This window comes from Ochlerotatus camptorhynchus, unplaced genomic scaffold (assembly GCF_037179485.1).
Source record: "Ochlerotatus camptorhynchus isolate MF236.1 unplaced genomic scaffold, CSIRO-AGI_Acam_v1.1 ptg000148l, whole genome shotgun sequence".
In the NCBI taxonomy this organism is placed as follows: Eukaryota; Metazoa; Arthropoda; class Insecta; order Diptera; family Culicidae; genus Ochlerotatus; species Ochlerotatus camptorhynchus.
Window position 1 is genome coordinate 81,914 of NW_027040638.1, and position 110,226 is coordinate 192,139.

Sequence of the window (110,226 nt, forward strand, 5' to 3'; positions counted from 1 at the left end):
CATCTCCTCCATCTATCGTATAAAATTTACCACTTTAGTCTGTTACTTGAAATTAGCATCTTCAACTATGTAAATCGTTGACTTCACGCAGAAGTAATACTAAACATACATATAGTCAATGTATTGATAGTTTTTTTAAACATATTCTAGATACTTTATACAGCAATGGGTTTTCAAATATTTTTTTTAAATAAGTACTGAAGTTACTGGAGTTAATTCGTTGGTAATATGTTTAACGGAAATTATTGCATTTGTACTATATGTTATGTCTTGTTACCAAACATCAGTTTTTTGACAATGTTCTATCAATGTAGGAGAAAATGCGTGAAGCTCAATCAATTTATTTCAAGAAATATGAATCTTTGAATGAGTATATAATCAAAAAACATCATAAGCAATAAGAAGATAAGATTGAATTTGTAATGTCTGTATCGGAAGTAAATTTTATGAGTGATGGTTTGAGTGCTTTTTCAATCAGGTGAAAAACTTAAAAATTGTTTTTAATATGTTGGAAAATATGTAAAACATATTATATAAAAACTATATACAATATCAACGGAAATACCCTTACAATATGGAACCAATGTTTCAAATTCGGAATAAGTGCAGAGAATAAATTTAACAATTATATTCTACTATCAAACTTACCCGCATTATCAAAGATACCCCGTATTACGGTAAATGTTAACCGATTTGGATAAAATTTTGAACAAAGCCTCAAGATTGCAAAGATATCACGTGGTATTATAGCGAGGGGAGGGTCATATTTTGGTCACCCTTTTGGAGTCTAAAGTTAGAAAAATGTGACTTGTTTTTTTTTTGGTATCAAACTGGAGCTGCGTGACAGCTTAGTTTTCAAGACTTGACCCATTTGAATAAATTTTGCTTTTATTTTTGACAATACAGCAGAAGGACTAGCCTATGTTGGCAGCTTGAACACTGGATTCCGTGTGTATTGTTTCAAGATAGTTATGGAAAAAATGCTGTGACGTGTGCGCGTAGATACATCCACGTTGTAATCCGATTGAAAAAGTAAATCCGTTTCGAATGAAATATCTAAATTATGTTAGTTACGAAAACCGCGCGAATTCCGAAAGCCGCGCGAGACAACCGAAGCGAGAAAAAAGGCTTATTATTATTTAAAGAGTGCCTCCAAAATAAATGTGATAGCCTATGTTGGCAAGTTGATTAATTTTGGTTTCCTTCTTATATATTCTACTTATTTACTACTGAGCTTTGTATCAAATTAGTTAATTTAAAGAGCGTATCAATCATTTCAATATTTCGCGACCGTACTGAACAAATTCTATACTACATAAGCTCAAAAGCGTTTGACAACCTCTACCGAATTGCGTATCACTACTGCGTAAGCTCCGTAGACGTAGGCGCGTTGAATCCGACAACCGCGAAAAGTTAAAAATGCATCAATACCACACAAGGAAAGATCGCTTTTACAGTCACGTAAGGTTTAGTTCATAGATAAACATTGACTGCTGTTTACAAATGTAAGTACTTGAACACTAAGAAATAAGTTAACTTAAATGATTTAACCGCATATATCAGGGATTTTGCGTATTGAGAGAATAATATAGCTATTGAGTACAACAAACTCAGGGGAATACAATACCTACAAAAGATTAAAAGTTATCAATTGTCACATACCTTTACTTTTACTTATTTCCAAAACTATTCCTCTCCTTGTTAATTTGCTAAATGCTTTTGGTTTGCTTGCGTTTTCTTATTGAAGTTCAAGACTAAATAGGAAGATTTATTCTACAACTTTAAAGGTTAGTTCCCAACAAACAATTGCCTATTGAAGAAACGACTTCTTGACGATTTTAATCCACTTCGTGCTTAATAATACTTGTACTATTTTTAATAATAACTTCTGTTCAGGCTTTGTTCACACAAATCTGGAGAATTTATTCAACCACAACATCGAAATATTTGGTGTTGAATAAGGTATGTCGAGAAGCTTTTATTCGACTTACAAAAGTTGTTACAGAGCTTATTCGATCAAATTTTTGATTATTCAGCGTTTATTGGGCATCATTACTTCCTTAACCAGCGATGGTATAAAGGCAATCATAATCCATGCTTTATTGAGTACCTGCACTTGTTCTTGTAATCTAAAATTAAACGTATTTCTAGTACTTTTGACTTTGACCTATACCTATTTATTATATCTTAGTTCGACCCAGGTGTTTGGGCCTAGGCTTGGCCCTTGTTGATGGAAGAATGCAGCTTGCTGTCTTGTGGCTGGATTTGGATTTGTTTGTCCGCAGACAAATGGCTCATGGCATTTTAAAACCACTTGCTTCTGGATGTGATCGGATGGATGAGAAAAACACTGATTTACACTAAACTAAAACTATATTTGCGCATTTAGAACTTATGTATAAACATCAATGGTTGAAATGAAACTGATCCCTCTTGTTGAGTTTGCGTTGGTTTTTGTAGGTATCCTCCTTCTATGTATTTTACATAGACGATGCCTCATATTTACTATTGTGCCGTGTGCAATGATGAGCAGCGCGTAGTGTACAAAAGCAGGTACATAACAGATTCTCTCTGATTCATCCCGTTCGTTCATCGCACTGTTGCCACGATGTGTGATTTCTACCTGCTAAGAAGACTTCGTTTGTGTTTGGTGATAGGGTTACGTATTTATTTTGCATAGCGTTATTGGTGCTGGACTGAAGCGCTAACATACTCCCCCGGGCTGGGATGAATTCCCAGAGTCTTTCGGATGTTCTGAAGTATTGGTAGATCCGTTGTCCTCAATCGGAAGAACTGATAGCTTGCATGTGGGACGTCTTATAATTGAATCTCCTACCTTAATATCTGCTGTTCTCACTAATCCATCAGGTCCAGGATAGGTGTGCATAACACGTCCCATTTTCCAGGATTGTGGCGGAGAATCCTTATCTTCTAAGATTATCATCATTCCGGGTTGGATGTTCGGAGATACCATACGATTCTTTCCTCTCGGTTGAAGACCTAGAAGGTAGTCTCGCTTCCATACCTTCCAGAATTGATCTCGTAGATGTTGCAGGTATTGCCATCGTGAAAGTCTATTGATCACTACTTCCTCGGAAGAAGGCTGTGGGACTGCAGTCAGTGGACGACCAATCAAAAAATAAGGACCTCTGGATCAGCTGGATTAGTTGACTGTGTGAACAATGGTCTAGAGTTTAGTACAGCTTCTACTTGACTTAAGACCGTTGCATACTCCTCAAAAGTAAGTAAAGAGTGTTTCAGGATGCGCTTAAGATGGAACTTGGTGCTCTTTACTGCAGCTCTTCATAAACCACCGAAGTTAGGAGCCTCAGGAGGAATGAAACTTCAGGAAATTTCTCTCGGTTGACAGTATTCAGCTATTTGGCTGGTGGTGTTCCGGTCTTTGAATAGCAGGAACAAATCGTGAAGTTCGGACTTCGCTCCCTTAAAGTTGGATCCATTGTCGGAGTGGATCACTCGTGGTAGTCCTCGTCGGGTGACGAAACGATGAAGAGCTGCCAAAAATGCCTCGGTTGTCATTTTTGACACAAGCCCCAGATGAATGGCCTTAGTTGTCATGCATACAAATACTGCAAAATATGCTTTAATGGATTGAGGCTTACGGATACCTTGCTTCACCAGAAGTGGTCCTGCATAACCCACACCAGTAACCTCGAATGGGTGTGATGGTGAAACTCGACAGGATGGAAGTTGACCCATCAGTTGGCTTGATCCTTTCGGTCTTGTACGAAAACAGGTGACACAAGTCCTAGTTATCTTGCGTACAGAAGATCGCCCATCAAGCAACCAAAACTTCGCCCGTAAGCTTGCAAGTAGCAAAGATGGTCCAGCATGAAGATTCTCATAGTGGTAGGCTCGAATTATCATGTCAGTGATTGGATGCTTTGGGAGACCCATTTGATGCTGACTATCAATTGGAAGATTGGATTGTTGCAGTCTGCCTCCTACTCGTAGAAGACCGTCCTCGTAAAAAGGTACCAACATGCTCATCCGTTTGCTTGGTTCATCGTTTTGGATATGCACAATTTCATCACCGAGAACCTCGTGTTGCAGGTAGCTTGACGATAAGGTTTAATGCCAATCGAAGCTCGTCGATAGTGGGATGAGGCTGATACTTCCGCTGAATGGTGTCCTTTTTTCTGCAGTTGTTGAGGAAGCGAAGAAAGTATGCAACAACTCGTTGCAATTTGCGGAACGAGCTGAACTTGGAAAACAATTGAAGCTCATCTTGGTTGTAAGCGACGGCTGCTACTATCTTCATCTGCTTCAATTCAGGAATGTTGCTTTCTGGTAACTCATCGGGTGTGTCAACTTGATAGTTCACGACTCGTTGAAATTCTGGAGCATTCCACCATAAATCATTGTTTTTCAATGCTGCTGGAAGCTGGCCACGTGATACAGTGTCAGCCGGGTTGTCCTTGGATGGCACGTAATTCCATGGAAAATTGCCCGTCTCTTGGAGAATACCAGCTACTCGGTTTCGAACAAACACTTGAAGCGTGCCCAAAGGCTTTTTGAGCCACGCCAAAACAATTTGGTTGTCTGACCAAAGTACAACCTCTCGGAATTGGAGCTTGGATGAACAGAGAACTTTGATGATGAGTTTGGACAGTAGCCTGGCAGCGAGTAGCTCCTTGAGTGGAATACTCAATTCTTGAATTGGAGCAACTTTGGATTTGCTAAACCAAAGCCTCAGGATGGCAGTGTTATCCGAATAGATATTTCGGACGTAAACAGCAGTGCCGTACGCAACGGTAGAAGCGTCACAAAATCCGTGAAGTTCAATAGCAACAGAATCTGAGAGAAAAACGTTACGTGGTATTCTAATCTCACTCACCTGAGGCAGAAATTGATGGAATCGTTGCCAGGAAATAAGTAGATCTCCGTCGAGGTTTTCATCCCAAGAAATACCAGCAACCCAGAGCTGTTGCATCAACAACTTCGCAATTACTACCACCGGTGAAAGGTGTCCGAGTGGGTCAAAAAGTTACCCTATTTCGGATAGCACTCGACGCTTTGTGATAATTTCCTCAGCAGATTGGATAGTATGGAAGCGGAACTCATCTTCTCCGGGACTCCAAATCATTCCCAGGGCTTTAACTGTTAGATATAAAAGGTGGGGCGATGTTTCTATCAACGCCGTCACTGCACCCCAATGCTGCCAACGTCAAGGTAACGATCACTTTATAATTCTCTGTCAATAACCGAACAATGAAGATGTTTGAAACTAATAGTCCGTGTTGCGTGTTATTTTCACTGTCGCGAAACACCATTGGAACTTCGGTCGGTTGTGTTCTCCGTGCTGCGCTACCTGTTGGGTTGTCCGGTTCTGTAACCGGTCCGCTGGTGTCCCACAGGTTATGGGCCCAGGGCTTGTGGCAGGAGAAAAGTGATTCCGGGACTGTGAATGTTTCCTGAAAGGCATTAGTGCTTGAGACGGTTCGGTGTGGGTACAGTTTTTTTTCGGTGCGGTGGTGGCTCGGATTGTGTGGCAGCACGCGTTGAATTGTAAAAGTGTGCGTGTCATTTCGGTGGTGACTCGAACGGTTTGCCTTCGGTGTTGGTGTGTGTGAGGCCGGGAGAAATTTGGTTGGACTCGACTCGGTAGTTTTTTTTTGTCTCGTCGTGTGCTTTGTGCGTCGATCGATCGAAGCAGAAATGAGTGAGAAATTTCTATTTGCCCCCCTCAACAACCAAAACTTTTCTGTGTGGAAGACGCGCATGGAAATGTGTTTGAAGCGCGTCGATTTGTGGAGTGCGATAGTGGGAACAGCACCCCTGCCGGTAACTGCGACCTGGATGAAGGCAGACGAGAAAGCGCTGGCTACCATTGTGCTGTATGTGGAAGACAACCAGCTTAATCTCGTGCGTAATGCTACGACAGCATTAGAAGCACAAACGAAGTGACAGACGACTAACTGGCGAAGAAATCCATTTAAATAATGTGGTTCACTGTAATAGAATTTTCTTGGAAGCTTGTGCCATCATCCACCAGATGGGTTAGTTTTTTTGTTTTGATTTGAACAAAGTTGATTTTGTGTACAATGATTCTTTGACAGTGTGCAAAGAGTGCGTATCATTTTGTCATTTCTTTTATGCATTTCAGTTTTGAGTAGAGTGAAAGAGATAGAACCAAAACATTCTAGTACATTTGGTGAAAATGCTAGTTCAATCTAGTAGTAGTGTTGCCATGTGGTACAATCCAGTAGTAGTGGTGTTGCCATGTGGTACACTGAAAAATTGAAATAGCAGGTTAGTCACCAAAGTTTTCGAGTCTGTCACTTCGTTTGTGTTAGAAGCGTGGAATCAGCTGAAGGCTTTCCACAAGAAGACATCGATGACTTCGAGGGTGGCATTGCTTCGCCGCATATGTAGCCTGAATATGTCGGAGGGTGATGAAATCGAAAAGCACCTGTTCGATTTGGAGGAACTTTTTGACAAGTTGGCTTGCGCTGGTCAGGAGATGGAAACGTCGCTCAAGATCGCGATGATTTATCGGAGCTTGCCGGAGTCGTATGGCAGTCTGGTTACAGCCCTTGAAAGTAGACCAGATGCTGATCAGACTTTGGAGCTTGTTAAGCAGAAACTGGACGAGCACCAGCGTCGCCGTGAGCGTTCGGCGGATGTTGGCGAAAAGGCCATGAAGATGCAGAACAAGAAGAAAAGTGAAAAAGTTTGCTACCATTGCCGCAAACCGGGGCATTTTCGCCGAGATTGTGTGCAGTTGCAGAAGCAAGAGAAGAGCAGTGGTGGTGTTTCGAAGAAGAAATCGGGCAGTGCAAATGCGAAGCAGGATGCAGAGAGTGACAGTGCGATTTGTTTTGTGGCTGGAGCAAAATGTAGTGGACCCTGGATTGTCGATAGTGGTTGTTCCAGCCACATGACAAACGACAAAACGTTCTTCGATAAACTGGACACCAATGTGCGAATGAAAGTGGTCCTGGCCGATGGATCAGAGACAATGTCGGGTGGACTCGGTAGTGGCACGGTGAAGTGTGTGAGTGGAGATGGAACTCTCATGGACATTCCGTTCAAAGACGTGCTCTACGTGCCGTCGCTGGAAAGTGGACTTCTTTTGGTACGGAAGTTAGTGAAGAAAGGACTAAAAGTGGAATTTAGTGGTGATCGATGTGAAATAATATCGGCACAAGGCAAAGTAGTGGCAGTAGCGGAACCCCGTGGAAATTTGTTCGCCTTGAAAGTTGCAGGGGAAGCTCGGCTGGGCAAGGAGGCTCGACACCTGCAGAACTGCCAGCATACCTGGCACCGTCGGTTCGGCCACCGAGATCCAGCGGCGCTGGATGAGATCCGGCGAAACGAGCTGAGTGAGGACTTCAAGGTTCAGGATTGTGGGATCAGGCTGGTTTGTCAGAGCTGCCTTGCAGGTAAATCTTCCCGAATTCCATTTCCTAAATCAGCGAGCAATCGGACCCAACGTGTTCTTGACGTCATTCACACTGACGTGTGTGGTCCAATGAAGAACGTAACGCCGGGGGGTGCCCGCTATTTGATGACCATAATAGATGATTACAGCAGGTACACTGTGGTGTGCCTACTGCGGCAGAAAGGTGATGTGGCAGATTGTATTAAACGTTTTGTTGCGCACGTCAAGAACAAGTTTGGTCGGGCTCCATGCGTTATAAGATCCGATGGCTGGGGTGAATACACCAGCCATGAGTTGAAGACATTTTACGAGCGGGAAGGCATTCAGGCGCAGTATACTGCGGCCTACTCCCCTCAACAGAATGGAGTGGCCGAGCGGAAAAACCGCTCACTCCAGGAGATGGCCACCTGCATGCTGCTGGACGCAGGATTAGATAAAAAGTACTGGGGGGAGGCGGTAGCCACCGCTGCGTATTTGCAAAATAGATTGCCATCTCGTGCTGTTGATAGAACTCCTTTCGAAAGGTGGTTCGGCAAGAAACCTACACTAGTTCATTTGAAAGTGTTTGGTTGTCCTGCGTTCGTCCACATCCCAGACGTTAAACGTTCCAAGCTAGACAGTAAAGCCCAGAAACTGATTTTCGTGGGTTACTGCAGTGATAGGAAGGCTCACAGGTTCTTGAACACCGAGACAGATGCAATCACCATTAGTCGTGATGCTCGGTTTGTGGAGATTCAGTAGGAGCCACCGACGCCTGGTGGGCTGCCTCCAACGGAAGAACTTGTTGAAGTCGAGATCACTAGCAACGGAAGTCAGCAGCAAGAAGATGTGTCAAGTCCTGGACAGTCTCAAAGCGAGGACGAATTGGAAGATTACACGGATGCCGAGCAGGAACAGCCCGATCAAACGGATGCGCCAGTGCAAGAAGGTCAAAAGCGGAGCACCCGAGGCGTGCTGCCAAGGCGGTTCGCCGACTATGAAGTCAACGCAGCCATGTTGGTGCAGGAGGAGCCAGTGTCGTACGAAGAAGCCATACCATAGCTGTGGAAGGCCGCGATGACGGAAGAATACCAGTCGCTGATGGAGAATCGAACGTGGACACTCGTTGAGCTACCTGCTGGTCGTGCTCCTATAAGCTGCAAGTGGGTATATAAGAAGAAGCACGACAGCGTGGGCAACGTGTTTCGGTTCAAAGCGCGACTTGTAGCAAGAGGGTTTTCGCAGAAGTTCGGAGTCGATTATGATGCCGTTTTTGCTCCGCTGGCAACTCAGACGACTTTGCGGATTCTCCTAACGATCGCTGGACAGAAGAAGATGTCAGTTCATCACCTGGACGTCAAGTCTGCTTATCTACACGGCAAGCTGAAAGAGGAAGTGTACATGCAGCAGCCTAAGGGATTTGTAGTTCCAAAGAAAGAGAAACTGGTCTGCAGAATCGAGCGCAGCCTGTACGGCCTAAAGCAGGCGGTGCGTGTGTGGAACTTTACTATCAGTTCGATGCTGAAAGAGCTTGGTTTCTCGCAATCGGGATCAGATCCGTGCCTGTACGTGAAGGCGTTGCCGGACGATGCTTCGCACTCTTCCTGTTCACTTCCAGGAGACGATTCCGACTGATCGTTTCGTGGACTTGGTCAATCGTTGCAGAATGTGCATACTGTTGACCGGTAATGGAATATCCTACATCTCCCGCGACTACCCATCCAAAGTGGGTCTCTCGAAGATCTGGCAGGTCATCGGCCATTTGGAAGAATCCTGACTTTAGTAAACGGAAGAACTTTGATACACCGATAGGCATGTCAATATGGTTTTGCGTATGAAACTGCGGATCGGCCATTTGGAAACCAGCTGGTATTGGCCAAGATGATGTATCGATCTTTTTTGACGGAATCACTCCTGTTACCTTGGGAACGACCAAGCATTCGATCTCCATGGTGGAATTGTTTATCCTGGATTGAACTTCGGCAAGGATGATGTCTCTAGTGTACGTTTTTGATGCTCCTATGCCAGTGATAGGGATACACTGGCTTTCGTTCCAGACCTAAACGGTTGAACATTAATTCCGAAATTAAATTTACCTGGGACCGTTGTCCAGAAGGGTGTGACATGGAATAACTCCTCCGTTGCGATCTCGCACATTGACAACGGCTGTAAGAAGCATGACAGTCTTTACTGCCTGGGAATGGTTGCACGCTGGCAGCTTACTGCCGGATTGTTCACAACTGGACGAGGAAGATACTTCACTAGATCCGGATGCCATCGGCGGCGTGATGGCTGGTTGACTTGCAGAATTTCCTTGTGCTGCTACATCCTGCATCGGAGACTCTTCGTGCAACATGGTATGATGTTTCTTCTGGGACTTGAAACACGTCTTATTAGAGTTGCATTCTGTCGATCGGTGTCCAACTCGGAGGCAGTTAAAGCAGATGTTTGTCTCTCTCACCAACGCAAACCGCTGGCTGATCGATAAATTCTTGAATGATGGACACTTGTAGGTGAAGTGATTGCTGCTGCAGAAGTCACACCGAAGTTCTTGTTGCGTCGGTGTTGTAGCTGCGTTGGCTTTTTGGAACGATGGCTTGTACGTTATTGGCTTAAGATTGACACAATAAGGTTGAGCCTCGCTGTGTGGTGCTTAGATTTGGCACCGCTCTAGGATGGAGACACGGTGCTTCAGGAATGTAATGGTTTCATCGAAGGTAGGCATCACTCCTCGCTTGACTGTAGACTCCCAGTGCATCTTGATTTCGTCATCCAGCGCTCCAGCCAGAATGTACACCAAGATCTGCTCTGAAACTCCAGTAAATTCTTGACCCAGGAACTTGAGATTCTTCACATGGCTGATAGAAGACTCGACGAGCATTCGTAAATCATCGTAGTTCTCCTTGAACAGTTTCTTCACTTTGATGAGGCCTCCAATGTGTAGATGAACAATACGCCTCTTGTCTTCGAAGCGTTCATCGAGCAGTTGCCATGCCCTTTCGTAATTACCGTCACTGATAGTCTTCGCATCTATTATGTCAGTGGCGTCTCCGATCAATGCTTTTTCGAGGTGGTACAGCTTTATGCGACTGGATTCGTTCGTTCGGTTCACCACATCCTGGAACATAATCTTGAATCTCTCCCAGTGTTCATATTTTCCATCGAACGTAGGTATGACACGTGGAAGTGTTCTTTCGTGTTCACTTTTCACTCTTTCACAACCAATAATCTCACCAGAAGCGACGGTGGCAGCAGGAACGATCCGGTTCGAAGGACCAATGTTTGGGCCTAGGCTTGGCCCTTGATGATGGAAGAATGCAGCTTGCTGTCTTGTGGCTGGATTTGGATTTGTTTGTCCGCAGACAAATGGCTCATGGGTGGACCACTCAAACAAACTGCAGACAACTGATGTGGACTGTATTTGTAAAACCACTTGCTTCTGGATGTGACCGGATGGATGAGAAAAACACTGATTTAAACTAAACTAAAACTATATTTGCGCATTTAGAACTTGTGTATTAACATCAATGGTTGAAATGAAACTGATCCCTCTTGTTGAGTTTGCGTCGGTTTTTATAGGTATCCTCCTTCTATGTATTCTACACAGACGATGCCTCATATTTACTATTGTGCCGTGTGCAATGATGAGCAGCGCGTAGTGTACAAAAGCAGGTACATAACAGATTCTTTCTAATTCATCCCGTTCGTTCATGGCACTGTTGCCACGATGTGTGATTTCTACCTGCTACAGAAGACTTCCTTTGTGTTTGGTGATAGGGTTACGTATTTATTTTGCATAGCGTTATTGGTGCTGGACTGAAGCGCTTACACCAGGTGACACCTTCAAGTGAGTAAAATGCTTCACTTTGAAGTTAGTTTCCTAGCTGATTTTTAAGTTATATAGGGTATATGCTCCAACTAACGTTTCCACTATGTCGCACCACAAAAATACGTATGGGTAAGTCACAATAGAAGCACGCCACAGTGGAAATCCCGAGCCATAGTTCAAACATTTATCCCAAATCAAAATGAAGCACATATAAGATTAGTTACAATACCATGTACAAAAATGATGTTTACCTGAGTGATACCTCAATGAAAACAACAATGAAAGCTTGTCACGCAAATAATAGGAGCACCGTTGGGCACTTTCTTAAACGTCAGTGCCTATACGTAAGCGTACTACGACGCGGATCTCAATTAAAGGAGTAACAAGTGTGATACTATCACTGCTGGACTAGATCTTTGGTTTTCTCATGTAGTGGTTCATCAGAGAGGGGAAGCTTAGCAATCCCCATTGCCTGCCCATTGCGCCATTCTATCGTGGCGAATTTAACTAAACTAACCATAAATGTGTATATTTTTTTATCTTTGCCGTTTGAAAATTAAAAATGATAGTGTGCGGTATGCGGGAACTTACCAAAAATCGTTTTTACAATAACTTTCAATTTTTGGGTTGTTTTTAATTTCACAATAACAATTTCAAATGTGATTTCACGGTGTACTCGACTAGACATACAATCTACAATAGGTCACTTGAACAGTTTTTTGTCGTGTAACACCGTATAGCAAGTAGCCATAGCGAGAATAACGCTTGGGCCTAGCTTTGATTCCTTTGTTTTCACTTTTATGCTGTCTTCAAAAAGATGGCGGCGTGTTAGTCCCTTGACCATAGTAAGTCTTTTAAGCCCCACAGTTCAAGATTCAAAGATTCCGCTATACTGGATTCGAACCGTCAATATATCTTTCTCTTATGAAATTAAACATGTTTAGCTGTCCTGTATTTATTAATCTAGTCATTAAACATAATGCTTTTTTTTTTAATATTGTGTTTCAATGACTTATGTTACAATAATCATCGACAAGAAAAATGTCATCAAGTTAGTCTTTTAACATATTATAACACCTTAATTTGAACATGGCATTAGTCGTCCGTTTTGTTTTCACATACACTTCATACACTTATAAGCCGAATACTAACTCGTCTATTCAAACAACTAGATGAGATACATCAGTAGCGTAGGTTGGCATATATCTTGGCGGTGGCTTGTATGAATTATCATTGTTTCTACGATTGCGAGCTATTTCATGGTCTCCGGGCCATGCTCTTTCTGGTGCACGTGACAATGGATTGAGTTTTGGATAGCGATTTTTGTCAACAGCTTGACTAATTGATTTGGAAACGGAATTCAGACCTACATTGTACTGTCGCTGCATCGCAAGGGAAGCACGTAAGGTCTTACGTTTCTAAAAATAAATCAGAAATAAATTGCGTTAATAAGTACACAGTAGAATGAAGCTTTTTCTCCACCGAACTAAAAGGCTTCCATATTTTCCGAATTCCATCACAAAATTTTAACTCTTTTATAAAGAAGCTGATTTTACATGGAAATTAATAGGGGAAATAGAATCTTAATTTAGATTGACCTAACTTAAATGAGTAATATTTACCTCTATAGTTCCTCTCCATTTATCGGCAGCATGACGGGCTATTTCCATTTTCTTTTGCTTTTTTATTTGGTGCTTTTTGTAAATAACTTCGATTATGATAAGCCCTATTCCTCCAACGATTCCAGCACCAACAAGAATGAAGACTCCAGCCATATTTTTAAGACCCAATGTATTTGGAGTTTTTTCGAATTGTTCACATTGCTGGATATTCCCATGGAAGATCCATTCTTTGTCAAGTAATTCCATGAAGCCACTCTCATGAAAATCCAGTATCGCTAACGTAACCGCATCTGTCCAAGGAGACCCTTTTTGAAGGCCAATTCCATATCCACTTCTTCCAAATAATTCTCCAGCCGTAACCAACTCACAATCCTTAGCTGCTTCGTATTCCAAACGTGAAGAATCCCATATAAATGCCATTAATTTTCTGAAATTGAGGATGTTAGCTAAAGTATCAATAAATATCACAGATTCAAACTACCCATCTTTAACGTCCTGAATTGCTTGTTCAGCAGTATCATAATTATTTGCTTCCATTGTACGATACATGTTAGAGAGTTCAACTTGTCTGCGAAAATACATATCAACAGCAGATCCTTTAACTGTTGCGCAAGTTAAGTTCTCCATTGTATTACGAAGGCGTGCATCGTTAATTCCAGATAACTTCGTTTTCGGTCGCTCCAACACAAGGAAAGCAGCCAAATTGGCAGTGTAAGATGCAACAATGATCATTGCGAAACCTGCCCAAACCATTCCTGTTAAACAAAGAAATACAAATAAATTCCCCAAGCTTAAAATTCTGTTGACCATTATTAGATAATTCCATGACATATGTTATTTTTTGCTGATGACTATTGTTCATGCTAAAAATGTGGTTGTACGGGAAAGTAGACAACAATAAAACAGTTTTTGTCCAACATTTTTTTCATTGTATTTTTATAAAAGCTACAAATGACTCCATTCGAATGGTATAGGTTTCTAGTTGATTAAAAAAAAAAAGTTTCAGGTGGATTGCTTGTAATCTAATTTGACTAAAATATATACGTACCCTAATTAACAAAGCACAAGCAATAAAAAATCTCCAATTGGCCACTTAATATTACAGGGGTGCATCAATGAACAAAAAAAAGCTGCAATAAAATTGAAGAAAAAGGCAATGCACAAATAAAAAGCTTCTTTTAATAATGGCAAAAAGGGCAACAGTAAATAGAATACGCTCAATTAAATAAGGATGAATCTCCACTAAATTAGGAAATTTGAGTAGGGGAGAACAGTACATAACGCACCCCCGGGGTAAGACGCACTTTTTCATTTTCTTTTGAGTTTTTCTTGGAATTTTTAATCCAATTCAAGGATTTATCATGCAGGATTTTGAGTTCAGATGCTATGCTAGAAGTGCTGCTTGATAAGACAACAAAAAAGTTACGTAAGAGCCATGAAAAACACAAATGAAAGTCAGCTGGTGCGTTCTGCCCAGGGGATGCGTTTTATACCATTCTCCCCTACTAAATAACTCACCTACGTCACCTGCAGTTGAACATATTTTTAGCATTATTGACCGCCCACGGTTGCTACTCTGTTATTACCAGATCAGCTGCAATTACACAGAGAACCAACAGATGATGTTTGGGACTAACATTCATCCTCAATGTGTAAAAACTGAAGATCTAATATTTAGCAATACCAGCGCCGGCCGTGTCCGAATGCAGGTTCAATAGGGAATGGGAAGGAATGTGTTGACGTGATACTCGCTGTGAAGGAAACCGAGAAATCCTCTGCGCTTCCACGAGAAATCACTGGGATGTTGGATGTGGGGAAAGGTTTGCAGCAGCCGGGATCGTTTTTGGTAAACTAATGCTGATTGTAGTGATTTATAATAGGTACACAAACACATACATACGGGCGCATACACACGCACACACACTCGCACTCGTGAGTATAAACAGAATATAAAATGATATTAAATTTATTTTATCTTAACTTTAACATAACTTCAACTTAACTTTAACTTAACTTTAACATAACTTCAACTTAACTTTAACTTAACTTTAACATAACTTCAACTTAACTTTAACTTAACTTTAACTTAACTTTAACTTAACTTTGACTTAACTTTAACTTAACTTTAACTTAACTTCAACTTAACTTCAACTTAACTTTAACTTAACTTTAACTTAACTTTAACTTAACTTTAACTTAACTTTAACCTAACTTTAACTTAACTTTAACTTAACTTTAACTTAGCTTTAACTTAACTTTAACTTAACTTTAACTTAACTTTAACTTAACTTTAACTTAACTTTAACTTAGCTTTAACTTAACTTTAACTTAACTTAAACTTAACTTTAACTTAACTTTAACTTAACTTTAACTTAACTTTAACTTAACTTTAACTTAACTTTAGCCTAACTTTAACTTAACTTTAACTTAACTTTAACTTAACTTTAACTTAACTTTAGCCTAACTTTAACTTAACTTTAACTTAACTTTAACTTAGCTTTAACTTAACTTTAACTTAACTTAACTTTAACTTAACTTTAACTTAACTTTAACTTAACTTTAACTTAACTTTAACTTAACTCTAACTTTACTTTAACTTTACATTAACTTTACATTAACTTTACTTTAACTTCTGTAGGCTAGTTCATCTCTAAGCTGAAAAAGTGAATATTTATAATATAAATGCAAAATTCAATAATATAAATGAAAAATTATAATAAAATCCTAGAGGTGTTTCATCATCGAAGAGCTGAAAGCAAGCTTAAATAATTAAAATCCATACATCCCGCATGAATGAAAACTGAAAAAAGTGTATTATTATTTTGTAAACCTAATGATGTCATATATTCAAATATTCAACGATCTGAAAATAAAATTATCTTATTTAAAACAATGGATCTAACTTGAGTGAAGACTGAGAAAAACTAATCATTACGTTATAAATCCAAAGATGTTCCGTCATCAACGAACTCAAAAGATGTTTCATCATTGAAGAGCTGAAAATAAATTTTTAAATAATAATATTTCTTCAAGTGTTCGTCCGTCACCTGCAGTTGAACATATTTTCCCATAAAAGTGGCAAAATGAGCAATGTCATATTGAATAACCGCGATAAATAAATCTTAAATGTCCCACACAAAGCGCACAGTTATCACTGTTTAAATCCAAATATGCTGTAAAATCGTGATTATTTCCCCAAAAAGAAAATGAAAATAGTTATTAAAAACTGAAAAAGTCCCAGAAACCAGGAGATACATGTATGCTTGAACATGAGGATGAACCATCGTAAAATGTGAATCGTTCTTAAATAAATGAAAATAATTAATGCAGGAAAGTCAAAATGAGCAATTAAAAACGAACACTGCGCAATATAAAATAAGAAAAATCCAATGATATTCAGGAAATATTCTTTTAAATTGAAAGTTTATGAGCCAATAACCCAGATCAATTTCCATATGGTATTTTCAAGACAGTAATAAGTAATGATACTGTGTTTCGGCTAACAAAGGCGATGTCGATAAAGAAGATTAACGAATGTGGGTCTCATTGAAGAAGGTACCATTAAACAAAATCAAAAGAGCACTTAAAACAGCTGTTTGAGCAATATATACGTCACAAAAGAGCACTAGAAAATGCCGTTTGAGCAATATAAAGGTAAAAAAAGACACAAAAAGCACAATGAATGTCCCAGGGAAAATTTCAAAAACGCTCAACAAAAAATAAGAAATGAGCAAGAAACGTATAAAATTAGCACATTGAAAAATAAATTAAGCATTTTATAGACCATGAAGGTTACTAAGAACGAAAACAATATCTTTTGAAAACCTGTGGCGGCTTTGCTTTGTTTACGACAAGACGCGCAACAGCTGTCACTTGCATTCTACACGCTAAGATCAGATTGCCCAAATCTAGGTTTACTTTACCCAAACGGGGCGTCCTTGTGTTAAGGAAGTTGGAGGCAAGGGGTGCAAGTAACTTTGACTGCTTCTCTTCATCGACTTTCTCTTTTGTTAGTGAGTCAGCAATAACTTTCTTTGATGCGTATGCCATTCTGGATGCCAGATGAGAACCTCCTTTATCAAGAATCGATCAAAATCACTTGCATCCCTTTGCCTTCAACCCCTTCATTTGATTGTTGAAAAAGAAAATGAGGCGATAGTTCGATCACAGACAAACAGACATAACACATTGAATAGTTTCCACTGTAAACAATCGTCACTAAAACACTACCGCCATCTGTTGAGATGTCACGCTCAACAGATGGTAAACGTCAAACGCAAGGAAATTAACTATGGGTGCCACCGGCGGAGGTGCTATCAACTAACACATATTTAAGTTGACCGTTAAATGCGTGTTCGATGTACAAGATGCGAGTGTTATGTCTATTTGTCTGTGGTTCGATGAAAATTTGCATTTGATTTCGTTCTCAGTGACCTTCATGGCCTTTAAAATGCTCAATTTATTTTTCAATGTGCTAATTTTATACGTTTCTTGCTCATTTCTTATTTTTTGTTGAGCGTTTTTGAAATTTTCCCTGGGACATTAATTGTGCTTTTTGTGTCTTTTTTTACCTTTATATTGCTCAAACGGCATTTTCTAGTGCTCTTTTGTGACGTATATATTGCTCAAACAGCTGTTTTAAGTGCTCTTTTGATTTTGTTTAATGGTATATTTTTCAATGAGACCCACATTCGTTAATCTTCTTTATCGACATTGCCTTTGTTAGCTGAGACACGTATCATTACTTATCGCTGTCTTGAAAATACCGTATGGAAATTGATCTGAGTTATTGGCTCATAAACTTTCAATTTAAAAGAATATTTCCTGGATAGCATTGGATTTTTTTTTTATTTGAAATTGCGCAGTGTTCGTTTTTAATTGCTCATTTTTACTTTCCTGTATGCATTATTTTCTTTTCTTTAAGAACGAATTATATTTTACGATGGCTCATCCTCATGTTCAAGCATACATGTATCTCCTGGTTTCTGGAACTTTTTCAGTAATCACGATTTTACAGCATGTTTGGATTTAAACAGTGATAACTGTGCGCTTTGTGTGGGACATTTTAGATTTATTTATTGCGGTTATTCAATATGACATTGCTCATTTTGCCACTTTTATGGGAAAATATGTTCAACTGCAGGTGACGTAGGTGAGTTATTTAGTGCTCAAATTTCCTAATTTAGTGGAGATTCATCCTTATTTAATTGAGCGTATTCTATTTATTGTTGCCCTTTTTGCCATTTTCACCGCTCACATTCAAATTATTAAAAGAAGCTTTTTATTTGTTTATTGCCTTTTTATTCATTTCTATTGCAACTTTTTTTTGTTTATTGGTGCACCCCTGTAGTTTTTAGTAGCCAATTTGAGATTTTTTTATTGCTCATATCGCTTTTTTTTAATGATGATTAATTGTGCTGCTAATCTAATTTAGTTACAACCATTAGGTAGGAACAGTGAGACAAAGAGTCTTCAACATTGAGACACAGGTTTCAATATGGTTTAAATCATAAAATTATTGCTCGACCACACCTTAAATGATATTTGAGGTATCGAGAATAGGAACGATCATAAATTACGTCACGACTTTTTGGGGAGGGGGGAAACCGTGACGATCCATACATTTTTGACGTAGAACTACGTCTTTGTCGACTATACTGGGGTGCAAGTCAAAAAATATGTGTGGTGAAGGAGTGTTAGGTTTTGAACGCTTGTAACTTTGTCATTTATAGATGAAATTAAAATCCAAATACGCCAATCGATAGGATATTACATTACGAACCTGTTGAAATAAATATTTTTCCAATTTTTCTGTAATTAAACTTTTGAAAATGTACAAATGATAATTTTATCACTGATTTCATGAAATAAGCCTTTTTCCCAAACCCAGTCATCATAAACGAATACCACTTGGTTGCACATCATTCTGCTTGAACCTGAAAAGATATAAATCAGCGCTGCTCTCATGCCACTGCTCATTAACGCTTCGGACGGCGTGGCGCTTGGTCCTGCAGCAAGCAGGACCAAATCAGCGGCTTAAGGTGGGTCACGGCGTGACCACAATGAGGAAAAGCAATAATGTAAACCCCCTCCGCCCTTCACAACAATCTCTCACCCCCCCCCCCTCAATAACCTCTCCTACCCCCCCCCCACCACTATCAAACCTCTCCTACCCCTCTCCCCACCATCAAACCCCTCCTACCCCCCCCCCCCACAAATACCTCTTCTAACCCCCCCTCAACAATAACCCGAAAGCGAGACAGACTTTGACGATCCCTTTTTTCCGGGAAATAAATTTTAAACAAACCACAATCATTAGTAAAACCAAGTTTTACCAAATTTGAACAAAAAATTGCATTGAATTACACACAACTGACGGTAAAACATATCTGGTGCCTCTATATATGCAATTATATTAACATCCAAAGTCCATCCTATTTTACATATTCTGCACAAAAGAAACTTTCTGCTCCGCCCCATTCATAAAAAACTGCGGGAAATCCTATCAGGTTCTGAACCTAATGAAAAATGAAAATCATGTGGAATTTCACATGGATATTTGTCAAGAAAAATGTGTAAATTGTTTTGAGTCAACCATAACCGAAACATTGAAATACTTGAAAATTTTAAGATAAAGTATAATAGTCAAAAATGCATGAAAAACATCAATTTTGTGTGGTTCTACGTCATACTGCAGTCGTGTCTAGGACACAACCTTTTACTTTTTTAAGGTGCATTTATAAAACGTGTCAAAGGGGGAGGGAAGCGGCTTGAAAATTGGCCTTTTACGTGACATAATTAATTGACGTTCCCTATTTAAAGACTACATTTTTACCCTTCTTAAAAAAGGTATACACATCACATCCCCACACACAAACTTTACAATCTTTTTTTGTTACTTACACATACAAAATATCATCATAATATCTTATTATTCCATAAAGGGTGTACCGTTTAAAATCCGCACACACAAAATTCGAGCAACACAATAGTTAGGTAAAGAAGAATTGCATTATAACAAACCATCGACTGGAAATGCTCTCGCAACGTGGGGCTTAGGTAGTGATGAAACGTCGCTAGAACTATTCCACAGCCGCAGTCAGTTTATGAGCAAAAAGAGGACGCACATCTTTTGCCTGTAGACTTGAAGACATACTGCAAGTCTCCGCGTACATTGTACGGGTTAGGCAAAAGATGTGCGTTTGACTTTAAGGGGAAGCTCACCGCTCCGAAAAAAATAATTACGTTTTGATTTTTCTAAAAATATTGGAAAAGATAATAAAAACCTTTTTAATTTTTCAAAGAAAATTCACGTGCAAAAACATTTTTTATAAGTTATTAATCAATTGCATAAAGTTCGACTCAAAAAAACCATAAAACATCGACTTTTCGGTTTTGCTGAGAGTTCATTTTTTTTCATGATGAGAATGCAAAAAAATTTTTACATGTGATTTTTGACAAAAATCTAAGGAAGAAACTGATTTTCTTGGATTTCTGATATTTTTTTGCAATACTTTTAGAAAAATAAAAATGTACCGAAAATATTTTTTTTATTTTCGGGCCGGTAAGCTTCCCCTTAAAAACTGTCGCATTAATGGCCCTTCACTAATTTTCAACTTCTATTCAATTTTCATACTGTCGTACTCTAACGGAACTATCCACCTACCCTCTTCTATAGATCATTCTCTAGCTAATACATTATCACTCTAAAGCTTCATGTTAGCATTTCCAACCAACTCATAAAACATTTTTTTTTAGCCAAAATGAATGGAAGGCACCCTGCTCACAGGTATGATAGTAAAATAGTGCTATTAAACAATTAATTTAATGTTTATCACTTACATATGATTATAAAACCATATCGGATGCTTGACCTTAGAACTTGAGCATACTTTTGAAATTGAACATTACACATTCTAAAAAATTACCTAACACTCGTGCCGAAAAGCTCCGAGGGGTTCCTTCACCAATTCCACTATTCAGTAAGACTCCCCATGCAAACCAGATTGCAGAGCTCAAGTTGAGTGCGTCTTCCTCAGTTCCATCGTTGGTAGTTAATTTAAATCGTCCAAAAGGAGAAAATCTATCCAAAAGGTACAACACCAGTGCAACTACATGTACGGAGACCATCACTAATATCCATAGAGTATTACTAAATGGCTGCAAAAACGATACCTGGAATAGAAAAAGGGAAATTAATTTACCAGTTTTGGGAAAATGTATATATGGAATGTCATAATAGGAATACACTGTCATTGAAAAGAAACGTTTGTTAAAGTCGGAATGTATACTATTTCTCAATAATCAAGTCCTGCATAAATATATATAAATATATATATATATATATATATATGTGTGTGTGTATGTTTTAAGTTTACTGGCTTTTTCAGCTGCCTCTAAACCCAGTAAAAATTACTGTCCCCAGTAAATGAAAACAAAAATAGAGTTAAAAATATATTGTTTTAATGACATTCCAAATTAATACTTGTTTGATTTATTTAGTTTAATTTACTTTCAAAAAAGATTAGCAGGTAATATTATATTCATTTAAAATGACCTAATATTAGACAAATACAGAAGCATAAGGAAATGCTTAAAATATTGATTGTTTCTTTTGATGTCGATAATTTATAAATGTATTAATAACTGATTTTTTTTTGAAAATTTTCTGTGAGCCACATAAAAAACTGTGAGTAAATTTCTGTAAAACTTTGATGTAGTGTTCATTAGAGTTCCGATTATGCATGGTCAATTAATTGTTCTATTGCTGGGTCTATTGTACTACCTAGCAAAGATGTGTTTTTCAAATCCATAGACTTTTATATAGATTTTTTAATCAAGATTTCAAGCATAATCCTAACTTCACTAACAAACTGACCGCTCGCTCCCACACAAAGTCCCACAGAGGGGCGCTAAGATGGTGATTTTTGCTAATGTAATTTCATTTATTATACTAGTTCCAGGGTATCTAAATTGATGAAATTTTGGATTTCGGTGCCACTTTTTATTTTATTACGAATATGCATTTACTTCAATACCCTTAAAGAACCCAATTGTGGAAGTGCTACAAGAACACTTGTAGCTGTTTAGGACAGGTGGTAACCCAAGTAACACTTGCAACATATTTCATGAAAAAAAAAAAATAGAAACCCTATTTGTAAATATGTTATACAGGCTGAAAGTCCCCTTAATAAAGAAATAATCACAATGCTATTCAGTACCGGACATAAGTATATAACATCGTGATGTTAATCCTCTTCAAAAAAGTTTGAAGAGCCATTTCTCCACTCCATAAAATATTCTGAAATTTTGGATGCTGATTGATCATGTATTCGAAATGTATCGGTTCAGTTGTGAGTATAATCGGTTGAAGCTGTAAGAAGTTTGAGCATTTTTAGCAAATAGCTTCTTTTTGGAGTAGCCTATTTAAAAATGGAATTTCCTACATTGAATCAAATATGCTAAAATTTTGCTGATTGATGGTCAAGACATATTCTTTCATATGCATTAAATTTTCCGTTTTCCGTTAACATAAATCGGTTTGGTATGTACAAAGTTTTTTTTTACATCTTTAAAACTAGGCAAGCTTATATACTTTGGTCCGATCTGGGTTTTCTCTCTGTGGACACAACTATATAACCTCATTTCAAACGGCAGGTTATATACTTTTGTCAGCAGAGTGAAAGCCCAGATTAGACAAAAGTGTATAGCCTTGCTTAATTTGTCAGATGAACAATCCAACTGATAAAACGTTTTTCGTACTCATTGAATATTAGTAAAACTTGAAGCATATAAAAAAACTTTGTAGGAAAGGAAGGACGGTTCATTATACTCCAGGAAATTCCAATTATAAATAGGCTATTCCTAAAAGAAGCATTTTGCTAAAAATGCTCAAACTTATTTCAGATTCATCATATTACGCTCAAAACACTTGATCAACTAGCAGCCATTTTTTCAAAAAAATTCACCGTCATCCGATAAAGTTACAGTTTTTTTTTTACTTTTCAGTGGCAAAGAAAATCTTATGTCTGGTACTGTATTATTTTCACGAAAGATGGTCAAGACTGCTTTACCATGATTAACTAGAATCTTGTTTAGCGCCTGGAGATGGGTTTGCAGGGTATTTATATTTTCGAAGCATTTCAAGATAGATTTTCTGCAAAAAGAATATGTGACGAACGCATATCAAACCACAATAAATGCGTTTTAGCATCAATGAAAACCAATATTGTAACATCTAATTTATGCCTTGTTCAGACTACAGAGGTATAACATGCTATAATATTAATGGACCAGAAAAATTGCATCAAGATAGGCTTATAACATGTAAACAAGTCAAATGTCACAATATTAGGTTTTATTGATTAGCATTAGCCTGTTATAAAAAAGCATCAATCAAGCTTAAAAAAGAATATACATATCATCCGATCTTGACAAATTAATTCCTAAAAAAAACTTACCGAAATGAATCTGTAAAAAACTCCATCATTAAAGTAAAATATTTACCAAAATAATTATATCAGTTCTCATGCCCAATGCCAAATTTGCGTGCGTGACCACTTTTCCAAATTTACCATTACAGGACTGAACTTGATGTGACTGAAGTGTGTTACTTGGGATAGGGGCTGTTCATAAACTACGTAGGCAGCGTGATGAGATACCGACCCAAACAATTAAATCTACTACAAATTATTAATCAAATGATTTAGGGCTTAGCGACTTTGTAGTTAATTTAATTGTTTATGAGAAAGTTTGTAAATATGTACTGTGTTTCTTCACATCGACTTATACTGAACGGTTGCGGTACAAGCACATCTCGTCGATAATAGACGATTGTTGTGTACTAGAGAACGCTTGCGCAGAAAGACTAGCTTTGGAAACGGATTCGAAACTCAAATGTCATTAGCCAAATACATCCGTAGACCATACCCGAGCAGGAGAAAATAACTAATATGAATACCTGATTCTGATCTGATACCAAAATTTGGTATTGACCAGCATGACATAAGAGGTAAAATACCAAAGAATAATACCAAAAAATTACATGGAAAATACTTTGTAAATACCAAACATTGATATTTGAATACCAAAAACATACCTGGATGGTATTGTTTTGGTATTGCATTAACATAATTTGGTATTGGACTTGTATTGTGGGAACATTTTTTTTTGGTATTATTTTTTGGTATTTTACCTCTTATGTCAGGCTCATCCATACCAATTTAAGGTATAGAGATATTCGTTCCTGCTCGGGTATAGGTCCGCCGGTGTATAATTGGCAATGCACCCGTGTGCTGAATGGAACTTCTGGGTTTGAATCCCACCGGTGCCCTTAGATTTTTTTCGCAAATTTTCTGACACACACGTCTCTTACCGATGACTCTCAGTACGTTCAAACTTCCTCATAAACAATTTATTCAAATGTTTAAGAATATAGTGGGGTAAGTACATAAAATGAGTACATTTGAAACAAAATTTATTCTAAAATTTTAAACATATAAAAAATTGTTTTCGTTTTGAAGCTATATCTGAAAAGTTTATCGGGAATGGACGACATGATAGTAATTATTTTTTTTAGGGCGAAAAACGTCAGACGTGTGTCAGCTTAAGCAGTTCGAAACTTACCAGCGTACTTGACCTAGATGGCTTCTTTTCCAAAATTGTAATGCCTTGGTATTTGAAAGGCTTCGAAAATTCAATAAATTCAGCTCTTTCGGGATTGATAGTCAAGGGTGCTACAATTAGATCCGCTCTTTCGGCTACTAGTTCACCGATTAGTCCGTTCCATTCTTTTTTTACGCTAGTTCCTATTCCCGTAGTATGATTTTTTAGTTGATAGTGTCCGAATTGGCCATCTGGAGATAAGGCTAAATCAAAGGTAAAGTTAATTCGTTGAGCCAGTGCCTTCAACAAATCTATACAATATCCTTTGCAACAGTAGTCTTTTTCTGAAATTTCAAAAGAATGATGATTGCATTTTTCTGTTTCTTCGAGATTATGTATTACCATTTCCATCAGTTGAATTGAAATGTGGGCAAACGATTTCCTCATCTTCACAATCAATTTCATCGTCTAGCAGTTTACGCACGTACACAAAGGGTTTTTCTTCGATGGTAAGTACTTTCAAATGAGTTGGTATCATTATTCCTTCAGGCTTTTTTTCAGTGTTTCCTGGCCAAATCAAGACGGTGTCGTTTATTTTGAGTTTCATCCTTCTTTTCTCTTCATCGTAGAAAAAGCTTCCAACTTTCACATTTTGCTTGAGCGATGATGGTGGAAGCTGCACATTTATGACGTGGTATCCAGCATATATTCTGTCTCCATTACTGTCGAATGCAACCTGTTTTAAATAAAACACCTTCTATAAATACTAAAAAAGTACCACAATCAAGAACAATTTTTATAGCACTAGGATTAGTTTGATAGTTGGCCAAAAGTACGAATTATTTATTTTAAGATGCATGCTGTATCGAACTATATATGGGAAAGGTTTCGGCAATACCTTTACCTATTATCATCAGGAGGTAAATGAAGTGAGCCCTGAGAGTTTTTTTTTAAATGAGTATGCATTATGTTTCAGAGCAATGATTAATCAAATTTGAGCACTTAAGGATGTTCGTTACACCCCTGACGATAGGTAAAGGTTTTGGCGAAGCCGGCATTTCCGCTATACATGATACATTTCAGTACTAAAAACCGGCGGTAATGACATCAGCAGAGAAATTCAAAGACGCGTTGTGACAGGGAATGGCGCTTATTTTGGACTTAGGAGGACATTCTGGTCCAATATTTTCAAAAGAAAGGTTTTTTGCGTACCATCTACGGTGGAGTGCGGATGGAAGATGGAACGTGGAGGAGGTGAATGAATCGTGAATTGCATCAGCTGCTTGTAGAACCACCCACGTCGTTAGAATGCCGGTCGACGACCATGTTAAAAGGGTTCTCGAAATCGACCTGATTGCAACTAAACGAAGAGGGACGCAGCAGATAAGGTGGACCCACCATACCAGCTTGAAGGCGATCTGTGGATCAGTGGCTGGTAACTTGCATTAAATGGAATAAAGACGAATATTTTAACCAGTACATGACAATCTGTGTTGAGATAAACTCAACAATTCAAATCTCATGCATGAGTTTGTTCATATACGAGTTTTGTCATGTTAAATTCAACAACACAATAATCACCGATGAGATTTCCGGTTCAAAAATTAATTTCTTTATATTTTGGAATTTTGATGGAAAATTAACAAAACATGTTAGTATGCTAACAACTCTTGATGAACATTTCAAAAGGCCCTATCTGCTTAGATCGATACTCTTCATCGACTTACTGATTTGAAAACCATTGCTATAAAAACATATTACGCCCTATTTTGACTACATAGTGTGATAAAAGAGGTTCTATCTAGCGTTCAAAACATCAAATACAACAGGGAAAGGTTTAGCATCTGAGTTATTAATGGAACAGAATCGATCAATGCAGATAGGACATTTTTAAATGTATATCTAGAGTTGGCGTTGGCGCTGTGAGTGTGGGCTCGTGAATATGCCTGAGAATCTCAAGCGTGAATTAGGTTTGAGAATGCTTTTTCGAACATTTAGGACAACCGGAATAAGATTTTATTATACACAAAATTCACTTACCTGTCCTGTTGCACCATTTATATTTCGTGTTTTCAGGTAGTTGAACATCTTTTTCCCTGTAAAAGGAAATGCTTGAAAATACGTGTTGCTCATTTAAAAAAAAAACTACCTGATTCCCAAATTGCGCCCGTATCATCACAATCTTTCGGTGCTTCAGTGATTGTTTCGTTATGGACTATCATTTCCTTGATAGCAGAAGCCAAAACATATATTGCATCCTGTAAAATTGAGAGTAGTTTGTAGAATTCATCACTTACAGCATGGCGTCATTTTTCAGGGACTTGAAAAACAATCAAGGGAATGCTCTAGGTTTTCGTACAAACAACGCGAATTATGAAATAGTCCAAATGGGTTGGATTTTTTTTTATAGTTATTGCATACAATGTACGAACGTTTTTTTTTAATATCCCCTATGTGTTTTGTTTTAATCATCTCCAACGTTGAATGTTCATAGCTATTTTCATAATCCGTACTGAACGTATTTTTTCAATTACTGTTTTTATTCACCTAGTAAGTTAATTAATATTCAACTTTACTTACCCTTATGTGCTCATTTTCATTATTAGAGCAGTTTAATTTCAAACCCAAAACTCCAATAGGGGTATTGTTGGCCTGAAGTGCTTGTTCCGTAACAATCCAGATATGCCCAGTCTCCGTCATATTACTTTGTGCAGCATCGCGAAAGATAACGTAGGAATCTTCAGTGCTAAAAACAAATGATTTTGGTTAAATCTTTTATTGATAACATAAAATTGCAATTAAAATACTTTGCGTAGAGTAAATATACTCTGGACTGTGCTGTTTTCATTTCAAACAAATGTTCTGTGAATGTTTCAAGCTTTGGTTCAAATTCAATTATGCTTTCAACGGTTGCTCGAACGTCTACGTCATCATAATTTGTTTGTGAAGTAGTTTGAAAACGTCCCAGAATTGCTCTGCCGTCCGTATCAGAACTGTGAATGACAATAACCTGTAACATTTTTTTAAAATTACTATTTTTTTAATTATTCCGTAAATTAAGTGGGATAATATCTAATCGTTTGAATTTGAACCGCAAAAAGAAGTCGTGATGATGCAATAATTATCGAAAGAGTAATTATGGTTCATATTCACTCAACGTTCGATAACTGAACCATGTCCAACCAGTTGTCAAATGCATTTAAAGGGGATCAATGTATATTAGACGTTGCAACATTTAGCGGTGCCGGTGGTGTATTGGTAAGCGTGGTTGCCTCTCACCCCAGCAGGCCTGGGTTCAATCCCAGTCGGCGCCGCCGGGATGTTCTTGAGGCATAACATCTCTGATCACGCCTTCCTTCGGAAGGGAAGTAAAGCCGTTGGTCCCCGGTTCATGAGTTGATGGGTCGATAGGTAGGGTCCAGGTGTGGGAGCTGCCTTCATGGCGTCGGTAGCATTGGTACTCAGCACGGAAAACAAGATCGACGGAAAACAAATCAAAGAAAAAAAAACGTTGCAACATTTTTACCGATAAGTATTTTTTAACTGAAACTTACATTAGTTTGCGGCATTTCAGTTAAAATATAATTCAGCAAAAATTTTTTTTGTTACATAGTTGACCGGGGATGAAATTTGAACTCGTTACTATTAGCGTTCAGCCTATGATATTTTTATTAGCAAACGGTCCGTTATTGAAGAAAATGTCAACTCAATGGCAAGTCTAACCATTAAAATGAAAAATCACAATATTCAAATAAAGTATGAGATAAGAGTTGCAATATCACAAATACTATCAAAAATTCTACGGGATAGTAGGTATCTGCATGAGAGCAAGGTCAGTTGTTACCATATCAAATCAACAAAAATATCGGCGCCGGTGGTGTAGTGGTAAGCGTGATTGCCTCTTACCCCAAGAGGCCAGGCTTTAATCACGCCTTCCTTCCGAAGGGAAGTAAAGACGTTGGTCCCCGGTCCATGAGTTGATGGATCGATAGGTAGGGTTCAGGTGTGGGAGCATTGGCTATAACAGTACGGAAAACAAGATCGACGGAAAACAAATCAAGGGAAAAAATCATCAATGTTCTTGGATCTATTGAAGATTAAATCAATAATAAAATGAGCTATTACAGAAATATAAAAATTTATAACTGACATTATGGTTACAACGAGTTTCTAACGCTGGATGACTGCATGACTGTCTCCAGTGCTGACTACTAGAGATGGTCGGGTATGCAAGTTTGAATTCCCGATCCCAACACGTATCCGATTCATAAAGTGTTTAAGAACCCGTACCCGACCCGACCCAGATTTTTTTTTAAATTACCTATACCCAAGCTAAACCCGTCAGGTACGAGTTGGGTTTCGAGTTAGCATATCCGCACTCGAACATCTCTATTTCATGGAACACATATCTTTATGAAATTTCTATTTTGATAATGCGCTTAAAATGTTAAAATCAAAGTCGAAGTTAACGACGTTAACGTTAACTGTTAACCAGACAATGGCTCTGATGTTGACTTATGGCACTAAAGATTGGGCCCATCGATAAAAATCTCAGTAGGATAGTTTTCTAGATGCAGCTAAATATTAAATTTCACTAAATGTTTGTTTACCAAAATACAAATATCTGAGTAAGCTATATCAATTATTTTAACGCCAAATTAAAGGAAAGAAATGTTTCTTTCGATAAAATGGACACATAGGCGTAGACAGGGGGGAAACTGGCCCCCATCGCTAACTCAGCCCCAAAATATATTATTTTAGATTTTATGTATTTAGAAAAATGTTTAAATTTATCGCTTTTCCACCCTGGATAATAATTCTGGGTTTCTTCCTAATTTATTGAGCATGATTCCCGTCATCTTTATCAATCATTTGAATGAGATAACTGAAACTTGTTACTAAGAAAATCCTTGGGAAAAAAAATTAAAATGTTGTTATGGGTTTCTAGGGAAATTAAAAACATCCAGGAGTGGAAAATCAGAGGATTGTAAGACTTAAAACTAACTTAATTTTAATTCGACTAGAAAAAACATGAAATTTTTTCCATAGGGCTTTGAAAGGTTCTGGCACCCAGGATACATTATGGCACATACAAATTCATAAAATACCGATGACATATGCCGAAGTATGACTGACAATTCAGTTTCGGTTAAACGATGATTGACCTAGTAATCCATACGGTATAATAGCGTTCGGTATAATGGCATCAAACCTAATCCTCCATAAAAATTTTTTTGAGTTCACCATAGGTAGATTTTTTTAGTCGTATATAACATACCTTTGTGTATCCGAAGTGACTCAACATTTCAAGCCATACATCAGCTTGGTGGTAAAATGGTGGTACTGTTCGCAGAAATGATACATGAATATTCTTGTCGGAAAAGGCAGCATCACGAGACGATATACCTAGAAATAAATTAAATCCATTATTATGGTAGTTAAGCAGTACCATCTGTGGGTGAGCTATTATAAATGATTCAATTATAGATTCTAATTGAAACAGCAAGGTATGACATTAATGGTCAGAGGTTATTGCTGTAACTGTTCAAATGTTGTTTGTTCTGTTTATGCTTTCATTACCTAAATTTTTTATTTTCATTTCACAGTTGAAACCTACCAATAATTGGAATTTGGTAAAACCCATTTGTATAACTAACTGCTGCTGGCGACAAATCTCCAGTAGGTTCGTGCGACACCACAACGGCGTATACCTTTAAAAAAAGAAAATATAATGATTACAATTCAACAATCCAAAGTATCAAAATTCAGGTAGAAGCTGCTCCATGCAAAAATGCATGTAAGTTAAGTACAGGACTTTCCTGAAATCATACCAGAACCCAAAACTATAAGCAATTCAACAAATCCGAGAAACAGCAATGACACTATCGACAGGAACTTCAGTCGATATCAGCAAGAATAAGACACTCCAGCACCAACAACAACAGCAACAACAACAACAACAGCAGAACTGCATCCGAACAGCATAATCATATTTCTGTATATCAGCATTCCCATTCCTTTCCACGAGGCGACCATCCATCAGCGACAACGAGACGTTTAGCAGCAGAAGACAAAACATAGATAGCATATAAGTAATAATTCGCGCACTTAGCGTTTTTCATTAAACCCTTTAGTATATACCACGTTGTAACTCTTTGCTTTGGAATAATAAATCATTCTAGTTCAGACCTTCAGTCGAGTAAGTTCGTAAATCTAATTTTATTTTTTAAAAACGCCCCCCGAAGGCCTGAACTAATAACTGGCGCAGTCGGTAGGATTGTGATAAGTATCCGCGAGTTGTTTTACAAGTGTTCCGTGAAGATTAATCGACGGTTTATCGAAATCAACGCCTTGACGAGAGGACATCGCCAAGTTGAGGACATCTGTACCAGCACCGGAAGACGCGCAATCCGGAGAACCAGATCGAAGGAACATCGGTCGAAGTAAATCGTTAGTACTTATTTCCTATCCTTCAAAACCAATTCAGAAATAGAAACCCGGCATAGGTTCACTACTTCTGACCTTCTCTAAACACTACTAATAGCACAGTCTGGCGGCCCCACCCGTGGTAACCAATAGACTAAAATATCACAGTTAGGCCGCGAATTAGCCTTAACTACACAAAAAATAAATAATAAATCCAGCAAGAAATAAATTAGTGAACTAAATAAATTAGTAGCAAAGTGAATTATTTATAAGCAGTGAAGTGAATATTTTTTTTAGTGCATGTTAACAAGAAAAATGTCCGAGACACTTATGGACAAAATCGAAGAATTGGAGCAGATGCTGCTTCAGCAAAGAAGGCAAATCGAATCGTTGCAAAACACCCCGCGAAGCGTTGAGCAGCGCCCACAACAAAATTTTGATGTAACGCGTATTCCTGACGTGATTAAAATGATCCCAGGATACAATGGTGAAATCAAGGCTTTGCCATCTTGGCTTGCCTCGGTCGACCAAAAATTAGAGTGTGCAATAAAATTTGTACTAGATGGTGATACGCGCACTGTGATACCTATCTGGACATCAATTATTCGAGATAAAATCACTGGTAAGGCCAATGAAGCCTTAATCAGCAACAATACTGAGTGCAAATGGGATGCCATAAAGCACACATTAAAAGAAAGATTTGGTGACAAACGAAATCTATCCACAATGAAGCATGGTTATCTTAGCGTAGAAGATTTTTACTACAACTGCGATGGATTATTAGCAGATATTCGAGCTAAGGTTATGTTGGACGATAACCTCAAGTCCTGTTCCACAACTGTCATGACAACATACGAAAGTATGATGACCAATGCTTTCATTGACGCGTTACATGATCCGATATCTGCACTTACCAGAACCAGTAGACCTGATAGTTTATTTTCAGCATACCAACGTGCCCTAGATCAGGATAATACTGCGAAAAGGACGTTAGTCAAAAATCAAATTCAGAACCTTCTAGATTATCTCGATTCCAACCACCTCCTAATCAAAATGGAGCATGGTATCACAATAACCTACAACCAGCTGGACCACAAAATCCACCTGTATTATCTAGACCTCAGCCAATGAAAAATGCGTTCTATACGCATCGACCCCAATTCTCGACAAATTCTTTTTCTACATCAAAACCACCGTTTAATTCAAACAGAGAAATCCCACCATACATGCAGAATACCATACAACCTGCAACACGGTTCCCCTCCATAAAACAGGAAAAACCATCATCTTCAAATTTTAAACAAGTTAGAGGCAATCAAATTAATATGCATGACGAATATCTTGATTCTGTTGATGTCGGCACTGAGGAATTCACCGAAAATGAAAACCAATATCAGGAGGAAGAATTAAATTTTCCTTCAGATGTGAGGCAACAAGAAATGGATTGAGTTTCCTTCCTTATTTAGAAATCCTTTCCAAATCAAAACCTCCCCTTAAACTACTTATCGATACAGGAGCTAATCAAAATTATATTTCTCCTGAAATCGTCCCCTTGCAATCTATACGTTTAGGCTCACAACACAAAGTGAAGAACATAAATGGATCACACAAGATAGAACAATATACCTACCTTCTTCAACCCGTTTTCGAAATATTTTAAAAATATTCCTTGCCAGAAATTTCACCTATTCAAGTTCCATGATTTCTCCGATGGATTGATGCATCAGCAAATACGCTTGTTCTAGACAATACAACTATACAACTCAAAGAATCCTGGTACAATTGAATTAAATTTTCATGAACCAATGCATATGATTCAAGAAATCCCAATCTCTGTTAACTCGGGAGACTTCTTTCTTAAAAACGATTTAGAAATTACTTCCAAAGTTTATGTCCCGTCTGGATTATACAGCGTTCACCAAAACAAAACCAATCTACTCTTTGTCAATATACATCAAGAACCCTCTGAAGAAACAATAGACTATGAAAAAATTACCACTGAAATAAATAACTTTGAAGTAATAGATTACCCATCAAAAGTTCCCCCTACAATTACTAAAATAGCACAAGATATCGGAAAAGAGGTGCGAACTGATCACCTTAACTCAGAAGAACGCTTAAAATTACTTAGACTGCTTCGAAAATATCCCAATGTTTTCTACACGGACGGTGATAACTTGTCATTTACAAACGTAGTTAAACATTCTATAAACAACAACGAATTACCTGCTTTAACTAAAAATTACAGGTATCTGTTTGTCCATAAAGATAAAGTACAAAACCAGATTTCAAAAATGCTCGACCAAGGTATCATTAGACCTAGCACATCCCCTTGGATATCACCCATATGGATCGTACCAAAACAGGCAGATGCATCTGGCGAACGGAAATGGCGTTTAGTTGTTGACTATAGGAAGCTCAATGCTAAAACTATAGACGACAAATACCCTTTACCCAATATCACAGAGATACTGGATAAACTGGGCAAGTGCCAATATTTTAGCACGCTCGATTTGGCCTCATGGTCTATACGAGTATTTGCGTATGCCATTTGGTTTAAAAAACGCACCAGCTACTTTCCAGCGCGTTATGGATCATGCACTCAGAGAATATATTGGAAAATGTTGTCTCATTTATATGGATGATATTATCGTTTTCTCTACCTCTCTGCAGGAGCATTTAGAAAATTTGGAAACAATATTAAAAGCCCTTGAAAAAGTAAATTTAAAATTACAGTTAGACAAATGTGAATTCATTAGAAAAGAAGTAGCTTTCCTAGGTAATATCGTCATCGATCAGGGAGTCAAACCGAACCCCAATAAAATCGATGGTATCAAAAAATGGTTTTCCAAGAAACCAGAAACAACTTAAGAGATTTCTTGGAATTCTCGGGTACTATGGGCGGTTTATTCGCGACTTTGCGAAAATTACCAAGCCACTTACAGCTCAATTACGTAAAGGTGAAGTAATTGAACACACACCTTTATTTGTGAAAACCTTCGAAAAATGCAAGGAATTGCTTACACAAAGTGATGTATTGCAATACCCTGACTTCAATCAACCATTCGTCCTCACTACTGATGCAAGCAATTTTGCTCTCGGAGCAGTTTTATCGCAAGGCTGTATAGGAAAGGACAGACCAATCGCGTTTGCATCTCGAACGTTAACAAAGACTGAAGAAGGTTACTCCGCCATAGAGAAGGAACTTTCGGCCATAGTGTGGGCTACACAACACTTTCGACCATATTTGTTCGGAAGGAAATAGATCATCAACCACTTATCTATGCACTAAACCTGAAGACACCAAATACCAGATTAGTGAAGTGGAGATTTTCTCGAGTTTGATTTCGAAATCAAACATCGACCAGGGAAGCAAAACGTGGTGGTAGATGCTCTTTCTAGAATCACTCATGAAATGAACATTAACGAAGATGACCCTACGGATGAAGACTCTGTACGTTCCGCTGATTCAGACTCTTCAGATCTTATAGAATTTACCGAAAAACCAATTTATTTCTTCCATAATCAAATTATCTTGAAAATTGGAGAAAATGATGCAGAAACTTTTGAAACAATCTTTCCAAAAATGCATCGTAGAACAATTACCAAATTCCACTTCGGGGTCCCCGCATTAATTAGAATTTTCAGAGAATGCATGGATCTCAAGAAGCAAAATTGTATAATGTGCCCTGAGAGCATGGTGCAATCCGTACAAATGGTCTATAAGAATTATTTTTGTAGGTGTAGAACTTTTCGAATAAAAATATCCCAGAAAATTCTTATTGATGTCCCTGATGAGAATGAACAAGATTTGTTAATCGTGCAAATTCATGAAACCTCTCATCGAAGAATTCGGGAAAACCATACCGAAATTCTGAGAAGGCATTTCTTTCCCAGAATGAAATCAAAAATTAGAAAATACGTTATTTTGTGCGAAATATGCAACAAAATGAAATATGAGAGGAAGCCATACCGAATCCAGTTAGGCGAAACTCTCATTCCCAAGAAACCATTGGAAATTGTCCACATGGATATTTTTATATCACAGCTAAGTATATTTCTCTCGGCTGTTGACACATTCTCAAGGTTTGCATCCTTGATTCCAATAAAGTCCAGATCTACACCAGACATAAGGAAAGCGTTAATTAAATACTTTTCTCTCTACGGACAACCGGGTCTCATCGTTTCTGATAATGATCCAGCCCTAAAGTCTTCTGAGGTTCGAGGAATGCTCGCCGACTTAAGGATTCAACAATATTTCACACCAGTGAACAATAGCGAAACCAATGGCATAGTGGAACGCTTTCATTCAACCTTGATTGAAATATTTAGGTATAATAGGCACAAATATGCCAACCTTTCACTTAAAGAGATGTTTTTGCTTGCCTGCATATTATATAACAACGCAATCCACACTTCCACCAACCTAAAACCACATGAAGCGTTTTTTGGAATAAAGGATGGGGAGGAGAGACCTCTCAACAGAGAACAACTGTTTCTAGCCCGAGATAAGCTCTACGATGAAATTTTATTGACAAATACTAAAACGCAGACCAAGCAGCACACTTATCATAATGCTAACAGGGAAACACCACCCGCACTTGAAATAGGACAACCAGCTTTCGTAAAAAGACAAGGCATAAAAGCTAAACGCAGACAACGGTTTGAACCGACAAACGTACATAATGACAAAGTTCAAACATTTTACGACGAAAATGAAAGAAAATTTCATAAAAATAAAAAGCATCGCATAAGGAAATAGACACAGGAGTTCCGTAGAAGCCCTAGTGAATCTCAGAGATGAGATTCAGGACGAGTTTGAGTGGAACACCCGCTCTTAGAATGTCAACAACAGCAGTTGTAAGACCTTGACAAACTTTCTCGTAAATAGTTGTCTTAAATCATTAATCTATATTATTCAAACCATACTAATAAGGCATTCCTTTTAGGAAAACCAACGAAGAGAGAGGAAAAAAAATCCAACTTGACGTCGCGATGGAACTACGCATCACAGTATGTATCGGCATTCTATCCTTCGTTTCAAAATCCCATACGTCCATACCCAATCCATAAAAATTACAAATTTAAATCCAAACCCTGGTCTAATCACACTCCAAGAGGGATTTAGCTTTTTGAAGATAGTAGAACACAAACTCTTCCATACGATCAACTTAGATAATTACAACCCTATCTTCAGGAAGCTACGGATAAATATTAACAGAATTAACTCTTTTGGCAACTTTACCGAAATGACGGACCTCCTAAGCACAAAACTGAGTAATACCTTGCAACTATTCACTGAGCTACAGCCTAGATTTAGAGCCAAGCGGGGATTGTTCAATTTTGCAGGGAGCGGAATTAAAGCTATCACTGGCAACCTTGATGAAAATGATTTAATTGAAATTTCAAAAAGTATTCAAGATTTATCTATAAACAATAAAATTCTTATAAACAAAAATAATGAGCAGAGGAAAATAAATTTTCAATTTCAAGACAGAATAAACAAAATAATCAATAAATTAACAAGAGAACAAACACAAATTAGTCAAAACTTAATACTAGCTAGAAATAGTAACGCAGGAAAAAACTTTACTGTTTTTAAGGAAATTTTTAAAATACACTTCAACCTAGATTATTTAAAAGATCATTTAGAAGATATTTTCGAGTCAATTAGCAAAAATAGGAATTCTGTCAAAAAACATTTTGTCACCCCAAGAATTAGATTTTGCAGCTAAGAAATTAGAAGAGAAGGGAGTTGTACTCACCAGTCTCGATGAAACATATGATTATTTGGATTTATCAGCTTTTCATAATAATTCGAAAATCATTTTTGTTATTTTGATCTTTCTGATAGAGGATTCTGCTTATGAAAAATACTATCTAGAACCATTACCATTAGGGAATAAGATTCTAAAACTTCCGGAGACCCACGCCATGAGGAACGACAAGACTACTTTCATCATCATCAACAAATGCAAACGTATACAGAAATTATCTTTGTGCACCCGGGATAACGTACAAAATATTACCCAAGATAAATGTCTACCTACTTCAAGGACATTCAGCAAATTGCTCTTTTACAAATTGCAAGAACCCTACAGAAATTAAACTGATCACAGGAAATTTGCTAGTACTGAAGGAAGTCCAAACATTGGAAAATAAATCCACCTGTGGAATCACGAGCAGGAACTTAACGGGATCATATCTCATTGAATTCTGCAATTGTTCACTGAGCACAAAGGGATCAAAATTTGAGAATGCCGAATTTTTCCAAGCCGAGCCTCCAATAATGTTACCTTTGGATGGTCTCATAATTGCAGAAAGTAATTTCGAACCACTATTGAGGGTGAAAGAAGTCGACATAATAAACAGACATGCGTTGGAAAATTTCACTAATCATCATGAAATTCGAACCATCACATCCCTAACCATGTCAACCATAAGCATCATGATTATCGTCATTATCATGACATACGTATCTAGGAAAAAACTCAGCCGGAAGCTCAACAGTGTTGCTAGACAACAACCGTTAGATGCATCCACTATCGTCTACAAAAAAGCAAACGGTCATTGAACCTCAGAAATTGAATCGGGACGATTCGAACTTGAAGGAGGGGCGATTAAGTACAGCACTTTCCTGAAATCATACCAGAACCCAAAACTATAATGAATTGCTACAAATCCGAGAAACAGCAACGACACTATCGACAGGAACTTTAGTCGATATCAGCAAGAATAAGACACTCCAGCACCAACAACAACAGCAACAACAACAACAACAGCAGAACTGCATCCGAAAAGCATAATCATATTTCTGTATATCAGCATTCCCATTCCTTTCCACGAGGCGACCATCCATCAGCGACAACGAGACGGTTAGCAGCAGAAGACAAAACATATAGGTAGGTAGGGGAAATGTCTCTAATGTTGGCCTATGGATCTAAGATTGGGCCCATCGCTAAAAATCAGCTATTTATCAATTTTATCTAGATGAAAATGCGTTATTGGGACGTTACTAATGGATATTTTTGGTTGCTATTGAAAATATAAACGATTGCTGAATTTATGTATGGGCCCAAATTAGGGACACTTAGGCCGACATTACCTGCATTTCCCCTAGCATATAAGTAATAATTCGCGCATTTAGCGTTTTTCATTAAACCCTTTAGTATATACCACGTTGTAACTCTTTTCTTTGGAATAATAAATCATTCTAGTTCAGACGAGTAAGTTCGTAATTCTAATTTTATTTCTTAAAACGCCCCCCGAAGGCCCGAACTATTAACTTGTTTATTTCTACGTTCGCTTATAGTCACTTCCCTATAAAATATGCTTTTCGGAATTATTGTGATGATGATGGTCCCACCTCTTAGTTCTACAAAGGTTTGAGCTGGACGATTTATCTTTAAGATAATTAAATATGACATTTTAACCAAGTTTGCAAACAAAATCGCACTAGTTACAGTTACAGATATAAATGCCCTCTTGAGTTTACAGTTGCTTCATAGCGATATTAATGGGAAAAAGCTGAGGCGTCCACCTCTAAGTTCGCGTTTTTGTCCACCTAAAATATTCATAAGGATTACAAGCGATCAAGAGTTAATGAACAATCAACAAATCATCATATTACACTAGTAACCCCGCAATCTGATGCTATCATAATTTTCAGCAATTTCGGAAATGCTCACGATCCCCATGCCAAAAACTTGCTTGTAACTCAAAGTATCTTCCAAATAAGCTTCAAAGTTGCATTTTTTTATCAAATGTTAAAATCAGTCCTCTATATCCGTAATACGCGCGCGAGGCTCAAACCTTTGTAGACTACTTTTTTAAGCCACTACCATTAAATCAAATATCAAAAATCCGTGGTGAACAAAATAGTTTTTGCAGTGCTACAATCATTATTAAAAAGCCTTTATGACAGCTATCCATACAAAACAATCCGTTAGAGATAACTTTTTCAAAATGCATAATTTGTCAATTTATAAAAAAAATCACTGAATAACTGTTCAAAACACAGTCTTAACGTGTGAAATGAAATGTCTCTTAAATTCTGAAGATATTGTTGCACGTTTAATAAGTCTAGATATCGAATTGAAAACATTTATTCATTTAAAATACAATGAATTTTGTGATTTTTTTTAAACTTTATTTAAGAGATTTTTAGCCTCAGGCTAGTTCATCTCTTATGAATTCTGTGAGGCACAAGCCAAAAAATGTGGTATTTTTATTTCATCCACGTTTCTAGTACTATATCTATGAAAATGACTTCCTCTTTCAATTCGATCACACAAATATCGAGGCAGCAAACCATTAATTACTTTAAAAATGAACACCATAGTCAAATATACAATTGTTTGCTTCACCGACAACCATTGTAAGGAAGTGAATCTATTACATCTCAAAATCAAACGCATTATTTTATTTTGCAATGTCTCGATTTTTGTGTTTCATTGGCCAGAAATAAAATGCAAGGTGAAAAGTCTAGATGAGGAGCGATTATTGATTTGTAAAGCTGTATTTTACTGGCATTAGTTAAATCGTTTTTTAATCGACACAGAATTCCATTCCTTCTTGGCAATTTTCTTGATGACATTGTCAATGAGAGAGTTGAACTTAATGTTGTCACCAATTTAATCCAATATATTTAATCTCCCGAACGCGATCAATAGTCTCATCAAAAACTACAACAGAGACGTTCTCCTTTACTCGATTCCGTGAAATTACCGTAAATTTAATTTTGCTTGTATTCACTTTCAACTGTTTCTACTTCAACCATCTACTTAGAGAATGCAAATAGCTGCAATGAATAACATAGTATCATCTGCAAAAAAAGATTAATGTCGCAAATCGTAAAACACGTCGCAAGTCATTAATATTCATAATAAATTAAATGGGACCTAATACACTTCCCTGGGGCACTCCAAGGTTATTCCCCACAGGACTTGAAACATAATCATTAAAAACAGTCCGTTGAGTTGTCTTTCCACTTTTCTAACACCAAATTCAACGCAGTTTCGTAAGAATTACCTTCTTGATTATTCTGGTATCGACAAAGAGTTGCTATTTAAACACTCCAACAACTGGTCTTTAACAACAAGTTCTAAAACTTTATAGAATGTGTGCAACATGTTGATGGGACAAAACTCTTCGGTTTTAATCCTTCCAGCAACTTTTTGAATAGGAACCACTAAGGATTCCTTCCATATGTGTGGGACATGTCCAGTCTGCAATGATTCTTTAATAAGGTCCAGTAAGATTTTTTTTTTTTTTTTTATATCTTTATTAAGGAGACTTTCAGCCGGTCCAGTAAGATGTGGCCAATTACATGAAAGCAATCTTGAATAACTCTAGCATTGACATTGTCTACTCCAACCGATTTTCCTAATGAAAAGCAAATATAAGTTCATCGAATAAAACCTTAAAGTCTACATTTACTATTAACTGGCTGCTTTATTTCGTCAGGTTAATCGACCAATTTAATGGATTGGTTAATCAATCAAACACTGTCGACAACATAATTATTAAATTTAGATGCAGTTACTTGTTCTGCCTGTTCTGATGTGCCATTAAAAGCTATGGACCGTGGTTTGCAATTACTAGGTTTTAATAAAGATTTCAAAATTTTCCATAACTCTTTGCTGTTGTTTTGATGCTGATCAATTTTTTTCTGGACATATTCACAACCAGTTTTTTATATCGATTGTGAATATTTATTACGCGCGATTGTGTACCTATTCCACTATCACTATTTGATCTACAAAACTTTTTGTGCCATTTGTCCCTTTTCCATTTAAGACGTAAAAGATCCAAATTGCACCAGCCGTTCGAGTTTTTCAAAAAAACAAACTTTTACTCAACTAATTGATTAGTACACGATTTCAAAGCGTTAGTTAGAACAGCTATATCAACATCTAAATTACGGGCCGCGAATGGAAAATTCACGCTTCTTTCAACAAGATTCGAAACAGTCTGTTTCGAATATTTACTCCAGCACTCAAATTTTACTAAATCATCGGTATTATTTATTCTATCTGATACATTAATCACTAAGGTCTCATAATCAGTTATTTTCAAATCAGTATCCGTAACTGAACAAAATGGAATTAAAATTGAAATAAACGTGGTCAATTAAAGTTATACTGTGCCTAGAAATACGCGTATATTCATCTACTGTTTGTATTAAATTGAAAAAAAAAATCAGCTAAACGCTTCAAATGATTCGAATTATAGTTGTCACCAACTAATGCTACTCTTTGGACTTAATGCCGAGCCGATTATGTTGCATTGAACAATGCGCTTGCGGAAATTGATGATTGGAAATTTGTCGAAACAGCCGCTAGCGTGAATGATGCTGTCAATTTTTTTTTAGTGCTGCACTGGAAGATGTCAAAGCCTCCATGGTCTAACCCACACCTACGCGTGCTAAAACGTCAACTCTCTGCTACCCTCCGAAAGTATTGTAGCTCTCGCTCGCCGTACTACAAACGACTGTTCAATTTTGCGAGTCGAAGTTATCGAAATTACAATCGTTTTCTCTATAATCGACACGTGAGACGCACGGAAGCGAACCTTCGCACGAATCCAAAAAGTTTTTGATCGTTTGTCAACTCCTAACGGAAGGAATCCAGGTTACCTTGTTCCATGTTTCTCGGGAATGACTCGGCTAATAGCGAAAGAGAAAAATATGACTTGTTTGCTCGTCATTTCAAGCAAGTGTTCCCTTCACCGATACAAGCGCTGGATGCTACTGTTGGGATGCCATGTGACGTGTTTAGTTTCGATATTCCGCGCATTTCAGAAGACAGATAGCCGCAACACGAAAACTGAACATTCAAAGTGTTTTTATGTTACTTCATACGCGAAGTTAGCGATTTTCAGTTTTCGTAGTTGGTTGGAAATGCTAACATGAAGCTTTAGTGTGATAATTTATTAGCTAGAGAATGATCTTTAGAAGGGAGTAGGTGGATAGTTCCGTTAGAGTACGGCAGTATGAAAATTGAATAGAAGTTGAAAATGAGCGAAGGGCCATTAATGCGACAGTTTTTAAAGTTAGACGCATATCTTTTGCCTAATCCGTACGATGTACGCGGAGACTTGAAGTATGTCTCCAAGTCTACAGGCAAAAAATGTGCGTCCTTCTTTTGCTCATAAACTGACTGTGGCTGTGGAATAGTTCTAGCGACGTTTCATCACTACCTAAAGCCCCACGTTGCGAGAGCATTTCCAGTCGATGGTGTGTTATAATGCAATTCTTCTTTACCCAACTATTGTGTTGCTCCTCTCGTCATGACCAACGTGATCATCTCAGAGAGAAAGCAGTAGGGTGGTTGTTGCGTGCTGTACCAACTCCCGCCTTGAGTTGTTACATTCAAAGTGTTTTTATGTTACTTCATACGCGAAGTTAGCGATTGTGCGTCTAACTTTAAAAACATACTTCAAGTCTCCGCGTACATCGTACGGATTAGGTAAAAGATGTGCGTCTAACTTTAAAAACTGTCGCATTAATGGCCCTTCGCTCATTTTCAACTTCTATTCAATTCTCATACTGCCGTACTCTAACGGAACTATCCACCTACTCTCTTCTAAAGATTATTCTCTAGCTAATAAATTATCACACTAATGCTTCATGTTAGCATTTCCAACCAACTACGAAAACTGAAGTTCTCATTCTCCGCCGGACCTGACGGCTTTCCTTCATCAGTTCTTAAACGTTGTGTAGCCAATCTCTGCCTTCCAGGCTATTCAATCTCTCGGCACAGCAATGTGAGTTTCCCTGCCGCTGGAAACTTTCTTATCTGTTCCCAGTCTACAAAAAAGGAGATAATCAGAATGTCGCAAATTATCGTGGAATCACCTCCCTGTGTGCCTGCTCAAAACAGTTCGAAATTATCATAAATGATGCTCTGTTCGTGTGCTCCAAAAATATATAAATACAGAACAACACGGCTTTAACCCGAAGCGCTCCGTGTCCACGAAACTAACTGTTTGCTTGGATTCAGGATGGCAAGTCGATGCTGCTTATTTAGATCTACCTAAAAGCTGCAGTTGGCACGGTGGACCATAATATCTTGCTGGCCATGCTGGAGATACTTTGCGCTCCATCATCGGCTGTGGATTGGTTCCGGTCTTACTTTGTGAATCGCTATGTACGGGTTAAAATTAGCGCGTCGGAATTGGATGTTTTCAACTCGGGAGTTCCGCAAGGCAGTAACCTAGGACCGCTACTGTTTTCGATATTTTTAAACGACGTCGCCTTTCTGATACCTTCCGGATGCCGTGTTTTGTATGCAGACGATGCAAAAATCAACCAAATTATTAAAAGTCTCTCGGACTGTTGGGATCTCCAGAATATGTTAGGTATTTTTGCTGACTGGTGCTCAAGAAATTTGATGCGTCTAAGCAACGAAAAATGTAACCAATCATGTTTGACTATGTTCTCTATGGACGCTGTCTTGCTCGTGTAGAGCACATAAAGGATCTCGGCGTTACCTTGGACTGCAGACTCACTTTCAGAATCCACTACAATGACATCATCTCCAGAGCTAATCGACAATTGGGCTCTATTTTCAAAATTGCCGACGAGTTCCGTGACCCGCTATGCGTCAGGTCACTTTACTGCCCACTTGTGCGATCCTAATTGGAGTCAAGTTTAGTTGTTTGGTTTGCTAGCTGGAGCACTAGAATTGAATCCGTTCAACGCAAGATTGTGAGATATGCTCTTAGTTTCCTCAATTGGCGTGACCCAACGAACTTGCCACTTACGAGGAGCGTTGCCGTCTCCTGGGAATCGAACCATTAAGGGTGAGCAATCAGCCGGCAATTCAACAACTTCTCTTATATGTTCGACTTCAATGTATCATATTCGTCATCGGCTACTTGGCCTTTTCCGTACCGTTGAGCGTAACTATTTAGTTTAAGTTTTATTCATTTAGACAATAATTTGCAGGTAAATTTTTCAATAAACAAATAAACAAATAATATATTTGCTTTACTAGTGTCAAGAAATGTCTCGAGCCAGATTTCTAAAACTTCAACAAAACGCTGGTCAGTACAACTGGGAGAATGATATAAAACACCATAATTACCCGTATACATGCCACGTACAACTGTAATGCCAAAGACCAGTTACCATCGATATAGTACATTTCACGTTATTTATTCATTTTCAAACAATTAATACATTTCAATACAGTTAACGTACACTCCGAAGTTTTGTGTTGTTGGCTGCACCTAGAGCATCTATCACAATTTTTGCAATCCATGCTCTTGTGCCCAAATTCTCCACATTTGAAGCATCTCAACACATTGATCGCGGGAACTATCGAGTGCCGATAAAACCCTACATTTACCTTTTTCGCACATAACAAATATTTATACGTATCTACATCAACTTCAATCACAACACTAAACTTGTTGTAAGTGAAGCGTGAAAATAGTGGGCATGAGCGATCAGTATTCCTCCGATCTCTACATTGACTACTTAAAAAGTCAAAATTAAGATATCGCAATAAATATGTAAAAGTTGTCAATATGTTTGAAAACCGAAACGTTCTGCTCGTCACAAATTTGATCTGACAGACAATAAATACACTTGAAACAAACATTTGCACTCTCTGCTATTTGCGTTCCATTACACGGACCTACACATGTAACTGGATGCCCACTAATAGTAATAGACTCCTTGCAGACCTTACACACATCCATTTTACCAAGCCAAATCAAACGCGAACACTATAAGCAGCAGACATATACAGTAGACTGGCCAACAAAAATAAAAGTTCTAATTTTCCACGGGACAACCTCTAGACTTGTGCCTTTAGGTGAGCAAACCGCCAGCTCGTGTTACATCCGAATGAGCTGAAATTTTTAGAGAGTGGTTTTTTGACCGAATGACACAAATCTAGGGGTTGGGGCGTTGAAAAAAAATATAAAAAATTTCCCCCATATAAATGTGGGCCAGTCTAATATACAGAGGAAGCTAACATAAAATGAAATTTTACCGCCACAGCTCACTGTGGCACACACAAAATCAATAGCGCGGGGTGCGCAACTTTATCAGTCCAAATTGGATCCTTAGCAACAAAACTAAGCAATGACAACGATAATGACCATACTACAGAACCTTAGACTTAACCTTTGCAAACTAGGGAACCACGAATAGAAGATTAGGAATCACATAGTTAAAACTAACTTTTTTTTTTCCTTTTCAAAATCAAATAAGAACCCGAGTACTTATCACTATTAAAAGGGCATAAAAAGTAACAAGGACTAAGATGTTTTCGTTGTACCTTTTGACTATAGTTTTAAGATGTACTGTATAGTGACCAAGAATCCTCGGCTCTGTAAAGTTAATTCGTTTGAGTCTTATCAAATAAATCAATAAACAACAATTTTCCACAGGCCAAAATACAGACTCGTGTCAGTAGGTGAGATAACCACTCACTGAATGTTTCAGCAGTTTTTGGCGTAACACGGACTGGTGCTTTTGGTTTAATGTTTATATAAGGGATTTGGTTGAAATTTTCATATACAAAATGCTCATATACATTCAAAAGCGAATATTCCAATAAAACTAACTGGATTCATGATCCAATTTTCAGCAAAGTTGTTAACGATTAACTAAACTACAAGTTTTATAAACTCTGAATCAAATCGAGAATAAAGAAACTTTTTTACGATCGATAGAGTGTAGGAGTGTCATTTTTTCATGTATTTTAACCAAAATCCCCATACAAAATTCAAACTAAAAGCGTTATCTCATCCTTCAACCAAATGAGCTAAAACTTTCAGATAATGGTTTTCTCAGCTAAAGGCACAAATCTAGAGGTTGGCCCGTGGAAAATAAGAATTTTTATTTTTGTGGGCCAGTCTAACCACCGTTTGGTGAGACCGGATAGAATTCAACTTTGAAATCTTAATTATCATAGTCATCAGTTGCATATTCGTGCAATTTTCAATAGTGACGTTTTGAAAAATGATAAAGTCTTAAATTTAGCAGATGCGTAGAAATATTTCTGATCGATTGGTGATAAAATTATTGATATTGGTTTAGGTGCAGCTGAGTTATTAACGTTCAAAAATTTTCATAATTTTGTTGCATGTTCCATTTTCGGTTTTCACAAAGTGTTACCCCATATAGAAATCACAGACAAAGTCCTACTCAAAATTGCTAGTAGTAGTGCTACGCATTGATCCAGTTGCGCGAATGGTAGCAAGCCTTTGTAGCTTGTTCAGTTTGACTTGAGCCATTTTCTGTTTGGTTTTTGGCCACCAGATAAGTGACCCATAGATGCTTCTGGGTTTAACTATAGCCGAGTATATCTTGTATACCATAGTTGGCTTCAGACCCCATTTTTATCGAAATGTTATTTTACAGAACCAAAAAGCATTTGTTGCTTTTTCTTTGTCAATATGTTTATTCCAGCAGAGATTTCTACCTAATGTTAGTTAATTGATATTCAATACCTCATGTTTGCACCACGACAGTGTGAATTTTGCATTTTATCGAAAACAAGTTTTCTACTTTACACAAATCAAAACCTTACACACATAAAAAGGAACCTACAAACGGAAAAAATGCTCACAAAGATTTCTAAATAAACGTTAATCTTGCCTTAAAAAACAAAGTTGCCCTAATGTTTCATGAGAAAACAACCCTAATAACCCTAAAAATTATATTGGAATTCAAAATTAAGTTGGAAGCGCCAAAATATTTGAGGATTTTCAATGAAACTTAAAAAATAGCACACCTCACTCAAAATGCTCTTCATGAAGATTTACGTGCATAAATTTAATTTTTTATGAGAAAAAAAAATCATAATTTTGTTTTTGAAAATTTGTTGTTATTTAAGCAAAGCAAGGAAAATATAAAATTTGTTAGCGTAAATGACGGCTTCGACAGGCAGTGACTTTTATCGACAACAAAAATTGTAACATTAATCTTACTGGATTTTCTCAAATGATTTCTTAGTATTTTAGCCTTAATCTTACGACTAAGCAAACGCATTCTAACACCTGGATTTTTCTTATAATGAAACTTACGCACTTCAATATGCTAATGGTTTCGAGTTGCCGATAATAGCTCAGTTGTACAACACACAAATGGAAAGGTTGCCGAATAAAAATAGATAGCCGACGAAAGTCACACTCACCAGAGAACTTTTGAGCGATGCAAAAGCGTTTAAAAACATTTTCGGGCATTTTTAACACTGGTACAAAGTATGTAGTAGTTTCTTTGCTTAACAAAAAATACTTACCCTTCGTGAAATTAAATGCTTGCAAACATCCAAAGCTGTTTTGATCGGATTTTTATCAATGCGGATTGTTTTATCGTAATAGGTGACACCTCTGGGTACAAATGTTTGATCAAAGTTGAGATGCTGAAAATTGATAATTTTTTAAATTAAAATTCTGATTATGAACAACTTTTTTTTTATCATTACCGCAATAACCATTGAAAAATGAGTCTCACTGTCGTTGTTGCTTAAGACACCTCCTATATTGAAGAACGAAGGATAGTCTCCACCTGCTTTTTGTGAGGATACTTCCAAACTCAACAAGGAAAGCAGTAAAACTAGCTTGTAATCCATTTTTCGACACAAAATTTACATGTGGTGCGCCTGAAATTAAAGAAAAACTAAGCAGATTAATGTTGCCTTTACGCTTATTATGAAACGTATTGCCTTATTTTTTTTCATCAGTTGAGATGTTTATTTTTTTGGGGTTGTAAGTTATAAAGTAGAATACACTCAGTTTTATTTACATTTTTGCTAACATGCAATTCGTATTTTAATAGCTCAGTGTGGTCAATTAGATGAGTGTTAAATTACTTTATTTAATTTTTTGATATTTGTCAGTGGCACAGCAATTTTAGTATAATCTTGATTATATTTTTTAATCAGTAAACGTCTGATTGTAGCAAAATTTAGGAAGCAAATAATCTGGCAGCCATGGTGATAGCACGTGTTATCATCAAAACAACAACATTCATTGGTAAGATGCCGATTTGTTTTTGCACCTCTCCCACCACCCTCGAGAACAACTGATATTGACAGATCGCATTTTATCTACTCATTTTTTTAGCGGTCAAACTTTCAAACTATGAAGGTTAGAACGACTTTTTTCTACTTATTTCCCTAAATATTGGATAATCTGCTATATCGAGATTCATTCTAGCAGTGATTTGCAAATAATTATTTTTATTATGAAGCATTGATATCCTTTGCTAAGTAGCCAAATTTTCTGAAGGTAGACACAACAAGACACGAGATTTAGTAGCACAAATATTTTTTTACTCCGGTAAGACAATTCAAACTTAATTGATGAGTATTTTGAACCCCTTTTAGTATTAGTATTCTGCCCCACCCTTTGAAAAAGTACTAAACAAATGAACAATAATGCTTTTGAACAGTCTGCATTTACATGCGTTATTATTTGTACCACTGCACCACCACAATCACTTCCTTAATAAATTAGAATGAAAGTTTTCTATTAAAACGTAAATTTAAACTTACCTTGGACTGTAAATAAGCAGCACACGCTGTAATGGTTGACAAAACATGAAGATCTAAGAACACTGACACACGACATAATGTTTAAGCATGCGCAGCTCCACCTTCTGGCAAGTCATAAAATCAATAGATATTGTCGCTCTTGCACAACAAATAAATATACCTACATTTCTGTTTGATGTGTAGAAGTAGAGATACACCAATTTTTATATTATGTTTTAGGGTGTATGCACCGCTAGTACTAAGATTTGAAGCAAATTCCATTAATTATTCTACGTACATTTATCTACGTACAAAGAAAGGGTATAATCGTTGGCATAAAGTATGTAATTACTGAAAATTGGTCGTGGAAAAAATCGTTTCAAAATATAAGGCAGCAGGTCTATCTGAAACAAGCATGCTTATCTCGCACACGCAGAAAAAAAAAATATTTTAAACGTAATAATATTTGACGTAAAATCAATAAGAATTCCATTTTGTTTGGCTGCAAAAAGAAATCATTATTGTTTCAACAATCCAGTATTTTTGCTTCTCCAATCCATGGATTGTTAAATCAAAAAGAAAACCTTCTAGAATTTACAAGAGCTTTCATGGTTTTGTCGTAAGCTGTCAAATTTGGCAGCTCGGTAAAAAAAAAAATTCTGTTTTTAAAAGAGATTTTTTGTTGATTCAATCATACTTATTTGCGATTATTTTTATGTTTTGTTTTCGTTTTGTAACAAACAGAATTTCAATTGAATTTATAAAACATTCCTGAGGCATAAAATCTCTGATCACGCATTCCTTCGGAAGGGAAGTAAAGCCGTTGGTCCTCGATTCATGAGTTGATGGGCGGATAGGTAGGTTTCAGGTGTGAAAGCTACCTCCCTGGCGTCGGTAGCATTGGTGCTCAGCACGGAAAACAAGATCGACGGAAAAACAAATCAAAGAAAAAAAAGTAAGATGTTGTATCCAGAACATGCCCGTAGATTTGATGTACACGGGAAGAAATCCGATTCCATTTTCATGAAATGAAAAAACGTTCCACGCCATGAAATCATAGCAATGATCTACAATTTTATGATGGAAATTCATGATTTCATAATACAGCGGAATCATGACCGCTACAAGCGTTACACGTACCTGGCAAACCGTATTCATAAAATGCACTATATAGGTAGCTCTTATACGCCTTTTGCCTTCATCCTTATACAAGTTCTGAAAGTCTAGTGGTTAAAGTATGGGTTTAATGATCCCAATGTTCTTGGTTCGAATCCAGTCTGACGTTTTACTTTATTTTGTTTTACATGTTTTGGCTTTAAAAACTGATAGAATTTAGTTCATGGTTTCAACTAGGATGATTCATGATTTTTGGAATCTTGACTGCGTTACGCAAAAATAGCGCATGATATCATGAATATTATTCATGGTGTATTTTCATAACATGAAAACACGCTATGTTCATGAAATCAAGAGTAATTTTTCTCGTTTTGGTGATTGGATTTGTTCCCGTGTAGGATTACGAAAGGCAGTTTTGATGTCACAGCAAAAGTATAGTATACATTAAATTGATTCCTTAACTCGTTATCAGAGAAAATGTTCGATAGGTTGAAATTAGGAAGCTATTTGAGAGTTCTGTTTGTGAGGTGCTCTGTCGATGTCCATGTAGTACAAGCCTATCCTGGACGTATATCTTGGATACAAACTCTTAGTCTTTAGTTAACTCCTTTATCAGTCATTTGTAGTCCTGAAAGGATCGATGGGTTGGAAGCTTGGAAACCGGTTTAAAACAATGCTGTGGAAATTTATCCGATGTCCGGAAATGAAATATGTATTAAGGAAAACACATCAATCACAGAATCTGAACCTACCGGACGGTACCTACGTTTATGCTATTTTATACATATTTTAAGCCTCTTCTATTAAGAGAATTCTGCAAGATTTTTTTTTACATTATTCCCGTAATAGGGTGCTTTAATTTTGCTACAAAATGCATAAAGATAGGTACGGTCTGGCATGCTCAGTGCTTGGAATCAATGCGAGAATTGTTATGTACCATGTACCACTTCAATACTTTGGTTTGGTTATCAAAGAGCTTTGGGGGTGATGTGGCTGGCAGCAAGGCGAGCGAACGGTCAATGAAAATTTACTCTTAAACAACAATAATTTATGGTGGTCCTGAAAAGAACCGTTTTGTCGTGATGGTTGAATAATGCTGAGCTATTAGGATGTACAACACCTGCTGACGAGCTGTATGTTATTTGGAACGAGGGTGGCGCACTCGGCATAGATGGCCCACAGCGGCTCAGGGCGAGCAACTGAATCCGATCAGCGGTTGAGGGCAGCCTTGATAGCTAGCTGCTTGCGGGTAGCCTTTCGTTGTGTATTGGAGTGATTGAATGAACAGCGTTCGTTGAGACCGGATGGAATGCAAATTTGAAATCTGTGTTAAGGGAAGCGCTTTTCGCTGGCAATCGGTGACCATTTTATGATCATAGCAACACTTGCACATTTGTACAATTTTCAATAGTGACATTTTGAAAAATCATAAATCCTTAATTTTAACAGATTCGTAGAAAAATTTCCTATCGATTTGCGTATTCTGAATTAAAATCCATCATCTCTGGATCAAAATCAGACCACTTTCATGCCGCGACCGACTTTTGGTTCTGAAATTGCAACATTGGGTGCCTTAAAAATATATGGTATGTTAGTTTAAACATTTTTCCATCCAAAATATTGTAAATCTCCACTAACCTCGAGACAACCGCGTGTATTCGGTCCAGCTCCTTTAACTTTAAATATAAGACATTAATAATATATTACGAAAATAATAACTCGGCTCTGTAAAATTTATTCGATTGAGCCTGATAGATGGTCGGTGAATGGACGCTCATGTTGCAGCTCGCTGCTTGCGGGCAGCCTTTCGTTGTGTAAATATTCAACGGTAAGCGCCGAAAGTACTGCTGCTGCTGACACCGACTGGACACCACCACACACGGTGATTGAATAAGCAACGTTCAGGGAGACATTATTGAATTCGATTTTGAAATCTGTGCTGCACTGTTTGCAGGCAATCGGTGATAATTTTAATACTATTGTAATAGTTGGACATTTGTGTAATTTTCAGTAATGAACTATTGAAAATTAATGTAGTGTTAAATTTAGAAGATTCGAAATTTAGCTATCTAATCGATTGGCTTGTTTAGAATTTAAATCCATCTGCTATTGACAGAGTTATATGTGGTCAAAACCTGACCTCTTTTCGCAATGCGGTCGATTTTGGTATTTTGAAATTGCACCCCCAATATGTTGCCAGAAGACGTAATCCTACGTCAAAAAGACAAACTGTTTATATTTAGCAACTGCAGCATACTTACTTACCTCAAGTCTCAATATTTTCGGAAATCTTGCCCTTATTACCCGAAATTCACAGCTTAAAACAATATTTACGTGAAACGCGGGAAAGAGCTGAATTTAAACGAGAACAGTTTTGTGTTATTGTTTACATTTTTTCCGGGTGAAAACGAGGGAATGGTTGGTAGTTATTTTTGCATTCAAGCGTTACGCCCGGGGAAAGGACACAACAAATGCTTAATTAAAACTAACTATTGTTGGCTTAATAAAAGAATATTGTTATTTTTACAATAGTTGCAATTGAAAAGTGGCTTATTAAAACAAAACGAATCTTTGTTTGAATTTATATGAATAAATATTATCGAAAAAAAAAATGCAGTATAATTTCATCCGGAATTGTTTGTTTAAATACAACTAAAGTTTTTTTTTATTAATGCAAAAAAAAAATAATCTGGCATAACATGTTGGCAAAATATAGTCAGCTTTGAGCCAGCGTAACTAGGCTTCATATTCAACTGAGTGAACTTTTTCCTTCTCTCTGTTCTCTGGCTTTATTTGAAGTAATTTGATTTTTTTATAACAATGATTGATATTCTTTACTGCGTTGCAAAATTAAAATTGGTTTAGTTTAAGATTTAATTTTTTCTTGAAAATTACAACTTTTTTCCTATCATGCAATCTTTTTGAATATTTTTGGATTGAAAAGAACTGGTACATACTAAAACTGCCTTTTAAAACTCTATTGGCTTTGTACTGCTCAATGAAAGTGAATACAAATGAACTTTATGTCGTGATTTTTGGTTGTGTAGCCGTGTGCTCTGACGAACACCATGTTCCATAGCGATCCGTTCTTCGTATTGTCACAGAATGTGTGTGACCCCAATGATGCTGATGCTGCTTTGCCAGGATGCCGTCCGAATGTGGAATCCGAAAACCGTTCGCTTTGGGCGGGGATATCTGCTGCTGCTATGCCAAAAAGTCGAAGGTCACCGCCTTCTATACGATCGCTGGATGGGGAAACCTCGACCCCTGAGCTGCTGTGCTGCTTTGCCAAGCGACTACCGTTCGCTTCGCCGTCCAATAGTGAAATGAATTCGGAGTAGGGTGGGTGACCCAGTAGTGGAGGAACTTAGACAATTTATTTGTTAAAAATGTAATAAACGATGTACGTACCGTAAAACGGGGTAACATTGATAGTTTTTTAAAATATGTTTGTAAAATATGTTACACATACTATATAAAAACTATATAAGATATCAACGGAAATACCCTAAGCTACAATATGGAACCAATTTTTCTAATTTGGAAAAAGTGCAGCGAGTAAATTTCATCTTTATATTATACTATCAAAGTTACCCGCATTATCAAAGATACCCCGTTTTACGGTACTTGTTTTATACGTCAAACTATAGCTTTCAATCTGTATTTTGCTAGAAAAATATTACATCGTAATTAAATTGTATACATTTTTCGAAAACTTGTCCTCCATTAAGGGGAGAAAATCAAGTAACTTTTTTTTAAGTTCTACGAGCACGAGGAAGGAGTGATCTATGGCCCCGGTATCACCGATTAACCGTAAGTTCCAGAAATCATGTTTTTACACAACCCAAAACTTTAAACGCGTTTTTCTCAAAACGGTGTTTTCCAAATTGGCGGGAAAGATAACTCAAAAAGTTCTCATCCAAATGACTTGAAATCTGGTGCATCTTAATGGAAATAGAATTTTTACTCTATGTGATATCATGAAAAAAGTAACAATGAATAATTTTCAGGTATGCCTAAAGTGGAAAAAAACAGTGAAAAATCAACTTTTTTTTCAGATATTTTTTTCTTAATTTTTAAATCGTTTCTTTTTTGGGTTTTAGAAGTTCACATAGAACAAAAATCTTTTCTGAATAAGTTCCAATTGATAAAAGTAAGTTTTCTTCATTTTTCAGGTCTCAAGAACGCCCGCCAATTACTAATCCCCACCGGAGGCGACATCCTTCCGATGTGACCCCAAGGAGCCAAAGAGGTCACAAATCAATGAAAAAAATCTCCAATGTAGAGGAAGATTTAAGCAATTTAATGCAAAAAACCCCAAACGTTTGCGTTGTTTCATTTGCTCACAAAAAATCCGAAAATCGTCGAGTTTTTGACGTGTTACTTGTATTTCCCCCCTTAATAGGAACACTGTTCCAGTAGTAGTGGTAGTTGCTAACTCTGGTTCCTATAACAGTGGAACGCATTGTTTTCTTAGGGGTCGTCCATTAATTATGTCACACATTTAGGGGGGAGGGGGGGTTTTGAAAACTGTGACGAGCCATACAAAAAAAATTAAGGTCCATACAAAAAATGTGACAAAGGGGGGAGGGGGGGTTGAAAATGGGCCAAATTTGCGTGACATAATTAATGGACCATCCCTTATAGGTTCCACTATTATAGGAACACTACCGCAACTATAGGTGCAAATAGGTGAAAATCTTAAGGAAAATAAATTGTTATCCGTAATTTTTGGGCTAATATTAAGTTTGAAAAATGCAAATCTGCTTTATTTTAGGAGAGCTATCGACGAAAAATAACCTTATCCAGTTTTCTTACACTATTCCGACACAACCCTCATACCGCAACTATAGGTACAGCACTATTACTAGAACACCTACCCTAGTAGTAAAATTACGTTTATTTTCCATTGTTCTTACATTACAATTGATTAGCCTGAAGGGCTCTTCATCTTTGTTTAATTAGTTGTTCTAATTAACGTGTTTACGTCTTTCAACTAATTTGGGTGCGGTTTGCTGAGTTGAAGGCAACCGCTTTATATACGATCGCTGGTTGGGGAAACTTCAACCACGGAGCTGCTGCTGCTGCTTTGCCAAACGACTATCGTTCGCTTCACCGTCTGATAGTGGAATGAATGCCGAAATTTTTTACTTTCAATGATGTTTATTTCTTGTATTTGTGTGGTTCGAATTCACAAGTGACACAGACGTGTTTTTCCATCTTTAGTTTATTTGAATTTTTTTATAATTATTGTTTAAGTCCCTAATCCTATCGGGCCTGTTTAGAGTATTCCCACCTTGGTGGGATTGGTTTGTTTGGAATTGAAAATGACTACTTATAACTACTATTTACAACTACAAGTAACTTACGATTACTATATACACCTAACCTACTATTTACAAATTGCTAATCAAAGCATGTTAAGAAGTGCTGCATTTCTGCACAAACCTAGTCTTTATGTCATCAATTTTAAAATGTAATTTTGGAATGTTCGCCTCTAGATGAAAATCGGAAATTCTTGTGTCCAAGGGACGATCAAGAATCAAGAACGATCGAAGGCCACCGCCTTATATACGATCGCTGGATGGGGAAACACTCGACTATTTACTCTTCCAGGTGACCTTTTTTGTCGTGCCTCCGAACTTAGAATCTGGGAAACAAGGGATTTTTATTCAGATCGATGAGTGATGGTTACAACTCTGAAGAAATAAGGTCATATAAGTCAACGATAATATTTATTCCGAATCAGTAAATTACAAATTAGTATTTCACATCACACCTCTAAACTTTAGTGCACTTCCCAAGGTAGCATGGGCATGCTGTTCCGCTTTTTGGCTATATACAGCTGAGCAACGGCTATACTAGGTTTTGTAAGTTTTGATGAGGCCTGTATAAGGCAGAAAGGGTCACTTACTTGACTTATTGGTTACTTGGGTTTTCATTACAAATTTCAGAGGTCATTATGGTTGAGATTATGGTTCCCAATAATTCCCAAAACAGGTGACGTAACACGCACATTTTTGACACGTGATTACTCTTTTCGTTTATAACTTATAATTTACTTGATAATATGGCAATGTTATATGCATCAATAGAAAGTAGATATCATTTGCATTGTTTTACATTTAATAGTTATGCATATAGTCACTAATAAACTAAATTTGAACTAATAATAAATCGCATTGTGATTCTCTGAAAGCGAAATTTACAGGCTATATGTGCCAAACTTACACTTTCCAACCTCGAGATTGTAATTTACCAATACAAAATATCATCACTACATGTGATCACAAATCAATAAAACATTTTTCATAGCGAATTGAGTGGAAGCAACTCTAATTTCATCAATAAAATTTATATTCATTTTATGGTGTTCATTGGAAATTATTGTTATAACATTTAAAAAAATTATTTTCACTACAAATGCATTGTTTATTTATTTTATAGCAAATAGTTGTTGAAGCCAATAAGAAATTTAACTTAAACGATTAAAATACAATAAGTTGTATGGCTATGCTTCAATACAATTCAATTCAAACTACCAAAACATAAAAAAAAACAATAAACTAACATTAAAAAGCTACATAAAAACAATAAACACCTGAAAACTAAGGTCCGCGTTTATAATATTTTTATCCGGGCTGTAATGCCAGCACCAATGCATGATTTTGTATATTGTCGTTACAAGGCATGGGAAAAATCGTTTAATTTTGCATTTACTACTGACTCACACGCATACAACATCAGAAACGAGCAGTAGCTTGTGCAAGTCGCACTGATTTCGTTCGCAATATCATTGCTTCTAGTAAAACAGACAGCTAAGCGAGGCGCAAAGGATGCGTAACCGGTCTTCAAACAACGAGAGCGAGGAGTGCTCAGCATAGCCCAGCACAACCAAAGCTTCAACTTTTGGGTAAACCGATCACTCATTATATGTCCTTCAAATATCTTGGGGTCTGGTTCAATTCAAAATGCACCTGGAGATCCCACATTGAGTATCTGAAGCGGAAATGCTAACAAAGGAAATTTCTCCGTACAATTACCGGAACGTGGTGGGGAGCCCATCCGCAAGATCTTCTAACGTTGTACTGGGCAACGATTTCATCGGTTTTAGAGTACGGTAGTTTTTGCTTCCAGTCGGGGGCTAAAACGCACATCATCAAACTGGAACGGATCCAGTATCGCTGTATTCGTATCGCGTTAGGATGCATGCACTCGACTCATACGATGAGTCTTGAAGTGTTGGCGGGCATGTTGCCACTCTCTGATCGGTTTTCGGAATTGTCCTTCAGACTCCTCACCCATTGTGAAGTTATGAACCCACTGGTGATTGCAAACTTTGAGAAACTTCTTTAGCTCAACCCTCAAACTCGTTTTATGTGATTGTACTACGTGTACATAACACAGGATGTCAGCCCTTCACAGCATAATCCTCATCATGTATGCTTCTCCGACTTCGGCAATTCAGTTAATTTTGATTTATCTATGACGCAAGAGATTCGCGGAATCCCAGAATATCCTCGTTCCATGATTATTCCGTCATTATACACTGCAAAGTTCGGCCAAGTTGATTCCGCAAGATCGTTCTTCACAGATGGATCATTAATAGAGGCGTCCGCTGGATTTGGTATTTTTAACGAATTTCATAGCGCCTTGTTCCGTATATGTTGCTGAGCTGGCGGCAATACATTATACGCTAGAAACTATCACCTCACTTGCACCAAATCACTACTTCATTTTTACGGATAGTCTCAGTTCTGTCGAGGCTATTCGCTCCATGAGGCCAGTAAAGCACTCCTCGTATTTTCTCATTAAAATACGAGAGCTTCTAAGTGCTATATCTTTAAGATCTTTTGTAATCACCTTTGCTCGATTCCGGGCAATGAGAAGGCGGACTCGCTTGCAAAGGTGGGTGCTATGGAAGGCGATATTTACGATTCACAAATCGCCTACGATGAATTTTTCTTCATTTATCGTCAACAGTCACTCGCCATCTGGCAACATAAATGGAGTGAAGAGTGTTTGGGATGACCCTAGAAGCACGCTTGTAACAAATCAATTGTAGAAACTTATATACGACTTATTTCAGTCATAAACAAGTTGCTGTAACTTATTGTGATGAAAGGTGCTACTCGGGGATGGCTATATTCGATCATCCCTAAGGTGTCGAAGATTCCTTGGTTCAAAGGATTGGAGGTGGGTCGAGACTTAATTCTTGTGATGTCTCGCCTCATGTCCAATCAATAGTCGCTAAGCGTTCACTTGTTCCTTGTTGGGCTGGGGGACAGCAATCTCTGTGAATGTGGACAAGGATACCAAGACGCCGATCACATTATTTGGTCTTGTGCTGAGCATCGTGGAGTCAGATCTGAGCTATATGATTCCCTTCGGGCTCGAGGTAGACAATCTATTGTTCCAGTTCGGGATATTTTGGGTAGACGCGATCTGGAGTTTATGAAACTCATATATGTTTTCTTGAAGAAAATTAACCTTAGATTGTAAGTTTGATTAACCTTGTGTTTAGTTTGTATTTTGTGTGTGTGTGGTTTTTTTAATGTTTGTTTTGTAATAATAGTAGAAACACATTGCGGATATCAAGTTGAATAGGAATAAGTTCATGTGTTTAATCAAATATTTGTATCGTAAATCATATTTCAAACCTCCTTCTCTCTCTCCCCATCCATGAAACTGTAAATCTCCACTTACCTCGAGACGACCGCGAGTACTCGGTTCGATTCCTTTAACTTTAGATTTAAGACATTAATAATGTATAACGCAAAAGATAATTTGGCTCTGTAAAGTGTATTCGCCTTTAGAGCCTGTACAAATAAATAAATTTACAAAAAAAGACAGCCAAGCGTAACATGCATGATCTTGTGTGTAGTAGTGTGAATGATTACTCACTTATTATTTTTTGCATGCGGAGCTTTTAACTATTGCATTCTGCTGAGTGATGAGAGATGAGATGAGATGAGTGAGAATTTTACAGAAATAATCACTTTTTATGTTCTAGCTTTAAACACACATTGGTATTAACATGGAGAAAAGTTTTATACACATCAACGTAAGCGTCACGCAAATACTGTTAAACTGCTGTAGCCAATTCAAGCCAAATCATAGAAAAAAAAACCTCATTCAGCTATTTAAATCGTTAGTGTTCGGTTTTTACGCAATCGGGTAGAGAAAATTGTTCGGCTGCTTCTCACCCAAGTAACAATTCAGTAACCATTTAGCATCGACTCTGATTTATGATGGTTTTATAACGGCAATGAACAATCCATTTAGTTTAAATATAGAATTTCAAAGTGTAAAACATTCCTGCTTAGTAATTCAGCTTTTTGCTGTTTTAAAAACCTCTTATAGTCTGGGAAGAAAGTCAAAAACTGTCTTGTTTTAAAAATAAATTTAAAACAGTTATCAATCCCTCCTTAAAACTGTTCTGTAATGCAAGCATAAACGTTATTAATGTCTTGATAAAATACGTTATAAACGTGTTCTATCATTGTTAATGCAACCACAAAACCATTAAGTTTTGCATTAGAGCAAAAAGCATTTATTTTTACTTTTTAGGCTTTTTAAAGTCCATCATTAACTCCCCAATTACTCTGTTTACAAATACAAATTGAGCTTAAAAGATGGTTCCTCATAGTTAATAAATGCCAAATTTATGACATACCAAATCTATAAAATAATTTGAAATTTTGTTGAAAAAATTGGCATGGATCGCAAGATTTGTTATCAAGATGTTTTCAATGATAACTAAATCAGTTATTTTTGTGATATCCCAGAAGTATTCTTTTGTTATAATTTGTGTTATGTTGGCTGTTTATTCAACAACAAAGATAACATGTTCAGTTATCAAATCTTGATAACCGGGTATCAGAACTTGTTATCAATTTGGTATAATACTTTGCTCGGGCTTGCATCATTTCATATTCTTTCATGATATCAACTGATAACATAATTAGTCGAGGTTGACAACTAAATTAGTTATGCGATAACAACTGAAAGCAAAATGATGTCTGAAATAACAAGACTTGTTTTCAAGGTGATATCAGGTTGTTATTTTACTTTGCTCGGGATTACCGTACATTTTTGGTAATTGGATTTTCTGCATTTTTATTATTCTGTTGGTTTATTATGTACACTTGCAAAATGTTTGTTGTTTTGATTTTAAGTTTTGACAAGATGGCATCTCAGGCTGTTAACAGAAGTTTGATGAAAAATCATCTATTTATATCTTTGGAGGCGAACCAGCCTAAGGCTGAAAGCCTCCTAAATAAAGCTAAATTAATTAATTAATCTATTTATATTAACTTGACATCGATTACATATTTTTCAGTTGAAGTACAACAAATTGGTAAGTATCTTATTACAATTACACTTCTTCTTCTTCTTCTTCTTCTTCTTCTTCTTCTTCTTCTTGTAGGCTTTTCACACTTCTGTAGCTTTATTTGAGAGATTTCTATGCCAACTAATACACGAAGTTGTATATTGTGTAGCAAGCACAATGATACTATTTGTCCAGGAAAGTCAAGAAGGTTTTCAACACGAAAGATTACTTGCTGTTTCTGGCTTGGTAATACCGTGCCTTTACTGACTGGTCTGAGATCTCAGTAAAACGTATTGCCGAGCTGCTCGGTGGTGTTGCAATTAACCGAGATTTGGAAAACAATACTAAGTGTATACAGCTATTTTGGTTATGTCACAATGAAGTGGCTAAAAATCATCGTTAAGTGCCTGCTCACAAACCTTTTCGTGATTATCGTGAACAACGCTCTCTAGCAAGAACAACATCCCAAGTGCTCAGCTATAATTTTACTTAAAACGGTCTATCATTACTAATTTCACTCAATTTACCTCCCGTTGCATACGCTTGATGCACACTAATCCAGGTCTCCAGTGTTTGTTAATTTTTGAACTACGGAACTGTTCGGTAAAAGTTTAAAAACCAGTGAAAAATTCAAAAATTGGAAATTAGACATTAAGGAAAATCTTGATAATCAATGGACTCTAACGATTAGTTTCATGATTTTTTATCCACAAAAAGTATATTTGACTACATAAATTTAAATTTTATTTTACTGGCGTTCGCTTACATCACCGCTGCCCACCAAAGTAACATATTAAGTTTTATGAAATATTATAAAGCTACTATAAAACAATATTCATAAAACCCTGGTCAAGACTACTTTGCCATTGATGCATCTGAAGGGTATATTATCGAAGCTCTTCAAGATTGATTTACTGCAAAATGGTTGTACGATAAACGCATTGAGATCCATTTTAAACCCGTATTTAAGCTACAATAAAAGCTATTTGGCAACAATTAAAACCATTATTCAAGCCATTTACCCTAGATGCTTGCTAAGTTCCCTAGAAAACAACAATCAAGATAAAAAAGGATTCATAAATACCATCCGATCTTATCAAAATAATTAAAATAAAAACTGATCGTATAAAAATCCTGCAGAATTTCCAAAATTTAAAAATAGTTCTCATGAAGTGGCCTAGTTTTATTTGCCAAATAAAATTTGATGTAAAATGTACGTGAAAACATCGAAAAACTTGAGTCCGCCCACGGAAAACATCGATTTTACTAATTATTTTACATTAAGAAAAAACAAATATTCTTCAGATCGATCATTAAGCTTTGTCTAGATTTTTGTTTCTCATGATGTTTGCATTCTGAATATTTTATCATTGCTAAATTAACTAAAATAAAGTTATATCCAAGGAAATAAAGATTGAAAATCGAAGATTTTAAAAAATAAACAAAATAATTGTAATATGGCGGAGGCATAAACGTTGATTTTCATGGGCCATTTGTGAAAAAGTTATTTTGCTTTCAAGAAATCCTTAACAAATTCATAAGGTTTTGAAATGGCTGTTACGAAGAAAACTTGTAGACTGAATTTTATTTATCTTAAGCCATTTTGCTTGATCCTAACTCGTTCATATTTATGCAGCAGTTATGGCGGCAATGTTGCCTACAAAATGTTAAACGTCAAAGTTTGTTTATCTTACCGATAGTTGCGCTGTGCGATTCAGCGTTCTTCCAGGCGATTCTCTCCCGATGGCTTGGAAGCAGTTACTCAGAAAGTGTTCACAACGTTTCGCATTTATCACAGCTGTAACCTCGATCATTCCCGAAAAGATCCCCTTCTTCCGGATGGTTCTGGAAGTGCACCATCAAACGATGCAGGAATGTACGGTTGTGTAGTAGATAGAGTTAGTGTTGAATAAATAATGAGTAGAATCGAGTGAGCGTGAAGCGTGATAGTCCGTATGTAAACGGAATGTCATTTGTTAGAGAATTTTGATAGGTCAGCAGGTATAAATATGAAGTACCTACACACTTAAAAATTTTCTTCGAGATTCCAACAGCCGAGTAATTCTGCAATTTATTTTGCTGAGATTCAGTAAAACAATTGCCGAGACTCAGCTAACAAATAATATTTTGCTGAGATATCAGCTAACAAACAGATATTTTGCAGAGATATCAGCAAAAGTAAATGCCGAGGTAATCGGCTGTTGGAGATTTTACCGAGCTAGATTAAGTGTGTAAGCTCGTTGAAGTCATTCTTGTAACGAATTTTGGAGGTGACGGACCACCACCAGTAGCAGAAACAGCAGCAACAGAAACAGCAGCAACAGTAAATTCAGCAGCAGAAGCAGCAACAGCCGCGGGAGCTGCATCGCTAATTCGTGTAGCCGTGACCGAGGCTGGAAACCTCGGTCCGGTCACGACAGGTTGAATGAATTTTTTTTCCAAGTGATGACCCTTTCGCCGAATAAAATCGCAGCTATGGATCGGAAACCAACTAGTGTCCGCTAACTGACAGTTTCAGTGGTTTGCTGTCGGTACTGACACAAGTTATTCCGATTTTCATCTATTCGCAAGGTCTGGAGAAAGCTGGTCTGTTTTCAGACTGTTTTGACAATGTTTTATGAACTTGAGAAACACGATCACTTCACTTTTCTCCACCAGATGCTCAGTCGTTGATGGTACCCGTTCCGCCGGACGTGCTGGTTCTGCTAAAGAACAAAATTTTACTGAAATCGACTTCCCGTCGGTCGTTAGCATCGCTTGAATTTTTCCTCCAACTTCGTTTATCCTTCGAGATATCCTTGTCATAAATTTGGTTTTTATTCACTGTAAGGATCCATCCTTAAAATTCAATTTGTAAATAGAGGAGATTTTATGATACACTTCTAAAAGCCTAATAGGCAACAATATATGCCTTTCGCTCTCATTTAAAACCTAATGGTTTTATGATTGCGTTTATAATAGAGTATTTTATCAAGACAATAATAAAAAATTGCTAATGAAGTTTATGATTGATTCATAGAACAGTTTTATGGTGGGACTGAAAACTACTTTATATCTAATTTTAAAACAAGACATTTTTTGACTTCTCGGCAGACTGTAAAAGGTTTTTAAAACAGCGAAAAGGTGAACTACTAAGCAAGAATGTTTTACACTGTGAAATTCTGTATTTAAACTAAATGGATGATTCATTGCCGTTATAAAACCATCATAAATCAGAGTGGATGCCAAATGATTGCAGAATTGTTACTTGGGCAACGTGGACTCGGTCTTTAGATCTCAGCAATTTAAAATTCTAGTCCAATGTTTTGTTTTTCCTCAGTTCAGGACATAAAGTCACTGCGACCAGTTATTTGATCTATTGTGGTATAGGGGCCCTTCTATCTCAGCAGCTAGTTGATATGATGGCAAAAAATTACCATCATACGTCGAACTTTTAAAAAACTAAACGAGAGCAAAACATTTTTAGAAAAAAATCATTTGAAATTTGAAAAAAAAAAAAATGTTAAAAATCCATACAAATATAGTATTTTCTTGAAACACTGGTATTGCACGGTTGCTACTGTGTTATTGCCAGACCAGCTGTAATTACACAGAGAACCAATAGACAATGCTTGGGACTAGCAATCATCCTCAATGTGTAAAAACTGGTGATCTCAAACTAGGCAATACCAGCGCTGGCCGCGCCCGAACACAGGTCAAGAAAGGAAGGGGTAGGAATGTGTTGACGTGACACTCGCTTTGATGGAAGCCGAGAACACCTCTGCACTTCCACGAGGAATCACTGGGATATTGGGTAATAGGGTTGGGTTTGCAGCAGGGTTCGTTTTGGTAAACGATAAGCTGAATTGATGTCCTAACAATCATATAACGCGAAGGAGCTTGGGATTGAACACGCGGTCTTCTGATCAGTAAGCAAAAATGTTTGCCACTAGGCAGACGAGCTCCTTTTTGATCATCGAGTTGCTGTTGTAGTCATGTTAACAAATAAAACGATTAACGAATCTTGAATGTGGATGGGCTTGAGATTAGACTCATGATGTTCTACTCGGTAAGCAAAGCCGGTTGCTCTAAGGCCACCGAGCCCCTCATATCACATTATTGCGTTGCTTAAGTTTTTATAACTATCCAATTTTACAAAATACACGATAAACAAGCGACCTTACCATATATTTGAAATATGAAAGGACCTGGGACCGCGTTTTTCTGCTCAGTAAGCAAGCCACTGCAACCGACGATCTTTGAAATCCTAAAACTAAAAGCTACGAATGCGTACTTAGGCCTTCATTAAGATCCACTTTCACGCGACGTTCAATGTTTCGATTTTCTCTTTACGCATGGTTCAGGCAATCATAACAAGCTATGACCGACGTGACGATTGTTTAAGACCTGGTTAAACATGCTATTCAAATGGAATTACGTTCTCGAATTTCACTAGGCATGTAATGAACAACAGAAATACGTGATAATTCATATTTTCATCGGTTGATGGTTAATTTTAAATATACTAACGGTACTGCCTACGGCGACTACGACGGCGATTACGACAGCGGCTACGACGGCGCCTACGAAAACGACAACAGCGAATTAGTAACTTACCATTTGTCTAGGATATAACACCTTTGCCACTGTTTTTTTCCTTGATTTGTTTTCCGTCGATCTTGTTTTCCGTACTGAGCACCAATGCTACCGACGCCAGGAAGGCAGCTCCCACACCTGGACCCTACCTATCGACTCATCAACTCATGAACCGGGGACCAACGGCTTTACTTCCCTTATTTCTTGAAACACTGGTATTGATGAATATTTCAAAAATTAAACAAGGAGGTATGATGCGCCCTGCGAATTGAAGTGTGGTAAGCTTATGCTTATGCTTATCAGGTGTGAACCTATGAGATTCAATAGAGAAAGAACATAGATAAAGCCTACATGTATGCTTCCTTGGCATAAATTAGTATACGCATTTTGCCCCGCAGCATTTCGAAAGCAGGTTTTTGTTAGCCTTTTCATTTTCAATAATTGAATCAAGATTTCAACATTTTTCGTTAAGCATATCAATTGTTATATATAGCTAATAGTCTAATCCAGTGATGTATAAGATGTCATTGTACTTAAATAGCGATGAACATGATGGATTCAACGGAGATCTTCTTTAGCATGGGCATTTTTCAACGAAGTGTAACTAAATTCAAATTTCGTTATATTTTCAACGATTTGTAAAGAAATTTCCTACATTTAGGTGCAACTGTGATTTTCATAAATCTCGATTACTTTTTCAAAGGAACGTATCTACTTTTGTAAACAAAGGTTCAAACGTAAATTTATCGAAATTATTATCCATCAGAAAACTTCATAAACAACAATAATATTGAATTTGTGATGGTTGAATCGGAAATACATTTCATAAGTGATGCTTTGAGTGCTTTTTCAAAAAGGCGAAAAACACGAAAATTGTTTTTTAATATGTTTGTAAAATATGTAACACATACATATCAAAGTTATATACGATATCAACGGAAATACCCTAACCTACAATATGGAACCAATGCTTCTAATTTGGAAAAAGCACAGCGAGTAAATTTAATCTTTATATTATACTATCAAAGTTACCCGCATTATCTAGCATACCCCGTTTTACGGTACTGGTTTTAATACCATTAGTTGGTCAAATGTCCTTTTTTTAGGAATTCAATATTTACGTTAAAAAGTGATAAATTTTTCCTTGGCTTACGGTACCATTTTCATCATTGTCCTTATTTTGTTGCCCAAAATAGGGCTATGGAATGTAAACTAGGACTAGCCCCTCAACTCTAGCAAATACATTAAGTTACATCTATTGTCGGGACAGTAGACCGATATTAAATCCACGTTCCTCAAATGTTTTCATGCGATAATGATAAGTTTAGTAACAGTTTATCTTGCCTGCCTAATTGTTACGAAAATTATAAGCTTCGACAATGAAATTTCGTCTGCAGGTCTTTTGTTTTAGAACGATTCAAATCAAAATCAATGGCTGCTTTTTAGACCCAGCCCTAGCAGCACCGTTGTCATTGAACATTTGTGGTTACTTGTGTGCAACTTATTACATTCACAATCAAGATGCAGCAGCTTATTTTGGTGGAAGTGTGCTGCTTGGGAGGCTAGAGACAAATACCCAGTACTTTTTTCATCATTTCTACATTCTCGCAATGTTGGTGTGGTTGCTCCGTTATGTTAAACTGACGTGATACAGTACCTAATGCTTATTCAGTTACTCGCTTCTAGTGTTAAAAATCCGCATTCAAATGACACTAGCTTAAGTCCCGGAGAGACTTAGTCGACTTGTGTGCTTTATTCGAAGCTTGGTGAGAAGGACGGTTCTTTGGCTTACAATTTTTGATCGGTTTAGAATTGAAGAAAAGTAGTGTTTCTAGGACACACAGGACTTGTGGTGACTGGAAGCATGGTAAGTAATTTTCATTATGTTGCTCATCAGAGTAGTGCAGTTTTCGGTGAATGTTTTTATACAAGAAAATTCGTAGTTACAAAACATATATATGGTTTGATAGTCACTTCAATATTCACCGTTGTTTTATTTGACGTCAATTGTATGCTTGATGGTTACTATTCTTTATTGCATATCACAGAGTGAATTCTTTCTCGAATTTACATGGGATGTACACAAGTCTTTGTAGTTATTAATGTTTTTCGCTTATGAGTTCATTTTCCTCATTTGCTGTGTCTAAGAATTTTGCACTTTGAGCTTCTAAATCTGTTTTATTGCCATAGAACTTCTGTACAATTCCTCTAAAAAGTGCCCGAAATAGATGTCGATCCATATTTCTTGCTAAATAGTACAAGAAAATCCAATCTGATATCGATAAACTATTTGTTATGAAACTCAGGTCATGAGAGTTTAACATACCAGGGCACACAGCTGAAAAAACGAAGCTGTTGAATTTTTCCGATCTGAAATAAGATAAATTTAATTTAATGATTGATGATAGTGATAAACAAATGCATATACCTAGCATGAAAAATAAACGTTATTAACCTCCAAATCAGTGCGATTACTGAAACAACGATGAGGATTGCATACCAGAACCAAAGAAATGTAAAAATTTTCTCATTAATTACGTTTAGAGCCATAACACATAGAGCATCATGTTTCTGAATTGATCCGGAAGGTCCATACTTATGAAAATGGCACTTTGTCACCTTGGGAAATATGGTATCCAGAACATCCATTGTTCCAGAAAAATCTTCATCAATGAAATCCAACCCTAGTCGGTAGAAACGTCCTCCAAGGAACTTGTTTGTGAACCAAACTTGAGTTAATACATTTACCAAATTCAATATTTCACAGAGTACAAATTTAGGGGCCCAAAGATGATTTAAAATTATATGCTTGTGGAAAGCCTCACAAACGACTTCGATTTTCTTATCCAACTCAGCTTTTGGGTACAGTGTATATTTGCTATCAAATGTTATCGCATTACTCTGTGTGTAGTATTTTGAAACTTCGACCATTCGTAATCCTTCTACCAGTCGTTTGATTTTTCCTCCTGAAATATAAAGTAAAATAAAATATGATTTTAATGTACTTTAAGCATCAAGCGAAGAGTATCAGATTGAGTGTTTACTATTATATTAGTGTCTACATACTTATAATCTATCCCATCCTGTTATGTTTAAATGAAAGTTTCAAATAATTTCGGCATGTTGTTCAACTTTACCACTCCCTGTTCTTCATTGCGCTTTTGAATGGTATTAAGATCCCTAACAAGTCAAATTTGAACGTATGTGGCTGCGAATTGGATTTCCGGGGGAACTTTAAAGTCAACATGGGTAAACGCATATAACATATTATTTTGGTTGTAGAAAATTCACACATTGCTCAATTTTACCCATACGTAATGATTATTCGGCTTAATGACCTTCGGCTTATGGCCAGACACCTAATTCCTCGACTTAATAACGGTTCAGCGTGAAACAGCAGATAGCGCACCATAAAACAGAAGTGCTACTGATCTGTAGCTGCAATGTGGTTCAGCAGGCAGAAATCATCGTCAGAGAACATGTCATAACCTCGAAGCGCATACTGAAATACTTGGGCGAGATGATCGATGGCCAGCTTAACTTCAACAGCTACGTTGACTATGGCTGAGAGAAGGTGGCGAAGGCCAATGGAAGCTAAAATTATGCCGAACTACTCTGGAGCAAGCAGTTGCAAGAGGCGTCTTCTAGTGTACCTTCGCCGATACTGAGGATAGGAGATCTACCCTGGATTGCAGCGCTGGAAACTATGTGGAATCAAGTGGCAGTAAGTTCAGGCTCATGGTCATGCAAGTCGCTGGAAGACAGCGAGTGCTACAAGCGAAAACACACTAGTAGAATACGGAAAACAGTGAGAGTGGAGTTGACCAAGTGGTCAATTCGATATTGGTCCAGCCTGGGTTGCAGCGCTGGAAACCAAGCGGAACCAAGCGAAGTTGAACAGATCGTTCAGGCTCATGGCAATGCTAGTTGTGAGTACGAATCTCGTCGGAAGCAGTATGTGTTATCGTCGGAATGATCCCTATCGGCATCGCTTTGGCTGAGGACAGATAGTGCTGCAAGCGGAAGCAAACCAGAGGAATACCGGCAATTGTAAGACCGGAGTCGATGGCCAAGTGGCAGCAGGAATGGGACATGACAGAGAACGGTACATGGACTCATAAGGTAATACCAAATGTTTCTATCTAGGTGAACAGAATCTGATGTCTACCGTAAAGTTGAAAACCGTATAGGTCCACGCACATTAGATCCAGATCGGACGCGTTGCGGCAAAGTGACAGCTAAATCTATTGTCAACTGTCAAATTTAAGTCAACGCAACGCAAACGGATCTAATGTGGGTGGCCCTTATTTATGAAAAGTTGCTGAAGAAATGGAAGCTGTGCATCTTCAATCAATAGAGTTACATGATGTTTTGTAAAATATGTCTGAAATTCTCGTTTCATGTATTAAGTTTTATAAATTCGTTCGAATGCATACTTTTACCATTTTTCGTCGATTAGTTTGGGTCCATTCAATCGTTTCCAGAACAATTATTTTATTTGTAGAGCACTAAGAAATAAATATCACTTGAATATTTTTACAAAAAAAAAAACACGATTTTCACAATTTACACGATTTTCACGAAAAAGCGCAAGTGAACGCAAAATGTTATCAGTTATTCAATATTAACATCAAACATTTAGACTGTCATTCCTCAAAATATCTCATTCTTGAAATTCCTCAAAATATGGAGACATATTAGATACATTAGGATTGAATCAAACAATAATATTTAATGTACATTCGGGTGGGCCAAGTTTATATGACGGGTCACAACCCCCTGATTCCCACTGTTTTATTGATGTGTATAAAGGTCATCAACAACTGTGACAAATTTGAAAGAATTTGGGTGCGATCTGGAACTGCGGGAAAACTTTTAAATTTGTATGGAAAAATCTATGGAGAACTGAAAAAAATTATCAAACTTATGACTTAGATTGGTACAGCTAAACAAAACAACTTTTTCCAACATCGCGAATTTATTTGACGTCTGTGCAAAAAGTTACTATACTTTTACTAAAGGTTAAAAGTTCTGCAAGTTACTATACTTTTACTAATTTTCTTCCCTACAGGCTAATATATGAGCTTGTAGGTATGCGTAGTGCACTAGGCGTAAAGTAAAACAATAATTACTTTTTGTACTGAAGCTGAATCGATTTTCAGTCTTCGACAATTTTTTTTTCTTTGATTTGTTTTCCGTTGATCTTGTTTTACGTACTGAGTACCAATGCTACAGACGCCAGGGAGGCAGTTCCCACACCTGGATCCTACCTATCGACCCATCAACTCATGGACCGAGGACCAACGGCTTTACTTCCCTAAAATATCGTGATCAGATATTTTATGCCTCAGAAAATCCTGGCGGTACCGTCTCTGATTGAACCCAGGCCTTTTGAGGTGAGAGGTAATCGCGCTTACCACTACACCACCGGCGCCGATATGATCGAGAAGGTTGTTTTGCATGGTTTTTTCAATCTTAGTCCCAGGTTTATCAATTTTCGAATTAGTGTTGGTGGTCACAAACAATCAACAATGTATATTAAGGTTATTCTTTGTAGGCTAAACATGCACTTCCATTTCGAATTTTCAATTACACACATCTCTGAAATTAATGTCCCATTTCACCTGAAATTGCTACTTCATGTATGCTGCAGTACAGCAAACGTGGAGTAACAGTTTCATTGTGGTACGTATCGTAGAAGCTGATATTTGTGCACTTAAAGGTTCTAAGTGGTTACTAAAATAAGGTCTCACAGCGAAACACCTTAAGGTCACCAACAACAATAAAAAAATATATACATAAAAATTTTGGGGAACAGGGGGTTGTGATTCGCCATATAAACTTTACCCACCCTAATGTACATTAGACTGATGCAAAATTTGAAATTTCCGCTCTACAGTGCTTAAACGGTTCCAAATTGGGTCCTGCTTAGCCTCCCAAAATTTGAACTACTTTAGTAAGAAACTGACTTGGCACAAACCATTACAAGTTTATTTGGGAATTACTATGGGAAAACTTACGTTTTTGTTCATATCTATCTAATAACTCACCACATCACTATGCTTTTAAAAATGATAGCAGTGATTCTAGCTACAAGCTCTCAACTACAACTTTGTTGAAAACCACTTTTCAATCAAATGTAAGGAATAAAAGTTATTAATGATTCAAATCACTGATGATTATGCTCATTCAACTGTTCAGCAGACAACATTGGTGTTTCTGGTGCGAAGAATAGAGCACAAATATCATGGCTACAATGTCACACTACAGAATACAGTAGTGTTGCCCACAGAACAGCTGCTTGATCATGCCGTAAGATTATCAATCTCTTAAACAATTAATAACAATTTAATTTGACATTTGGCCGAAAAACAATATTCGGCAAAGTTGTAGCTTAGAAAATTTCACGTAAGAATAGTTACAGAAATTTTTGAAAAAGCAATATAGAAAATGGGTAGAAGACTATGAACAAAAAGTTTGGTTTTCCCATAGTAATTTCCATATAAACTTCGAATAGTTTGTGCCAAGTCAGTTTCTTACCAAATGACTTTAAATTTTGGGATGCTAGTCAGGACCTGATTTCAAACCGTTTGAGCACTGTGGAGCAATAATTTTAAATTTTTCATCAGTCTGATGTACACACAGATGTAATATTATTGTTTAAATAAAATATATTGTTTGATTCAAATCCAAATATATCAAACATTTCTCAATTTACCTTCAAGATATTTTGAGTTATAATAGTCTATTTGATGTTTATTTTGAATAACTGATAACATTTTGCGTTCACTTGCGCTTTTTCGTGAAAATCATTCTGAAAACCATGTATTTTCATCAAATTTCAAGTGATATTTATTTTTTAGTACTGTCAAAATAAAATAATTGTTCTGAAAACAATTGACTGCAAAACCGATCGACGAAAAATTATAAAAGTATTTATTTGAACGAATTTATAAAACTTAATAATAAAAACGTGAATTTCATACAGCTTCGTATATCTCTGTTGTTTGAAGATGTACGGCTTTTACGGCTGTAAATATTCAAAAAATTTAGTGGTCTCCAACTTTGTCCTCTACCTCTAGCGTGTTAAAAAAAAAAGATGGCATCGCTGCGCCATCTTTGTAGCAACAACTTGAACTATCTTCATCCACCAAATCATATTCCTAACTAAGTCAAGAAACTTTGCCGAAGGCGTCAACTCAATTGAATACAATTCCAGAGCGTTATTATTATTTTTTTTCCTGCTAGATTTCATTTCTGGCCCACTGTGCATCGGTTCGGACACGCAGGGTCACCCCTCTGTCCGCAATGTGGAAATGTGGAGGAAACACCGGAGCACGTAGTCTTCGACTGTCCTAGATTCAAGGCAGTGGAAATAAGATTCCTGCTATTAACGCGAAGAATGTTGTCGATGAGAGGCCATCTGGAATGCCGTCAGCAGTCTCGTAAATTCTATTGGAGCTGCAACGTAAATGAAGAGATTAGCCAGTAAATGCTGAGCTAACGAGAAATGCATGAACACAAAGAAGTAGTGCATCCCTGTGATTCTGGTGGGATCCAGGCTAGAGGAGAGAATAAGGAGTAGTTTTTAGCAGTAAAGAATTCCACACCATGCCTGAGGTACATGTGGGACACGCACGCACACGCTCTGATCAAAATTCGATTTCTAAGTGCTTTATAGACATTGTTTACCTTGGTATATGACCATGGAAACATAACTGAAGCGTACATAGCTATTAATCACTTTGAGATAGTAAAATATCGCTCGGTGTTTTTTTTTGTCGCCACGAGTGGATGACTACGTTTTCCATCTTACCTTCTATGGTGCGCCATATGTAATGTGGTCCGTAAAACATAATTGCCTGCAGAAATAATACAAACGGAACCCATTGGTAGTATGCATGGTATTTCACAGGATCGTCAGCATACATATGTCCCACACCTGGATGTGGGATTGTTCCGTCCTGCAGCATCGATTCATTAAAATGTCGCACAACCGTAAAGGTAGTTGTGAAAAAACAGAAGGTATTGATGACATGTTCAGGAATTGATCCGCCAGTAATGCATCGAATATGTTCACCGATGTATTGTCTGCGGTTAGAAAGAATGTTAAAAATAGGAACATTATTTACTCCCATTGGTTTATTTACCTTGATGTTACAAGCAGTGTACAAACAAGAAGTAATGTAAACGTTGCTCTGTAGTGAAATTTGAATGCTACGTTGTCGATGGATACAAATTTATTTTTAAACTTTAAATGAGGAGACAGCACCGAAAATGTACTTAACATTGTGATATATATGAAAGAAACCTATTTATTTTCTACACAACACTCAAAAATACACCTGACAATCAAAGCATTGCTGATGGAACTGAATCATGCACTTCAATTTCTTATCAACATTCTTATCTATCCCTTGATGGTTGTTATCAATAACTCAAGAAACGTAAATGGGCCTCCAAGGAAAAATGATAAACTCATATGCAATCCTTTCGAGTGAGTGCTAGGTTAGGGTGATGACACCCTCTTATAGTGACACAAATCGCTAGTAGCTAAATCTCAATACAAACATATTAGATCTGAAAAATATCGTGATTTTGATACGGTTCGAGTCATTTCGTTCGAGTTTGTGGTTATTATTATTGTATTACGATACATTGTTTTACATAGTAAACTCACCCTTACTCGATATTGGAGGGACCGTTGAGAAATTAGTGATATCGAGTTATGGAGATAATTTTTTTTAGATTTTAGATTTGGTCGAAGTAGGAAGAATTTAAATCGAGTTAAGGGGAGATCGAGTACTACAATTATTTTATACATAGTAATACATAATTCGTGTCAGTCAGCTATACCTTATGATATGTTCGCACCATGGAGTTAAAATATGTTTTAAGGGTGTTATAATAATTATTAGCAAGAAAAACGTCATCAAGACAGCCTTGTAACATGTTATAACTCTGTAATGCAAACATAGTATAAGGCAGCTTTCTCTGATACGAAATATGTATTACTATTAAACATAATGTTAGTTGTCTTTTCTCTATGAATAAGTGCAAATTTGAAGTTGAAAAAAAAAGGAATCCGTATAAATATTGATAAACTACACCACAGAAAAAAATCTCCCTCGTATAGTTTTTAACTTAAGAGTCCTAATTTATTTATTAACATTTGTATGGGAGCCTGTTCATAAATCACGTTGACACCTTGTGATGGGGAAAGGCGGGGTGTGGGGGGGGGGGGGGGTATTGACGGGCTAGTTTAGTAAAATGGCCAATAGATTAGCACATTTATAATTCAAAATTTTCGAAGTCTATTATTTCTGAATTTTTTTACTATGGCGTAAATAACTTTCTTAAGCACACCGTCGTTTATTTGCAATATGGCTTAACATTTTAAACTTTAACAGTTCGGAAATTTCGAATAATAAATGTGCTAATTTATTGGCCATTTCAGCGCTTCCAATAATTTGATATCACGTACACGCAAAATTCAGCATATCTGTAGCTCTGTGTCAACATTTCAGCTCAATTGATCATAACAAAACATAGTTGAAACATGCCAAAGTTGGCTAGTTTGTATGAAAATCGGCCTGTTGTGCTATTGTAAAAGGCCACCACGGTAATAGTAGCGAATGCCGATTTTCATAAAAAATGACAAGTTTGAAATGTTGTAACTTTGTTCTAAGATCAATTGAGCTTAAACGTTTGCCACAGAACTACAAATATGTTCAATTTTACGATTAAAAAATTCCAAATTTTTGGAAACACCTGCCGTAAAGTGAGATACTAGGTGAAATTGTTCGAAATAATAGTTAGATTGGATCATTTATGTACTGCAAATATTTTAAACATTTTTCAACAATTATGTATTTTTGTTAATTGAGTGGGGATCGTCAAATCGGGGATTTTGCGTGGGGATTGTCAAACATTTTGAGAAATGTAATATTAAAAATCTTGAAATTGAGCTGAAATGTAAATTATAAAAACTGCTATTATTTTGAACAATTTTACCTAGTATCGGAAGGTGCTTCCAAAAGTTTGGTATTTTGTAAACGTAAAATTGAACATATTTGTAGTTTTGTGACTAGGGATTCAGCTCAATTGATCATAAGGCAACAAAGTTACATCTTTCTCAAAGTTGACCATATGAAAATTTGCATGCGCTGCTGTTATATCGAACAGCACTGTATTGAGCAACAATATGTATATACAGTTGTTTCGGAAACCACAACTATTGTTGAAATTTTAACACCAGATTCTTCTTGAGCGAACTCAAATCAAGTATATTGCATTGCATAAAAACCTACATGATCAACTTCACCCCAGAAATGAAAATTTAATTTTAATTATAAAAATAAACTAAACACGAAATTTTAAAACTAATTTCCTACATTAGAAAAACATTTGCTAGTACAGGTTTGAGAACTATTTGTTTGGATAGCAAACATATGGTTGTAGACATATTCAGGTTTATCGGAAGAAAGTCATTAACTTGCCGGGTCCTCCTTTGAGGCCCCTTCTTTCCGTCTAAACGAGATGAAGCCAGTTATTGCCCTAAAAATCTTGCTAATAAAGCAAATAAAAAATTATTATCTAAAAATCTGTAAAAAAAAATACCTAATAGGGGAAATGGCTCTAATGTTGGCCTATGGATCTTACAATTGGGCCCATCTATAAAAATCTCCTGGTTTCCATTTTTTATTAGAACAGTGCGTCATCTGGACAATACAAAGTAAAAAATTGAAAAAAATGCTTTCTGTTAAAATTTATTTATGGGCCCAATATTAGGAACACTTAGGCCAACGATAGGAAGGGTCCAGGTATGGGAGCTGCCTCTCTGGCGTAGGTAGCATTATTGGTGCTCAGCACGGAAAACAAGAACGACTGAAAACAAACCAAGGGAAAAAAAGCTCAAAATTCATTTCAATTAAGTAATATTTCCAGGAAAATATTGGTTTTTCTGTTATTTAGCAATCAATTGCAATACATCTATCAAATTTAAGAAAATATTAATTGTCAATAATTAGATTATATTTGGACTCTTGGTCCTGGATCATTGCCGAAGACGATGACGCCTGAAGGTATGCAACGTTTCATATAAATCAACTGCTGCCTCTTTTTTACTTCCATTAATATTGACCGCATCAATAAAATAAATAAAATAGCTGATATCGTAAGTAAACTTCCCGAAAACTTACATTTAATCATATCACTCAATGATTATTCTTGCTGAAAAATGTATTTAGCCATGTTTTATGGGAGTGCAATAATTAGATACAAAGTGTGCAATAATAGAATTTCATAGCAAATGATGCGTGCAACAAGTGGACTCTGATGGACATTTAAAAGTTTTACTATATAACATGATTTTATCAATATAAATTGCTGATGAACGCTGTAAATGCTTCATCAATCACATTCAAGGGTATTTCGAAGAATTCTTATTGTTCCAAACAAATTTTAGTTTACATCAACTTGCTTAAAATAAATATCGAATTTCTTGAAATAATCAACATTTTTGGTTGAATTAATCAACATGGTTAATTCCACTACCTTAATTGATTATACTTGACACAGACGAGTATTTCATTTAAAATGTGCAGACTACTAATACCAGATACTGAAGAAGTCTGCACATTGTGACGAAATACACGTATCTGTCAAGTATAATCAATTACGGGAGTGTAATTAAAATGAAGTAACACAGGTAATTTTTCATGTGCAGGTAGACGACTACATTCATCAGGATGCAATTTAAGGATTTCCAAATTTCCAGTATGATAACATAATCAAAGACATTATTAAGTAGTACGATTATGTTCATGATGCTTGTCATGGTGTTAATTAAAATAACGTATTATAAGTATTTGGACTTGAGACAAATTGGCAAGCCTCTAGAACTAAAAAAATACTTGATTTTGGAACTGAGACAAGTTTCAAACATTCTGGGGGAAGGATTCAGGATTTTAAGCTTTAGCTCAAGTTTCTTGTTTCTTGAATACGTTGAGCTAATAAACTCAACATGACAGAAGCAGATCGTATCGGTAGATATTAGGTGCGGTACTCAAATTACGTAACGTTAAAAGCCGTAGTTTGGACCCCTCCCCCTATGTAGCAATAAGTAACACTTTACAAGACTACCCCCCCCCCCCCACCCGGAAAATTATGTAACTCTAACTCACACACTCACCCTCTATTTTTCATGATTAAATTTAATTTTTCAAATAACAGCTCTTAAACTTGTTATTGTACAAGAGACGCGTGGATTTACTATGCATCATTTTTCATTTTTCAATTTTAATTTTTACTTTGGCAAATCTGTTACGTAACATTTCTCATTAGCACTTATTTAACAATAAATAACGCGTCCTCGATCCCTACCTTTTCTCCATGCGCTACGTAATTTATGCTCAAAGCCTAAGTTTAGAACCTGCGTCAAGTCCCAGTAGGGTTATAATAAGGCCAAAGAAGAAGAACTCGCAGCACTTTTATAGTTGTGCAACATTTTCATGCCGTACAAGATTGTTCTTGTTTCACAGACATTGTGGTGACAACGTATGTTAAAAAATATTTTTTTTTGTAATTACTTTATTTGTACAGGCTCAATCGAATAAACTTTACAGAGCCGAGTTATCCTTTGCGTTATACATTGTTACTGTCTTATATTTAAAGTTAAAGGAACTGGACCGAGTACTCGCGGTCGTCTCGAGGTTAGTGGAGATTTACAATTTTTTGGATGGGAAAAGGGAAGAAGGAGGTTTTAAATGTGGTTTACGATATAACTATTTAATTAATTCTAAAGCATGAAATTATTTCTATTCATCTTGAAAACAAACATTGAAAAAAAAACCCCCCAGACGTACAAAACACAAACTAAACACAAGGTTAATCAAACTTACAATCTAAGGTTAATATCCTTAAAGTAAATATGTTAAAAAATATATTTATATATAATTTTTCACCCCGTGCAACATTTCCCTTGTCGCAACATTCTCCACACCATATACAGTGACCGACCCCCTCAATGTCTGTAATCTGTGTTCAACACTTCTGCGTAAAAAAAAAATATTAAAACTCTAAAAAAAAAATACAAAAAAAATATTTAAAAATATAAGCAATAAATAATAAAAGATTAGATTAGAAAAATTAAGACTATATCCGAAGAATGTGATCTGGACCTGTCGATCCTGCGTCTGGTGGCATAGGTGCATTACACACAGTCGCTGATTTTTTTTAAATAATTAATAGACATATACAAATATTCACTTGTACACTACACCGTATGACAAGTTCATATAAATTTCTGCGATACATAGCGCATAGATTTTGCGTAAATTTACACGAAATTTCATGTAAATTTAAGCGCCATATCGCATAAATCAGCAATGTGTCATACAAGCTTGTTAGCAATTTTGTAGTTTATGCCAACATTGAAGGAGAGGAGATTTTACGCGTTTCTTTGTGTTTCTATGTAGCGCCGCGTAGTCCGAAAGATCTAATACTAATCTGCCCACCGTCCGTAAGGTCTTGGTTACCTAAACAACTTTTATGAAGACAAACACATTTTAGATGGCCAGGATCTCCGAAGACAGTAAACTTCTATGTGTCCAGGATCACGAGATATTCCTTGTTGGAACCAATTAACCCAAACCCAAAAATTTCCCACACAAATGGAGGCGAAAGAGAGAGTCGATGAAGAGAATCGATCAATGTAGATTGGTGTATTTGAAAAGTGACGAGAGATATACAGTTGTGTTCGATAAAATAGCAGCGCATGCTAATTTTCATACAAAATGGTCAACTTTGACATGATGTAACTTTGTTAACTCAGTGCCAACATTTCAAAGGGGCGAAATTGCTTTTGTAAACAATTACTTTAGCCGTCAATTTCTCGCGAATGAAATCTTACCTCTCCAAAATGACAATGCTAACTGGTAGAGGAAACATTCCTCTACCTGCTGGTGTCATTATTTTTCATAAGTGAGCTTTTATTCACGAGAAATCGACGGCTAAAGCCATTGTTTACAAATGCAATTACGCCCCTTTGAAATGTTGGCACTGAACTTATGATCAATTGAGCTGAAACGTTCGTCAAAGAACTACAAATATGTTCAATTTTACGATTACAAAATATTAAATTTTTGGAAGCACCTGTTGGAAAGTGAGACACCAGGTAAGATTGTTCAAAATAATAGCAGTACTAATAATTTTCATTTCAGCAATTTAACAATCCCCACCCAATTAAAAAATGTACATAATAGTTAAAAATGTTTAAAATATTTGCAGCACGTAAATTTTCAAATAAAAACTGCTATTATTTTGAACAATTTTACCTTGTGTCTCACTTTCTGGCAGATGCTTCCAAAAAATTAATATTTTGTAATTGTAAAATTGAACATATTTGTAGTTCTTTGGCGTACGTTTCAGCTCAATTGATCATAAGTTAACAAAGTTACATCATGTCAAAGTTGACCATTTTGTATAAAAATTAGCATGCGCTGCTATTTTATCGAACACAGCTGTATGGAAACCGTATAGCAACGGAAGGATAGCTGTATAGCGTTAATCGGTGAATTATGACTTTATCTAATTGAAGTGAATAAAAATGAAGTACTTCCGTACCCATTCAATTGGATTTGTAGAAATAATTTAACTTTTATTGTGAACACAAAGGTATCGCTTTCAATAATTTATATATAACCATTATAATGAAAAAGATCATTCCATCAACTGAAGCATATTGGCTACCCTGGTGTACCCTACATTGGTTATCTATATCAGTCTCCTATACATTCCGTTCCTATTAGATATAAATAAAGTCCTATAATATCATCCAAATCCAATAAGTATTTATCAGTTGCATCTCTCACCACATGGAATAAGAATACATGTCGACGAAGATTTAAAAAGAACCTATCTGATTTGTTCGATTCTCTTCATCGACTTTCTTTTTTGATTACCACTGCTATACAAACAGATTTCGCGCTATTTTTACCTTGATAAAGGTGGTTCTTATCTAGCGTCCAAAACGTCAAATATAACAGGGAAAGGTTTTGTAGCGGTTATATTAACGAAAGAGAATGTCGATGAAGAGAATTGATCAGTGCAGATAGGACATTTTGAAGTGTGTATCTAGACATGGTAGAAAGTAAATAGACCTAGCCAAAGGAAAACGTAGATAATTGTACCTATATTTTAATACAGAATGCGTTGCAATCAACAACATGGTTACAATAATTCAGTGATTTAATGATAACATCACATTGAAATTTTAAACAGCCCTAAATACGGCCAAACTTTTAAATATTAAAGGGCAATCTTCATTAACATTCTCAAATGCCATTTCTTCTTCGGTAGATACTCAACTGTTCGAATGTACATTTATTATAACAGTTTTCTGTCATCAGTTATTCATGAAAACAATCTGTCAAAAATATTGCTACTGATAAAGTAGGTTTGTTTTTATTTAATTCCCGAAAAAAATTTTGTTCAACTTTATCTGTTACAGAATTGTATAAATTAGCTATAAAGTTTTGATTGCGTAGGAAACCAATGTCAAATAGCTCATCGTATGCAAACAAAGAGTATTGTATCATCAGACTTACTATATTTTGGATTTTGGGCTTTATTCAAATGTAATTCTGAATTTACTTTTCATTTCAATATTCGCAGTGAGTATGATGCACACAGGATGATACATATTTTGAAAATATTAACTACAAATTAACTTTATCAGTAGAGTTGACAACATCTTAAAGAATGCAACCAACAAGTGGAGAACGCTTCTCGGGCATTGTGAATATGGCTAAAGCATTACGAAGGGAACATCTGTTTATATTGCACGAACAAAACTGCTTTGCAAGTTTACATGAAGAGTACGATCAGAACTCTTGTGAAGCTTTACAGGTTTACTGATTGGTTACATTAATTGATAACAGTTGTAATTTATGTATTTTCATTTTTTACAGATTTCATGGACTTGTGCACGTCAACGTCAGATCTTGAACAATCTAATTTTAGCCAAACCAGAGTCAGGGCCTTCAGTTTCTTGCCAAAGAGTTAAATTGCTTGAAAATAGTTATTTCATACATATTCATCAATGCAGGTTCATAAAATACCCGCAAATTGTTGGGACGATTGAGCTCTTGAACTATCTATACGCAAATCCTACAGTTTTAGCAAACATCCTTTCGTTTGCAGATCGCTGTGGTATCACACAAGATAAAACAGATCCTGTCATTACATTCATTGTAAATGGTTTGTATCGGAGTGCAATGTATCCAAAAGATGCGGAAATGGTGATTAAAGTTCTTCAAGTACTGATTGAAACGCAAATTGCAAAAAGTGATAACCCCAGAAGATTGCTTCGTGTCGGCTCATCGTCATTCACGCGATTGTATCAAAAGTATCACGAATCTACCTTCGCGCCGAAAATATTTTTAAAAGCGATTCTCTTCGAACCGATAATGTCTGTTCTAACGGATGATGAACGGAAATGGGAAGTTGATCCTTTGAAAATTATATCTGTTCAAAGCGCTTCTGAAAATGAGAAGATGTTTGGCGAAGAATCGTCACCCGAATATTTGAAAAATCTGCAACGATATAGGAAGGACACAGTTGATCGTTTGTATACACATGTATCAAATTTCATTAAATCGTTCAGTGATAACTGGTGCTTATTTCCATCAACATTACGTTGGCTGTGTCAATCTATGAACCATCTTCTCAAGCCGGCAAATTTATCGAAAGAGGATATACACATAATATTAACAGACTTGATATTTACTAATTTTATCTGCCCCGCAATTTTAAGTCCAAACATTCATGGTATAACTGATGCTCCATTATCAGAAAATACTCGCTTCAATCTAGTACAAATTGGACAGGTGATTCAAACTTTAGCACTTTTCGAAATACAACCTATTGATGATAAACTGAAGGATTTATATGATAAATTTGAAAACAACTGTATAAGAGTGCTCCTTAATCAACTTCATTATGAATCATTCTCCAAGAGTTTTGAAAGCAATAATAAACTGCAATATCAAAATTTGCTGAACAATAAATTAGTTCTCGCATCAAATGATGAATTAAAAACATTGATAAGCTTGCTTAAAGAAACAATGGAGCATGAAATTGAAGCATTCTCTCCAGAAGAAAGCTGCAAATTGAAACAAATTGTAGATCAGTTACCAAATCTGACGGAAATCAATCAACATACTGCAACTTCAATGATTGATTCGGTGCTCCCCAACTATACGAAAAAGACTAAATCAACAATCAAACCGCAAGTTTCTAAATCAAAGAGTATGAATACTTCACCAACACAAATGAACTCTGGAGTCGAGAATATCCCGAACCCATGTAACAATAACAATGTTGCAGAAGTTGTGCTTATAATACCTCTAGCGATGAAGGAGGGAAAAATGTTAAATGAAGACGAGTTTATTAATAATATGTCTGATGAAATTTCAACCACCCCGTTGCAAATAAATTTTAAAGAAGATCATAATACATTAGAAAGTGGAAGAAAGAATGATGGCGATAAACTCAATAATTATTCGCTGGCTCAAGACGACGCATCCATTGGAAACACATCAGATAATCTCGAAGCTGTAAGTGAAGCTCATAGCAACCATTCAGTGGCAAGTTCTCTTGAACTAGAGGAAACAGATCAAAATGACAACGACAATCTCTCGGATATGATATCGGCGAATGTTTCTGGAAGGGGAACTCCCAACATTTCAGGACGTGATACTCCTTCTTCACAAGTTACGGAAGGAGGAGGAGAAGCACAGCATTTTACAACACCTCAAATGACGAAAATTTTAAATAAAACTCGTTCAGATATAGAAGACAAGTTTTGCAAATTTGAAATTAAGAAATTGATGGAGGGAGATGAAACCATATCAATAATTTCCGATACATGGAGTACAGATGTGTTGGCTTCTGATTCAGAACCAATTGAAGTAAGTGAGAGAAACTTCTCGACTCCTCTCATACCTACAACTCCTCTAATGCCAGGCGATCATAATTACAACCCTATAACAAACTCCTTCGGACAGATGCGCCTAAATAATGTAGACTCCGAAACTCAGTCTGAATCAGCTTGGAGTACTGATGCAGTAATGGATACTGACGACAACAGTGTAACAACGCGTAGTGATATAGCTGAATCAGTAGTGAGAGACCGAGACTTGCAAATAGTTTCAAGAAACAACTCCCTAGACTCCTCACTTTACTGCCCGAAGACACTGAGTTTTCGTGGATCTCATACAAGTCTATTGCAAAACTCCTACAATGACAATGGTGTCACCAATTGTTTACATCCAATTGTTTTACCTGTCCGTCAAAGTTCTACAGAAAGCTATCATTCGACTAATGGCTCGGAACACAATAAACCATCTAATGGAAGTGGTATGAATGAGCACAACATACAAAATAATACAATCGAAACGATGGGCTATTTAGAATCTCATACGAGTACAGATACGAATTGTAATATTGCCGAGTGTGTTGATAGTAATGATTCAGCAACCGCAATAGATGTCAATCATAAAAACGGCTGTGTACACGCTAGCATGAAGTCAACGAATCCATTCTCTGACCTGGATTGCATATTCCCATCATCCAATAATAATAATAATAAGAATAATAATAATAATAACAATAATCATTTGAGCAGCACCTCAATCCTCCAGCATACTCTTGATTATGTTCCCAATAATGGTGATGAAGAACTGTCAGTTGAACATCGACGTCTGTCGTCAGAACAACGCAACGCGAAATTTGATTCGCGCAGAAACGGAATGATAGATATTTTGGGTAATTTCTCTAACTCATTCAGCTTTTCCCAACTAAGGGATAAGGATATATCGTATTCGCTTCCAATTACTTCACTCAAACTTCCTGATGATTTCAAAACTGGTGGTGCATCGAGCATGGTGAGTCTCTGTTGGTCAGTGATTATAGCATTAAAAAAATGATATTTTTTCAGGTGGTTGAATCAAGCAGTTTCTTATCGAACAGAGCTTCTAATTGTCTGAAAATAGTAAATAAACAATCCCATGCAAATTTTAATAGTGCAGAAGTGATTGGAACGGAAAAACAACGCCAGCAGGACAGTGAACTGAAACAATCATGTTCCAATACTTCCGCTTCGAAATACAATGCGAAGGCGACTGGAACAATTCCAAAGAGTATTAGCTTCGATTCTTCAGCCGACAAAACAAATCGCAATGATTCCGCTGTAAACAGTCCACCGGGAGCCTCTCGCTTTTCTGATGGTTTAAAAACTAATCCCGGGTTTTTCACAAAAATCAAACTTGGGTTCAAAAATCGTCGTAATGTAAGCGTCAATAACAAATCGCGTTTCAGTTACACAAATAACGGACAAATTTGTGCCGTTTCCGTTCCACATAACAATGGTATGGATTGTACGAATGATACAAGTGAAGACATCCTCGCCAAATATCGCCGAAAAACGTCTACTTCCAGTGATGCAGCCACAACTGATACAACAAGCAAAATGTTTAGCTCAAGTAAGAGTAAAAATGGAGACTGCGATCTCAGGTATGCATTGCTATAGAAACAGTACCGGACACAAAGTACCTTATTTTTCATTTCATAAAAGTTCGAAAAGTTTTTGCTATTCAGACATTTCTTGAATTTTGGCTGCTGGATTATCAAATATTCTAAATTTATCGGTATAGTTTTAGGATTGATTGACTGACAATATTTTTTTTTGAAAAACGGTTTTTTAGTACTTGCTATTTTTTATGTACTAAAACTTTGGCTGCAAATGAACTTTTTTTTTACAAATTTGAATCATTATATTAAAAAAAGTAGTTTTAAAAGTGTATCAAAAATGTAAGGCTGAAAGTCTCTCTAATAAAGCAAAAAAAAAAGAGTGCCAGAAAACCTATTTTGCTAAAATTGATCAAATTTCATACAGAATTAGTCAATTAAGCCGACCACAACATATAAAGAAGATTGGCAATTCTACAATTTTCTCATACGCCCACTATGAGAGACACACACTAGTGTCATCTACTGGTAAATCATTCGAAAGAATTTGAAAGCAAAGATTTCAACCTCAGAAGAGAGGTTCGTGTTTTTGTTAATCATTCTATGCGTTGCGATCATTCTGTCAAAGTTGCCAGTCTTCTTTGCATGATGTCTTCGATAGATCCCAAAACTGTGCCGAAATTTCTTGAATATTTGATGATCCAGCAGCAAACATTTAAAAAAATTGGGTTTCCATCCTGAAAAATTACGGTTTTTTGAGTTTTTATGGCGAAAAAAAAAAATAATCTCGTTGTGATATACTTATTTCCGGTACGCTGTGTCCGAAATGGCGGATGAATCAAGTTTCATGTACATCGGGTTTTGCATCAAAAGTTAGTTTATGTGCTAAGATTCTAAAATCTGTTGCTTTTAAAATATTCTATCGGGGGGAAATCGAATAATTATATTTTATTATAATATTCCATACATATAATAGGATAAGGCTAAGAAGAGCCAAAACGCCCTATTTAAGAATGCACCACAAATTTTCATGCCCCATGTTTACGATTTCTGGTATTGTGGATAGATTCTTCAGTATATTCAATATCTCGGACTCAACTAGGAGCATTTTTAATTTAGTGCTGCCAATGGTGAAAACTTTTTTGAACCAACTAGCTCCTAGCTGGTGCTTCATTGCATTGATCATATCCTTTGATGGATAACCCTCCGAATGAGGTCGGGGAAATGATCTCTGTTCTTCAGTGGAACTGTAGAAGTCTTATACCAAAACATGACGCATTTAAATTTTTAGTTCACAACTCACTCTCTGATTCATTTGCTCTTTGTGAAACATGGCTCTCATCAGACAACGATCATGCTTTCCATGATTTCAACATTATTCGCCTTGACCGTGCAGATTCGTATGGAGGTGGACACAACATAGTTATTTTTGAAGCAGTAGATAGAATAGAGTGTAAGCTTGTAAACAAAAGTAGACTTTAATTCTAGTAATAAATGAAGTGAGAAATGCTCGCTGCACATCTCGGACATTAAGTGTAAATATTCATTTGTGTTGATTCAAAACTGAAGATTTACCTACTTTTTGCATATCTATAGTAAACTATGATCCTAATCTATTAAAACCTTTAAAGAAAAACAAATTTCAACAACTGAGTGAAAAGTTATCAACAAGCTCCATTCCTTTCATAGAATCGATCTTAGGTGACAGGCGTTGAAGTTTTTGCATGTCAGATTAAAATTCGAGGTAAATGCATCAGTATTGCCTCAGTATATCTTCCACCGAGAACTGCGATTTCTCGTCAAAGTTTCTCGGATATCTGCACAGTTATGCCAGCGGCACGGTTGATCTTGGGAGATTTAACTCTCACGGTACAAACTGGGGGGAACTGTACGACGACAACCGCTCAACGTTGATATACGACATGTGCGACATCTTCAAAATGATAATTCTGAACACCGGGGAAGCAATACGAGTAGCCAAACCTCCAGCAAGTGTAAGAAGATTAGACCTCTCACTTTGTTCAACATCACTATGGTTGGATTGCTCGTGGAAAGTAATCCAAGATCCCTACGGTAGTGATCATTTGCCAATAAAAATATCTGTTACCATTAGTTCATCTTCTTCGCGTACGTTCGCGTACGATCTTACGAAAAACATTGACTGGCGAAAAACGGCCTCGGTGGTGTAGTGGTAAGCGTGATTGCCACTTACCCAAAAAGGCCTGGGTTCAATTCCTGTCGGTACCGCCGGGATTTTCTGAAAGTAAAAGTAAAGCTGAAAGTAAAGCCGTTGGTCGGTTCATGAGTTGATGGGTCAATATGTAGGGTCTAGGTGTGTGAGCTGTCTCCCTGGCATCGGTAGCATTGGTGCTTAGCACGGAAAACAAGATCGACGGAAAACAAATCATGGAAAAAAGCGATTCTTGATGCCAGTCAATCGGTAAAAATACTTCTTCCCCTGGACGAGTACTCCTTTTTCGCGCACTCCTTTCTACATTTAAGTGAACTGCGATAAAAACTGTTCGGTGTAGCCTCGGTTCACTACTCAAGTCTGCTCGTAAGGCGAAGTAAGTAAACTAAGCACCTAAGCATACCATTCATGATGAAAAATTCGATGCATATGAAAGTTGATTAATCCGCCATTTCGGACACGGCGTGTGGTACTGTATCTGAGCCAAAAGTAGAAAATAATTTTCAAATTTTTTTTCAGGAAAAGCTTAGAACAAACATCAACTGAGAATTCTGTCAGTTTATCTACTATAAAGAGAAAGCTTCGAGTTATACTATCCAGCATGGAGGTTTTTTCATGTGATTTCGAAAATTTCGACGTAAGATTATTGCATGTCAAGTTTGAATCACTAATATGACAAGTTTTGATATTTTTTTCCAGACTGATTCTTCAACACCATTACTAATCTATCTACGGATACTACAAGCACAGGCTCTAAATAATAATAATTTACAACAGCTAGCAGGTGTTTCCGAGCTTTTCCGTTGCATTCAATCCATTGATATGGAATCCCAAGAAGTATTATTGAAGGAGCTGCATAACGACATATTGGTTCGGAAATCCTACATTCAATATTTGATGGATTGTCGACAGACATTGTTATCTGCAATTGATAACGTAGAAACACTTAAGGAACATCTTAAACTTGACAGCCAACTATCGATACATCATATCATTATGACATGTGTTAATATGTTTCTGGATAAAAGGGAACAAAGTGTACAGAAGTTTCATAATGAATTCGTGCAGTTAACAGTGGCAGACGAGAAAAATGACTTATTGCATGTATTTTTGAAAACATTAATGGATGAACTTCGGACAGATACTGTGCTGAGATGCATGACCGAATGGCAAACTTCGGAGGCCGAAAATTGTGCAGAAAGTATACTGCTGCATAGGCTTTACCAGTTTGTTATGTTTCCCAATGATGACGGCGACATTTCCCGCGATCTGTAAGTATTATTGATTCGAAACACTGTAAAGTATTCACAGCCTAGATTCAAAGAAAAAAACAAATTGGTAGCAAATAAACTAACTAGACGTTCGCTAACTGAGAAACTTTTAATTGATTGCCTCTCACCCCAAAGGGGGGATATTCTGAGGCAATAAATATCTGAAATATGGAAGAAAAGTAAACCCGTTGGTCCCCGGTCCATGAGTTGATGGGTCAATATGTAGGATCTAGGTGTGGCAGCTGCTTCCCTGGGGTCGGTAGCACTGGTACCCAGTACGGAAAGCAAGATCGACGGAAAACAAATAAAGGAAAAAAAACTGAAACAAATTTCAGTTAAACGGCATTCATCTGTCAAATTTGTGCATTTCAGAATATAAAAATTAACTAAATGAACACGGGGATGATCATTGATGCATTTTAAATGCATTTGATAGCTGGTTTGACACATGAAATGAATTTCATTTATTGAATGTCTTTAGCTAAGTGAAAAGTAAACATGTTTCAGTTTTTTTTCCTTGATTTCCCGCATAAACGCGAACCATAAATTGACCTTACCTAAAATGGTTAAAAATTGTTTATAATCCCTGCTAAACTTTAACTGAAATGGTTATGGAACTTTACATGAACGTTTAATGATAAAGTTTCAACCTTATGTATTATGGTTTTTTGGAACTGGACCTTACAAATAATGGGTTGTTAAGAACCATTACCATTCCAAATTCTTGTTTTCTCCATACATTTTCAGAAAGAGAACTATATAAGAACGTTTTTACTTATGATTTGAGAACATTAATGGTAATGGTTATGGTAGTCAGTAAGGTCCATTAATGGTTTTGTATTATCGCTCAACTTTACGTGGAATATATCGTGAATTGGTAATCAGCAAATTACAGGCAACCAATTCGCGATATATTCCACATAAAGTTGATCGATGTTACAAAACCATTCGTGGACCTTACTGACTACCATAACCATTACCATTAAAGTTCTCAAATCATAAGTAAAAACGTTCTTATATAGTTCTCTTTCTGAAAATGTATGGAGAAAACAAGAATTTGGAATGGTAATGGTTCTTAACAACCCATTATTTGTAAGGTCCAGTTCCAAAAAACCATAATACATAAGGTTGAAACTTTATCATTAAACGTTCATGTAAAGTTCCATAACCATTTCAGTTAAAGTTTAGCAGGGATTATAAACAATTTTTAACCATTTTAGGTAAGGTCAATTTATGGTTCGCGTTTATGCGGGTTGTTTTCCGTCGATCTTGTTTTCCGTGCTGAGCACTAATGCTACCGACGCCAGGGAGGCAGCTCCCACACCTGGACCCTACCTATCGACCCATCAACTCATGAACCGGGGACCAACGGCTTTACTTCCCTTCCGAAGGAAGGCGTGATCAGAGATGTTATGCCTCAGAACATCCCGGCGGCGCTGACTGGGATTGAACCCAGGCCTGCTGGGGTGAGAGAACATGTTTCAGTTACCGAACGTCGAGTGTATCATTTTCCTGCAACACGTCAAATTAGGACCACCCACAATGGATCCGATTGCGTTAGGTTTGCGTTAATTTGACAGTTAACCCATGGATTAATTTACGTCAACGCATTGTGGGTGGACGAAAAGGTATTTTTGTGCTTCTCTTAAGTATATATTTTCAAGCTACTGGTGTTAATTCAATGGGTGAACAGACAACAATTTACCTTAAACCATTTGAATTTAGTACGCTACGCAGCCGATGAGAGTAACTCAAAATTGCATAAGACGGGGTACTCAGGGATGCGCAAAATTTTCCACGATTTTCCTGAATAATCGGTTCGAATATCGATGCCAATCTTACTGAATTCTGCATATCAGACTGGCACCGTACACACTTAATTTTATTTGCTGAATCCCGGCAAGTTGCTGAATCTCAAGCATTCTACAAGTTTGGAGGGGAGAACTAACTTAATCACGCTTGGGCGAACCCAAGATATACACTGAAACCTCCGTTTACGAAGTCTTTTTTACGCAGTATTCAATTTACGACCCTCTTTTTACGAAGTAAATCCCAAATAACGAGGTTTCGTTTAACGAAGTAACCCCCAAATAACGAGTTTTTTTTTAACAAAGTAAATCCCAAATAACGAGTTTTCTTTTTACGAAGTAAATTCCAAATAACGAGCTTTTTTTTGCGATTATGGGAATCTGGGAAAAACTATGCAATATCCCACAATATGGGTATCTTTGAAATCAGAGTGAGATGTAGGAACCGGAAACCCATGTCTGACGCCATTTTGAAATCCAAGATGGTGACGTGAAGGAACTGGAAATCTATATTTGACGTCATCTTGAAATCCAAGATGGCGGCTTCCGGTTACAGAAAAACTTGGACATTCTGCCATATACAACACAAAATGGGTATTTTTGGAATCGGACTGACATGAAGGGACCAGAAATCGATATCTGACGCCATTTTGAAATCCAAGATGGTGGCTTCCGGTTACATAAAAACTTGGAAATTCTGTCATATGCCCCACAATATGGGTATTTTTGAAATCAGGGTGACGTGTAGGGACCGGAAATCGATGTTTGACGCCATTTTGAAAAAATTTTAAATATGGCGTCTTGGGCACGAATTTAAAAATAGTTTGTATGAGCTGTCACGTCGGTTCGTCGGTGATAAAAGTTCCATATGAATTTTTATCTGAAATGTGTTGCTCATTAGAATCGATTGTAAACTACCTGTATTTTACACTGTGCACTAAAAGTCACGTGTTTTTTTTCAGATCAATTAGCGTTGCAATAGCTAATGTATCCACCAGCTCAACGTATTTGAACCTCTCGTTAAACCGCAGTGAATTTTTTTCCGCTAAATCTTTCACTGAATCCATGTTCAACGCAATTATTGAGCAAAGGTGAAGACAAAAAAAATCAATATTAAATTGCAAATGCAAATGCACTGAAAACAAATTTTTTGTGTCGAAACAAACATCGAATGAAAAGGATCGATCCAGTCGATTTTTGTCGTGGTTGAGATTAATTAAAAAAATTGATTAATCGAACCAAAACAATCGATCTTTTGTGCTTCGATCCAAGATCGCCCATTGCTATATAGGACCCAATAAACTATTATGGGTTAAAACAAGTGGAATGGCAATAAATTAAAAAATAGGTTATTTTTATTTTGTAAAACACATTTATTTTTCAATATATTTCTCATTTTACTACATATTTTATATACATTATGTATTACATGATTATAAATAAATTTATAATGGAAATTACAATAAATACTGGGACGGAAGGGAACATCAGGGCATCATTGTCAAGTTGTAACTGGACAATGGAGTGGAGTGCCAACCGGAGGCTAGGAAGCACGCAAAAAAAAATATTTTAAACGTAATAATATTTGACGTAAAATCAATAAGAAATTCATTTTGTTTTGGCTGCAAAAAGAAATCATTATTGTTTCAACAATCCAGTATTTTTGTTTCTAAAAACCCATGGATTGTTAAATCAAAAAGAAAATCTTTTAGAATTTACAAGAGCATTCATGGTTTTGACGTAAGCTGTCAAATTTGGCAGCTGGGTTAACAACAAAAATATGTTTGTTTTTAAAAGAGATTTCTTGTTGATTCAATCTGACAATTCACGCAGTAGCAATAAAAATGTGTTTATTGATGTAAAAATAATATGGCAATTTTTTTTATGTTTCGTTTTCATTTTGAAACAAAATTGCAGAAATTGTAATTGAATTTCTGCCCCCGGTTCATGAGTTGATGGGTCGATATGTAGGGTCCAGATGTGGGAGCTGCCTTCCTGGCGTCGGGAGCATTGGTACTCAGTACGGAAAACAAGATCGACGGAAAAAAAATAAAGGAAAAAAAAAACAGAAAAATTGATTATATTTATTACCTGCAGCTCGAATTGCAGCATACTTACTTAACTCAAGTCTCAAGATTTTCGAAAATCTTGCACTTATTTCCCGAAATTTACAATTAAAAACAATACTTACGTGGAACGCGTAAGTATTGTTATTGTTTACATTTTTGTTCGGGTAAAAACGAGGGAATGGTTGGTATTTATTTTTGCTTTAATGGCCCAGAGAATGGACACAGCAAATAAATGCTAAATTAAAATTAACTATTGTTGGCTTAATAATAGAATATTGTTATTTTTACAATAGTTGCATTTGAAAAGTGGCAGATTAAAACAAAAAGAATCCTATTTTGAATTTATATGAATAAGTATTATTGAAACAACAAAAAGCAATATAATTTCAACTGGAATTGTTTGCTTAAATACAATTAAAGATTTTTTTGGTTCAATACAAACAATTTTCTGTCCGTGAGGAATGTGTACTGTCATTTTAGATAGCTATACATTTCACTTCAACAGTTGCAATTACTTTGACGCGCTCTTCTTAAACAAACTATCCCGTAGAAAGCTTAACATGTATTGCGAATTTCGTAATTCGTTTTGTTGGATCATATTGTTGGAAGGAGATTCCCGCGGGTTTCGCGTAAGTGTCTCTGCTTACGGGCCCGTCCAACCCCTTTTGGCCCTTCATACAGCAATATGAACTCTGGTAACCCTGCTGTGCTTTGAAGTTGTGTTCTTCTGTCGTGTTGTTTATTTTCCAATTATCCCGTTGAAATCGCCGAATAAAATGGCTCATTGCTTTTTCAAACAGCAAAAATGGCTGTGTTGAACTCTTGGTGTTGAACAGCCGGTACCACGGATAACATAAAAACAGATCTTTATTTTTCCATTCCTTATCATTGGTGGTGGTGGGGCTACTTAGCACGAATGAATGGTTGCTCGCAAAAAATGGCGATGGAAGTGAAAAAACTGATCTGCGGATAATCGAGTACATTTGAAGACGTTTAGAAATACATTTCATTTTGAGTAAAATAATATTATACGCTCTATACTTAATGGAAATAAAATGAATATTAGAATGTAACTAAGTCAATCCATCTTTTGTGGGGATTAGAAAAGTGTAAAATGAATCATGAACATGATAATGAAAAAAAAGAAATATGCTCAGAAACTATACAAACCGTTTATTTGCGCGACTGATTATTTTGCTATTTTCTACACCGTGTAACAGGGCTCGGTACCTGGGTACCACTTCACAATCATAATGTTTTCTTTTAGTATTGTATAAATATGCCTGCACTATAGTTAAAAAAACATTGTTTTCTTTTTCGTTTCCAGGGTTTTATATGTACATATAAACAAACTATCAAAGTCGATCACACCTGATCATTCTCAGTTACGCATCTCGGGTACATATCTGAATGAAGCTCCATGGCCGTTTGCGCAAAGGCAGTTATCATTTATTTCGGCATACAGAACTCCACAGGATAAAGTCAACTGCGTTATCAAGTATGTGTAGTTTAATGAGAAGTTGTGTTCTGTGAACTAACATTTGTTTCTTTTTTGTCTGTTAAGGTGCATCAAAAGTCTTCTTAGTCTGCTGTCAATAGGGTCCGAGAAACCAGTTGCTGCGGACGATATTATACCTGTTTTAATATATGTTATTGTAAAGGTAATCATCGATAGGTAACATTAAATTTAAATCACGTATATTTTAATTATTTTTTTTTAGACCAACCCTCCACATTTGTTATCAACAATCGAATATGTTAACTGTTTTATCGGTGAAAAATTATTTGGAGAGAACGAATATTGGTGGACACAATTCTGCTCAGCAATTACCTTTATCAAAACTATGGATTATAGCGAATAACAAGCATGCATGTATATTGGTAGCATGGAACAAAAGGCGATCAAAAAAGAGAAATGTATATAGTGGAAATAATATATAATATGTAACTAATACCCTCAGAGCGTTATTGTTTGAGAAACAATGTAATTTGATGATTCCGAGCATTTTATATAAATTTAGTGAAGTTTCCTGCAAACATTAAAGTTTATACTGACATGTGTCATTTATAATTTAAACACAACTTATGGAAATGTAAAAATGTGATGATGACCATGAAGAAGAAGAAGCCTTGATCAGTATCTGTCACGGGAACGATAACGTATGCTGGGATGGCAATTTACACCTAATTATCGCTGACTTTGATAAGTTATACCGAAATATCATCATCTGAACCAGTGGCGTGCACAGCGGGGGGGGGGGGGGCATGGTGGGGCAAATGACCCACCTTTTATAAATAAATATATTGCCTGAAAATTGCACCACAAAGGTGCATGAAGGAACAAATTTCAATTAAATTTTTTGGTCAAAAAATTGCACCACATTCCTGGTGTAATTTATTTTTTCAAGTTTGTTCATGGAGGGTTAAAAGAAAAGGGTAAATTTAAGGTTGAAAAAATTCACCTTCGTGGTGGAAATCGAAGAAAAAGCTTTTTATTGAATATTTCTGGTGTAAAAATATCATCAAGGTGGTGCATGGAGGGACTTATGAAAATTAATAGCTCTGGTTCTAAAATTGAATCGCACTAAAAATTTGGAGGTGCACATTTATCTGAAAATTTCTGGTGGAAAGTTCGCAACACTGTGGTGAATGTAATTGCAAGATTGATTTATTTTTCTGGTGCAAAATTTGCATCATTCTGATGAATGCAAGCTTCATTGAAAATGTATGGTGGAAAATTTGCACCATTCTGGTGCATGAAGAGGCAAAGCCTGAAGGTGCATAGTGAAACAAACTTCTCTGACAATTTTTGGTGCACCGTTCTGGTGAATGGAGGAGCATGCTCTATTGGAAATTTCTGGTGCAAAATTTGCATCGCTTTGATTAATGAAATTAACAGAAAAGTTCTTTGATTATTGAAATGAACAGAAAACTTGCACTAGTCTGGTAAATGAAGGCACAAGCTTTATTTAAAATTAAGCTAAATTGAAAATTTCTGGTGGAAAATCTGCACCGTACTGGTGAACGGATGGGCAAGCTTTTCGGAATGTTTTTGGTTTTAAATTTGCATTCTTCTGCTGAATAGAGAAACAAATTTTAATAATAATTTCAGGTATAACAGATGCACCGTTCTGATAATTGGAAGGAAGCTGCTTTACTGAAAATTTATGATAAATAAATCCGAAAATAGGGGCAAAATTTATTTGGTGGAAAACCTGCAACATTCTGATGAAAGGAGAAGCCAGCTATGTTGAAAATGTTTGGTGGAAAATGGAAAAAGGAAATCTGCACCAATCAGAAGATTGGAGAAGCAATTTTTATTGAACATTAACGGTGAAAAATTTGCATCGCTCTGGTCAATTGAAATTTTCTGGTGTAAATTTTTCTGGTGGCAAGTTTGTATTGAAAATTTCTGGTGTAAGATTTGCAACATTCTTCTGCATGGAGGGGCAAGCTGAATTGAAAATTCCTGATATAAAAATTGCACAGTTCTCGTGAATGGAAGGGCAAGCTTTATTGAATATTTGTGGTAGAAAAACTACGACGTTTTGGTGAATTAACGGACAACTTAAATTTGACTTCCGAGAAGAGTCTCAAGGGTATTGAATTCGGAGGACAGTTCCAAAAGAAAAGATTTCTGGTGATGATTTCATGAAAATTCTGCGAATAATTTCTAGTGAATCCTGCAGATAGTTCCAAGATAATTTCGAAAAGAATACCGAGTAAATCAAATTTTTAATGAAATTCTAAAGGGAGATTGAGGAAAATTTCAAGGGAATTCCGAGGATAATTTTAAGCTCATTCTGGGAAGAATTTCTGGAGAATACAGAGGAAATTCTTCTGAAGGTTTAAGGGAATTTCAGTTCCAAGGTGTTCTGAGAAAAAAAAATCTAAAATATTCAGAGAAGAACCTCAAGGATATTGAATTCTTAGCACAGTTCTAAAATATTTCTGGGAAGAATTCAAAGAAAATTCTACGGATAATTTCTAGTGCATCCTGCAGATAGTTCCAACATAATTTCGAAAAGAATACCGAGAAAATCAAATTTTGTGTGATTTTAAGCAAAATTTCAAGCGAATTCCGAGGATAATTTCTAGCTTATTCCGGGAAAAAAAATTCTGAAACTCTAAAGGAATTTGAGTTCCAAAGTGTTTTGAGAAAATTTCAGTGGACTTCTGAGAAGAAATTCAAAAGAGCTCATAGAGTTCTAAAAATTTCGAAAAGAACCTCAAGGAATTCTGAGGATGGACTTTTTCGCAACTGTACAAAGTTTAAAGACAGCTTTGGGATTCCTTGATTGAAAAGTGGGTATTAGTTTGTCATTGAACCTTGGTCTATTTTTGTCTTACTAAGAATTAGTCTAAGAATCTTTCTCTGAAAATTTTAAGTCATTTGAATTGCCCTAATGATTAATAAAATTTACAGCTGTTTATGTGCAATACATTCGGGATTGTCCTTTATATCATCTTTAAAACATGACAGCCGGATAAAGGAGAAGTTCAGAGCCGGGGACAATTCCGTAGCCCTTAGGAGATCGGTAGCAGAGCTGACCGGATCGTACCCAAACTACATGCATCGTTACACGGACGGGTCAAATTCTAGAGCTGGAGCACTAGCGTGCACAGGAATCTTGTTAAGAAGGGGCATTTTTTTTCTATGGTGCTTTAATCTGGGGATGGGGAGTACTCCAAAGTGCGTGGGGGATGGTTCTGTCCACCCACCACTGTTTCCCTACTGTTCAATTTAGCTAATTTTATTTTATTTTTCCTCCGGTGGTGGTTCATCTTCTTCAATGCCTTTTAGACAGCCAATGGAAATCTGCCATCACCTGCTCCCAAGAAATCTGTATCGCTGTCAGGACCTCAGCAATAGTATTGAAGATGGTCGTTGCGTCTGTTTTCAACATCCATCCCACACCCACGAATGTTTCCGTCGGCCGATCATTATCAGTATACCTGATGACAATCGCCAACTGCTCGCAAGGTTTTCGCAATGTTCCGCAACATTACATTCAGTTACATTTCGCTTTTGAAATTCTTCTCAGAAGTCCTCTGGAATTATTTTTTGAACTCTTCTTGACTTTTACTCAGAACACCTTGGAACTGAAATTCCCTTAGAATTTCAGAAGAATTTCCTGAGTATTGTCCAGAAGTTTTTCCCGGAATGAGTTAGAAATTATCAGTACTCCCTTGAAGTTTTCCTCAAAATCCGTTTGGAATTTCACTCAAAATTTAATTTTCTCGGTATTCTATTCGGAATTATGTTGGAACAATCTGCAGGATTCACTAGAAATCATTCGTAGAATTTTCTTCTCCCCAGAAATCCTTTCAGAATTCAATATCCTTGCGGTTCTTCTCGGATTTTGTTAGAACTCTCCTAAGAGCTCTTTTGAAATTCTTATTGGAACTGACATTCTTTTAGAGTTCCAGGAATTTTTCCTGGAAAGAGCTAGAAAATATCTTCTGAATTCATTTGATATTTTGCTTAAAATCCCTTTGGAACTTCACTCAAAATTTGATTTTCTCGGTATTCTTTTCGAAATTATCTTGGAGCTATCTGCAGGATTCGCTAGAAATTATTCGCAGAATTTTTATGGAATCATCCCCAGAAATATTTTCTTTTGGAACTGTCCTCAGAATTCATTACCCTTCAGGTTCTTCTCGGAAGTCAAGTTTAAGTTGTCCATCTATTCACCAAAACGTTGTAGTTTTTCTACCAGAAATGTTCAATAAAGCTTGCCCCTCCATTTACCAGAACATTGAAATTGTTACTCCAGGAATTTTCAATTCAGCTTGCCCCTTCATGCAGCAGATTGTTGCAAATCTTACACCAGAAATTTTCAATACAAACATGCCCCAAGAAAATTTGACATCAGAAAATTTCAATTGACCAGAACGATGCAAATTTTCCACCGTTAATGTTCAATAAAAATTGCTTCTCCAATCTTCTGATTGGTGCAGATTTCCTTTTTCCATTTTCCACCAGACATTTTCAATATAGCTTGCTTCTCCTATCATCAGAAGGTTGCAGATTTTCCATCAAATCAAGCTTGCCCCTATTTTCAGATTTTTCATCATAAATTTTCAGTAAAGCAGCTTTCCATCCAATCATCAGAATGGTGCAAATTTACACCAGATTTTTTTCTCTCTATTTAAGAGATTTTTAGCCGCGGGCTGGTTCATCTCCGGCGCACCAGAAAATATTATTAGAGTTTGTTTCTCTATTCAGCAGGAGGATGCAAATTTTGCACCAAAAATTTTCCGAAAAGCTTGCCCATCCGTTCACCAGAACGGTGCAGATTTTCCACCAGAAATTTTCAATATAGCTTAATTTTAAATAAAGTTTGTGCCTTCATTTACCAGACCAGTGCAAGTTTTCCACCAGAAATATTCGGTTCATTTCATTTATCAGAGCTATGCAAATTTTGCACCAGAAATTTTCAATAAAGCAAGCCCCTCCTTGGCCAGAACGGTGCACCATAAATTGTCAGAGAAGTCTGTTTCACCATGCACCTTTGTGGTGCAATTTTCAGACTTCGCCTCTTCAAAACATTTTCAATGAAGCTTGCATTCATCAGAACGATGCAAATTATGCACCAGAAAAATGAATAAACCTTGCTTCTACATTCACCACAGTGTTGCGAACTTTCCACCAGAAATTTTCAGTTAAATGTGCACCTCCAAATTTGTAGCATGATTCAGTTTTTCCACCAGAGTGATTCATTTTCATAAGTCCCTCCATGCACCACCTTGATGATATTTTTACACCAGAAATATTCAATAAAAAGCTGTTTCTTCGATTTACCACCACGAAGCTGGATTTTATCAACCTTAAATTTACCCTCTTCTGAAAAAAAAAAATTACTCCAGAAATTTATTATATGCAATTGTGGTGCAATTTTTGACCAAAACATTTCATTGAATTTTGCCCCTTCATGCACCTTTAAGGTGCAATCTTCAGGCACCATCTCAAAGGAATTGACGTAATAAAAAGTTTTCAGTGCCCTTATATTATGAAATGAAGTTATTTTACCTTCCAATCAAGAAGAGATAAACCAGCCTCTGGCTGAAAGTCTCGCTAATAAAGATAACCTAACCTAACCTTCAAATCAAGGTATTAAGAAATGAAGTTATTTTATATCATAATTTTGTAAATGTGGAAATAAAAATCTTATTTATAAAAGGTGGGGAAATTGCCCCACCTTGCCCCACCCTGTGCACGCCAGTGGCTGGAGTCGGAATGGGAATCGCTGGTGACATTTCCCCAACGAGTAGAAGTCTGCCAAAACAATGTTCGGTGTTCTCGGCAGAAGCAGCGGCTATTCTTCATGCCGTCACGGTTCCTGCGGATCACCCAGTCCTGATCCTGTCGGACTCCCACAGTGTTATTCAGGCCCTTTCGTCGGAGGTCCCGGTCCACCCCTGGATTCAGGGCATCTTGAAGGTTGCACCACCAAACACTGTAGTCACCACGAGCAGTTGGCGATTGTCATCAGGTATATTGATAATGATCGGCCGACGGAAACATTCGTGGGTGTGAGACGGGTGTTGAGACGCGACGACCATCTTCAATACTAAAGCTGAGGTCCTGACAGCGATGCAGATTTCTTGGGAGCAGGTGATGGCAGAATATTTTGACGTTGCCAGCCCAATGGCTGGCAGCACTGCTGGAGTACAAGCCAAGTGCAAGAACGAAAACAGCAATATACTTTTACGAAGAGCTTTGAGTGTGTTTGTTTATTTCCTTTTAATTCCGTTATACATAATTGCTTAACTTTTGACAGATGCGCGTATTTCGTCTACTACTTGCAGACTTCATCAGTGCCAAGTACTCAACACCACTGATCAAGATTGGATTGATCAAGAGCAATATACTGTTTGTTCACTGTTTGAAACATGTACTTGTCGACGCAGTGTGCATACGAAAGGAGAATGCGATTCTTATTGGTCATTCATGTCGGTTTTTCGGTGCTATCACCACCATCTGAAGTGACTTCAGCTGAATTCAACCACCAAGGCAACAACATTGCAGCAAATGTATCATTTCGGTTAAAGGCCTACTATTGCAACCATTTGACGAACTGATCATCATCGACATTGTCGATTGGATTAAATTGCCAATTACATTGGCTGTCTGAAAGCAGTTTCCATTGAAGATGATGAACCACCACCGGAGTAAAAAATGAATAAAATAAGCTAAATTGAAAAGTAGGGAAACAGTGGTGGGTGGACATCACCATCTCTCACGCACATTGGAGTACTTCTCAACCCCAGATTAAATGCACCATAGAACAAACAATAGCCCCTCCTTCACAAGAATCCTGTTCACGCTAGTGAGCTGAATTGTTCGATAACATTTAGACCGTTCAATTTAATTGTTCTATATCTACAATAAAACGATAGCGGCACCGGTGGTATAGTGGTAAGCGTGATTACCTCTCATCCCAGCAGGCCTGGATTCAATCCCAGTCGGTGCCGCCGAGATGTTCATCTCTGATGTTAAGCGGGAGGGGGTTTTACATGCACGTTTTTTCAAGTCTCATTCCTCATTGTGGTGGATAAGCTGTGATCCATCTTTAGCCGCTAACCTAGTCCTGCTTGATGCAGGACCTAGTGCCACGCCGTCCGAAGCGGTAATGAGCAGTGGCATGAGAGCAGCGCTGATTTATATCTTTTCAGGTTCAAGCAGAATGATGTGCAACCAAGTGGTATTCGTTTATGATGACTGGGTTTGGGAAAAAGGCTTATTTAATGAAATCAGTAATAAAATTATCATTTGTACATTTTCAAAAGTTTAATTGCAGAAGAATTGGAAAAATATTTATTTCAACAGGTTTGTAATGTAATATCCTATCGATTGTCGTATTTGGATTTTAATTTCATTTATAAATGACAAAGTTACAAGCGTTCAAAACCTAACACTCCTTCACCACACATATTTTTTGATTTGCACCCCAGTATAGTCGACAAGGACGTAGTTCTACGTTAAAAAAATGTATACTTTGAGTCTACAATAAAACGAAACTCCTCTACAGTGACAAGATTTGATCATTTGAATAAGATTGAACGTGCTTAAAAATTATTTTTGAGATATATACGCTTCAATATGAAGATGAAAGTTTGACCGAACGTTCAGCTGTTGAGATTTCGGCAATAATTTTGGAGTGTGTATATTCTAAAGCCTGTTCTAGTTAGTATTTGGCCGCTTCTTTTTAATTATTGTACCGTCTCTGGCAAGATACTGTTGACAGCGTTTTGATCTGGAAGGATTGTTTATTCAGTTCTGAAAATTTCATCAGGATTCATACACACGTTTAAAAGTTATCGAATTCTCTCGCGTTCCATAGACGAGAAAAAATTCTGTACACTCTCGTTAAAATCCCAACGTGGTCAAATGGAATGATCGCAAAGGTTCTCAAATTTCCAAAATCGACTGTAAATACCGTACTTAAACGTTAACGGGAAACACTAACGTTGGATGACCGGAAATTACGAGCGAAGATCATTAGGGCAATTCAAAAGAATCCTGGGATCTTCGGACGTGATTTGGCGAAAAGGTTCAGTGCGGCGCATAGAACAGTTCGGTGATGTATGCGAGAAGGTTTTCGGTCGTATAATCCCAGCAAACATTCCAACAGGACGCTGAAACAAAACCTGTTTCCGGAGTTGGTTGGAAATGCTAACATGAAGCTTTAGTGTGATGATTTATTAGCTAGAGAATGATCTTTGGAAGAGGGTAGGTGGATAGTTCCGTTAGAGTACGGCAGTATGAAAATTGAATAGAAGTTGAAAATGAGCGAAGGGCCATTAAAGCGACAGTTTACAAGATGGACGCACATTTTTGCCTAGCCCGTACGATGTACGCGGGGACTTGAAGTATGTCTCCAAGTCCACAGGCAAAAATGTGCGTCCATCTTGTAAACTGTCGCTTTAATGGCCCTTCACTCATTTTCAACTTCTATTCAATTTTCATACTGCCGTACTCTAACGGAACTATCCACCTACCCTCTTCCAAAGATCATTCTCTAGCTAATAAATCATCACACTAAAGCTTCATGTTAGCATTTCCAACCAACTCTGAAAATCGTTAACTTCGCGTATGAAGTAACATAAAAAACACTTTGAATGGAAAACCTGTTTGCCAAAAACTGTACAAGGAAGCTGTACGAGCAAGTTCTGACCAAGTTTAAGGGATGTTTTTTGATGGACGATGAAAGTTACGTAACAATGAGTCAAAAATTTTACCTTACCAAACCTAAGGGGGATGCTCCGGGTAAGTTCAAATTTGACTTTGCAGATAAATTCGCTCGCAAGTTGATGATTTGGCAAGGCATCCGCAGTTGAGGAAACTGGAGCGGCTATAAATCCACAACTTTACAAGGAGGAATGCCTCCAGAAGAGAATTTTGCCATTCATTCAGTCGCACAAAGGTCCCGTAAAGTTCTGGCCCGACTTAGCCAGCTGCCAGTACAGCAATCCTTGCTGAATGTTATAAGTAGTTATAAGCAGAATAATGTCGATTTTATTGAAAACAAAAAGCATCAATCCACCAAATTGGCCAGATTTTCGTCCCATCGAAAAAATTTGGGCAATTATCAAGCGTAAATTGAAGAAATGAGGCAAATCAATCAAAACACCATCTGATTTAAAGAAGTGGTGGAGAAAGATGGCAAATAAGGTTAACAGCACTCTGTGCAAGAAATGATGGGAGTTATTCAGTGAAAAGTTCGAAAATTCATCTGAATTATTTTTGTTTGTATTTTTTCTAAATTAAGAACCTACTAAATGATACCCTTATCGTTTTTGTATATTATTTCCTCTTGAAGAAATGAACCAACTTGTGCGACCAAATTCTAAATGGAACAGACGTTATATTTATCATTAATCTTCCTCAATGGTGCTGGGGACATTTTCAAGTGACACAAGCCAATGATTTTAATACGAATACGAATTTTATGAACGAATTTTAGTAAATTTTGCGGTATAAACATTATCTTTATTATGACTACATATTGACTAAATTTCAATGTGTTCGGTTATATTTTTTTCCTTGGTTTGTTTTCCGTCGATCTTGTTTTCCGTGCTGAACACTAATGCTACCGACGCCAGGGAGGCAGCTCCCACACATGGACCCTACCTATCGACCCATCAACTCATGAACCGGGGACCAACGGCTTTACTTCCCTTCCGAAGGAAGGCGTGATCAGAGATGTTATGACTCAGAACATCCCGGCGGCACCGACTGGGATTGAACCCAGGCCTGCTGGGGTAAGAGGTAATCACGCTTATCACTACACCATCGGCGCCGCTATCCGGCCACCGCTATCCGGCCACCGCTATCCGGCCACCACTATCCGGCCACCGCTATCCGGCCACCGCTATCCGGCCACCGCTATCCGGCCACCGCTATCCGGCCATCGCTATGCGGCCACCGCTATTCGGCCACCGCTATCCGGCCACCGCTATCCGGCCACCGCTATCCGGCCACCGCTATCCGGCCACCGCTATCCGGCCACCGCTATCCGGCCACCGCTATCCGGCCACCGCTATCCGGCCACCGCTATCCGGCCACCGCTATCCGGCCACCGCTATCCGGCCACCGCTATCCGGCCACCGCTATCCGGCCACCGCTATCCGGCCACCGCTATCCGGCCACCGCTATCCGGCCACCGCTATCCGGCCACCGCTATCCGGCCACCACTATCCGGCCACCGCTATCCGGCCACCACTATCCGGCCACCGCTATCCGGCCACCGCTATCCGGCCGTCACTATCTGACCGTCACCATCTGACCGGTCCTACACGGCTGTTGCTATTTGACTATGGCCATCCAGCAACGCCATCAGGCCATTACCATCTAGTAATCGTCAAGCCCACCAGTTTCGTGCGTGAAATAAATCAATTTAAGGTAAATCCTACAACGCTATTCTGTTAGAACCTCCACGATTCGAAAGCTCCCCCTAGCAAAAACACCATGGGACTCGAATCCAAAAGAAGCCTTGAGTACCCACCCAGGAGCTACCGTTGTCTTAAGGCCAACCTCTTGGGGCTTCGGCTGGTTCTCTTTAGGGACCAATCGGTTCCGGGGTCAATAATTAGTTTGAAGCATATGACGCGTTTGTTTGTTTACTTTTAGTTGCATCTTGCAGCTCTATCCATTCCATTTGACAGAATGGTCCTAAACTGATTGAAATCGTTTACACAACGCTGCAAACTAGCGGCGCCGGTGGTGTAGTGGTAAGCGTGACTACCTCTTACTCCAGCAGGCCAAGGTTCAATCCCAGTCGGCGCCGCCGGGATGTTCTGAGGCATAACATCTCTGATCACGTCTTCCTTCGGAAGGGAAGTAAAGCCGTTGGTCCCCGGTTCATGAGTTGATGGGTCGATAGGTAGGGTCCAGGTGTTGGAGCTGCCTCTCTTGGCGTCGGTAGCACGGAAAACAAGATCGACGCAAAACAAATCAAAGGAAAAAATAACACTGTAAACTTCTCAGGTAAGCGCATGAAAATTTAGTTTGTGCATTCATTTACATTCATTTGCTTCTAACTTTTTTCATCAACATAATTCCGTCAAATGATGAACGAAGCATTTGTAGGTTTTAATATTAACTACAAGTCTTGATAGTAGCTCAATTATTTATCTCTTAAGCATGACGAACTAGTGTGGGCAGAACTTTTTATTATTTTTCAATGGTGGGTTCTGTTCGTTCTCATTCATCATGCACAAGAGAAACAGTGTTCTTTGAGCACTTCCACATTTGTTAATTGAAAGATATCTAAGCCTGTAACATTTTTGCATTTATGTGGCAAGCATGCTTGGCATGCACAGTTGTACACTCCAACTGCTCAGTAATAGCTGTTAATAGCTTTTTTCTCAGTTATTGAAAATTGATTTTCTTTAAAGTAATTGATAGATTATGATCGTCTAAATCTTTACATTTGAATCATCACCAATGAATTTTTACAGTTAAAGTCCGAGATGTGCAGCGAGCATTTCTCATTTGATTTTTACAACGCAAAAACAAATACAGTATATTATAAGAATTAAAATCTTCTTTTGTCAACTGTGTGCAAAGTTATTAGCAAATGAGCAGTTTGTGACCAAAACTGTGACCACCATGGCAAGTACAATGGCCAGGGAAGTCGAGAAATATTTTAAACCGAAAAATTCCTAGACCGGACCGGGAATTGTTTCCAACCGCCTCGATCATGGTCTTGCTTTGCTAATTTGAAGTAACAGACTATAGTGGTCGTTTTTATACGATAGATGAAGGTATAGAGTTGATAGTTCTGTTAGAGTACGGCAGTGTTAAAATTTGTATATAGAGAGTAGAAAACGAGCAAGGCCAACTTTGAGGAAGATACGAATCGGGTTGATCATCTCTCTTTACCAAACTCCCCAGTTGGAGAGGTATGGTGAGGAGTACCCAGCCCCGCCCCCCACCACTGTCTAAAAGAGATGATCACCGATTTGCTCACGTACCTACGATGTGTTGAAACAGTTCTATCGATTGTATCGCACTCAAGCCGTTATTTGAAGGGAGGCATCTAGTTATAGGTTTGGAAATTGCAGTTATTGTTCCGCTACCACGTTATGTGCTCCTGTCATCGTCGACTTGACGATCTCGAGGATACACGGGTAGGGGATGTGCTGATACTGTACCTTTCGACCAATGACAGTAAAAATCCCATCTAGAGTCATGTACTTTAACTATTAGGTTTGTATTACTTCTGCGTGAAGTTGACGATTTACATAGTTGAAGATGCTGATTTCAAATAACAGATTAAAGTGGTCATTTTTATACGATAGATAAGGAGGTGAAAGTATAGATTTAATAGTTCCGTTAGAGTACGGCAGTGTGAAAACTGTATATAAATAATAGAAAGCGAGGATAACTTTGAGGAAGGTACAAATCGGGTTAATCATCTCTCTTTACCAAACTCCCCAGTTGTAGAGGGATGGTGAGGGGTGTCTCCCCCCGCCACCACTGGCAAAAATAACCACTTAAGTCTGTTATTTTAAATAAGCATCTTCAACTATGCAAATCGTTAACTTCACGCAAAAGTAATATAAACGAAATAGTTAAAATATATTTTTCGTCAAGACTATTGAAGTGACCCTCAATTAAATTCGCCAATGCTTAAAGTACGATATATTTATCTTACACTTTTACTATTCAGAAGTTAGGGAAAAAGAATGAGGATTCTGACAACTATTTTAAATTGTATTGTAATTTGCTTTCTTTTATGTAAAAAAAAACTCATATCAAAATATGTGAAAATTCCACGAGTGAAAATTTCTCAAAACATAAGAAAATAAATTTAAAATCTACACATTGAAGACCACATAAGATATCATTTTTATAATCCTTTGGACTTTTTTACGATAAGAAAATTCAAATGAAATTGAATATGTACTAAGATTAACAGTTATTGATTATTCTCAAAAAATAGGTTTAGAACATTCTTACTGGACTTCATGGTTGCATGAAAATGATGACTTACAAATGTTTTCATCATTTTATTAACACAATGGCAATTTTGCTGTAGATTAATTGTCTCATTCGAAAGTGGAGAGTTTTACGCTTCTCTTGCGATAAATTGTAATGTAGTACACTCTTTGCATTACATAATTTGTGTATCATATATATGTATATGTATCAGAAAGGTAGATATCACCACGAGGTGGATTAATCTTTTAATTTAAAAAGGGGCGTTCCCTACTGAATGAATACTGAACGCATGTTTTTTTAATCTTCTCTTCCCTGAACATCCCGCTACTAGACTTGTTTACTAAATATAGTGTTAGCTTACCTATACATTCCGGTTTTGGGTGATACACTTACGCTAGATGTGCTATAGCATCTTACTAAAAAGCTGCATGTAGAGAAACATGGTTTATGGTCTACAATATTGAAATAAACAAAACCCTGTCTGCAGTCGGTAATCTCTAAAATCTTTACGATTCTTTTCGATTTGTGTTGTATAGCTTACGGCCTGACATTAATCAATGTTTGGAAATACGAGCAAAAGCTATCAGCTCCATTCGTAAGCTCTATATCAATAACTCATAAGAACAGACGCGCAATACTGCATACATTTGCATCTTATTAAATGTCTGCCGATTTGCTCAGCCAACATGCCAACAGTTGCAATTTTTTGCATTCTTGAGTAGAAAAGAAATATAAAAAATTAAAGTTCCACAAAACCTTACCCGCGGCTTCTTCAATCTGTGAAACTAAATATTGCTTAAATATTAGTGATGTTGATTGTTCATTCAAATTTAAACTACACAACTCACTGCTTTAATGTGCAACTCCATGCAGCACTAATTGGGACCATCTTTACAACTTAAGTGTAATGACACAAAAATCAATATTTTGATAATAACCACTGAGTAAATCGTAAGACAGCTTTCACTACTGAGTTCAAGGTATTTTCATAACCGGGATTTAGAAATGTAACGAGTGTTCATGATTAATATATCTGCTCAGTAAAAATAAAATCCAAACTAGGTAGTTCGCAGCTCTTATGATGTGAACTCCGCATTTCGAAATTAGATGATCAAAATAACGTCATTAGCATTTATGTACCTAGTGTGATCAGTAATAAATATTACCGACCTGAAGATTTGAATTAAATATGCAGACAATAAGTCATCTTCTGTTATGATAACGACAGGAAAGTTCAGATCAAAAGTACGTATTTTGAAATGAAAGTGGTAGTAGAGTCCTTATTCTATACGCATCGAGATAAGTTTGTGAAAGTTTGGTTGACTATTTTGGAATATGCAAAATAGTTATTCAAGTCATCGATCAAAAGTTTGGGGTCACCCCACAGTATGGCTTGTAGCTGTTGTAAGTTTAATTGAAGTTTTAGTATACAAAAATGGGAAAACATGATGAGCCACATACCAAAGTAGTAAGTTACATTCATCGTCTTTCATCTACTGCAAAGAGAACTAAGATTGTACCAAAAATGGCAGAGATATGAACAAAAAGACCAATCAGGGTCAGCCATAGTATGTTGTAATCACTCAAAAGTTTGTGGTCACCCTCAAAACAAAACTTGGGAATGTTGTTATGTTTTTATCTATGCAATTTTTTGTCCAGTTTTAGTTCTCTTTGCAGTATTTGAAAGGCAATTAATGCTTAATTCGTTGCAATGTGGTTCATCATACTTTCCATATATTTATTATAAAATTTCAGTAAACTTACATCAACGACAAATCATACTGTAGGTGAACACATACATTTGATTGATGACTTGAACAACTATTTTATTGATTTAAAGCTTATTTTAATTTTTTTAACTAAACTTCTACTAACGAATCTCTATGGGTATAGAATAAGAGTACTTCTTCTACTTTCATTTCATAATTTGACCAGCCCAATTCTCAGAAAATCAATCATAAATATTCAATGTGAATTTGGAACGGAATGTTCCCAAAAACATAAATTTGTTCTAAAATGAATCTATGCATATTGTCTTGATCTTTCGAAATCATAATGTTTGACGTCACACGAGATGTTTTGGTTATAAAAAAGAGCTGTCCCACGGCAGGACCCCAGTAAATGTCAAAATATCTCTGGAATGGTCATTTGTCATTTATCGCACCCACATTTATCGATTTGGTCATTTATCGCACCCACTCTTCTCAAAGAGACGATCAGAAAATCACTGATTGTGACTCTGTAAAAGATAAAATTGCAGGTTTTATGTATCAAACACAAAGTTTACAATCTTTTCTTGTTACTTACACATACAAAATATAATTATAATATCTTATTATTGCATAATTTCATAAAACATTTTTTTAGCCAAACTGAATGGAAGGCAACCTGGTACCACTTATGGCACATGAGCTTTGAATGCAGGTTCCAGAACTGGCACCATTCGGTTTATGGTATTGTACCATAGCTAATGTAGTGAGCTAATCTGTTGCATCATGATTGTTATTGTCATAAGTTAATGAATGACGGGCAGAGTAAATATTTGTTTTGTTGATTTATCAATAATAAGGTACACCGGGGCAAGTTGAAACGTTTTTTTTTTAAATTGAACTTTTAAACTCTCTGGAAAAATTATAAAGTAACATAACCCGATCAGGAACCGATAGCTAACCGATAACATATGAATATCTTAATGTGCTATGATACCTTATTTTGGTATTCTTGTGTTAAAAAATCTAGTTTTGATATTATTCAGTTATCGAAATATTTTGTAAAATATCAAATAAATTTCAAAATAACAAAATTTTATCTTTATGTTTTTAGACAATAACACCTCAAAGAGTTATTGTATTGGTATTAGAAGACCTAATCAAATAGCAAGTTATGGTATTCTGGCATAAAAAAGCGTTTGTTATCCGTCAGTTATTATAATATCCAAATTAGTTATTAGTTCGTTATTCGTAGAACATTTTTGATGTATTATTTTTGGTATTTTACCTCTTTTGTCAGCCTCATCAATACCACATTTAGGTTGCCAGTTAAGCTATTTTCATACCTGAATTTGGTATCCATAAGGTATTTTCTCCTGCTCGGGAAACTAGATGTTTTTGCACCAAAAGTTTCGTATCATAACAAATACCCCTGATAGGAATATAAGTATCCCCAAAATGAACGCGGTGGGTAGTTCTGTTACCAGAATGCCGTACATTCTACTATTAACAGTTAACCCAATCATACATAAATTTAATTGGTCAAATGATTATAGGATTGCCTCAATTGGTTTACTGCGTACTACCTGTGGGTTTACAATACATTTGTGTATTATCGTAAATTGCAACAATATGAAATTATTAAAATACATCGATCAGAGTGACAATATTTTTGCTACAGAACAGCTCGCACAGCTAAATATTACTGTATACAGTTAAAAACAAGCTTAATGTGCTTTCAAACAGCTGAATCAACCGATGGATTTAGTTTGCTGGTGAAAAATTGATGTACTATACCTATTTAAAATTGCCCATAGGGCTTAAAAATGCAGGGCTAGTTTTTTTTTCTTTTTCTTTTGGTTTGTTTTTTCCGTCGATCTTGTTTTCCGTGTTGAGCACCAATGCTACCGACGTGCCAGGAAGGCAGCTCCCACACCTGGACCTTACCTATTGACCCATCAACTCATGAACCGGGGACCAACGGCTTTACTTCCCATCCGAAGGAAGGCGTGATCAGAGATGTTATGCCTCAGAACATCCCGGCGGCACCGACTGGGATTGAACCCAGGCCTGCTGGGGTGAGAGGTAATCACGCTTACCACTACACCACTGGTGCCGTTGCAGGGCAAGTTGAAATGCTTGAAATGTTGAGGATGTTTTTTGCAACTTCATTTGTAGCCGGGTTTTTCTATTTCATCACTCCAACTTGCCTCCATATGGTTCCATTTGGATGAGTGCATAAAAATAGGTAAAATTCAGAAAATTATGTATTTTTTAGAAGAAGGAAGCCATTTGTAAATAATGTGTAAATTTCATGTAAAATGAAAATAAACAAAGCTGAAGAGCACGCTGTTTATAACTACCTGATTTGACAGCCATAGGATGCTTTGAAGTTTATATTATGCTGTTAAAAATCATCAAAGAGATAACTCACATCGGCATATAAATTACCGCTTTCGTTTCAACTTACCCCGCATTTCAACTTGCCCCGGTGTACCTTACATGTTGCATAGCAATGGATCCAAATTTTGAAACTATTTGTTCAAAATGGGGTCATAGCAACTATTACGCCATCGATTTTTATTGTTCAAATGAAAGTGAAATTTATGATACTGTATATCGAATTTATCTCAGCAAAACCATACCAATGCTATGCAAAATGAAACTTGTTGTTTAAATAATAGTGTGTATGTGGAGTGTACATGGATAATTTATTATTTCAGTCAGAGATAAACCAGCCGCTGATAGAAATAAAGAGAATTTCAGAGCTTTCAGGAATGAAAACGAAGAAGAAGTTATATGACATTTTGAT

The 110,226-nt window shown here is 36.9% G+C and overlaps 4 protein-coding genes across 5 annotated transcripts; 2 read left to right on the forward strand and 2 right to left on the reverse strand.

Moving 5' to 3' along the window:
* Positions 1–12,175: 12,175 nt before the first annotated feature.
* Positions 12,176–48,457, reverse strand: Nmdar1 (NMDA receptor 1). The gene is made up of 15 exons (XM_065221751.1): positions 48,382–48,457; positions 47,311–47,487; positions 47,125–47,247; positions 30,057–30,150; positions 29,718–29,845; positions 27,247–27,449; positions 27,020–27,185; positions 26,589–26,697; positions 26,480–26,535; positions 24,842–25,175; positions 24,461–24,783; positions 20,764–21,010; positions 13,317–13,590; positions 12,836–13,262; positions 12,176–12,631 (listed from the first exon to the last, which is right to left on the reverse strand). Exons 2-15 carry the CDS (start codon positions 47,455–47,457, stop codon positions 12,374–12,376), a joined length of 2,889 nt encoding a protein of 962 aa, XP_065077823.1. The 5' UTR covers positions 47,458–47,487; positions 48,382–48,457; the 3' UTR covers positions 12,176–12,373.
* A 17,884-nt stretch (positions 48,458–66,341) lies between these two features.
* Inx7 (innexin 7) lies at positions 66,342–72,761 on the reverse strand. The gene is made up of 4 exons (XM_065221748.1): positions 72,535–72,761; positions 72,201–72,475; positions 66,813–67,350; positions 66,342–66,754 (listed from the first exon to the last, which is right to left on the reverse strand). The coding sequence occupies exons 1-4, from the start codon at positions 72,672–72,674 to the stop codon at positions 66,484–66,486; spliced, it is 1,224 nt and encodes a 407-aa protein (XP_065077820.1). The 5' UTR covers positions 72,675–72,761; the 3' UTR covers positions 66,342–66,483.
* Positions 72,762–79,889: 7,128 nt separating this feature from the next.
* Gapvd1 (GTPase activating protein and VPS9 domains 1) lies at positions 79,890–93,225 on the forward strand. Of its 2 annotated transcripts, none has more exons than XM_065221752.1 (9): positions 79,890–80,058; positions 80,124–80,293; positions 80,356–83,331; positions 83,385–83,959; positions 86,625–86,742; positions 86,805–87,376; positions 92,581–92,751; positions 92,818–92,914; positions 92,975–93,225. In XM_065221752.1, exons 2-9 carry the CDS (start codon positions 80,147–80,149, stop codon positions 93,113–93,115), a joined length of 4,797 nt encoding a protein of 1,598 aa, XP_065077824.1. In that variant the 5' UTR covers positions 79,890–80,058; positions 80,124–80,146; the 3' UTR covers positions 93,116–93,225. The 2 variants fall into 2 exon arrangements, with proteins under 2 accessions (XP_065077824.1, XP_065077825.1); XM_065221753.1 differs by having other exon boundaries at positions 80,127–80,293.
* A 9,450-nt stretch (positions 93,226–102,675) lies between these two features.
* On the forward strand, positions 102,676–103,188 carry LOC135701044 (splicing factor 3A subunit 2-like). Its single transcript, XM_065221750.1, has one exon. It carries the CDS (start codon positions 102,676–102,678, stop codon positions 103,186–103,188), a length of 513 nt encoding a protein of 170 aa, XP_065077822.1.
* Positions 103,189–110,226: the final 7,038 nt, after the last annotated feature.

What these genes read in the sequence shown, in the direction of transcription:
- Inx7 (XM_065221748.1), bottom strand. Translation starts at nt 72,674, where the DNA reads ATGTTAAGTACATTTTCGGTGCTGTCTCCTCATTTAAAGTTTAAAAAT. An exon ending in ACACTGCTTGTAACATCAAG is followed by an intron (nt 72,476 to 72,534) that starts GTAAATAAACCA and finishes TTCTAACCGCAG; the next exon opens with ACAATACATCGGTGAACATA. An exon ending in CATATGGCGCACCATAGAAG is followed by an intron (nt 67,351 to 72,200) that starts GTAAGATGGAAA and finishes TTTATATTTCAG; the next exon opens with GAGGAAAAATCAAACGACTG.
- LOC135701044 (XM_065221750.1), top strand. Translation starts at nt 102,676, where the DNA reads ATGCGGCCACCGCTATTCGGCCACCGCTATCCGGCCACCGCTATCCGG.
- Nmdar1 (XM_065221751.1), bottom strand. Translation starts at nt 47,457, where the DNA reads ATGGATTACAAGCTAGTTTTACTGCTTTCCTTGTTGAGTTTGGAAGTA. An exon ending in ATTTTTCAATGGTTATTGCG is followed by an intron (nt 47,248 to 47,310) that starts GTAATGATAAAA and finishes ATCAATTTTCAG; the next exon opens with CATCTCAACTTTGATCAAAC. An exon ending in TAAATGGTGCAACAGGACAG is followed by an intron (nt 25,176 to 26,479) that starts GTAAGTGAATTT and finishes TATTTAAAACAG; the next exon opens with GTTGCATTCGACAGTAATGG.
- Gapvd1 (XM_065221752.1), top strand. Translation starts at nt 80,147, where the DNA reads ATGCAACCAACAAGTGGAGAACGCTTCTCGGGCATTGTGAATATGGCT. An exon ending in AATGGAGACTGCGATCTCAG is followed by an intron (nt 83,960 to 86,624) that starts GTATGCATTGCT and finishes ATTTTTTTTCAG; the next exon opens with GAAAAGCTTAGAACAAACAT. An exon ending in AAAGTCAACTGCGTTATCAA is followed by an intron (nt 92,752 to 92,817) that starts GTATGTGTAGTT and finishes TTGTCTGTTAAG; the next exon opens with GTGCATCAAAAGTCTTCTTA.